This window comes from Carcharodon carcharias, chromosome 18 (genome assembly GCF_017639515.1).
Source record: "Carcharodon carcharias isolate sCarCar2 chromosome 18, sCarCar2.pri, whole genome shotgun sequence".
NCBI lineage: Eukaryota > Metazoa > Chordata > Chondrichthyes > Lamniformes > Lamnidae > Carcharodon > Carcharodon carcharias.
The window spans coordinates 32,923,470-33,067,648 of record NC_054484.1 but is presented as its reverse complement, the minus strand read 5'-3'; positions in this window follow the sequence as shown (position 1 = coordinate 33,067,648).

The following is a 144,179-nucleotide window of genomic DNA, read 5'->3' as shown; positions in this document are numbered from 1 at the left end:
AAACAGAAGTGGAGAAATGTTACTTTAGCTAACAAACATCTGAACATTTTCCAGTCAAAGGTATGCATGAGCTTTAATTGAATGTGTTCTGCCTTAAAATGTAATGCACCTTTAACATCATGAGCCTTTTATTTCCAAAACTTGTGGCATTTTCAGATCTCTCAAGTAGATAGGGTCTTGATGACCAGCACAGATATGATGGGCCAAAGGAACTCCTTCTGTGCTGTAAAACTCTGACTCTAAAGTGACACAGGGGTTCTGTGACCTGTGCCAGATTGGGTAAAATTTTTGCCATCATATCCAGGAATCCCTGGAGGTCTGGTACTGAGGATGGGGTTGGGGACTCGCTAATAGCTTTTTTCCGTGGGTCCACCATGATGCCTTTGTTGCTGACAATGTGTCCTAAGAACCAAATAGAGATCTTTGAGAACTCGCATTTCTCAGTGCATCAGCCCTGCTTCCTGCAAGCATTTTGGGACCTCTGTGAGCCTTTTGTCATGTTCTTCTACTGTCGTGTTGTGAATCAGAACATCATCCATATAGCAGATGGCAATAGGTCTTGCAAAATGGCCAACATCATGCGCTGAAAGATTTATGGTGTGGAGGTGATTCCGAATGGTAAGCAGTTGAAGCAGAATCTGACAAAATGGGATGAATGTGGACTTCTCATCCAGTGGAAGTTGCCAAAAGCCACTGTTAGCAGCAAGCTTTGAAAACACTGCTTTTAGAGAGTTTGTACAGACTGTCATCCATGGAGAACATCGGATGGGCTTCCCTCATGAAGGCTTTACTAAGCTGTGTCAAGTCAACGCAGACACAGATGGACATGTTTAGTTTTGGGTTTGGACCATCCCAGAACATCATTCAGTTCACTTAGTGATGGAGGAGATGACATTTTTCTCATTTCATCCAGTTGTTGCTGCATTTGCTTCATAGAAACTAAGAGCAGGAGTAGGCTATTTGGCACTTCGAGCCTGCTCTGCCATTCATTATGATCATGGCTGATCATCCAGCTCAATAGCCTGCTCCCGCTTTCTCCCCACACCCTTTTGATCCCTTTCGCCCCAAGAGCTATATCTAATTCCTTCTTGTAAACATACAATGTTTTGACCTCAACTACTTTCTGTGGTAGTGAATTCCACAGGCTCACCACTCTCTGGGTGAAGAAATTTCTCCTCATTTCAGCCATAAATGGTCTACTCTGTATCCTCAGACTGTGACCCCTGGTTCTGGATTATCCCACCATCGGGAACATCCTTCCTGCATCTACCCTGTCTAGGCCTGTTAGAATTTTATAGATTTCCATGATATCTCCCCTCATTCTTCTGAACTCCAGTGAATATAATTCTAACTGACTCAATCTCTCCTCATTTGTCAGTCCTGCCATCCCAGGAATCAGTTGAGTAAACCTTCGCTGCACTCCCTCTATAGCAAGTACACCCTTCCTCGGATAAGGAGACCAAAACTGCACACAATATTCCAGGTGTGGTCTCACCAAGGCCCTGTACAATTGCAGCAAGATATCCCTGTTCCTGTACTTGAATCCTCTGGCTCTGAAGACCAACATACCATTTGCCTTCTTTACTGCCAGCTGCACCTGCATGCTTACCTTCAGCGACTGGTGTACGAGGACACCCAGGTCTCACTGCACATTCCCCTCTCTCAATTTATAGCCATTCAGATAATAATCTGCCTTCCTGTTTTTGCTACCAAATTGGATAACCTCACATTTATCCACATTATACTGCATCTGCCATGCATTTGCCAACTCATTCAGCTTCTCCAAATCACACTGAAGCATCTCTGCATCCTCCTTACAGCTCACCCTCCCACCCAGCTTTGTGTCATCTGCAAATTTAATTCCCTCATCTAAATCATTAATATATATTGTGAATAGCTGGGGTCCCAACACCGATCCCTGCGGTACCCCACTAGTCACTGCCTGCCATTTGGAAAAAGACCCCTTTATTCCTACTCTGTTTCCTGTCTGCCAACCAGTTTTCTATCCATCTCAATACACCAACTCCAATCCCATGTGTTTTAATTTTACATGCCAATCTCTTATGTGGAGCTTTGGCGAAAGCCTTCTGAAAGTCCAAATAAACCACATCCACTGGCTCCCCCTCATCAACTCTACTAATTACATCCTCGAAAAATTCTAGTAGATTTGTCAAGCATGATTTCCCTTTCATAAATCCATGCTGACTGTTCTATTCTGCCACTGTTTTCCAAGTACTCAGCTATTAAATCTTTTATAATGGACTGTAGAATTTTCCCCACTACCGACGTCAGGCTGACTGGTCTATAAATCCCTGTTTTCTCCCTACCTTTTTTAAATAGTGGAGTTACATTAGCTACCCTCCAATCTGTAGGAACTGTTCCAGAATCTATTGAATCTCAGAAGATGACCACCAATGCATCCACTATTTCTAGGGCTGCTTCCTTAAGTACTCTGGGATGTAGATTATCAGGCCCCAGGGATTTATCGGCCTTCAATCCCATCAATTTCCCCAACACCATTTCCCAACTAATACTGATTTCTTTCCATTCCTCCCTCTCACTAAACCCTGTGATCCCCACATTTCTGCTATGTTATGTGTGTCCTCCTTTGTGAAGACAGAACCAAAGTATGTATTTAGTTGGTCAGCCATTTCTTTGTTCCCCATTATAAATTCCCCTGTTTCTGACTGTAAGGGACCTACACTTGTCTTCACCAATCGTTTTCTCTTCACATGCCTATAGAAACTTTTACAGTCAGTTTTTATGTTCCCTGCAAGCTTACTCTTGTACTCTGTTTTCCCCTTCTTAATCAATGCCTTGGTCCTCCTTTGCTGCATTCTTAACTGCTCTCAATCCTCCCAATGAATGGAAGGGGTATTTCATGGTGTGAACAGGTACACAGGTTTGGCATCCTCCCTCAGTGGAATCCCAAATGCGGTTCTCAGTCACTCCAATTGGGTAAAGAGTTTCGGGAACTCCTTTTTAAATTTGGAACCAGGCCCTTGTTGGTTGATCTCATCAATTTTCTGCAAGAGGTTGAAACAGGCTTTTTGGCTTAAAAGGGATCTTTCTTGGCTGTGGACGATGAACAGTGTCTCTTGTTTTTTGCCTTTGTACCTGAGTGTTGCCTGCAGAGTACCTTTCACCAGGAGTTTAATGCCACCTGTCCATACAGCTGTGTTGTGGGAGGCATCGGCCATTGGGTCACAGCCATGGTTCCTTGTCTAAGAGGACTGTAACACTGGCTCCCATGTCCAATTTAAAGTTTGTGAGATGACCATTAACCAAGATGTCTGTGTTTCAGAATGAAAATCCCTGATCTTTGACCCCACCCAAGCAGCATGGTTGTGTTTCCTCTTGGTGTGGAACTTCGACCTCTTAAGACATCTTGAGATCACCTGTGCATCTGCTTGTGTTAGCTTTGCTTAGTTTCAGAAGTGTCCTGTGCGGTTGCAATTGAAACACTTGTGCTGAGACTGCCAACTATTGGTCATGCCTGTGGGGTCACTTGCCTCCACAGTGCTCTCATGGTCACCCACCCTCCAGTGGTCAGGTAGGGTATTGCTTCCCTTGGCCTGGATCGTCCAACCTCCTCTGCTGTCTTACTAGCCGGATAGTCTGGGTTGTTCTGTGTTATGGCTTTCTTTTGCCCCTTAAGATAGATTTGTGCTATAAACGGATTTTGGATTGCCAAAAAATTTGAATGGCCTTTTCGAGGGTCAAATCTTCCTTAGCTGAAAGCATGTCTGAGAGTGCATTGTCTACCACACCAACAATAATTCTGTCCCTGATTAACCCTGATTTCAGGCCACCATAAACACAGCCTTGAGCCATTCTGTACAGCTCATTAATGGAGGAGTCAACAGGTTCTCCTGGCTGTTGGATACATTTGTTAAATGTTGCTCTTTCCAGGATCTTGTTACTGCTCAGATTAAAATATATTTCAAATGACCTGATCCCTTGTCTAGCTATTAATTGTTGGCCATTGGACCTACCAAATAAGGCAGTGTATTAACCTATTCAGCTTCTGTCTTTTTATCTAGACCTGAAGTAATCATGTAACAAAGGGATCTCTTTCTCCAAAGTCCCCAATTTTGTTACTGGCCTAGGCCTTGGATGAGTCCAAACTGGTCTAGTAAGGTAGAAATTTGATCCATGGTCATTAGATTTTAAATATGTGTACAGCTTTAAATGCTGTAAGGAAATCCAAGATGGCACTGCCATTGCTTCTTCAGATGAGGTCCCCTGTGTTTGCCAGTTTTGGCAGGCTCCCAGAGTAATTGCTGTCATGAAAGTATAATTTTCATAATATTTTTCTGGTTTATTGTAAAGTAGGTTTATGTGGGGTTGCATTGGGGTGTGTGTGTATGCGAGTGCATGTGTGTGGCAAGTTGAAGTTATCAAAAGAAATAAGGTGTAGAGGTGTCTTTAATATGTTCATGCATAAACATGATTGGGGTCTTAGCATGTAAGGTGTAAGGGGAATTTGCATTTTTAGATAGATGAAGGGGGATTTGAATTTCAGAGAGGTTAACTAGAATATTGGCAACATGAAAAGATTTATATTATGAGAAAGGTAAAAGTTCCAAAGACATATGGAACAATAGAATTACATATTAAAAATGGTGAAACATATATAAAGAAAAATGAGGCTCTGTGCCAGGGGAAGGCATTGTAAGATCTAACAGAAGTATGAGCAGCCTTTGTTATTTGTGCATTAAGCCTGCTCTTTATAGAAACCAAAGCTGGCAAGCCACTTTGAACTCCACTGTCCAGGGTATTGTGTTAATTTGCTGGATCTGTTTAAAATCTAAAATATCTATTTTTGGACTGTTGCCTTAAAGAGGGTATAACTCAGAGCCAGGTTAATTAGGGATCTTAGGAGCTATTATAGTAGCAATTTGTAGACCAATGTATGAGCTTGAAATCTTTTCTTTTGTTAATAAATATTTTAATTTAGTTTTTTTAAAAAAATCTCAAGTCTTGGTGGACTCATTACTTCTGAATTTAGTGCACACATCTCAAAATAAATATGAATTGCAAAACTGTTCTGAAAGCGTGATCAGGTTTCCTTTGTGAATTGATCTGCCTGGCACACATCATCTGTCACGTCATAACATTGCATTCATGATTTCTGTGTTTTAAATTTTCAGCAGTGACTCCCTAGATCAACCTTTGAGTCTTCCCAGCAGCAATATAAACTGCCCCATATTCCCACAACTGACTTTTAAAGTGTTTTTTCCTCAACAAGAGCCTCATAAACCATATATAAAGAATTGAAAGGGCCAGTTGTCAGCCCAGCTAAGGATAATACCTAAGTATTTTCAGGTTGTGAAACTGCCGATTTAATTCCTTTTTTCTTTTCCTTTCCTTTCCCTTCCCTTCCCTTCCTGCTGTGTGGTCAGGCACCAACTCAGAATCCAGGCTATTCACAGCCCTTTTTAAAATTGGCAACTCTGACTGCTGCTGATTGAAAGGTTTCTTCAAACTAGTTCTGGCCAAGAGCTTAAGTTTTTTTTTTTGCTCACCCCTGTAAGGTCGTCTTCCTCCACTCTCTGAGTATTGAAGCTGGAATTCCCGGAGATTCGACAGAGACTTCTGTTGCAGTGTAGAGTTTTTATTTCTGCCTTTCTGCTTCCAATCCTGCTTTGGAACTTTTTTCTGGCGATCTCCTTCTTTGCCTTCGTTTCTGGTGATTTTGTCAGGTCAGAATGCTGCTTTTTCAATCTTCCAGGTTTTAAATTTCTTCTCCAGTTTCTGGGTTGTTCCAATAGCTGCCACCATGTTGTAAGATGTTGTTTTTCATTCAGTAGGCCTTATGAAGAGGTTCTGAGTCTTGTACAGTTTAACAGTAAGTGTCCAATAACTAATAACAATATACAAATATACAGTATAAGGTCTAAGCTAAAAGCTGTTTCCATGCTTGCCTCTACACACATCTCTGCCCAGTCCAAGACTGCCCTCTAGACTTGGGTCATGTGTCCCATTACATTAGTGTGGGTGGTACTGTACTCAGTCTCACCTTAACCCTTTCTATGCCAGACCCTTATACTACACAACCCACCATATTTTTCTGGGGCACTAGTATTGCATTTAAAATTAGGAGTGCATTCAATGGACTGCATAAGGAAGAGCCCATCTTGGAGGCTCAGTATGCCTCAGTTCTCAGTCATAGTTACCCAGCATCCATAAGTGCTGAGAGGCAAAACACGCCTGACTCGTCTCTTCACCCCTTGGTTGAATCTGTCTACATTTGTGAATGTTATACAATCATGGAAAACTTCTTCCTGTTTTGTTTTCTATTTTCTTTCATGCGAAAAGGAACAGCTAAAAGCTGCAGTGGCCATGATGTAGGCTATTAAGCCTTCAATTACTTTGAAGCTAAAATTTGTTGATCCAAACACATGCTCAGGAAGACGCCTTACATATCTGGGCATTCTCATTACTGATATACATAAAAGCCTTTATCTTTAAAGAGCACCGAAGTAAAAGGCATAAGGGGCACGCACAATAACGGAGCTCTGCTGTCCATTGAACATTCGTGCAGCAAAAAAAAAGCAACTATTTTACTTTAAAATGGATCCTGAAATAAAGCAGCACCCCACAGCAGGCAGGCCAGTACGGCAATGATGTGCACATGCTTCCTTAACCATCCCAATCAAACCTGCGGTCGTGATAGCTCATTGTGTACTTACTGAAAAATCCTGGCTGGGCAGGAAATAGCTCACAAAGACACTCTGCGTGGACGCCAGAAGGAATGAAACTAGAATCAGAATCAGCCAGCTAAGAAAACTGCCCCATATTCCCACGACTGACTTTTAAAGTTTTTTTTCAACAAGAGCCTCATAAACCATATATAAAGAATTGAAAGGGCCAGTTGTCAGCCCAGCTAAGGATAAATTGAAAAGGAATATGGACAAACTTCACTGTGGAAAATGAGGTGCTCTTCTGGCGGGATTGAGGAATTTTAACTCCCAAGGTCGAGAAGGCTGGAGATCGTTGAGAGGTAAAAGGTTTCAAATCCCATGCTCTACACCAACCTTCCTCCTCTGTTATCATCAATGTGGGTCTTAGATGAGGTTATCCTTTGTCAGGATTGATAGGGACTGCTGGAGGCAAGGCTGTTGGTAAACCTTACATTTCATTGAACATTCTGCTAACTATTTACATGACAAGGCTTTATATGAGGCTTCACATAGAGCTATCTGACAGTGTGCTCTAGTGTCCTGTGATCTTACGTCACTGATGATGTAGACTGTCTGTTTACATTTCTAACATTAACCTTTTACTCTATACCTACAACCCACTTATCGCTGGCTTTAATGGAGGGAGATTGGAGGTGGGTACCTAATCCATGCTCAGGAGCTGGGTGGTAGTAAAAGCTGTAAAGGAGGTTTTATACCTCCCTTAGAATAGGGCTTTATTTTCAAACCATGCAGGTTAAATGACCTCCCTCCAACCTCACCACTTACCTTGTTTCTGACATCCCCCACCCAATCTCTGACTTCCCCCGATCTTCCCTGAATTCCAACTCCTCCATCAGATCTCCCCTGAACTCTGACTTTCCCCATTGATCTCCCTCAATCTATGACTCCCCACCAGCCACAATCTCCAGCTCCCCACCCTCCGTGATCTCTGATTCCTCCACATCCCTGCAACCCCTGACTCCCCCACACACCTTTGTCTCCAATTCCCTCATCCCCACAATCTTCAACTCCCTGACCCTCTGTGATCACCGATTCTCCCCACCCATTTTGCAATCTCCAATTCCCCCCACCTCTACCCTCCCCCTGCAATCTGTTACTTACCTAGGCATTGGCTTCCAGTCTGCTTTCCTACTTGACACACAGCCAGCCTGTCAATCTGCCTGGCTGTCGGGCACAAAACCTACTGCCTAAATTTTAAAGCCAATCCTGTGAATACTTTCAGCGGGATGTTTAGGCAAGCCATACTTCCAGGTTTCCCATCTGGGAATCCATCTTTCCACTCTCTTCATTGCCCTGAGTGCTGCACTCCTAGGTCATCCTCCAAGACTGTCTGCAGTCTCCTCAATGAATATCAGCAGCCTTCAAATTCCCATTCCATATCCACTGAGGAACACCTCATAGGAACACTCGCAAAGGTATAGGTGTACAGAAAACAAGGACTAAGGATGATTGGTTTAATTTTGCATCGATTATTTATGAGTAAATTGACTTGTTTTTGGATTTGAATGTGTATTGTGGTGAATTGAAGGAGGAATCAATGAGGAAATTTTGACCAAGACCAATGATCACAGAATCACAGAAGTGTTACACCAGAAGGAGGCCTTTCTGCCCATTATGCCTGCACCAGCTCTCCAAATGAGCATTTCACTTAGTACCATTTTCCTGCCATCTCCCTGTAACCTTGCACATTCTTCCTTTTCAAATAACAGTGTAATTCTCTTTTGAATGCCCCAACTGAACCTGCCTCCACCACACACGTGCGGTGCATTCCAGATCTGAGTGCACTCCAGACTGCTCTGAAGAAAAATCATACGCATTCGAAACATTAACTGTTTCTCTCTCCACGGCTGGTGTCAGACCTGCTGAGTTTTTCCAGCATTTTCTGTTTTCCTTCCAGACCTTAACCGCTTGCTGCATGAAAAAGCTTTTCCACATATCGCTTTTGCCTCTGTTGCCAGTTACTTTAAATCTGTGTAATTTTGTTCTTTTCATGAGTGGGAACATTTTCTCCCTATCTACTCTGTCCATACCCTTCATGATTTTGAATACCTCTATTAGATAATTAAGATGTCCTCTCAGCCTTTCTCTTCTTCAAGGAAAACAGTCCTAACTTTTGCCAATCATTGTTAAGTGGGCCTACATAAACCCTTTTAGCAAAGTAGCACCCTCCACACTTCGCAACTTCAGTACCATTTTAAAACTTTAGTGGCTGTGTAGCCCCTAAAAAGATGGGCCCTACATGATCCAATGTGACCCCCCCGCTATATCCTCTGATGGGGAACAAAGAACAGGGGGACATAATAAAATTAGACCTAGGCCATTTTGGAAAAAAATCAGGAAGCACGTTTTCACATAAAGGGTAGTAAAAATCTGGAACTGTCTTAGCGTAAAGGCTATGGATCTTGGGACAACTGATTACTTCGCACTGCTGAATATTTTGCACCTGTCTTTACCAAGGAGGAAGATGCTGATAAAGCTATAGTGAAAGAGGACGAAGTTGAGATTCTAGATGGGCTAAAATTTAATAAACAGAAAGTATTAGAAAGGCTGTTGTAATTAAAATTGATAATCGCCAGGAGTGGACAGGATGCTTCCGAGGATTCTGAGGAAAATAAGGGTGGAAATTGCAGATATACTGGGCATAATCTTCAAATACACCTTAGAAATGGGGTGATGCCTGAGGACTGGAGAATTTCAAATGTTATACCCTTGTTCAATAAAGGTGAGGAAGAGAGAAGGTTGATGTGAGTAATGCAGTTTAGGTAGTGTAAATTGACTTCCAGAAGGTGTTTGATAAAGTGCCACAAAATTGTCTTGCCAGCAAAGTTGAATTCCATATAAATTGAAAATGGCAGCATGGATTCAAAGCTGGCTGGACTAACAAAAAGCGGAGTATTGCTGAATGTTCTCTTTTCAAACTGGAGAAAGGCAAGGGGGTTTCCCCGGGAGTCGATACTGGGGCCCAGCTTTTATTCAGTTTAAATTAATGGCTTAGACTTGGGGGTATAGCACACAATTTCAAAATTTCAAGCTACACAAAACTTGGAAGTATTGTGAAATGTGAGGAGGATAATGATAATTCTCAAGAGAGCGGGCAAGCTGATGGAATGGGCAGACACAAAGCAAATTAAATTTTATGCAGTAAAGTGTCGACTCCCGGGGAACCCCCCCTTGCCTTTCTCCAGTTTGAAAAGAGAACATTCAGCAATACTCCGCTTTTTGTTAGTCCAGCCAGCTTTGAATCCATGCTGCCATTTTCAATTTATATGGAATTCAACTTTGCTGGCAAGACAATTTTGTGGCACTTTATCAAACACCTTTTGGTAGGCAGAATGAGGAGAGGCAATAGAAAATTAAGAGTACAATTCTAAAGTGGGTGCAGGAGCAGGGAGACCTGGGTGATTATGTGCACTAATCATTGAAGAAGGCAGATAGGTGGAGAAGCTGGTTCAGAAGGCATTTCTGATCCTGGGTTTTAGAACTAGAGGCATAGAGTACAAAAATAAGGAGGTTATGATGAACCTTTATAAAATAATGAAATAAAAACAGAAAATGCTGGAAATACTCAGATCTGGCAACATCTATAGAGAGAGAAACAGAGTTAACACTTCAGGTCAATATTTTTATTTCAAATTTCCAGCATTCACAGTATTATACACTGGTTTGGCCTCAATTGGAGTACTACTTCCAATTCTGGACTCCACACTTTAGGAAGAATGTGAAGGCATTAGCGAGGGTGCAGAAAAGATTTACAAGAATGGTTCCAGGGATGAGGGACTTAAGTTACATTGATATACGAGAAAACGGTTGTTCTCCTCAAAGAGAAGGCTGAGAGGAGATTTGTCAAAAATTGTTCAAAACTATGAGGAGGACGGAATAGATAGGGGGAAACTGTTCTCATTGGCAGAAGGATCAAGTGCCAGAGAATGCAAGTTTAAGTTGAATGGCGAAAAAAAATCAAAGATGACATGAGGAAAATCTTACGTAAGCAGCAAATGGTTAGGATCTGGAATGCACTGCCTGAGTGTGATGGCAGCAGATTCAATCGTGGCTTTCAAAAGGGAATTGGGCAAACATGCGAAAGGATGAAATTTGCAGGACTATGGGGAAGGGCCATGTTTAGGGCTAGCTAAATTGCTCTTGCAGAGAGCCCGCAGATTTTATGGGATCAAAGGGTCTTCTTCTGTGCCATAACTATTCAATTATTATGAATCAAGACTGAGATTTTTGTAGGTAAGGGAATTGAGGGTATAGAGTTAAGGCATGAGATTGTCAATTTATTCTTAATTGACACCGAATGTGTGCTGTGTTGTGTTACGTAGCCAGACTCTCTGGCAATTGGTTTAAGACTGCTTGAACGTATTTTCATGGACAATCCATATCAGGGAAAATTTCCGTTCAATTTAGCTGTGTAGAATTTAAATCACAGGTCTCCGAAGTGCAAGGTAATGTTATAGCACCTTGTCCTACATCCTACTTGAACTGTTCAAGAAAAAGTCAGGAGCAGAATCCTGTTTGTTTGGACCAAATTAAATTCACGAAGCTTTTTTTTTTTGCACTGATTCATGGCCAATTCTTTTGAAAGAAAATATGTCAGTTTATTGAAAGTTGCAATATGCCACCTCTTTCAGTGCAAATAAAAAAATCTATCTGATGAATTGATTGGTTAGCGGTTTTCTGATTTGTACAGTGAAGTAGTCAATCACACTTATGTACCTTTTTAAATGTCAACATGTCAATAAATATCGATGTTTTGGGCATTTGATACAGCATTAGGAAGTCAAAACTGATTTTGATGGATTGGATTATATTGCTTTATTGAAAAAAACAAAAAAACTGCGGATGCTGGAAATCCAAAACAAAAACAGAATTACCTGGAAAAACTCAGCAGGTCTGGCAGCATTGGCGGAGAAGAAAAGAGTTGACGTTTCGAGTCCTCATGACCCTTCGACAGAACTTGACAGTTTTTCTGCTGAGTTTTTCCAGGTAATTCTGTTTTTGTTTTGCTTTATTGACGCTGCTAACGCATGTGGGAAAATTCATTTTCAAGTACTGCTAGATGAGGAGGTGGGGGTGGGTGGGGTGGGGGTAGGGAATTTTAACTCTGGCTGCCTGGGAATACCATGTGGGTTAATAGTTAAAATCCACTGGATAACTTGCATGGCAATGACCAGCTGGGATTCCGCCTTCTCCAATTTTAACCTGCCTTTTTGAGGCTGTCCATATTCTTCTTTTAAACTAATTTGATTGGGATCCAGTAGTGTCATCGGGCTGGGAAAACAGTTTTGACTTCAGTCTGAGAGCGGAAGTTGCTGTGGCTTTCTTGTCACATAAAGCCAAATGGATTGAAAACAGGAGTGGCTGTTCAAGTGGGTGGGACCAAACAATCAGCAGTACTTACCTGAGGATGGACAGGTGGACATTGAACTGACTGCACAATCACTTCCCACTCATTTCAGACCTGCAGGAAGTTTGCCAGCAGGATGTGAATGTACCCAATGGTTACGAAGGATTTTTTGAGTTCTCGTTTCCAAAGCAGCAGCTTCTCTGTGCAACTTTGTTAGGTCCTGCAGAAAACTAGGATGTCACCAGTTTCCTAGGTAACATTGTAATACCATCAGCTGCCTGCAGCACATTGTGAATCTCCCTACAAAATTATAGCACAGCTAAGTATTTTTCTGCTAATTGGAATGCTAATTTAAAGGGAATGTTTATTGAAGTCTATAATTAATTCTTCTGCAGTCCAGTGGAAAAAAAGATGGGATTTAGGGTCAGCTTAGATTGGGTGAGAAATTAGTCCACCAGTACCCGTTTTCGTGTGCGAGTGCATTTGTGCTTCAAAATGGCATCCGGAGCAAGTATGTGGGTTCGAGGATTACAGGATTCCCCATGGTGTAGGGCACCATTGGCTGCACATGCATCACTTTGCAGGTTTCACATGTCAACTGTCCTATATGCAATCTAAAGGAATTCCACTCCCTCTATGTGCAACTGATGTGTGACTATAAGCAGCAAATTGTGGGCCAATTCTGGCAGCAGTCATGATGCCTTCATTCTGCAGCAGTTCACCGTGTTAGCTGCATTTCAGTCACTTTGGCAAACTAAAAGGTAGCTACTGGGTGACAAGGGCTGTGTGTTGACGATGTGGCTTATGGCACTGGTGTGCAACATGCGAACAATGAAAAACATGCAGCCACACAAAATGTGATAGAGCAGATGATGGTTTATTGAAACAACATTTCCATTGCCTGGACTGCTCTGGAGGAGCTCTGCACTGCTCGGCAGTATGGGTGTCAATGTTCATAATGGTCTGCTGCACGCTACACAGCCTCACTATCATGAGGGGACAGCCCTTGCCACCAGCTATATGGTGAGAAACTAAGGATAAGGAGAGGGGATAAGGAGAGAAGGGAGGAGGGGAAATGGAGGAGGTAATCTAGACAGCCCTTTTTACTCCGGGGTGTCCACGAAGAACTCATCTGAATGCAATATCAGTAGCCGAAACTTCAATTCCCCATTTGCCAGCAGTCCCACACCTTTTGTTCCCTGTCACTGACAAATACAGTGACCACTTGGCTATAATGCAAAGATAAAAGCCATAAAAAAATGTACTTTTCAAGACAAATTTAAGAATGAAATCATGCCATATTGCATACAAAAGTCAACTAATCACCCTTGCGCAGTCACCTGTCTTCTGTGTGTCTTTACCTCTCCAAGTGCTCCTACGCAAAGTACCATAGTGGCTGCAGCATGGCTGGCGAAAGGCTACTGACTTTCACAGGTGGAGACTGCAGACGGTCTTGCAGGTTGACCTTTAGTAACACTGGTCCTGGAAGGCCTAGCTACAGACTGCCCCATCTCGGCATGGACAACACCAGTCTGGGCGGCCTGTTGACAGGCACAGCAAGGGCCCTGGCAGGGTGGTAGGGATGGGAGAAGGCAGTCTTCATGGAGCCACTGCCACTTCCATGAGGTAGCACCTCAGCAAACCTAGCAATCTAGGTTTGGAAGGCAATGATGATGAAGCCTGAAAACCCCTTTGCACACTGTAATCCACAGCAATGATGGTAGCAGTCTGACCTTGCATGACACCAGTCTAAAAGTCCACTGAGGCACTCCGACATTGGGTGGCTACTACTTGTTCTGGTTGCAGCCCACTCATGCCTGGTGTCTCACCATGTGCATCTAACCTATCCTCTAAGATATGTGCAGCATCAATATCAGGGCTTGGTGGCTGTGAAAAATGCTGGCATGGCAAAAACCGAACCTGATTCAGCCCTCTCCTGGGTTTCACGGGGGCAAAATTTGAGGTGAGTGGGGAACCCCTGTGGAACTGTTGATTTAAATATTCAAAGAATCAATTAATTTTGGCCTTAACCCAGCTTAAACAGCCAGAGCATGGTTTCCTGGGGTATGTGAATCTCACCAGGGTTAACAAGGCAAGAGCACAATGGGGAGTTACTGATCGATGACAGCCTGGAAGGCATTTAAACAGTGAAACAGAATAGCTGCTGGCCTGCCTATGACAGAGGCTTGCACTCTCAGAATCAAATTTCAGGGCTTCACAGGTGATTTTCAACTTTTCAGAAGTAATTTCACTTATCTTGGACTTTACCCACCTTGATCTGATCTTCCCTAGAACCATAGAACCATAGAAAAGTTACAGCACAGAAACTGGCCATTCAGCCCATTGTGTCTGCAGCGGCTGAAAAAGAAAACATTTTTAAAATACTAGCCGCACATTCTATTCCCACCTCCCAGCACCCAGTCTGTAGTCTTGCAGGTTACAGTGCGTCAGGTGCTGATCCAGGTGCCTTTTTAAAAAAGTTGAGGATTTCTGCCTCCACCACCAAACCAGGCAGTGAATTCCCTGCTGTCTCATGTCCACTTTGACACTGACACTAATGAGGCCAGTCACCAAGGTGAAGCTTTCCTCTATCTTGTTCTAAGTGGTAGCAACAGAGTACATGGGCCATTGGTGAAGGCCCAAGATGCATTTGGTTACCTGTTATGTCTGCTTCTCCATACAGGTGGCCCACTTTCCATGGAGGTGAACATCAGTGCAAATGCCTAAGACATTAAAGCATTTATCTTAGAGGACTCATGGAATCCCTTTCCAATGGTGTGTGTTGCCTTTGGAAATTCTAACATAGCCAATTGCTGCTACAGAAGTGCCCTTTTCCTGGATGATCCTTGAGGGTCAGCATCTCCATCCAGCTGAGCAAAGCTTGGAGTCCTGTGTCTTCTGATGGGGACTTTCCACATCTTTATCTGTCCCCATCACTTGTTCCAGTTCAGAGGGGATGTGCTCCTCACCACATGCCAACTCAGGTATCTCTACTACAATATCAGTTGAAGTGTGTGTATCTGAGCTGGTGGAGTGTGAAGTCTGGGAAATTACTCTTATAGTGCTGTTAGATAGGGAGTGCAGCTGATCCATGACAGGGATGATAGAGAAAGGGATTATGGAAATGGAAATTCAACTGAAAGCACCCCCAATTTTCACTTGTTGCCCCAACCCACTTGGGAAATGTCAACAATGAAGTCTATTGAACCTATAGGAGCAGATGATAATGGTTTGTTTTCCACTACACCAGGTGGCCTGTCAATCAATGCACTCCAGCAGTGCATGTTTGTTTCTTTTACTCTAACTGACAGCTGCAGCTTGGTTTTCTCCATGTTTAAAGGGCTGTGGATTTAAATAATTCAGATCATGACATTTAACAGAATTTATCCTACCTTCAAGAGTATTAAGGTCTTCTCCATCAATTCGTGATTCCCAAACTGTGGGTTAAAATCCCTTGGAACAGCAAAAATGGAGTCTGTTTGAACTCAGCACTAAGTTTAAAAGGCCCTGCTGCTTTTGGGTGTCCTGCCTGTGTGATTCATGCCCCATCATCTTCTTCCTGCCAGCAAAAATGGGATCTGTTAGAAATGGGGCAGGGTTTCCACATGTGGGATCTACCTACCATCACCCCCCCCCACCTCCCCCCTCCATCTTTAAAGGCCTCTGGAATCTACCTGACTCTGCAAAAATCCAGCACTGAGTCTCAAATGGTCTAATGTGAAGAAATGGCTCCTCACGCAAGTACTCTTCAACAAAACCTTTCCTAGTGGTGGGTAAGGAAGCAGCTGCCAGCACTGAGTATTTATTGCAGTATATGCCTGATTTTTAATAAGCCCTATGAACTTGCTTTGTGTTTTTGCCTTTGTTTAAATTCTAAGTTTTAGGAAGCCCTTGAAATCAATGCATGCATCATTAAATTTGAAAGGACTTTGAAAGAGCATTACAATGTAACTATTTGCATAAATTAATTGGTAACCCATCTCTCTAGAGGGGTTACATGCAACCTGCTAAATGCAGCCAAGTTGAACTCAGAAGCTAAACACAAAAATAGCTGGAAAAACTCAGCAGGTCTGGCAGCATCTGTGGAGAGGAAGACAGAGTTAACGTTTTGAGTCTGTATGACTCTTCATCAGAACTGAAGTTGGTGGGTTGGAGCCTCATTCCAGAAGCACTTGCATTTTCATTGAACTTAACCCCCACCCACACCAAGCCTACTCATTCTTGAATGTTAGTATTTCCTTTCATATCTCTGAGCCTAGAAGTGCACACAGGCATCCCAGGGAATCCTTACAGCGATCAGATTTCTGTCCGTCTTGCATCCTATTTCTAAATATCTTTATTGGTGTTTTGTTCATTCAGGAAGTCTAAGTTGCTGTGGCAACATGCATGTTGTGGTCTGGAGCGATAGTAGGTGATGGTGGAAGCTCCAACTTTCTTTCCGTCACATGGTTGAACAGGAATCTCTCCCACTCTTATGACCTACCATTGCTGTGTGTTGGAAGGATTCCCAGGCTGATACTCAACCTGTTTGGCTGCATTACGAATGCACGTTCCTTGGAGTCATAAACATGTAATTATGATATTATAGGTTTTAAGGGCAACTGTTTCAAAGGCACGCTTCTGTTTTCAAACCTTCACACTGAGTTTAAAGCCTTTTTCAAAATGGATGTATGGGCAGACAACATGGTACCTTCCTGTGTTTATTCAAACCTTGTAAGACTCATATTTCTAGAGCTGTCTGGGAAGAGTCACTAAAATGCAAAGACCCCTCCAGAGATGTCCACTAAATTCTGAAAGGTGTGAAAATCCTTTTCCCTCTGAGGGAACAAGATTTAGTAAGGGACTTCAAAGGATCTCAACATAAATAACTTCTTTCCCTCATGGAACAACGCTTCATTGAAATTATCATAACAGACATTTTGTATTTGGTTATGATAAAGAAAGGCTACGAATAGCCATCTTGGTGTGCAGAACCCCAGCAAGAACTCTGAGAAACAACTTCAGAGAGGGTTATTGGCCAAGGAAGGACAAAGAGGAAGGTAGTAAGAAATCCACTGCTGTTCTGCCTAAAGAGTCCATGGACCTGATGAGGTTTCTAAAAGCAAATAAAAATAGAATAAAAACTTTCACTTTGCATTAATAACATGTCCCTGCTCATGTGACTCTGTCACATGAGGGGACATGTTTCATTACATTTTTGTTTTTAATTATTTTTTTCATATACCTTCACCTTCCTGAGGCAGCTCTCTGCCTCGGAGAGGTTATGTAGTGCACACTTGCACATATGCGCGAAGATCGTGCACGCCCGCTTTGCACTCCTCCCCCCTGTCCGCACAGGCAGCACTAAGTGCTGCCGCTCGTGTTTCACACTGGGCCGGCCTTAATTGGCCCGCCAGCATGAAATTGGCTTTCAGGCCCGATCACAGGCAGCGGTCAGCTTTCTAACTGTCCCCACCAAGCCTGCAGGCCAAGGGAAAAAGCCTGTCTAAGTAACTTTCAGCAGTAGTTTTTGTAAAAAAAACTTTATCTTGCTTAAGACTAAAGCTTGTCTGCTGGGTTAATTTTATAAATTGAATCACACATAAATTAAAAGGGGGCTACGTATACACACAAATTCTTAGCTTAATGACTACTTTAAGGGAACACCTTTTACATGGTCATGATACATGGCCATCAAGTCCTGGGTGGGACTCAAATCTAGAGATCCTGGTTCAGAGGCAGGGATGCTATACCCACTGCACCACAAGACCTCCTGAATATCTCTGTGGTTGTAAATAAAACACCATGTGCTGGACTAATGATGAATGACCAGATATAGCAGTGACTCAAGTTATTTTGTGTGACCAGAGGAGCTCCCAGTATTGCCCATTAATGTTGAAGTCATGTTGATGACCAGCTAAACATGGCCAGACTGTGAAATGCGGCCCATCCAATTCTGTCTGGTAATCAGTGTTCTATATATGCCTTAGATTCCAATGTATATATGCAAGTGACCTGAAAGAGGGAGACGCAAGAAATGGTTATTCAGCATAGTGTTCTTATGCTCCATTGAGGATCCTTATTGTTTTCACAGATGAAAAGAATAGGTGGATTGAAGAATATTTGAAGATTATTATACAACACTCAAGCGTGTGTGGACTTAGCAGGTTTATTGAATTACTCTTGTCAGGGCGTGGGAAGTTTAACTCTCTCACTGTTTTAAAAAAAAAACAGCTCTGACTGGCCAAGACCCATTGTAGATGGGGCAAACAGAGTGCTGGCGTAAAAGGGCAAGAAAGCCATCTTTGGGTCACTTATGCCCTGTTTGTGCCGGGTGTCCTAAGTTAAAACTTAACACAACATCTAGAATCAGGTTCTGTTGAAGGGTTATGAGGACTCGAAACGTCAACTGTACTCTTCTCCGCCGATGCTGCCAGACCTGCTGAGTTTTTCCAGGTATTTCTGTTTCTGTTTTTGATCTAGAATCGGAGCACTTTTACTCTTTTAGGTAGATGGCACTGGTTTTCTGCCAGATTCAGGAGGGGTTTAAATAAAGGTCAATGAATTGTTGTGGCTCTGTCCTTCAAATTCATTGTGAACTTTCCAATTATTAGTGAAATACTCAAAGAGAAAGGCCTGAACATTGATTAATTTGTTCAAGAAATGGTTATTCAGCATGGTGTTCTTATGCTCCATTAAGGATCCTTATTGTTCTCACAGATGAAAAGAATGAGGTGGATTGAAGAATATTTGAAGATTATTATACAACATTCAAGCATGTGTGGACTTAGCAGGTTTATTTAATTACTCTTGTCAGGGCATGGGAAGTTTAACTCTCTCACTATTTTTAAAAAAAACTTGTGAGATAAGTTTGTTGATTTCAACCAAAAAACAAACGGGTGGAATTTTCCATGCCCTCTGGCGTCAGGTGTCATGGTGGGTGTGAGCGGACAATGTGCTGGGAAGGCTAAAATTGGTTTCACGATGTCATGAAACCAGTTTGCAATCATCCGCTCCACCCGTCAATGGCAGACTGCGTTTCCCGCTATCAGACATCAGGAACTTCACTGTTATACATCTGCATATCACTATAAGCCCGGCTCGCCAGAGCCATCCTCCCACGCTGGATCATTTGAGCCAATCGTGCCGACGTGGTTCCCAACAGCATATATAGGTATGCACCTGACGAACTGAATTTCGAGGGGAAATCAGAGGTGAGTGCACAATAACGTTGCGCAGCACTTATGAGGATCGCCTGTTGGACTTCAAGGTTGAAATGCCACACATTCAGGCACACGCAAGTCGCATTTTCCTGGCTGGCTGAAAATGCAGTGCAGGGGCAAAGGCTTGACTGTGATTGAGGTAAGCTGGGAGGGGGGCAAGGGCTGCACTGTGATTGAAGTGAGTTGGGGGGACAAAAGAGCTGCACTGCAGTTAATCTGAGTTGGGGTGCAGGGCTGCACTGCGGTTGATGGTTGTGCACAAGCATGTGCAGGGGGTGGGAGGGAGGGAAGCAGCCATGCATTAGGGAAACATTGCATAAGCTGACCATTCCTCCATGGCTGAGACAGTTCAGGCGTGGCCATATTGATATGGTTGGAGTCGGGCGTCTAGCTTATCTGCCCACTCAAGCATTGCAGAAGCATTAAAATGTCACCAAATGCTCCAGAGCTTTTCACCCTTCGGGCACAGGCTGCCAACTAAGGAGCATTTTCGTGGACTGCAGAACAATTGGACGCCTGCGCACGTTGTACAATATCCTTGCTAGCCCTAAAGCTGGCCATGGAGCAGTCACTGGTGGAGGTGCTCACAGCCCCTTGCAATGTCATCATTCAGATTTGGACCAGTCTCCCCCGTGGCTGCCAAGGTGGAGGCATCATTAATGTATGTGCGACATATAAACATACATACAAACATATGAATTAGGAGCAGGAGTAGGCTACTCGGCCCCTAAAGCCTGCTCCACCATATAATAAGATCATAGTTGATCTGAATGTAACCTCAATCCCACATTCCCACCTACCCCCGATAACATTTCACCCCCTTGTTAATCAATAATCTATCTAGCTCTGTCAGAAAAATATTCATAGACTCTTGCTCCAATTGCCTTTTGAGGAAGAGAGTTCCAAAGGCTCACTACCCTCAGAGAAAAAATTCTCTTCACCCCTGTCTTAAGTGAGCAACCCCTTTATTTTTAAAAGTGACCCCTAGTTCTAGATTCTCCCACAAGAGGAAACATCCTCTCCACATCCACCCTGTCAAGACCCCTCAGGATCTTAAAGGTTTCAATTAAGTCACCTCTTACTCTTCCAAATTCCAGTGGATACCTGCCTAACCTGTCCAGCCTTTTCTCGTAAGATAACCTGCCCATTCCTGGTATTAGTCTAGTAAACCCCTGTTCTAGGCATCTGAGTGACACAAAAGCTGCTTATCGTAACAAGGAGCCATAGGCAAGGAGACATTCTTGGGAATTTATTTACAATATTGAACATTATATACACGTGATTAACACCCATGCCCAGGCTGTGCAACTGTGCCTTCTTAACCTTCCTAACCCTGCCGCTACATCTTGGTTTTCCCCCAACATCCACAGAAGAGGTGGAGACAGCCTGCGGACAATATGACCTGTCTGTGATGACCTTGAAGGGTACTCTCTGGAGGGCTGAGATCTGGAGGGCCCTGGCCTGCTTTTGGTCTGTGTGGCAGAGGCAGCCTCCCCGGTCTGTGGAGCTAGAGCTGCTGGTGTCACAGGAAGAGGGGATTCAGATGGGCCAGACACTCGCAGAGTCACCTAGGTGGATGGCCCCGGGATGTGAATCTGCTGATCCTCCTCCTTATGGGTGCCCAAGGGCCCCTGGCTGACTTGAGAAGGGGTAGCTGGAATGAGATCGAACTGACCCGCACCTCTCTCATGTACACACTGTTGGAGGCCAACTATGCCGTCAGTGATGGTTTCAGCCCGCGCAGCAGTGCAGGATTGATGCCCTGAACCAAGATCTCCATGGTGGCCTCCATCCTACCAGTGTTGATCTTGTTGTGTTGGCATGCCAGCGCGATCACCTCAGAGTGAAGGCGGACAGACTCTTCTATAGTGCCTTGCATTCTGAGGAGTGCAGCAGACATCCCTTCCTGATGTTCTTGAGCTTGCCTTTGTAGCTCAGCAAATGAAGTATGACTCAGTCCAGAGGCTCATCATCTGACTCGTACTCATCAGATTTCTGGTCTCCAGCAGTCCTCCAGGTGCTGGACACCTGGGAAGTCCCTGCCTCTGCCTGCTGTGGATCAGACAGTGCAATGTGTTCACCAGATTGTGATCCCGAGGCTACTCTAGAACTAGGTCCTACCGAAGTGTGTCTCTCTGTGCTAGTGGAGGGTGTGGGTGAGAGCGTGACCTGTCTTCAATGAGGGTGCCTCCAGATTTTTCTTACAAGGTGTCTTTGGGGCTTGATAGGAGGCCCTGGATCGTGCACCCCCTCGGTTGCTTCTCAGATGTGCCTGTGAAAGCAAGGAGAGATAATCAGTGCATGGCAGTGGCCTGTGAAACAGGATACATCACTCAAAACGTGTTTGTCTGGTGGATGTTGCACTGCTGGATCCTCACTTGGTTGAGTACCACCTACCGCACTGTCAGCACAGGAACAGTCCAAATCCTCACCGGCCAGCTGGATGACTTGATTTTCAAAGTCTGTTAGGATCTTGCTTTCTGGTATTCCTCTCAAAGTCTGTGGCCTCTCCCTTTTGTTGTGTGCCAGCTCATCTTGCATGAATACAGGTGGAGAGAGTGTAAGTGGGATGCCTGCAGGCCAGATGATAAGTATGCCTGGCATGTGTGGGTGGTGTTAAGGACAGGATCAGGACAATTAAGATATATGAGAGAGTGAATGGTGATGTCCCTGGAAATGGCAGTGAGTGAGACCCTTGTGGATGTGTGGTGGGTTTGTGAGCATGAGAGTTGAGAGTGAGGGGAAGATCGACTTACCCTGGCAGAACAGAAGAGATCAGGAAGAAATCATTCAGCCTCTTGCAGCACTGGGTGGCTGTCCTCCTTTGCAGGGCATTGACACTGACCACCACTGCCACCGCCTCCCAAGAGGGTTTGGTAATGTTGCTGCCCCTCCGGCCAGAGCAGGGGTAGGGACATCACGGTGGGTCTCCATGGCATCCAAAAGGTGCTCGCAGGATGCGTCACTAAACTGGGGGGCTGCAGTCGTCTTGCCTTTCGGGGCCATATCTGTTTTGCAGCATTCCTGGGCTGGAAGAACTGAGAGGTGTGCGTGCGACTACACTTTAAATATGGCATCCGGCGTGAGGAAGCAGCAAGGTGACAGCATGGCAGGAAAATGAGAGCCCACCGCCATTGAAATGGCATCTTTCCTGGGAATGCATGATTAATGAGGTGGGATTGGGATGATATGGCGTGAAAAGCCACCATTGCAGCCGGCAGATAAAAGGTTCTTTTTCTCGCCCGCTACCTCACTTATTGCAAATCTGAGATGATTGCGCCCAAATGTCAAAGTTGATACTTGAGAAGGCTACATTGTTGCCTGTAATATAAGAAATCTGGTGGCCAATTACAATCCATCTACAATGACAATCCATTTACAATAACAATCCTTTAATGCTTCACAAGCGGATAATGAGTTATTTAATTGCCTATAATATCAACATCTTCATTAGCCCAGCTGTGAATTATATTATTGCAAGAGACCATATAACAGTGCTAACTTACTTTCCCTAGAATGATTTGAAGTACAGCACTCAACATTTATGAAACGAATGGAACATTCAAAATGCTAGGCCAATTAAACTATATAAACTACAGAGAAGTGCATAGAATATAGAGCACACGAACCAGTTATTTGGTGCAACTGATTCATGCTTATGTCCCAAATGAGCCTCTTCCCTCCTCTCTTCATCTAACCCAACATAAGATTCTATTACTTTCTCCCTCATGCACTTAACCAGTTTGCCCTTAAGTGCATTATTTTGACTTTTTATTTTTTAAATATTCCAGTAAAATTATAACTCAATATAAAACTTGTGTTGCATATTTATATAAATAATAATGGTAATTTTAGGGCACTATGTCAGAGTTGCAATTTAGAAGGAAAAGCAGTCAAAAAATCCTCAGCCTTTCCAGAACACTCCTGTCGTAATTTCAGTGAGAGTGCACTTGAAATATGCTAAATATTAGATTGTGTCCCAATTATATTAAGTCCTGATCTCGGTTGGAGTTCCTAACTGACCTGTTGAGATGGGCTCTGCCCAACCAAGCAATTTTGGTAGCGATAGCACCATTACCTTTGTATCAGAAGGTTGTGGGTTCCAGCATTACATTTGAGCAAGTAATCCTAGCTGACACTTCAGTACAGTGCTGAAGGGGTGGCAGATTATTAGCAGATGCTATCTTTCAGATGAGATGTTAAGCAGAAGCCCTGACTGCTTACTTAGGCAAACACCAAAGATCCCGTGATACTATTTGAAGGAGAGCAGCATGCTACCCTGGTCAATGTTACTTCTTTGGTCAAAAACAGAATCCTAGGACTTGCCTGCCTGCAGTGTTTGCATAATATCAGTGTCTTTGACAGTAATTGACTTGAAAAGTTTAAGATGTGCTGAGAATGTACACAGTGCTGTATAAATGTAAATTTATTCTTTGCAAATACTTCAAACATTCATCCACCAATATTGCCAAGAGTAATTTCTAGCCTAACATTTCTAGAATATAAGCTAATGATGTTGATTCTACAGCCAGTGATAAAAATATAATTATATTCGATCAGTCCTACAAAAGTGGCAAAATGTATGTTTTCAGATCCTTAAGAAAATAAACTACTTACATGATTTACCTCATAGGGAGTCATCAAAACTAGTATTTTGGATATTGCCTAAAAGTCAATTTAGAGCCTTGACTACTCTCCAGAGTCCAGCTATTTCTTTTAATATCATATTATTCTTCTTGTTATTTTCACTTAAGGTCACAAGTCAATAGATATCGCATCCCAAATAGTAATGTCATTGGTACCAGCAACCTCTAATGAATGTGTCCCAAACAACTGCAAATTAAGCCAAGATCCAGCACACTGGGTCCCAACCTATTGCCAAGGTTCCCAAAACAGCCGTGTGGAGTCTTGCCCACTACAAGGCCATCAACATAAAGGAGTGGAGCCAGGAGTGGCAACTTCAAAAGGAGTTCCACATATCGAACTTCTTGGAGAACTGAATTATGGTTGGCACAAGCACGCATGATCAATTAGCAACTGTGGAGCCATCAGAGAGTCGACACTGGGATAATGACCTGGAAGCCCAAAGATTTGACCGAGCAATATTTTTGGAAGATTTTCATTAGCCCCTATTTGTCTGGCAGCAGTGGGGCACTTTCAATTTTCTTGAGTTTTCTTCAAGGGTGGACATGTCACTCGATATTATTTCTGCAGCAAAAAAAAACTGAATATATTTAAGACTGAGATCGACAGGTTTTGGTCTCTCAGGAAATCAAGGGACATGGGGAGCAGGCAGGAAAATGGAGCTGAAGGCCAGGATCAGCCATGATCATATTGATTGGTGGAGCTTGTTTGACAGGCCATGTGGTCTTCTTTTGATCCTATTTCTTAAGTCCAGGGAAAATTTCTCCAATTTAGACTGAAATCCAAAAAGCTCCTGGTTGAAATTGTGTGAGCATATTGTCTATCCTCCTAGATCTCATGTTGCGGGTGGAATCTTCTGGAAGCTTGGAGGTGGGAAGTTTATGTAATTAGGCGAGATAGCAGTGTCCCAGAAACCCACCGTCATCCCCCCTCTGCCTGAATTAAGTTCTGGGCAGGAAGGCCCATGTCGACCTTCCCATGACACTGCCAATTGAGGCCCATAAGAGGCCAATTAATGACCACTTGAGGGCTTCATCCTGCTGCAGCTGGTATTAACCCAATGGCATTTGGACCTGTCACCATGCGGCATGCTTAGTAGCTAAAATTGTCTGGCCAGCTTCTCGGCTCTAGGGTTGGGGGGGTGGGGGAGGTGTAAAATCCCTCAGTCAAGGCACTCAGTGCCTGACCGAGGGGCTGGACTGGTTGAGAGCTACCCCACCTTCCCTTGCTGCCAACCCCCCTGCACCCCTCTGCCCGCAGGCACCAACCCCCTCCCCCCAACCCCACATTACTTACCTGTGGCATTGGTTGCTCCGCAATCCTGTGACCCCAGTGCCTGTCCTTCAGGCAGCAGCCACAGCCTCCCTATTGGTGCTGCTGAGCACAAGAATTGCTGATCTCTCTCCCACAGGCAAGAACTTCCGTCCCCATAGTGTTAAGTCCTACTACAGGGTCACCTTTGCTCATGAACCAGTTGCATGCTTATCTGTTGGCAGGTGAGTTGATTACAATATATTGCAGACACAGAGACCAATATGAAATGAAGCACATACTATTTATTTACACAAACAACAAAGCACTAACATGATGTGTGTTTCTCCAGCCAGAGCCTACTCTAGACTAACATTAACATGGTAGCTCACACTGGGTCTTACAGTCATGTGGTCAATCTGCTCACATTCTCTTAAAGGTGTATTACATCTTAGATTACCACAACCCCGCCCCCCCCCCCCGTATTCGAAAGTACATTTTACAATATATTAACAATTTACAAAAATGAACTATTCACAAATTCAGTCTCTCCGGAGGCTTTTTAAAACTTGTCGACCGTCATAGTTCTACGACTTCAGATGGTTTATCTGAGACCTCTCTCTCAGGAGTTATCTGTCAACTTGGGTCTCCAGTAGGAACTTGTAAGTTTGCCTCTTTGACTGTCTTAGGCTCTATGGGTCCTACAGGTACTTCCTAAGCAAGAGGAATTCCTTCTACCTACGGTGTAGACTCCAACGGGAATGTTTTCACAGTCTTTCGGGCCCCATCACATGCACTCCTGCTGTCCCTCCCCACCTGGTTCAACAATATGAAAGGCAACTGTCAGGCAGGTTCTGAGAATTAGGATATTGGGCAAGGCTAAATGAAACATGAAATAATCAGCTTCCTGTTATGTTAAAAAAAATATCCGGGGCCCTGTTAATAATTTCGCTTTCTCTTCCTAAGTGTCATCTTTTGATGGGTTTTCTTCTTGGCAGTGCTGACTTTCATCTCGCCTTCCTCTTCAGCTTCCCTAGTGGCCAGACTAGGCTCAGGTATGAGCTCAACTTAAGTGAACTCAGTGGTTGAGTCTTCCAGCATTTCCTCATCTGTCAGCTCCTTTGAAAACTCAGGAGTTTCTATTTTTAAGGCTTCTTGGCTTTCACATAGCTGGTTCTTCAGTTCTTCCATTTTCTAAAATATTTTTTAGTTGTTTACTGGAGAATTAATTATTGTTGCACTTTCTCGGCTAATTGATTCTTCATCTCGGCCAGAGATACACAGGAATTTTTTCTATTCTTCCTTATACCTTTTTAGTGGTGCAAATCGGGATCTGAGGCAATCTTGCAATATGTACAAATACTTCAGCAGGTTTTCTTCTTTTTGGAGGCTGCTGACTTCAGCTTGAACTCTGTCCTGCAGCATCACCTCTACAAGTTCCTTTTGTTGTGTCTCTACATACTCCTTTCCAAACAGCAGCATTTCCTGCTTCTGACTGAGATCTCAGTAACCTCTCAAGATTGATCCCTCTTAGCCAGTTTCTTCCGAGGAGACTCGGTCCTCTGCCTGCTGTCACTATTAGGGGAAGATTAGCAAACTGGCTTCCATATTGTACTGGAACCTTGCCTATTACTCGTATGTTTTCACCAGTATATGTCCTTTACCTGGCATCTGATTTTACCCACTTTAGCGAGTAACCTCCTCCATTCAGATACTTAAACGTGTGTTCCTCTATAACTATCGTGGATGCATCTGTATCCACCTCCATCCTAATGGGTTTTCTGTTGATTTCTACTGTCACGTAGATTGGCTCTGTTTTACCCATTTTTAAGTTGTGTAGTGAGTAAATATCTGACTCTGTTTCCTCTGGTTCCTCCATTATATAAATTTCACGACTTCTGCCTTTTTGTTTGAAATTTTGCCATAATATTTCTTTATAATATCACATAATGTGCCCATTGCAATGGCAGTGGAAGCACTCAGTTCTTTTAAATTGTCGTTCGTTTATTCTGTTGTTATGAATGTGGTTTTATCCATTAAACCATTGCTTTTTGCTGGTCTGTTAATGGTGGCTGTTTCCCACCTTTCCGCAAAGCCCTGCGCTTCCGCGCCATTTCTAGCCGGCGCCTCCATCCTGACATGAAGAACAGTGCCATTTTGTGCTCCCTTGATTCCTTCTGAGTCCCTGACCACACTTCGCATTGAGAACGCCAAACTCCAGCGCCTTTGTGTCTGACAACAATCTTTTATGAATGGCATCTTTGTTAATCCCACACACTAATTAGTCTCTTTACATGTTATTAATCAACATCCCAAACTCACAGTGCTCTGCAAGCGTTTTAAAGCTGCTACATAGCAAGCGACTGTCTCTCCAGGGACACGACACATCGCATTGAATTTAAAACACTGCATTGTTACTGAGGGTTTCAGCTGAAAACGGCTTTTCACTGGGTTTACCAACTTAGCAAAGCTCTTGGAATCTGGGGTGCTGGGTGCCATTAGACTACAAATTGGGCCGTATGTTTTACTGCCACATGTTGATGAGGATTGCTCGCCTCTTCTCCTCCCCTGATATGCCGTTGGCCAAAAAGAAAAACGCGAGATATTCAATAGAATGTGACCAGTCATCGGTGGTCTGATCAGGTGGTTCGATGCGGGCAAAATTTTGGCATACTGGAGGGAGAAAACTTCGACTATGGTGAGGACTTACAATTATGATGTACTTATAATTGGCCTGCAAGGCATGGCTGATTCACTTCAGTTGAGTTTTCGTGGCTTTCCTTGGTGTCGTCGACTGGCCGTGTTTTGCCTCATCACCAGTTGTTATGTTCTACTATGGGGTCGCTTTGCTCGTGAACCGGTTGCACACTGATCTGTCAGCAGGTGAGTTGATCACAATATAGCACAGATTCAGAGACCAATATGAAATGATGCACATGCTATTTATTTACACAGGCAACAGCACTAACATGATGTGTGCTCCTCCAAGCAGACCCTATTCTAGATTAACACTAACATGGTAGCCCATGCTACATAGCTATTGGGTCTTACAGTCATGTTGTCAATCTGCTCACAGCCTCTTAAAGGTGTATTATACCTCAGATTACCACACGTAGCTTCCTTGATTTTTGTATTCTATGCCTCTACTTACAAAGCCCAGGATCCTGTAACCCTAATTAATCATTTTCGCAACCAGCCCTGCCACCAATTTGTGCGCACAATCCCTGCAGATCGTTCTGCTCTTGCAACCTCTTCAGGATTGTACCCTTTAGTTAATATTGCCTCTCCTAATTTTTCCTACCAAATTGTATCACTTCATATTTCTCTGTATTAAATATCATCTGCCATGTGTCTGCCCATTCCATCAGCCTATTGAAGTCTAGCACTATCCTCCTTGCAGTTCACAATACTTCCAAGTATTCTGAAATCTGAAAATTTTGAAATTGTGCCCTCAACACCTAATACTGACCTTTGGGGAACCCCATTCCTCCAATCTGAAAAGCAATCATCCACAATACTCTGTTTCCTGTCACACAGCCATACTGTCACGTCTCTTTTATTCCCTGGGCCTCAATGTTGCTGGCAAGTCTATTATGTGGCGCTTTATCAAAGGTCTTTTGGAAGTCCATGTACATCACATCAATCAAATTATCCTCAACAATCCTGTCTGTAACCTCATCAAAAACTCAATCATGTTATGTATACATGATCTGGTTTTAACAAATCTCTGCTGGCTTTTCTTAATTAATCCACGTTCATTCCAAATTACTGTTAATTTTGTCTTAGATTATAGTTCCTAAAAACTTTCACACCACAAGTTAAACTGGCTGTCTTGTAGGCTGAGTTTATCCAAGCATGCTTTTTTGAGCAAGGGTGTGACGTTTCCAATTCTCCAGTCTTCTGGTACCACTTCCTAAGGAGAATTAAAATCATACTTTCATACATTCATTAATGAGTGGTTCTGTAGCTCCAATGATCTTATTCTGTGTGACAATATGAGGCAGCAGTTTTTTTTTGTCTTAAATCAGGTTTGGCAGCGATAGTTACTTTGATTTTGGGAACATTTTCATGACTCCCTCTCAAGCAATAGAACCATGAGGCATCAGACAGCATAATAGCAGCCACTGGAGAATCAAATTACAGGAGTCTCTAGTTCCAGTAAATGATCTGCAAATACTTTGAAAAAAAATATACAGCAATGACACTAATTTGATTACATTTCTGTTACCATGGTTGCCCATTTTTTTTCAAGAAGACGAGGATGCAGATATCTACAAGAAAATGTAATCCAGAAGTATTTTGCTCAGACTGGAGAGAACCCAAGTAACCACAGTAAGGTACCAATCAACTAATCAGACCACAATGAACATCTTTTTCAGTCCAGGGAGTATCTTTAATCCAGCCCTACTAGAAATTATACTCTGTTTAAACATTTAAATGTCAAAACGAACTTTTTCATTTTGCTGATATCTGGTGGGAAATTATACATAACACTATTTGATTCTGTTGCATCTTTTAACAGACTATCAATTATTTCTCAATAAATGGTATAATCATGCACTTTGGAATAAATAGATATCAGTTCGTTTTACCAGAGAGCAAGGATTTTTTGCAGGCAAACCAGAGCTATTGAGTTATGTATGCAGCAGTATATTTCAGAAAGGACTACTGTCCTTGACTTAGCAAGTGAGATGTGTTACTATGTTGGAACTCATACTTCCAACATCATTTATTTTCATGGTGATGTGGACTCATTGACAACAAACTTGTGCATTTTTTTTACTCTAGAGTTAACGTTAAACTTCAAGAAGTCATCAGCAGTGGCATATTGTATCTATCTTCATAGGAGAACCATTCTGGTGCTCAACTTAAATGTTCTAAACCTTATCACAAGCAATCAATGGTTTAGCAGCTTGCTGTGGCACATAAGGATTTTTTTTCTTGATATTAGGTTTGTAATTGTATAAGAGGCATATGAATCCTAGGGCAAAGGAAAATAATTTTGATAAATTATATTCTAAGCAATGTTTATCATAACTGCTGTGAGGTGGCTGAGTTGTACTATTAGTGATAGAGTTGATCCGGAGACATTTCTTGGGTGGAAACGTTACGTGTATTAACAATATGCTCAGCAGCAACTATATTTCTGCTTGCAACTCCAACTCCATCTCTGCACTGACTGATGAGGTAGCCCACGCTACTCTCCTATTGGTTACTACAGATCATGTGATCTTGCCTAACAAGTATTATTCTCCAAGGTACAATGCACACTAAATAAAACCATAATTACTACATTCCTCCCCCTTGAACTCAGCTACACATATTTTTCAAGACAACATAATATTTGCACTGGGTAAGGAATTTATAAGTTCAGTCGTTCAGGTGGTTTCCTGGTATGAGTGGAACATCACAGCTCCACAACTTCAGATTCTTTGTCAGGAACCTCCTTTTCCAAAGTTGCCTGAACATCAGGTGCTTCAGTGGGTACTTGCAGTTCTGAATCCTCAACTCTTAGAGGAACATCAGACATGTCAGTCCTGGGTCGAGTATCCTGAACTGGAAACACAGACCTGGTCATGATCATTGGTGGAACCAAATCTTGGTGATTTGTCGCTCTCTTCCTTAAATGTTTATGGATGATTCAGCCTTCCAATCACTGCACTTATTTCACCCAATAACGACTTTGGTCCTTCCCCGAAAGTTTTCATGTATACTGGCTCTTCTAAGGTAAATTTCCTCTCGCAACAATGCCAGTCCTGTCTAGTTTTCTGGCTTCCCTGGCTCCTTTCCACCTTCTCTTCTAAATTCAGCATTATTAAGCTCAATCTCATCCTGAGACGGCGTTTCATTAATAACTCCGCAGGTGTGACACCTGTCGTTGTGTGAGCGGTAGCCTGTAATGAAAAAGCAAGCATGCCAAGGAATCACCAGTTAGCTTTTCCATACCTGCCTTGAACGTTTGAATCACCCATTCAGCCAGTCCGTTTGAGGAAGGGTGGGACGGTGCAGCTTTCACATGAGTGACACCGTTGAGGCTGGTAAACAGTTGAAAATCAGCACTCATAAATGACATGCCTTTATCAAAAATAACTACTTCTGGTAGTCTGTGAATGGCAAAACTCTGATGTAGTTTCTCAAATGTAGTGGCCGACATTGCTGACTCCCCTCATATACGTCCAACCGTTTTGATTGGGCATCGACAATCAGCAGAAACATTGACTACGTTGGACTTTTCCTGGAAACAATGCGTAATTGCACCCAGGGTCTACCTGGCCACTCCCATGGATGTAACGGAGCTGTCACTGGCAACTTTTGCAGTTGATGACATTGCACACGGTGTTTTACTAAACTCTATTTCACCATCCATCCCAGGCCACCATAGATAGCTGTGTGCTCTGGTCTTCATTCGGAAAATTCCTGGATGGGCACTGTGTAGTTCAATTAAAAGTGGCTCCCTTCCCTTTGGGGGAATTATCACTCGTGGTCCCCACAATAAGATGCCATCCTGGCTGGTTATTTCATGTCTTCTGTTGAAGTACAGTTTCATTTTGTTGGATACGGTCTCCTGTGACCAACCATGTAGCACTTGTTCTCACTAAACAATCCTAGCAATAGTTTTTGTTCTGAAACTATTGTTAAATGATGGCCGTGTACATACTGGTGAAATTGTTTGATACCAAAGATGATGGACAGGCTTTCTATTTCTATCTGCAAGTATCCCTTTTCCGCTGTGGTGAATGTTCATGATACATAACCTATTGGCTGTTCCATGCCGTCGTCCTGGCAATAAGACAGCACTGCTCTCAGTCCATAGGGAGATGTGTCACATGTCAGCACCAGCTCTTTCGTCTGGTCATAATGCGCTAATAGATTGGATGGTGTAACAATTGTTTCACCTTTATGAAAGCTTCTTTCTGGGGCACATCCCAAAACCAATGTTGATTCTTTTTGAGTAGAGAACGCAGGGGTCCAGCACTGTAGACAAATTGTGTCAGAACCACCCATAATAGTTGATCATTCCTAGGAATGATTTGAATTCTGAGGCACTTTATGGCACAGGTGCCTCTCTCATGGCTCTCACTTTCTCCTCAACCGTGTGGTATTAGTATTTCAGTATCTTCCTTTTATGTGCCTCCTTCTGTCTAGCACAGGTCTTTAATCTTGGCCTTCTTTTTGACTTACATTTTGGCCAGAATTCTCTCAAATGCAAGCTCAACTTGCCTGAGCTTAGTGGCTGAGTCTCCCAAAATTTCATTTTATGTCTGCTTCTTGGGAAATTTTGCAACTTTTGCTTCCAAAGCCTCTGGCTTCATTTAGCTGATTCTTCAGTTCTTTGCTAGACAGCTAGCTTCACTGAGCTGGCACTGCCTTGGAGTTTATCTGAACTCCTGTCTCCTGGTTGTATCCAGCTATACATGACTCCCAGGGCTTCTTGTGAACTCTCTACAATTACCAGGGCTTCTCCTGAGCCCTCTTTGATCGCCAGGGCCTCCCATGAGTCCTCTCTGATTACCAGGGCTTCTCCTGAGCCATCTTCAATCACCAGGGCTTCCCTTGAGCCCTCTCTGCATTTCTTCTGCTGTACTTCCATTCTACTGTTTGAGACAATGCTCATTTCTTCTTGTTGCTGAATGGTGACACATTCCAATTGCATTTGATTTTGAAGGACAATCAACTGTTCTTTCAACTGTTTAATTTCTTGTTACCCTCCCTCTGGGATCTCCTGTTTCCCTTCGGCTGAGCTGCCCCCTCCCTGCGGTCTCTTGCTGCCTTCTGCAGGGTTTCCCTCTCTCTGGGGTCTCTTGTTCCCTTCGGCAGGGTTGCCCCCTCTCTGGGGTCTCTTATTCCCTTCAGTATGGTTGCCCTCTCTCTGGGGTCTTTTCTTATTTTCTGTCCATAGCCATTTTTCTTGTGTTTACCACTTTAAATGCATTGCCGCTTTAAGAGCAGTCACCATTTTTTTAAAAACTTGGGCTGTCTCTGCAGCTGTTGGCTTTTCTCTGGTGTGCTTCCCACACTTTTTGAGTTTCGGTGGGATTCCTGCGATTGTGGGCCATCTTCTCTCTTAACTTTGTAAAACTTTGGTCCTGTTCGCAAAAAAAAACACAGCGGTGATTTCTTCTCCCTTTGCTGGGCGATTCTGCAGGGTTTTTCCCTTTTACTCCGCAGGCTCTTTTGATGTTGGAAGTTGCTCACTTCAGGAGACTCAGCGGCTTCATGGTCCAATCGGGCTGTTTGTTTTTTCGGTTTAATTTTAAAATTGCAGCCCTGCTTTCTGCTCTGATTGCTGCTCCTTCCCTTTAACTTGCAAGCTGTGTGCCAACCTCTCCAACCCACTGAGCCTGAGGGGCTGCCACCCACTCCACAGTGGAAGTACAGATTCTCTGGGGTTTTTGTTTTGCTCACCTGTCCTGTGGCCTCTCACTCAGGGGTCAATGCCGGGAGAGCTCCAGGATATTTCTCAGCCATTTGGATCGGGCCCCATTTCTTCTTTAACACGAAAGTGACAACATACCTGGTGAGTATATCTTCTTTTCTTTTTAACTTGATTTCTTCTCTTCAATCCTGTTTTATCCTCATCATCAGTTTGTTGTGGGGTGATCAAGTTGTACTATTGATGATAGAATTGATCCGCAGACACTTCTTGAGTGGAAACATTAAGTTTATTTACAATAAACTCAGCAGCAACTATATGGGCAGAATTTTCCCCCATCGGGGGGGAAGTTGATGGGCGGGCGCATGCAGGCGCACTTCCGATTGGTGCCCTGATCGGAGGCGCGGCACCATTTAATGTGGGTGGGCCAATTAAGGCCAGCCCAGTGTGACATCCGCAGGGAAGAGCGATGCACTCCCTGTGCAGGTGGGGGGATTCCTAAAGTCGCATTCATCTCCCTGAGGCTAAGTCCAGCCTCAGGAAGATTGGCTCTAAATGTAAAAAAGCTCAAAATAGAAAAATAAAATTTCCCTTACATGTCCCCTCATGTGACAATGTCACATGAGTTGGGACAGGTTCATAATTTCCAACAAAACTTTATTAAAATTTTTAAAACCCTCCATGAAACCTCATCCCACCGGTGGATGAGGTTTCATGTTTTTTCTACTTCCTGCTGGGGCTCCTGGCCTGCCCACCAACCTTAAGGTTGGACGGGCAGGTCCACTAATTACTTTAATTGATCTGTCAATGGCTTCAATTGGCCATTGACAGGTTGGCGGGCGTGCAGCTGATTTTGTTGCGCCCCTGCCTCCTGAAAATTTAAATGGGGTGCGGTGACGTCGGGAGTTCCCCCCGACATCATCCCGCATCATCTTACACATCGGCGAGTGGGCCCCACCCCTGCTCGCCCACAGTAAATCCTGCTCTACGTGTGCTTCCAACTCCATCTCTGCCTGACTGATGAGGTAGCCCACACTACTCTCCTATTGGTTACTATAGATCATGTGATCTTGCCTAATAAATATTAAACTTAAAGGTACATTGCACACTAAATATAACCACAATTACTACATTAACCCACCTGGAAGGAAACTGAGTGGATCAGATATATTTCATATCCCACTCAGTTTTACTACAAACTGAAGTCAACAGAAAGTGAAATTAGATGGGATGTAAAACAGTTGGCCAATCCTGTCAGTTTCCTGATGCATGTTTTAGGTTAAAATAGCCTCCTATAATACATATACTGTGAAATTCTATGGGTGTTTTTATTCTTACTGCTTAACTTTTGACTCCTATAAAGAAGAACGGTTGAAAAGAACTCCTCAGCTCTTAGCCATCCTTCAAGCTGGTTAGGCCGAGCAAGCAGTTTGAACTCAGGTTCTTCAGCTCTGCTGTTTCTGAGTAGGAGTTGGAGAACAAGGAAGTGGAGTTTTGGCCCTAGGTTCAGACTGGGCAGTGAGCCCAGTTCACACTGATCATTAGCCAGGGCAGAGGGAATATGACATGCTGGTTTAAAGGAGCTCCTGCTACTGCTACAGAAACGATACTCACAGTTAGATCAAGAACAGACCTCTTCTTCACCTTCTTCAGCCTGCGGCCAAGCATGTCTGAGTCAAGTGTCTGGACAGCTGGCTCTTTGTCAAGTATCAACTACGGAGGAGAGGTGTGTGTTGAGATCAGGAGCTTTAGAGTACTGTAAATGCTTAAGAGGTATGGCATAGTTTTGCAAAAGAGGTAAATTTACTCAAATTATATTTATGGCTAAATTTTGAGATTTTTTTTTGTTTTCTTTTCATAACAATGCAACTGAAACATGTTGTCTTTAAAGCCCAAAAGCAATCTAAACTTAGCAAATCACACTTTTCACCCTCCTACAATATATTGGTTTTTGAAGCCTGAGCTTAGCAATCAAGTAATTGCTTCTTTTTGATTAGCTTAATCTTCTCTTTCACCTTGTGCTGCAACATTGTGCTACAACAGAGGCCTTATTTCTTCACCTTCGTTTCTTAAAATAACAGAATAACTATAACAAAAGGCAATAGGAGACAGTCCTGCTTTCGAACTAAGTGTTAGCACTTCTCTCAATTCACCTATGGGTCTGTTGTTATAGTATGGACAAACCAGTGCCTATTTGCAAGATAACAAAAAGTTCAAAAATGTAAGAACAAGAGATGGATTTTGAGATGTTCTGATGAAAGCATGATTTGAATTGCATAGTAGGTTTAAATCACACTGTGTAGCATCAGCAATGAAGACAAATTCTTAGCTATATTTATGAAGGTGTTGCTAAGAAGAAAGTTTCAAAATAAATGCATTAATTATTACTAATGCACAATGCCCATTAAACCCTTACGGGCTTGGTTGTACATTTGTATCAATTTACTGAGCAGGTACGCAGAAGGGCTGAAGTATGAAGCCTGCTGAAATATGTGTGTGTGAGTCTTACAGTCCCCTACTATTTGCAATTACAAACTGCATAGTGAGAGAAATTGGATTTGCTGGTCGGTATTTCTATGTTCAGACTTAACTGGCATTTTTTTTAACATCAGATTAACATTTGAAATTTTCATTTTAAACTGATAGGTAATGAACTGTCTAAATATTTTTACCACAGGACTGATTGTTGTAAGAGAAAAAGGCAGACAGATCCATAAAGGCAGAGAAACATGTAGCAATCAAGAGATACAAATGCCAATCAGAGCAAGATGTTTCATCTCACCAGCAGCTGGGGAAGGCCGAGCTATCAGCAGCCCAGTATCCTTGCAATAAAAGCTGTGCAGCATCTCACCCACTGGCTATGAAGGGCAATTAACCCCAATTGACATCATAACGAACAGGCAGAGGTTTCTTCCTGCACCTCTACACGGTTCCCAGGCCCAAGACAAAAAGGCACATCTGTTCACTAATGTCCATCAGGAAGGAAATGGCTGCCTTGACCCAGCCTGTCCTACATGTGACTCCACAGATTCAGTCATGTTGTTGACTTTTAACTGCCCACTGAAATGGCTAGTGAGCCACTCATTTAGGCCATATAGAAATGGACTTGCTAGTCATGCCCATATCCCATGAATGAGTAAAAAGAAACAGGTGCAAACATGTGATCTCAAACTCCTAACCTGAATTGCTCTGCGTGACAGCCAGCGATTTTCTTCCCTAAAGGACATTAGCGAACATTTTCAAGACAGAGATTCTTGACTAACAGGGGAGTCAAAGGTTATTGGGGGTAGGCAGAATATGGAGTTGAGGCCACAATCAGATCAGCCATGATATTATTAATAGCAGAGCAAGCTCAAGGGGCCGAATGGTCCACTCCTGCTCCTAATTCGTATGTTCTTATGTTCATATGTATTCATGCCAAGAAACCCAAATATTTCAATGAATTCCTTTGATATATACTGTGCAATCAAGATCATAGAATCATAGAAACTTCGAGCACAGGAGGAGGCCTTTCAACCAGTCGTGTCTGTGATGACTCTTTGAAAGCGCAGTCATGCTTAGTCACGTCCCCTCCACCCGCTTTTTCTCTGTAACCCTGTAAGTTCCTCATCCTGTACAACTCCCTTTTAAAATGATTTATGAAATAAGCTTATCAGGTAGAAGGTCCCAACTCCTGACAACTGAGTGAAAAAATGATTTTAATCAATGATCTCTGGTATTGACTGACTCAACAAAGTTGAATCCCTATCTACTTGATCAAAATCTTTCATCATCATGAAAATTTCTATAAGGTCACCTCTGAACTTTCTTTGTTCCAAGAAAAAGAAATCTTAATTTTTCCAATGTCTCCTTATAACTGAAGCCCCTTTATCCTCGGTAACATCCTGATAAACCTCCACTGTGCTGTCTCAAAGGCTTTACACCTTTCCTGAAGTGTAGTGCCCAGTATTGTCCACAATGTTCCGGCTCAGGCCTAGTCAGTGATTTACAAAGTTCTATCATGATCTCTTTGCTTTTATATTATATTCCCCTATTTATAAACCCCAGTAACCACCTTTTAATCACCTTTTTCTAAACTACTTTATCAACTTGTAAGGACATCTTTAAGAATTTGTATAGTTGGACACAAAGGCCTCTCTGCTCATCTGCACTTTTGGACCCTTTGTAGTATAATGTCATTCCAAATTAGTTCTCCCAAAGTGCATCACCTCATACTTCCCCACATTGAATTCCATCTGATGTGCTTCAGTCTATTTCTCCATCCTGTTTATGTCCTCCTGCAGTCTGCAGCTATCTTCAATGGAGTAGGTTCAAGAGGCTGAGTGGCCTGCTCCTGCTCCTACTTCGTATGTTGACATGTTAATACAGCATGATAAACTTCATAATGCTGCTCCCTACACTTGAATCTAGATCATTAATGAAAATTGACAATATATACAATAGCTTAATGAAATGTATAGATAAATGCGTACTATCATTAAATAAATGTTTAAATGTACAGATAAAAGTACAATGCACTCAATAACGTATATATGTGATTAAGCAGTCAATTACTTCATGAGGTATTTGTGTGAACTGGCTGATGGGGTCAAGGACTCCAAACATCAGAGCACCCATGACCCAGAATATTTACGCCTGCATCATTTAATATAGTCAGTCTCCTGATTCTGTAGAAACCCCAGTTAAAAAGGTGATGTATACCCAGATAAAATCAGAGAATAATACAACACAGTAGAAAGCCATTTTGTCCATCATGCCTGTGCTGGCCCCTTGACAGAGTTATCAAGTTAGTTCCAATCCCCTGCTCTTTCCCCACAGCCCTGTAAATATTACTTTTTCAGGTATATATCCAATTTTCTTTTTAAAGTTACTGTTGAATTTGCTTCCACTGCTGTTTGGGGCAGTGCATTCCAGTTCATAATCATTTGTTGTATAAGATTTTTCTTCTCATCACTCCTCAGGTTCTTTTGCCAATTTCCTTTTGCAGAACTGAACCTGTTATCCCTGAAACTGAGAAATTGATGTGCAATGGCATGTCTTTAATTAAATGTTGTCATTTCACAGCTGATTACTTCTTCCTAAAACTGATCATTGATGTTGGATCAGCCTCAGTTCAACAGTTCACAACTTCAAAATTGATTTATATTTCCCTGCTTAAGAAGCAAATGCTAAAGATTAATATTATTACAATATCAGGGGAAATCAATTGTACTATAACGATTGTAGATTTCTGGACTGTCTGATCAAACTTTTTCTCATAGTTGGAGGTACAGTACCAGTATCTAAGGAATAAGTAAGAAATGTGACTTGAGACAAATTAATAGGTTTGCTAAGTTACTTGGAATCTGTTAGGTTGGTTGGTACCTATTTTTGGACTGCTAGTATCTTTAATTTATTGTGATATGGAAAACATGAACTACCGAAGGATTGACGAATCCATTTTGTCCAGTGAATATGATGAAATGCCGAATATTAGTTTGTAGTGGGACGATAGTAATGTGGTTATGTTGCTGAACTAGTTATCCAGAGGCCTGGGTTAATGATCCAGAGAAATGAGTTAAATTCCCATCATGACAGCCGGAGAGTTTAAATTTAACTAAATACATCTGGAATAAAAAGGCAAGTATTAGTAGTGATAAATATGAAACCACTAGATTGCTGTAAAACCCATATGGTTCACTAATGTCCTTTACAGAAGGAAATCTGTTGTCCTTACCTGGTCTGGCCTACATATGGCTCCAGACCCACAACAATGTGGTTGACTTTTAGCTGCTCTCCGAAATGGCCTAGCAAGCCACTCAGTTGTATCAAATCACCATCAAGAAGTATAAGAATAATAAAACTGAACAGTGACCTAGAGACCATGCATGGCGAAGACACATCCCATCTAGTCGTCTCCAAATCAGGAGTGGGATGGAATACTCTCCACCTTCTTGGATGGATACTGCTCCAACAACTCTCAAGCAGCTTGACACCATCCAGAACAAGATCATCTGCTTGATTGGCACCCATCCACTACCTTAAACATGCACTTGCTCAAACACGGGCACACAGAGGCAGCAACGTGTGTATGTACTATCTAAAAGATGCACTGCAGCAACTCACCAAGGCTTCTTCAAGAGTACCTCCAAAACCTATGGACCTCTACCACCTAGAAGGATATGACAGCCATCGCATGGAAAAACCAGCACCTGCAAGATTCCCTCCAAGTCACACACTATCCTGACTTGGAAGTGTTCTGTCACTTGTTCATTGTTGTTGTAATATGCCTTTAAGAGGTAGCAGAATGCCATCACTTTAAGGGAAGTGTCATGTGATCCAGCCTCAATTTCAGTTTGACCTGGCGCAGAACACAGACACACAACTCTGCAGATCTGATGTCCTTAAACTTTGTGTCCAAGTGCCTAGGATTAATAAAGGAATCCACAATATGTTTCCACAATCCCTTAGGAGTGACTGGTGCCTTTATATCATTATAACAGACATGACAATTTTTACTGAGTCAAAATCCTGGAACACCCTTCCTAACAGCACTGTGGGTGTACCTGCAGCGGTTCAAGAAGACAGCTCACCACCACCTTCTCAAGGGCAATTAGGGATGGGCAATAACAACTGGCCTTATCAGCGATGCACACATCCCATGAATGAATAAAGAGAAAAAATTACATAAATTTATTCAACGATGTGTTTTCATTTATAAATGTGCAACTTTATATGATTTGAAGTAAAACTTCAATTCTCAAAAAAAATATATCCAAGAATTAAAGAAGAAAAATTGTTGGTAGCTTTATGTGGCAAAACTATGTACAGAACATAGGGCAGAATTTTATGGCCCCATCACAGGGGATGTTGGGGGGGGGGGGGCGGTGTAAAATGCGTGTGCTGTTCAAAAGCCCATAGACTTCAGTGGGACCTTAAAATCCTGTCTGCGTAAAATTCCACCCATAGACTTGAGAAGAGAAGTGCTGAGGTAGATCACTTTCTCAAACATGCAAGGAGGAAAAATTCCTGGGATATAAGAAATATAAGAGTTCAAAATAGTTCATCAGTCTGCTGAAGAAAAAGCAAGCAAAGTCGCACCTCAATGAAAAGCACTGAAACTGAAATCTGAGTACCGCAAAAATGGGCAGAATATAAGTTGCAAATTGGAAGAGGGAGGAAACACCATGAGCCCAAGTAGGAAAAGGATGCTCCAGATTTGAAGCTTTTGACACTGAACTAACGTCAGTGCAGATTCCATGCAGAGAACCAGGAGCAAACAAACAAAGCAGTGACACTTGCCACTGACCTTAAAGAAAGCTGCCTGCAAAGATCCAGTGATCTCTGTGGCATTGACTCTCATTTCCCTATGTAAGTTTAAATCTGGCACAAAATCTCACCTTGCAGCAGCAGTGATGTCAACAAGCAGGGTAAGCAGCCGATCACATCGAAGTATTCTCATAGATAGCAAACCATAAATGCTGCCTGTCTTGCTGAGTGCTTTCAGTATATTTTGTTTTTATTTGTGGAAGTTAAAATTATCCTTCCCTTCCCTTTTAAAATAAATGATAATTGGATTTAGATAGCAGCTAAAACATTAATGTAAGCAAACCTTTAAAAATGTTATTTTAAAAATACGTATTGCAATGGAGAAATTTACATTCCACAGGTATAAACTTAGCTTCTCAGGACCAGTGAGGGTGTTTAACAGTACTAGTGCTAATGAGGTTAGTACATAGTTAAAAATACAGGTATACCTCTTTCAACAAGGTGTAACTTTTTCAAGGGTTTTTACAGTTAGACTAACAGCGTATGAGTTGAAGTTCTCGTCCATTCACTGATTGCTCAGGGATCACACTCTGGGACTCCCAGAACAGCTCACCCACTGGTGGTAGGTGGAATCACTGTCAGAAACTTCCGTATTTCTGCGATATTTTGTGCACTCATGAAGTTGTCATCAGTTTCAGTGTGTCTTTATGAGAGCCAAATTCAACCCATAGAGGCTTTATGCAAAAATTCCAGCAGCATTAACAGCAATTGCAAATATTGAGCAACAGTTTATATTCATATTTTTGATGTAATGAAACATCCCAAGGTGCTTCACAGGAACATTATAAAGCAAAGTATGACCCTGAGCTCCTAAAGAAGATATTAGGTCAGATGACCAAAAGCTTGGTCAAAGAGGTAGGTTTTAAGAAGTGTCTGAAAGAAGGAAAGTGAGGTAAAGAGGCAGAGAGGTATGGAGTGAAATTCCAGAACTCAGGAGGCAACTGAAGACACTGCCACCAGTGGTGGAACAATTATGATTGGGAATGTACAAGAGGACGTAATTAGAGGAGCATGGTATCTTGGAGGGGTTGTAGGTTGCAGGAGATTACAGAGTTAGGGAGGGGCAAGTCCAAGGAGGGATTTGAAAACAAGCGTGAGAATTTTAAAATCAAAACATTGCTTAACAGGAGCCAATGCAGGTCAGTAAGCACAGGGGTAATGGGGAATGGGGCTTGGTCAGTTTAAGACTTGGGTTGCAGAGTTTTGGATGACCTCAAGGTTACAGAGGGTAGATTGTGGGAGACTAGCCAGGAGTGTGTTGGAATAGTCAATTCTAGAGATAATGAAGACATGGGTGAGGGTTTCAGCAGTTGATGAGCTGAGACAGGGACAAAGTGACATTGCTTTCTGAACAATTATTGAATCCAAAGGGAAGGAGTAATGTGGTTAAAATTAGTAATTTCTGTCAATGGCACATCATGGGTTTGATGTTTTTCAGTCATAGGACATTTGCAGCGAAAACAGATTCACTCAGAAAATGGTCCAGTGTGTTTTGGTACACTAAACTCCAAAATACAACAGGATCCTTGACAGGATTATTGGTATTAGGTTGGCAAGGTGGATTTTGCACATACCAAGCTGATTTGCTACCAATCCAGGGATCCGAGGGAAATTTCCTGGCAGTATTTCCATCTATTCCTAGGAGCTCACTACTGGCTTGGACAGGGAGAGGATGTTTTTTCAATTCCTTCGTGGCATGGGGGCATTGCTGAGAAATGTGTTCTAAAAAGTCAATCTAATTGACATTGAAAAAGTGGTGGTGAGCCACCTTCTTGAACCGCTGTAGTCCATGTGGTGTGGGAACACCCACAGTGCTGATAGGAAGGGAGTTCCAAGGTTTTGACCCAGTGACAGTGAAGGAAGTACATATGTATTTAAGTACAAATGTATTTTTATACTTTCGCCTGTGAGATGCGCAATTTAGAGTTACTAGATCTGATGAGTTCCAAGTCAAGATGGTGTGTGAATTGGAGGGAAACTTGCAGGTGGTGTGGTTTCCATGCATCTGCTGCTGCCCTTGTCCTTCTAGGTGGTAGAGGTCACAGGTTTGGAAGGTGCTGTCGAAGCAGCCTTGATGAGTTGCTGCAGTGCATCTTGTAGATGATACACACTGCTACCACTGTGCGTCGAAGGAGTGTGTGTTTGTGGATGGGGTTCCAATCAAGTGGGCTGCTTTGCCCTGGATGGTGTCGAACCTCTTGAGTGTTGTTGGAGCTGTAGTCTTGTAGGAATCTAACTCCCTTGGAGGGCAAAAGACATTTAATTAGATGTCTCTCATGTGGAAATATAATACATTTGTACTTGAATTAAATGGTTTGGTAACCTCCCTCAGATAATAGACCAAACATAGGGAGGCAGGATTTTCCTTGCTGCCACTTCAGCTACTCACCAGGGGCAGCAAACTTTGTATTGAATCAAAGGTTGCCTGTCTGTTTCCAAGCATCTGCCTTCAGCAGCAGGCAGCAATTTAAACCTCACAGGCAGGTGGTGGCAATACACTAGCTTTTAATTCCAGATTTTATTTATTAAGTGAATTTAAATCCCATCAGCTACCACAGTGGGGTTTGAACCCATACCCCTAGAGAATTAGCCTGGGCCTCTGGATTACCAGTCTAGTAACATTACCAATACACCACCACCTCCCTGTGAGGTTCAAAACACCTGCTGCTGCTGAAGGCAGATGCTTGGGGCAGATTAAACAGGCAACACAAAGTTTGTTGCCCCTGGTGTGTAACTGAAGTGGCAGCAAAGAAAAGGAAAATCCTGCTTCCCTATGTTTGGTCTATTATCTGAGGAAGGTTACCAAACCATTTAATTCAAATACAAATGTATTCTTATATTTCCGCATGAGAGGCGTCTAATTAAATGTCTTTTGCCCTTCAAGGGAGTTAGATTTCTACAAGACTACATGTTGCACTAGATTACATTTATACTCATTTTATAGGGTTTCTGCAGGCCTTTGGCCAAAGATATGGTGGGCCAGCAGAAGAACCCCCAAATAATTCACCCCACCCCAAAACATGGCCCTAAACACAAAAGAAAAATTAAAGACCTATTAGGTGAAATATTAAGGTTCAAATCTGTATTCAGAAAATAAGGTGATTAAAGTGGAGTAACCTGCTTAAAGTAATGTAAATGTCATTGTAGCTGGAACTTCTTGTACTTTAGTTGGAGATGATGGACAGGTTTCTCAACTTGTTTGTTAGTGAAAAGAATAGTTGTTTTTAATAATTGCTGCTGGTTTATTGTCTAATTGTGAGAGAAAGATAGCGAGGCATGTTTGCAAAGTATAAGTCTGACTCATTATGAGTGACATCACAGACGATCTAGTAATACATAAAGCAAATTGAATTTTTTTAAATTAGCAGTAGTAGATAAATGGGGAAAAGAGGATCAGTTTATAGAAGACAAAGCACTAAGGAAAAACTAGGGCCTTTTAAGGAGAAAAAGGTATGATTCAAATTTAAATAATTTTAGCTTCTCACTATTCATGGGAAAAGGACTATCTGTAATTCTGGAACCAGGCTGTCAGTGAACTCCTCAGAGAATTTGAAGGAAGTGGAAGTCAACAGTGATTATCAAGAAATGTAAGCAATTAAAAATTCAAAAAAATGGTTGGCTATAATGAAAAACATTTAGAGATCCATAAGGAATCATTTGAGAAGGGTATATGTCAGAACATTTTCATTGTGTCTTGGAAACCAGTTAACGCCAGGAAGATTAGAACATGGATAACGCTAAGTCCAATTTTTAAGGAGAGTGTGCATAGGAATTACAGTTAATTCTGAAGTTAATTTTAATGGAAACAATTTAAGATTATCCAGTATAATCATAAGTAAGTGAAGGGCATCATAGATTCATCAATAGAATGTTGTTATGTTTTGTGGGGTTTTTTTGTCCCTACACTAGATTTTTCCACTTCTGTATTCACTTGAAGTGAGCTCTACTTGGACATTTACAAATAATCCAAAATAGTTTAATTCCTGCCGCACATTCAGAGCTCATTTCCAGTATCTAGCATCAACACTCAATGAGAAATGATTCAGATACGTACTTCACAGCATTCTTAAACAAAACCAATTTCAAAATAATGGGAAGTTATGTTAAATGTGGCACTTATCACTTCTGCAAGAACCAACAGGCAAGATAACTTCAAGACTGAATGTTGTGATTTGCCCTGGGATTGCAATAATATAAACAGAAAATAAACTTCAATAGTTGCTATCAGAACAAGTAGACAATAACATAAGTGAAAGGAAAAGCAGCAAGAAATTCTGTCTTCCCCCAAACACACTCAGGGAATGTTGTGTTGGGCTTATTACATTACAATTCACAAATACATAAAAGCTTGATGCTTATATAATCTCATGAATGAAATTAAACAGTATTTTATCAACTGTATGTAAAGTTCAGGTCTGTCTAGAGTGTGTACACACAGCAAAGAACATAGAAATGCATGGAAGAAAATAAGGGGGCTAAAAATTCAATAGTGCCGGTTCCTGGGTGTGGATTTTGTAATGCTCAAAGGCCCCACATCTAGTCAAGGGTTGCGGGCAGCATAATTGTGATGCAGCTCAGTGCTAGATGCACTGCTGACTGGCTGAAGGCCCAACAGGGGGCTTAGGTGACTGTATGGCTAGCCTGCACTTCTTAAAGACGGCCTGAATCTTTTAAACGGGAGATGCATTCTGGCTGCAGCTGCTGATGGTTCTGTTTCAGAGAAGGAATCAGAAAGCTAATGGAGCAGGAGGCTAGAGAAAGGATCCCCGGGTTCTCTGAAGCAGAGCTGGAGATCTAAGCCTACAAAGTGTAAAAGAGGAATGATGACATGTTCCTGCAGGGAAGCAGGAGCCCTCCAGATAAACACTGCATAAGGGAATGGGAGCAGCTAGCCATAGAGGGCAATTAAAACAGCGTGGCATCAAGGACGTAGCTGCAGAAAAAGCTCACTGACTCTACACATGTGGTCAAGGTCAGTGAATGTAGCTCTGATCCACCGTAATGCCAACCTTACAGATTGCTCAGTGCAGCACATTTCCATTACTCATCTCTCAGCAATGTCTTGCAATCAGAGTTCATGCCTAGTATTCAAATGCTTCAATACACACTCCCATATTTAGCACTGCTGCATGCCCATCATTCACATCTCAAAACTTCCTTATACTTGCAGCCATTCAGGTATGACAGGCACATCACCCAAACACATTGCAACACACTCACCAACATGCCTACCTCTCTCTTGAAAGGTGAAGTTGCACAGAATAAGAGGTAGCAGCAGAGAATTGATGGAGGACAGGTATGCTTGCATCGCCTGAGCCCTTGGAGTAGACATCGCTGCAAATTATTGGTCAGGCAGAAACTGAGGTCGTTGAAACCAGTGTTGCTGAGAACATCTGGGATGATGGTATGTACCTGTCTTTTGTGCCTTTTCAAATCCCCCTTTACCCTCATCTCGCTATCTGGCATGAAATGGAAGCTGCAGACGTTGTGACCCTGTATCTCTAGCTTTCCACCAGTCCCTAGCTCTCCTCATCCTGATGCTCCCCTTCTGTATTTATGTTTTCATATGAATTAGGAGCATGAGTTGGCCACTTGGCCCCTTGAGCCTGCTGCATTATTGGATAAGGGCATGGTTAACACCAATAACTGCTGCCTGGTCTGTCAGTGCAGCCTCACTACAAACGGTGCAAGCAAGAGCACAAGTCTGATGAAAAATCATTGTATTGCAATGCCTGTAGAGACTGATAATTTTAAGAAGAAGAAATTTGAACTTCTAGCTGATGGCTGAAAGGATGACATGAAAGATTTTACATTTGAAGGCATTAGTGTAACAAACAAACTAAAAGCACTAGTTACTAAACACTATTTTTGTAAGCAACTTATATTTTAAACTACAGAACAGAACGTTCCTATTTTACTTTTAACACAACCAGTAAAACAGACTTCACAGATATACTTTACACTATCCCTTAAGTAGTCATTTGATTTGCCTGGACACAGTCCAAAGTAATTCTTCGATCCCAAGGATTTACTTCCATTCTTTTCCTTTCCCAATCTGAACTTTCAACTCCAGACCTGTCTTTCACAGTGAGGGTATTTCCTGGAGATTCACTCACTAGGACAAGCTATGCAGATCTTCCAGCCTTGTTTCACATCTTCACAAAATTGATCTTTCAATTCAAGTGCAACCTCTCACCCACATTCCTACACAGGGAACCATAAAGACTCTTTGCCTTTAGCAGACCTCTCTCTCTCCCAGATCCTGGTGGATTGCCTATGTCTATGAGTTTTCAGGGGTATCTTAGAAACCCTTCCCCCTTTTCCTTTTAAAGCCCATCTCCATGGAATCATGAATCACATGGGCTTTGTATCCAGGTAGAAATGCTGATCAGCTATCCTTGAAACCTCAACTCTCCGTTATCTTGGAAGTAATTGGACAATTTGAAGTATAACTTTTTATAACCCGACATTCCCAACACCTTCCTGGGACATTAGAGATGAGCAGTACAACTGCTGTACCCACAAGATTTTGCTGCCATTCTTCCAAGTATGAACACCTTATTTCCAGCAAAACAACCCAAGCCTCTTTATAATCCTTAACAACCACTACACCCAGGTCTGCTCTAAGGCTGACTTCAGAACAGGTCATGTGCCTCCCTTCATTTTTACCCTAAATTAAAAACTCAGCCACAAAACATAACAACTTTATAAATCTCATAATTGTAACAACTGTCACTTGATCTGACATTTGCAGCTATCAGCTCAGATACTGGCACAGAGTGTAGTAAGGAGGCAGTATCAACACTTGGTGAGACACTGGGCACGCGTGGGCTACAACCAAGCCAGGATGAAAAGAATTACTTGTGTTTTAGCTCCCAGAGGGTGAGGTTGCAGAAGAGTTCTGCTGCAGAGGACTTCGATGGAATATAGAAAAAGACTATTGGCATACATACAGTGATGCTTGGTGCATTGGCAGAGCTGCCTCAAAGCCTTTTGGCACTGTCAAAGAGCATCTTACAGTTTAACTCCAACTTGGCACACGGGCCTCAAGCAGAGCTTGGAGCAAATCCTTTCCAGCATGGAATTGGTGGCCAACTCCATATCAATGCTTGCAATCCCAGCCTTGATGCAACATCTGATGGCTGCGTCTCAACTTCCAGCACTGACAGAAGCCACTTAAAATCTCAAGGTTGTCGTGGAAGCTCAGACTTAGTTATGAGATCTCAGCTTCTTGCCATACAGGCTCAAACTGCTGCTGTTATGGCTGTAGACAGCACTGTTTAATGGGCCTTGCAGGCTCCCACAGCAGTTCAACAAACTGTGCTCCAAGATTGGTGAGGCATCGCCCCAGGGCAGTGGGAGTGGCACTGAGGAGCCCAAGCCTGTCTTCCTCTCTGGGTATGGCAGCTTTTGTGCTCCCACCATTGCCACTCTCAGTGCCCCTGATGATGCATTAAGCCAGCCCAGTCTGCTGCTGCCCATGCTCAGCTGGTGCAGTCTGAAGCTGGGCCTTTGAGGTGCAGAGCTGCTCAAGATCAACCTGCAAAGCCATCTGCAGTCGCCCCGAGTGAAAGCCAGCAGCCTTCCACCAGCCATGCTACAGCAATGGAGGTGGTACTGTGTAGGAGACCTAGGACAGGCAAAGGCACTCCAAGACAGGCACTAAGGAAATGCACTTGGGCACATAGTTCAGTTTTGTACACATTATTGGAAGTGTTGTGAGATAAAGCTGTCATGAAATTGTTTTTGTGGTGTCTTTAATTTCACAATTTTGGCCAAGAGAATATTGTGATGGTCGGTAGCAGTTGGATGGATAGGCAGGGTAACAGTTAAGTGCACAGTGCTCATTTTATCATAGGCCAGGATTTTGCTCTTGTTGGACGGACTCGGCAGGGGAAAGTGGGAGCGATCGGGAAGTGGGCCGCCGCCCGCAATCGGGCCATGATTGTGGGTTTTCGCTGGTGGATCAGTTAAGGCTTGCCCAGTGTGAAGCGTGTGCAGCAGGGCTCAGCGCTGCCTGCGTTTGGTGGAGGGAGGAGGATAAGCGGGAAACTTCGGACATGCGTACGGGTGCGTGCAGAGAAAGTTCCCTGAGGCACAGAGCTGCCTCAGGGAGATGAAGATTTAAATAATTTAAAATAAAGACTTGTTAAAAAAAAACGTCCCCTCATGTGACTCCTTCGCATGAGCGGGGACATGTTATAAATGAAATGTTAACTTTTTATTTAATTTTTAATAGCTGTTGGAAAGCTCATCCCTCCCGTGGATGAGGTTTCCTAAAAAATCCAAAGGCCGCTTGGCCTTTTCGCCTGCCCACCTACTGTAAGGTTGGATGGGCAGCAAATAAATCTACTTCAATTGGTGCTTTAATGGCCTTAATAGGCCTGTTAATTGTCGGCGGGCGCGCTGGCGACTTCTATGTGCGCCCGCCGACCGAAATATCATGCGAGTGCGCGATGATGTTGGGACACTCGCCTGATGCCATCGCGTGTCATTTTCCACTCGTTCAGACCGGGTGCGCACCCACCTGACAAGTGAAAAGTTCTGGCTATAAGGTTTAAGTTGGTAATAGAAACTGACCAGGAATAATCCAGAGCAAGAATAATTAATTTGGGAGTGGGCGAACTTCAATGGGATGGGAACAGACCTGGCCCAGGTAAATTGGAATCAAATATCAGCAGGCAAAACTGTAACTGAAAATGGGCTGCCTTTACAGAAACACAGAATCACCAAATAATTACAGTACAGGAGAAGACCATTCGGCCCTTTGTGTCTGCACCAGCTCTCCAAATGAACATTATGACTCAGTGCTATTTTCCTGCCTTTTCCCCGTAACTCTGCACATTGTCTCTATTTAAATAATCATCTAATGCCCTCTTGAATGCCTCGATTGAACCTGCCTCCACCACACTTTCAGGACATGCAATCTAGACCTGAACCTCTCACTGTGTGAAAAGGATTTTTTTTCACATCACATTTGTTTTTTTTGCAAATCACTTTAAACCTGTGCCCACTCGTTCTCAATTATTTTACAAGCAGAGTATCTACTCTGTCCAGCCCCCTCAAGATTTTGAACACCTCTATCAAATCTCCTCTTAGCCTTCTCCTCTCCAAGAAAAACAGTTCCAACTTCTCCAATCTATCTCACAACTGAGTTTCTGATCCCTGGAACCATTTTTGTAAACTTCTTTTGCACTCTCTCCAATGCGTTTATATCCTCCCTTAAGTGTGGCACCCAGAACTGTGCACAAAACTCCAACTGAGGTCTAACTAGTATCCTAAGCATAACCTCCTTGCTCTTGTACTCTATTCCCCTGTTAATAAAGCCTAGGATACTGTATGCTTTATTAACTGCTCTCTTCACTTGTCCTGCCACCTTTAGTGACTTATGCACATATACACCCAGGTCCCTCTGTTCCTGCAAACCCTTTAGAATTATGTTATACTGTCTCTCCATGTTCTTTCTACCAAAATGAATCACTTTACACTTCGCCGCATTGAACTTCATCTGTCACCTATCTGCCCACCCCATCAACTTGTCTATGTCCTTCTGAAGTTCTATACTGTCCTCCTCACAGTTTACAATACTTCCAAGTTTTGTATCATTCGCAAACTTTGAAATTGTACCCTGCACACCAAGATCTAGATCATTAATATATATCAGGAAAAACAAGGGCCCCAATACCGACCCTTGAGAAACTTCACTACAAACCTTCCTCCAACCTGAAAAATATCCACTAACTATTACTTGCCATTTCCTATTACTCAGCCAATTTTGTATCCACATTGCTACTGTCCCTTTTATTCCATGAACTATAACTTTCCTCAAGTCTGTTGTGTGGCACTGTATTGAATGCCTTTTGGACGTCAATGTACACCACATCAATAGCATTACCCTCATCCACTCTCTCTGTTACCTCTTCAAAAAATCCAGCAAGTTAATTAAACACAATTTTCCCTTAAGAAATCCATGCTGGCTCTTCCTAATCAACTCACATTTTGCTATGTGACTATTAATTCTATCCCGAATAATTGTTTCTAGAAGCTTCCCCACCACTGAAGGTGAACTGACTAGTCTGTAATTGCTAGGCTTATCCTACAACCTTTTGTGAACAAGGGTTCATGTTTGCAATTCTCTAGTCCTCTGGCACCTCCCCGAGTCTAGGGAAGACTGAAAGATTATGGCCAGTGCTCCTGCAATTTCCACTCTCACTTCCCTCAATATCCTTGGATGCATCTCATCCGGCCCTGGTGCCTTGTCAACTTTTAAGTACTAACTGTTTATCCAATACCTCCTCTTTATCAATTCTGAATCCTTCTAGTGACAGAGTTTCCTCCTCATGGCTGAGTAACATCTGCTTCCTTGGTAAAGATAGATGCAAAGTATTCATCTAACACCTCAGCCATGCCCCCTGCCTCCATGTGGACCCTTACTGGTCCCTAATCAGCCTTACTCCTTCTTTTACCACTCTTTTACTATTTATGCGCCTATAGAAGACTTTGATATTTCCCTTTATGTTGGCTGCCAGTCTTTTCTCATAACCCTTCTTTGCTTCTATTGTTTGCTTCTTCACCTCTCCTCTGAACCTTCTGTATTCAGCTTGGTTCTCAATTGTATTTTCTACCTGACGGCTGTCTTAAGCACACTTTTTCTTCCTTATCTTGATTTCTATCTCATTTTTCATCCAGGGAGTTCTGGATTTGTTTTTCCTACCCTTCCCTTTTGAGGGAATATATCTTGATTGTGCCCAAACCATCTCCTCCTTGAAGGCAACCCATTGTTCAGCTGTTTCTCCTGCCAATCTTTGATTCCAGTCTGTCTGGCCCTGCTCTGTTCTTGCCCCATTGAATTCAGCTCTCCCCCAGTTAATTATTCTTATCCTGGATTGCCCATTGTCCTTTTCTTTCACCATCCTAAAGCATATGATACAATGATCACTGTTTCCTAAATGTTCCCCCACTGACACTTGATCTACTTGGCCCACCTCATTCCCAAGAACCAGGTCTAGCAGTGCCGCTTTTCTTGTTGGACTGGACACATGCTGCTGTAGGAAATTCTCCTGAACACACTCTAGGAACACTTTCCCCTCTCTACCCTTTACACTACCACTATCCCAGTCCATATTTGGGTAATTAAAGTCCCCCATTAAAACTGCTCTATAATGTTTGCACCTCTCTGTAATTTCCCTGCAGATTTGTTCCTCTACATGCTTCCCACTAGTTGGTAATCTCTAGACTACACCGAGCAATGTAATTGCACCGTTTTTGTTCCAGAGTTCTAGCCAAACTGATCCTGTCCTTGAACTCTCTAAGACATCCTCTTTCTCCATCACTGCAATGTTCCCCTTAGCTAATACAGCCACCCCTTCTTTTCTTCCAGCCCTATCTTTCCTGAACACCCTGTACCCAGGAATATTTAACACCCAGCCCTACCCTTCCTTGAGTCAGGTCTCTATCATTGCCACAACATCATGATTCTGCATGGCAATCAGCGCTTGTAACTCATCAATCTTACTTACTATACTCCGTGCATTCACATACATGCAGTATAACCTTGATTTAGATTTCCTTACTTTCTCCCTTACTCCAACTGAGCCTATTAACTTACCATTCTCTATTCTACTACTATCTGTCTCTCCCAGTATCTTGTGCATCTTGGTATTACTCTCAAATATTCTCTCCTGGTTCCCACACCTCTGCCAAGTTAGTTTTAAGTCCCCCTGTAGTAAGTGAAGGTATAGCCTCTCCTGCTGTCTATCAGGGGTCACGTGGTGGTCTTGAAGGCTCTGACCAATGAGCCCTAAATGTGAGTAATTCGGTGGCGGGGGTGGGGCCGGGGCATCCTGTCAAGGGTCCTGATCGAGCATGTAACATCTAAAAAACTCTCAGTAATTAAAGCAAAATACTGTGGATGCTGGAAATTTGAAACAAAAACAAAAATTGCTGGAAAAACTCAGCAGGTTTGACAGCATCTGTGGAGAGAAAGACAGAGTTAATGTTTCGATTCCGTATGCCTCTTCATCCTCTGAAGAAGAGTCATACGGACTCGAAACATTAACTCTGTCTCTCTCTCCACAGATGCTGTAAGACCTGCTGAGTTTTCCAACAATTTTTGTTTTTTGTTTTCTCTCAGTAATAAAGTTTTTCTGTTTCTTGTTGAAACCTGTCCAGTACATCAAGTCATTACACCCCCCAACAACACTGGCAAAATGTGCCTCAAGGGCTCTGTTTAGGCATAACCTGTCTGACTTGTACAGCTGCCATCTTCCCCAGAGCCAGACCCAGAGTCCAAGGAATCTAAAACCCTCCCTCCCGTACCATCTTTCCAGCCAGCCATTCATCCTATTTCTGTACTCACTGGCCCACGGCACTGGGAGCAATCTGGGGATGACTACTTTTGAGGTCCTGCTTGCCAATTTTCTACCTAGCTCCCTAAATTCTGTCTGCAGGACCACATACCCCTTCCTACCCAAGTCATTGGTACCAACGTGACCACGACCTCTGGCTGTTCACCCTCCCCCAGATGAATGTCCTGCTTGGTGACATTCTTGACCCTGGCATCAGGGAGGCAACATGTCATCCTGGAGTCACATTTATGGCCGCAGAAATGCCTGTCTGTTCCTAATAATTAATGAATACCCTATTACTATTGCTCTTCCTTCTTCCTCCCCTCCTATACAGCCGAGCTGCTCATGGTGCCACAAACTTAGCTCTGACTGCACTCCTCTGAGGAACCATGCCCTCACCAGTATCCAAAATGGAAAACTGATTAGTGAGTGGATCACAGGGGACTTCTGCACTACTTGACTGGTTCCCTTGGACTGCGTGGCAGTCACCCATTTTTGTTCTGTCTCATTTTCCTAACCTCCAGTGTGACCTCATCTCTGAACGTGCTATCCACACAGCTCTCAGCTTTGCGAATGTGCCACAGTGACTCCAGCGGCCGCTTAATCTCCGAAACCCAGAGGTTTCTGCAGCTGGCAGCACTCCCTGTACATGTGGTCGCCTAGATCACCAGTAGTGTCCACGACTTCCCACAAATTGCCAGACATGCATTCCACATGACCGAGCTGCCTTGCCATGTTTTAACTTTACTTCCCTTACATTAACTTTATTTTACTTTGGTTTACTCATATTACTTTGTATTACTGGCCCTGACTTCCTATAATTCCTAGTGTTTCTTACTCAATTCCAAGTAGCTACTTCTTTAAAAGCAATATGCTTTTCTAATTTGCAGCTATTTAAAGACACCTCCCTAACAGCAGTTTCTTGCCAACCAATGAACTTTCGGTTTTCCTGTAACATCACTATTCGATTTTTTTCCCTTTTTTTTGAACTCAGCTCTGAAGGTGAGGATTACACCCAGGTCCCTTTCTGCTGAGCTGCTCCTGTTCCCAATTTAGAATAATTCCTATGCATACCACAGCTCCTCCCACCGTGCACCAAACTCCTACATGAGTCTAATTCACTACTCACTCGGTCTCCATCTCACTCCAGTGTAGTCACTTGTCTCCTCGTGTGCCCCTTACTAAAGAGGAGATAGTTCAAATACAGTCAATGTACATTCTCATGACAGGGAAAAGTAGGGCAAACAAATCCAGAGTTCCCTGGGTGACAAAGGAGATAGAGAGTAAGATAAAACAGAAAAAGGGTGCATATGACAGATGTCAGGTGGACATTTCTATTTGATAATCTGGCCCAATATAGAAGGTTCAGAGGGGAAATGAAAAAAACAAAGAAGAGAAGCAAAGACAGAACATGAAAAGAGACTGACAACTAACATAAAAGGGAATCCAAGATTCTTCCAGAGGCATATAAATAGTAAAAGATTAGTAAGAGGAGGAGTGGGGCTGATAGGGACCTAGAAGAGATTGATGCATGGAGGCAAAAGGCATGGCTGGGGTACAAAATGAATACTTTACATCTGTCTCAAGGAAGAAGATGTTGCCCCAGTAATGGTGAAAGAGGAGTTAGTTGAGATACGTGATGGATTAAGAAATGATGAAAATGAGATATTAGATAGACTGGCTGTACTTAAAGTTGATTAGGCATGAGGATCGAATGAGATGCGTCCAAGGACACTTAGGAAAGTAAGGGTGGAAATTGCAGAGGCACTGGAAACCATTTTCTCATCCTTCTTATATATAGGGCTGATGGCAGAGGACTGGAGAATTGCAAATGCTACACGCTTGTTCAAAAAATGGTGTAAGGATAAACTCAGCAACTACAGGTCAGTCAGTTTAACTTCAGTGGTGGTGAACCTGTTGGAAACAATAATTTGTGATTAAAATTAACAATCACGTGGGCAAATATGGATTAATTAAGGAAATATGTTAAGGGCAAATTGCATGTAACAAACTTGAGTTTTTTGATGAGGTAGCAGAGTGGATTGATGAGGCTAATGCAGCGCTACTGGTGAGCAGGCCATGCACAAGAGTAGAACAGGGGGCACTGTGATTGCCTTGCTGCCCTCCTTGAGGAAGTGGCAGCACAGTGGGAGGCCCTTGTTCCCAAGGACAGGAGGAGGAGGCCCCCCCACATAACCAAACATGCCTAGGAGGAGGTAGCAGAGATAGTGATGTGGTGTGACGCACTTGGATCCAGTGCCACAAGGGTTTCAATGACCCCTTGCACTCGGGAAGGGTGAGTACCATGTTGGCATTGGCCACTTAACCCAGCAGGTAGCCGCCACCCCCCCCCACCACCACCACCACCACCACCCCTCCAACTCTGAGTGTAGTGACTGTACTGAAGCATTGACGGGCATGTGTCCTTCGCTGGGTGAGCCAGCAAATATTGTCCATGCCGAGGTCACCCCTGAGAGGCTGGTGATGAAATGCGTTCTACAACCGCAGCTTGTGGTGCACTAAGACCCACATGACTGTTTTGGGGGCAACCTGGAGGAGCTGCACCTAGGCGCAGTGCTGGAACTCCAGGACATGTCCAAGTCAGGGTGATGACATGCTGGGAGGGGAGCTTCCAGGTGACAGGGCACTGATCCATCCCTGCCCTTTATGTTCCTTGTGCTTGTGCCTCCTTGCTTTACAAGGTTAGACGGTGTGGTGCCAAATGTGATGTAGGAAGCATTTGGCCAAGGGTGGGGGACAGGTCTACCATCTCTGTGTGAGTGTGTGGCTGGGTGAGGAAGCACTGGAGCCCTGCAATGTTCCACTCTGGTTGGGGTGGGACTGCTGCGAAGAGGTTCCAGGTACAAGTAGCACTAATCAATGATCTTCTCTCCTTTTCAGGAGAAGAATGCACATAATGCCGCTGAGCAGCTGAGGACTGGCAGAGGGACGGCACAGTTGGTGATTCTCAGCTGCTTCAAGCAGGAGCCCCTCGATCTGGAGAGGTGCCATGTGCCCAGGTCCACTGGTGTCAGTGAGGCTGGGGTGCCACGGGCAGGTATGTTTGCCCAGCACTGAGGTCACCATTGTTCTCCCAGCAGCTATGGCAGTGCTGAATGATTGAAGTTTGCAACATGGCTTGACCATTGCTTATGGAAGGATGAGCGCATAATGATCCAGGGGACAGGGATACACATTGACATTGTCTCTACGTTAACTGATCCAATGTCCTTGTTCTTCCTTTCAGCATCAGTGGAGCAGGGCTGGGAGGAGGAGCAGCAGAGGCCCCCTCTCACACCTGAGGGCCCTGAAGTCTCGGACTCACCAGCATCACACCATCTCTGCCAGGCAGGCACCAAGTGCACATATTAGCATCTAAGTGGGAATTAGATGATCAGCTAGTGTCCCTGAGTACAGCGGTGAGGGCACTGCACAGTCGCTGGAGGAGCTGGAAGAGACAAAGAGTGCCCATGGTGCCAGCAATCGGAGGACTGCAGGGGACCAGGCACCTGCTCAGTAGGTGCCTGACGATGTGCATCTGGAGTCGAATCCTGAGGCAGCAAACGCTGGAAGTCCAACAGGATGTGCGGGAGGATCTGGTGAAGATACATGAGGCTATGCTTGGCTTGGTCACCTTGCTGGAGGATTCCACGAGGACCATCCCTGATGCAGTGAGCCTCATGGCCAAGCACCATGCTTCACCCATGGAGAGAGAGGCTCCTCCAGGAGACCAATCAGGGCCTCCAGGGGATGCGCTCGGACCAGCAAGCCTTCACATCTGCATTGACCTCGGCTGGTCAGTGCCAGTGTGGGAGATGGTCTGGGCACCAAGGTTCCCAGCTCGATGCCCATCCATCCATGGCGAGCAGGGAGGTCAGAAGCGACCTTATGTCGGCGAAGCAGCTGCCTGTCATCTCTGCGGGCTCCTCTCAGGGCACTCCACATGAAGGCAGCAGCTCCTCCGGTGCTCTGCCAGTGACCGTGGCATCCAATGAAGCTGAGATGACTGGGGAGATGCCAGCTGTGAAGCCAGCTGCTCCCTCCCAGGCAGGGCCAGCACAGGCTCCACTGGCCAGAGGACGGCCGCAAAGGTCATCGAGGCCAACAGGACAGCAGAGTCAGCAGGCTGTCTCAGATGCCACTCCCAGTGAGGGGTCACCAACAAGATGTAGCACCCGAAAGCATAAATTTAAGGCCCTTAGGCACATGATGGGTTTATCACTGGTGCTTTTGTGTTGCCCCACAATGAGGTCATGATTAGTTGGTGGGCTGTTTAACACCTTTGTCATTTTGTTTCCTTAAGTTCATTTTGTTATATCATTAAATTTAGACATGTGACCATGGCTGAGGGTGACTCTTTTCCCCTGCAGGTGGATGGTTAACCATGATGTTATGAGTGATTTGTGTCACATTGAGATTTATTGACAATGCCCTTAGTTAATGTTCCTATCCAGTCAGATTTAGCACTCCGGTATTGAGCTTGGAGCCTGCAGCACAGGCTTGTGTTGGAGGTCCATCTGTGGTGTGCTTTGGATTAAAGCCTCCCGAGTGTCCCTGCCTCCCTGAAGTATGCCCGGGTCAGTGTCTACCCATTCAGCATTCCTCTGTGGGTGTTCATCCTTGGACTCACTGCCGGACTCATCGTGTGCAGCCGCGGACACTATGTCAACATCTTCATCATCCACAGCGTCACTCCTTTCCAGCGCAAAATTGTGGAGAGCGCAGCATGTAACCACGGTCAGTGACACATGATCTGAGGGGTACTGGAGTGTGACCCCTGAACAGTCCAGATATCGGAAGCGCAACTTGAGAAGACCAATGGCTCTCTCCACCACTCTTGTGGAGGCGTGGCTCCTATTGTAGCGATGCTCAGCTTCTGTGTTTGGATGGTGGAGAGGTGTCATGAGCCACCTCTGAGGGGATAGCCCTTGTCACCCAGCAGTCATCCATCCAGCCAGGCTGGAGCACTGAAGAGCCCCGGCACCTGGGAGTGTCTGAGGATGTAGGCATCGTGGGAGCTGCCTGGGTACCTTGCACAGACTTACAGAATGTGCATCCTGTGGTCACACACTATCTGCATGTTCATGGAGTGGAAGCCCTTCCGGTTGACGAAGGCACCGGGCTCACCTGCTGGTGCCATGATGGCCACATTTGTGCGGTCGATGTGGAGGAAGCCAGAAATTGCTGCAAAGCCTCTGGCTCGCTCTGTCTGGCTGGCCTCATCCCAGCGGTAGTGGATGAAAGTCAATGCACGCCTAAACAGACCGTTTGTGACCTGCTTGACACAAGTGTGGACAGCTAATTGGGAGAAACCACAAAAAGCCCTGGAAAGAGCCAGAGGCATGGAAATTGAGGGCAGCTGTGACCTTTAGAGCCACTGGCATGAGATGTCCATCCACATAGTTAGCGGAAATCTTAGGCCCTAACATCTGACAAAGTTGACAGTCTCCCTCGAAGACGGAGCCTCATTTGGCACTGCACCTCTGATATATTGAGGTTGCTGCTTCGCCGCTTGTATATCCTGACAGTAGGATATTAGTGTCTTCTGTGGTCCCTTCAGCATTAGACTTCCTATTGGCCATGCGCCCCTCGTGCCTGCACCTCTCGTCCCAAAGTTGGCACCCCTGGAGGCTGACTGTGCACACCTGCCCTCCTCCCCATTCTGGTCCTCACTTCCTCCTCAGAGGAGGTGCCTCCAGTGGAGGGCACAACTCCCATTCCCAGGCAAAGGCAACGTTTCCTGAAATGTGCAGGCCCTAAAAAATGATCTTCACTGTAGAGTGCTGACCTGAACGTTGTGAGTCCTGTCCAAGCAGCTGGTATGAGTTTTGAAGGATTTCTGCTCACACAGGCAAGTATCAGTAACTTTCCAAATTAAATATCTGAACACATTCGCGACCTCACTGACCCCTCTTATCCCACCCGTAATGAGACTTATACAAATGTGTCCTACCCATTGTGTCTATGCGACGACCTGAAGATCGCACAGTCCTCGAAAAATCACCATCAACTGGTGCCTCAAGGGCCTTAAGTGGCCTGTTAATTAATGGCGGGCACGCAATGGAGATCAAGGCGTGTACGCCCACCGAAATATCGTGATGGCGCGCTGTGACATCGGGACGCTCGCCCAATGTCACCACGCATCATTATACGCGTCGCCATGCGGGGCCCACCCATGCATGCCAATGGGAAAATCCTGCCCAATGTGTAACCTGGAATTCCAAACGGCATTTGACAAAGTGCCGCACAACAGACAGGTGAGAAATGTTAGAGCTCATGGAATAAAAGGTACAGTAGCAACATGGATACTAAATCAGCTGACTGACAAGGAACAGAGAGCACATGGTGAATACTTGTTTTCAGACCAGAGGAAGATTTAGTGAGGTTACCCATGGATTGGTGTTAGGAACCCTGCTCTTCCTGATATATATTAATAACCTAGACCTTGGTGTACAGGGCACAATTTTTAAATTTGTAGATGACACAAAACTTGGAAGCATTGGTGTATTCCATCATATTCTTGCTGGTATCATGATTCTCATTATATACCCGCTGCCCACGGGTAGGGCGAGTAACTCTTGCCCACAAGTAGCCAGCCTTTGCTTCATCATGATGGCTCAAATATGGTGGAAATGGTTAAATGGCACTGAATGAAAGCATGGTGACTGCTTCCAGGGTAGTGTGGAAGCAGTTTACTGACATAATGCTTGATGAATGATTGCACATCTCCTTTGTTAATTGTAGCTGCCTCAGACACTGCTCACGATTGAGGCAGAAGTAGAAGTACTCTCTGAATACTCTGCCAGAGTGCAGCCTTCTATTGAGAGACTTTCTCCTCCTCCTTCTGGTCTGTGCCCCATCTCCCTGTAGAGTTGCAGCCCAAAATGGACTGTAGCCTAGCCCCCATGAGTGAGAGCAGGCTTTCTGCTGATAGGCCTTCAAACTTCAAACTTCACTCAACTCCTTGGAAAAGTCTAGTTCCACCCTTTTCTGACTCCAACACTTTGAATTCCTCCAGCAACACAGTACACAGTACTTCTACTAATTCTGCGGTGGCAATGAAAGTCAAAGGCACCATATCTGTAAGTCCTGTGCTGACGTCGTCAAACAGCACTAGACTGGGAGCCTTGTGCAGCTGACCACCAGTTCAGCTGAGAATTGTTCAGCTGTTTAAGAGAAGGCATTTACATGATCTGTGAGCTCCAAAACAGCATGTCTGGGGCTAACTCAACGTTAGACGCTGAGTGACACTATGATCTTCCCACTCTGCATGTTTCCAGTGCCCGCATAGCACATTCATGCTATCATCCTTCCAACCTTGGCGTGGCATGCAGACCGTGACAGAATTGGGTTGGCTGCCAGTTTTGGGACTCGGGGCTCCTGTAGTGCCGACCCCAGCGGTGCTATGGAGCACAATTTTGTGACCAAGACTTTTTGAAAACGCCTTGAGTTTCTATTAATCAGATTTGAACATAAGCACATTGCAACGAAGCAGCCAAAAATCCAGACTTAACATCTAAATAAGCATCTGAATTTTAAGATGAAGAAAATCAATTTATTGCGGGAACAGTGCAATTCTATTTCATTTGCTTCTAGAAAACTGAGGCCCTACATCAGCACCATGGTTAGTACTACAAATGAGCACTAGAAAATGTTACTGCTGATCTGTATTGTCAAATATTTTCAGGTCACCTCACTCCTCCTGAATCTGATAGAACATGATAGAATGTCAAACAAAAGTCAGATGCATTTAATTAAAGGATACATATTAAATCCAAAACTGTTAAAGTGAACACTCTTGATAGCTTAGTAGATAAATTGGTCCTAATTCACATAAACCAAAAACCTTTAAGGATCTTTCTCCAATGTGTGCTGAGCTCTCTAACTTCTAAAGGTGCAGGACTGGTTTCAGTGTTTCATGTCTAAGGGAAAATCTATAGGTCATGCTCACTCCTGGTTGCTGGAAGATGTCTGTGACTGGATATTGAGTGACACTGAGATCAAGTATTTGTCAGTTGAAAAGCTTACAGATACTCATTATTCACATTTGAACATGAAGATGTGAACTTGGATGAGGTACTGGAATGTTAGTGGTACCATGGAACCATAATAAATCACTGTCTTCAAGTGAAAATGCTTAAAACAGTGTCAGTGAAACCAAAACCCCTTATCACAATTTTTGGTTAAAAAAAATAGTTAAACATTTTAAAATCATAATGTTGACCACTTTGTTGTATAGTGACAATTTTGCCGAATGTGATGCTAACTTTAATTGGTGGCCTGTCATATGGAGAAAGTTTACAGCTTCTAATACATGCCATTCAGTGTGTATCCAAATTTATTTGAAATGGAAAATTGAAGGTACATGCTACAGAATGCTATCAATGTTGAAGAGTAGAGGAGATGATAAAGCAAATTTGAAAGTAGTGCTTAGATAAAACCCTGAAGTTGGAACCATCATTTCCGGTGGATTTATCAGACTTTAGTGCCATTATTTTCTTCTAATACTGTTTCCTGCTCATGTCAATTTTAGTGACTTACATTTCTTGATCCATTTTTAGTGTCCCAGAAATGTCAGGTACAGTATCTTCTTCTGCTTTGAGGACTGACCCAAAGTTCAACCAATGTGGCAATTCCTTATTCCCCTGTGAAATATTACCTCCATCTACTTTTTAAGGGCCCATAATTTCCATGTGACTGTGGGAGGATCTGGTGGAGATACATGAGACTATGCTTGGCTTGGTCTCCATGCTGGAGGAGTCCACGAGGACCATCCCTGATGCAATGAGGCTCATGGCCAAGCGCCATGCTTCATCCATGGAGAGAGTGGCAACTCTCGTGGAGAGGCTCCTCCAGAAGACCAATCAGGGCCTCCTGGGGATGCGCTGGGACCAGCAAGCCCTCACATCTGCATTGACCTCGGCTGGTCAGTGCCAGTGTGGGAGATGGTCTGGGCACCAAGTTTCCCAGCTCGATGCCCATCCCTCCGTGATGAGCAGGGAGGTCAGAAGCGACCTCATGTCGGCGAAGCAGCTGCCTGTCATCTCTGCGGGCTCCTCTCAGGGAGCTCCAGGTGAGGGCATCAGCTCCTCCACCCTTCTGCCAGTGACCGTGGCATCCGATGAAGCTGTGATGATTGGGGAGATGCCAGCTGTGGAGTTGGCTGCTCCCTCCCAGGCAGGGCCAGCACAGGCTCACTGGCCAGAGGACGATCGCAAAGGTCATCGAGGCCAACAGGACAGCAGAGTCAGCAGGCTGTCTCAGATGCCACTCCCAGTGATGGGGCAGCACCAAGATGTAGCATCCGAAAGCATAAAATTAAGGCCCCTTAGGCACATGACGGGTTTATCACTGGTGCTTTTGTGTTGCCCCACAATGAGGTCATGATTAGTTGGTGTGCTGTTTAACACCTTTGTCATTTTATTTCCTTAAGTTCATTTTGTTATATCATTAAATTTAGACATGTGACCATGGCTGAGGGTGACTCTTTTCCCCTGCAGGTGGATGGTTACCCATGATGTTATGAGTGATTAGTAACCTTTAGAGCCACTTTAATGACAAGGCCCTTAGCTAATGTTCCTATCCAGGCAGATTTAGCACTCCGGTGTTGAGTATGGAGCCTGCAGCACAGGCTTGTGTTGGAGGTCCATCTGTGGTGTGCTTTGGATTAAAGCCTCCCGTGTGTCCCTGCCTCCATGGAGTACGCCTGGGTCAGTATCTACTCCCTCAGCATTCCTCTGTGGGTGGTCATCTTCGGACTCACTGCTGGACTCATCGTGTGCAGCCGCAGACACTGTGTCAACGTCTTCATCATCCACAGCGTCCCTCCTTTCCAGCGCAAAATTGTGGAGAGCACAGCATGTAACCACTGTCAGTGACACATGATTTGCGCGGTACTGGAGTGTGACCCCTGAACAGTTCAGATATCGGAAGCGCATCTTGAGAAGACCAATTTCTCTCTCCACCACTCTTGTGGAGGCGTGGCTCCTATTGTAGCGATGCTCAGCTTCTGTGCTTGGATGGTGGAGAGGTGTCATGAGCCACCTCTGAGGGAATAGCCCTTGTCACCCAGCAGTCATCCATCCAGCCAGGCTGGAGCACTGAAGAGCCCCGGCACTTGGGAGAGTCTGAGGATGTAGACGTTGTGGGAGCTGCCTGGGTACCTGGCACAGACTTGTAGAATGTGCATCCTGTGGTCACACACTATCTGCTCGTTCATGGAGTGGAAGCCCTTCCGGTTGACGAAGGCACCAGGCTCATCTGCTGGTGCCATGATGGCCATATTTGTGCGGTCGATGTGGGGGAAGCCAGAAATTGCTGCAAAGCCTCTGGCTCGCACTGTCTGGCTGGCCTCGTCCCAGCGGTAGTGGATGAAAGTCAATGCATGCCTGAACAGAGTGTTTGTGACCTGCTTGACAGAAGTGTGGACAGCTGATTGGGAGACACCACAAAGAGCCCTGGAAAGAGCCAGAGGCATGGAAATTGAGGGCAGCTGTGACCTTTAGAGCCACTGGCATGAGTTGTCCATCCACATAGTTAGTGGAGATCTTAGGCCCTAACATCTGACAAAGTTGACAGTCTCCCTCGAAGACGGAGCCTCCTTTGGCACTGCACCTCAGATATATTGAGGTAACTGCTTCGCCGCATGAAAATCCTGACAGTAGCATAGTAGTGTCTTCTGTGGTCCCTTCAGCCATGGACTTCCTGTTGAGCCTGCACCTCTCCTCCCAAAGCTAGCCCCCTTGTGCACTCCTGACCTCCTCCCCATTCTGGCCCTCACATCCTCTTCAGTGGAGGTGCCTCCAGTGGAGGGCACAATTCCCATTCCCAGGCAAAGGCAAGGTTTCCTGAAATCTGCAGGCCCTAAAAAATGATCTTCACTGTAGAGTGCTGACCTGAAGGTTGTGAGTCCTGTCCAAGCAGCTGGTATGAGTTTTGAAGGATTTCTGCTCAGACAGGCAAGTATCAGTAACTTTCCAAATTAAATATCTGACTGAACACATTCGCGACCCCACTGACCCCTCTTATCCCATCCGTGGATGAGGCTTATACAAATGTGTCCTACCCATTGCGTCCATGTGACGACCTGAAGATCACACAGTCCCTGAAAAATCGCCATCAACTGGTGACTCAAGGGCCTTAAATGGCCTGTTAATTAATGGCGGGCACGCAATGGAGATCATGGCGCGTGCACCCACTGAAATATTGTGATGACGCGCTGTGACAATGGGACGCTCGCCCAATGTCACCACGCATCATTATACGTGTCGCCATGCGGGGCCCGCCCATGCATGCCAATGGGAAAATCCTGCCCAATGTGTAACCTGGACTTCCAAACGGCATTTGACAAAGTGCCGCACAACAGACAGGTGAGAAATGTTAGAGCTCATGGGATAAAAGGTACAGTAGCAACATGGATACTAAATCGGCTGACTGACAGGGAACAGAGAGCATATGGTGAATACTTGTTTTCAGACCAGAGGAAGATTTAGTGAGGTTACCCATGGATTGGTGTTAGGAACCCTGCTCTTCCTGATATATATTAATAACCTAGACCTTGGTGTACAGGGCACAATTTCTGAATTTGTAGATGACACAAAACTTGGAAGCATTGATGTATTCCATCATATTCTTGCTGGCATCATGATTCTCATTATATATGCGCTGCCCATGGGTAGGGCGAGTTACCCTTGCCAACAAGTAGCCAGCCTTTGCTTCATGATGATGGCTCAACTGTGGTGGAAATGGTTAAATGGCACTGAATGAAAGCATGATGACTGCTTCCAGGGTGGTGTGCGTTCACTGACATAATGCTTGATGAATGATTGCACATCTCCTTTGTTAATTGTAGCTGCCTCAGCCACTGCTCACGATTGAGGCAGAAGTAGAAGTACTCTCTGAATACTCTGCCAGAGTGCAGCCTTCTATTGAGAGACTTCCTCCTCCCCCTTCTGGTCTGTGCCCCATCTCCCTGTAGAGTTGCAGCCCAAAATGGACTGTAGCCTAGCCCCCATGAGTGAGAGCAGGCTTTCTGCTGATAGGCCTTCAAACTTCAAACTTCACTCAACTCCTTGGAAAAGTCTAGTTCAACCTTTTCTGCCTCCAACACTTTGAAATCCCCCAACAACACAGTACACAGTACTTCTACTAATTCTGCGGTGGCAATGAAGGTCAAAGGCACCATATCTGTAAGTCCTGTGCTGACGTCGTCAAACAGCACTAGACTGGGAGCCTTGTGCAGCTGACCACCAGTTCAGCTGAGAATTGTTCAGCTGTTTAAGAGAAGGCATTTACATGATCTGTGAGCTCCAAAACAGCATGTCTGGGGCTAACTCAACGTTAGACGCTGAGTGACACCATGATCTTCCCACTCTGCATGTTTCCAGTGCCCGCATAGCACATTCATGCTATCATCCTTCCAACCATGGCGTGGCATGCAGACCGTGACAGAATTGGGTTGGCTGCCAGTTTTGGGACTCGGGGCTCCTGTAGTGCCGACCCCAGCGGTGCTATGGAGCACAATTTTGTGACCAAGACTTTTTGAAAACGCCTTGAGTTTCTATTAATCAGATTTGAACATAAGCACATTGCAACGAAGCAGCCAAAAATCCAGACTTAACATCTAAATAAGCATCTGAATTTTAAGATGAAGAAAATCAATTTATTGCGGGAACAGTGCAATTCTATTTCATTTGCTTCTAGAAAACTGAGGCCCTACATCAGCACCATGGTTAGTACTACAAATGAGCACTAGAAAATGTTACTGCTGATCTGTATTGTCAAATATTTTCAGGTCACCTCACTCCTCCTGAATCTGATAGAACATGATAGAATGTCAAACAAAAGTCAGATGCATTTAATTAAAGGATACATATTAAATCCAAAACTGTTAAAGTGAACACTCTTGATAGCTTAGTAGATAAATTGGTCCTAATTCACATAAACCAAAAACCTTTAAGGATCTTTCTCCAATGTGTGCTGAGCTCTCTAACTTCTAAAGGTGCAGGACTGGTTTCAGTGTTTCATGTCTAAGGGAAAATCTATAGGTCATGCTCACTCCTGGTTGCTGGAAGATGTCTGTGACTGGATATTGAGTGACACTGAGATCAAGTATTTGTCAGTTGAAAAGCTTACAGATACTCATTATTCACATTTGAACATGAAGATGTGAACTTGGATGAGGTACTGGAATGTTAGTGGTACCATGGAACCATAATAAATCACTGTCTTCAAGTGAAAATGCTTAAAACAGTGTCAGTGAAACCAAAACCCCTTATCACAATTTTTGGTTAAAAAAAATAGTTAAACATTTTAAAATCATAATGTTGACCACTTTGTTGTATAGTGACAATTTTGCCGAATGTGATGCTAACTTTAATTGGTGGCCTGTCATATGGAGAAAGTTTACAGCTTCTAATACATGCCATTCAGTGTGTATCCAAATTTATTTGAAATGGAAAATTGAAGGTACATGCTACAGAATGCTATCAATGTTGAAGAGTAGAGGAGATGATAAAGCAAATTTGAAAGTAGTGCTTAGATAAAACCCTGAAGTTGGAACCATCATTTCCGGTGGATTTATCAGACTTTAGTGCCATTATTTTCTTCTAATACTGTTTCCTGCTCATGTCAATTTTAGTGACTTACATTTCTTGATCCATTTTTAGTGTCCCAGAAATGTCAGGTACAGTATCTTCTTCTGCTTTGAGGACTGACCCAAAGTTCAACCAATGTGGCAATTCCTTATTCCCCTGTGAAATATTACCTCCATCTACTTTTTAAGGGCCCATAATTTCCATGTGACTGTGGGAGGATCTGGTGGAGATACATGAGACTATGCTTGGCTTGGTCTCCATGCTGGAGGAGTCCACGAGGACCATCCCTGATGCAATGAGGCTCATGGCCAAGCGCCATGCTTCATCCATGGAGAGAGTGGCAACTCTCGTGGAGAGGCTCCTCCAGAAGACCAATCAGGGCCTCCTGGGGATGCGCTGGGACCAGCAAGCCCTCACATCTGCATTGACCTCGGCTGGTCAGTGCCAGTGTGGGAGATGGTCTGGGCACCAAGTTTCCCAGCTCGATGCCCATCCCTCCGTGATGAGCAGGGAGGTCAGAAGCGACCTCATGTCGGCGAAGCAGCTGCCTGTCATCTCTGCGGGCTCCTCTCAGGGAGCTCCAGGTGAGGGCATCAGCTCCTCCACCCTTCTGCCAGTGACCGTGGCATCCGATGAAGCTGTGATGATTGGGGAGATGCCAGCTGTGGAGTTGGCTGCTCCCTCCCAGGCAGGGCCAGCACAGGCTCACTGGCCAGAGGACGATCGCAAAGGTCATCGAGGCCAACAGGACAGCAGAGTCAGCAGGCTGTCTCAGATGCCACTCCCAGTGATGGGGCAGCACCAAGATGTAGCATCCGAAAGCATAAAATTAAGGCCCCTTAGGCACATGACGGGTTTATCACTGGTGCTTTTGTGTTGCCCCACAATGAGGTCATGATTAGTTGGTGTGCTGTTTAACACCTTTGTCATTTTATTTCCTTAAGTTCATTTTGTTATATCATTAAATTTAGACATGTGACCATGGCTGAGGGTGACTCTTTTCCCCTGCAGGTGGATGGTTACCCATGATGTTATGAGTGATTAGTAACCTTTAGAGCCACTTTAATGACAAGGCCCTTAGCTAATGTTCCTATCCAGGCAGATTTAGCACTCCGGTGTTGAGTATGGAGCCTGCAGCACAGGCTTGTGTTGGAGGTCCATCTGTGGTGTGCTTTGGATTAAAGCCTCCCGTGTGTCCCTGCCTCCATGGAGTACGCCTGGGTCAGTATCTACTCCCTCAGCATTCCTCTGTGGGTGGTCATCTTCGGACTCACTGCTGGACTCATCGTGTGCAGCCGCAGACACTGTGTCAACGTCTTCATCATCCACAGCGTCCCTCCTTTCCAGCGCAAAATTGTGGAGAGCACAGCATGTAACCACTGTCAGTGACACATGATTTGCGCGGTACTGGAGTGTGACCCCTGAACAGTTCAGATATCGGAAGCGCATCTTGAGAAGACCAATTTCTCTCTCCACCACTCTTGTGGAGGCGTGGCTCCTATTGTAGCGATGCTCAGCTTCTGTGCTTGGATGGTGGAGAGGTGTCATGAGCCACCTCTGAGGGAATAGCCCTTGTCACCCAGCAGTCATCCATCCAGCCAGGCTGGAGCACTGAAGAGCCCCGGCACTTGGGAGAGTCTGAGGATGTAGACGTTGTGGGAGCTGCCTGGGTACCTGGCACAGACTTGTAGAATGTGCATCCTGTGGTCACACACTATCTGCTCGTTCATGGAGTGGAAGCCCTTCCGGTTGACGAAGGCACCAGGCTCATCTGCTGGTGCCATGATGGCCATATTTGTGCGGTCGATGTGGGGGAAGCCAGAAATTGCTGCAAAGCCTCTGGCTCGCACTGTCTGGCTGGCCTCGTCCCAGCGGTAGTGGATGAAAGTCAATGCATGCCTGAACAGAGTGTTTGTGACCTGCTTGACAGAAGTGTGGACAGCTGATTGGGAGACACCACAAAGAGCCCTGGAAAGAGCCAGAGGCATGGAAATTGAGGGCAGCTGTGACCTTTAGAGCCACTGGCATGAGTTGTCCATCCACATAGTTAGTGGAGATCTTAGGCCCTAACATCTGACAAAGTTGACAGTCTCCCTCGAAGACGGAGCCTCCTTTGGCACTGCACCTCAGATATATTGAGGTAACTGCTTCGCCGCATGAAAATCCTGACAGTAGCATAGTAGTGTCTTCTGTGGTCCCTTCAGCCATGGACTTCCTGTTGAGCCTGCACCTCTCCTCCCAAAGCTAGCCCCCTTGTGCACTCCTGACCTCCTCCCCATTCTGGCCCTCACATCCTCTTCAGTGGAGGTGCCTCCAGTGGAGGGCACAATTCCCATTCCCAGGCAAAGGCAAGGTTTCCTGAAATCTGCAGGCCCTAAAAAATGATCTTCACTGTAGAGTGCTGACCTGAAGGTTGTGAGTCCTGTCCAAGCAGCTGGTATGAGTTTTGAAGGATTTCTGCTCAGACAGGCAAGTATCAGTAACTTTCCAAATTAAATATCTGACTGAACACATTCGCGACCCCACTGACCCCTCTTATCCCATCCGTGGATGAGGCTTATACAAATGTGTCCTACCCATTGCGTCCATGTGACGACCTGAAGATCACACAGTCCCTGAAAAATCGCCATCAACTGGTGACTCAAGGGCCTTAAATGGCCTGTTAATTAATGGCGGGCACGCAATGGAGATCATGGCGCGTGCACCCACTGAAATATTGTGATGACGCGCTGTGACAATGGGACGCTCGCCCAATGTCACCACGCATCATTATACGTGTCGCCATGCGGGGCCCGCCCATGCATGCCAATGGGAAAATCCTGCCCAATGTGTAACCTGGACTTCCAAACGGCATTTGACAAAGTGCCGCACAACAGACAGGTGAGAAATGTTAGAGCTCATGGGATAAAAGGTACAGTAGCAACATGGATACTAAATCGGCTGACTGACAGGGAACAGAGAGCATATGGTGAATACTTGTTTTCAGACCAGAGGAAGATTTAGTGAGGTTACCCATGGATTGGTGTTAGGAACCCTGCTCTTCCTGATATATATTAATAACCTAGACCTTGGTGTACAGGGCACAATTTCTGAATTTGTAGATGACACAAAACTTGGAAGCATTGATGTATTCCATCATATTCTTGCTGGCATCATGATTCTCATTATATATGCGCTGCCCATGGGTAGGGCGAGTTACCCTTGCCAACAAGTAGCCAGCCTTTGCTTCATGATGATGGCTCAACTGTGGTGGAAATGGTTAAATGGCACTGAATGAAAGCATGATGACTGCTTCCAGGGTGGTGTGCGTTCACTGACATAATGCTTGATGAATGATTGCACATCTCCTTTGTTAATTGTAGCTGCCTCAGCCACTGCTCACGATTGAGGCAGAAGTAGAAGTACTCTCTGAATACTCTGCCAGAGTGCAGCCTTCTATTGAGAGACTTCCTCCTCCCCCTTCTGGTCTGTGCCCCATCTCCCTGTAGAGTTGCAGCCCAAAATGGACTGTAGCCTAGCCCCCATGAGTGAGAGCAGGCTTTCTGCTGATAGGCCTTCAAACTTCAAACTTCACTCAACTCCTTGGAAAAGTCTAGTTCAACCTTTTCTGCCTCCAACACTTTGAAATCCCCCAACAACACAGTACACAGTACTTCTACTAATTCTGCGGTGGCAATGAAGGTCAAAGGCACCATATCTGAATGTCCTGTGCTGACGTCGTCAAACAGCACTAGACTGGGAGCCTTGTGCAGCTGACCACCAGTTCAGCTGAGAATTGTTCAGCTGTTTAAGAGAAGGCATTTACATGATCTGTGAGCTCCAAAACAGCATGTCTGGGGCTAACTCAACGTTAGACGCTGAGTGACACTATGATCTTCCCACTCTGCATGTTTCCAGTGCCCGCATAGCACATTCATGCTATCATCCTTCCAACCATGGCGTGGCATGCAGACCGTGACAGAATTGGGTTGGCTGCCAGTTTTGGGACTCGGGGCTCCTGTAGTGCCGACCCCAGCGGTGCTATGGAGCACAATTTTGTGACCAAGACTTTTTGAAAACGCCTTGAGTTTCTATTAATCAGATTTGAACATAAGCAAATTGCAACGAAGCAGCCAAAAATCCAGACTTAACATCTAAATAAGCATCTGAATTTTAAGATGAAGAAAATCAATTTATTGCGGGAACAATGCCATTCTATTTCATTTGCTTCTAGAAAACTGAGGCCCTACATCAGCACCATGATTAGTACTACAAATGAGCACTAGAAAATGTTACTGCTGATCTGTATTGTCAAATATTTTCAGGTCACATCACTCCTCCTGAATCTGACAGAACATGATAGAATGTCAAACAAAAGTCAGATGCATTTAATTAATGGATACATATTTAATCCAAAACTGTTAAAATGAACACTCTTGTTAGCTTAGTGGAGAAAATGGTCCTAATTCACGTAAAACAAAAATGTTTAAGGATCTCTATCCAATGTGTGCTGAGCTCTCTAACTTCTAAAGGTACAGGACTGGTTTCAGTGTTTCATGTCTAAGGGAAAACTTATAGGTCACGCTCACGCCTGGTTGCTGGAAGATGTCCGTGACTGGATATTGAGTGGCACTGAGATCAAGAATTTGCCAGTTGAAAAGCTTACAGGTACTCATTATTCACATTTGAACATGAAGATGTGAACTTGGATGAGGTACTGGAATGTTAGTGGTACCATGGAACCATAATAAATCACTGTCTTCAAGTGAAAATGCTTAAAACAGTGTCAGTGAAACCAAAACCCCTTATCACACTCTTTGGTTAAAAAAATAGTTAAATATTTTAAAATCATAATGTGGACCACTTTGTTGTATAGTGACAATTTTGCCGAATGTGATGCTAACTTTAAGTGGAGGCCTGTCATATGGAGAAAGTTTACAGCTTCTAATACATTCCATTCAGTGTGTATCCAAATTTATTTGAAATGGAAAATTGAAGGTACATGCTACAGAACGCTATCAATGTTGAAGAGTAGAGGAGATGATAAAGCAAATTTGAAAGTAGTGCTTAGATAAAACCCTGAAGTTGGAACCATCATTTCCAGTGGATTTATCAGACTTTAGTGCCATTATTTTCTTCTAATACTGTTTCCTGCTCATGTCAACTTTAGTGAGTTGCAGTTCTTGATCCATTTTTAGTGTCCCAGAAATGTCAGGTACAGTATCTTCTTCTGCTGTGAGGACTGACCCAAAGTTCAACAAATTTGCCAATTCCTTATTCCCCTGTGAAATATTACCTCCATCTACTTTTTAAAGGCCCATAATTTCCATGTGAGTGCGGAGGGTTCTGGTGGAGATACATGAGACTATGCTTGGCTTGGTCTCCATGCTGGAGGAGTCCACGAGGACCATCCCTGATGCAATGAGGCTCATGGCCGAGCGCCATGCTTCGTCCATGGAGAGAGTGGCGACTCTCGTGGAGAGGCTCCTCCAGAAGACCAATCAGGGCCTCCTGGGGATGCACTGGGACCAGCAAGCCCTCACATCTGCATTGACCTCGGCTGGTCAGTGCCAGTGTGGGAGATGGCCTGGGCACCAAGTTTCCCAGCTCGATGCCCATCCATCCAGGTGAGCAGGGAGGTCAGAAGCGACCTCATGTCGGCGAAGCAGCTGCCTATCATCTCTGTGGGCTCCTCTCAGGGCGCTCCAGGTGAGGGCATCAGCTCCTCCACCCCTCTGCCAATGACCATGGCATCTGGTGAAGCTGTGATGATTGGGTAGATGCCAGCTGTGGAGCTGGCTGCGCCCTCTCAGGTAGGGCCAGCACAGGCTCCCCTGGTCAGGGGATGACTACAAAGGTCATCGAGGCAAACAGGACAGCAGAGTCAGCAGGCTGTCTCAGATGTCACTCCCAGTGAGGGCCTGCACCAAGACGTAGCACCCGAAAGCATAAAATTAAGGCCCTTAGGCACATGACGGGTTTATCACTGGTGCTTTTGTGTTGCCCCACAATGAAGTCATGATTAGTTGGTGTGCTGTTTAACACCTTTGTCATTTTGTTTCCTTAAATTCATTTTGTTATATCATTCAATTTAGACATGTGACCATGGCTGAGGGTGACTCTTTTCCCCTGCAGGTGGATGGTTACCCATGATGTTATGAGTGATCTGTGTCACATTGAGCTTTATTGACAAGGCCCTTAGTTAATGTTCCTATCCAGGCAGATTTAGCACTCTGGTATTGAGTATGGAACCTGCAGCACAGGCTTGTGTTGGAGGTCCATCTGTGGTGTGCTTTGGATTAAATGCTCCTGACTGTCCCTGCCTCCCTGGAGTATGCCTGGGTCAGCGCCTACCCCTTCAGCATTCCTCTTTGGGTGCTCATCCTTGGACTCACTGCTGGACTCATCGTGTGCAGCCGCAGACACTGTGTCAACATCTTCATCATCCACAGCGTCCCTCCTTTCCAGCGCAAAATTGTGGAGAGCGCACCATGTAACCACTGTCAGTGACACACAATCTGCAGGCTACTGAAGTATGACCCCTGAACGGTCCAGATATCGGAAGCACATTTTGAGAAGACCAATGGATCTCTCCACCACTCTTGTGGAGGCGTAGCACCTATTGTAGCGATGCTCAGCTTCTGTTTTAGGATGGTGGAGAGGCGTCATGAGCCACCTCTGAGGGAATAGCCCTTGTCACCCAGCAGTCATCCATCCAGCCAGGCTGGAGCACTGAAGAGCCCTGGCACCTGGGAGTGTCTGAGGACGTAGGCATCGTGGGAGCTGCCTGGGTGCCTTGCACAGACTTACAGAATGTGCATCCTGTGGTCACACACTATCTGCATGTTCATGGAGTGGAAGCCCTTCCTGTTGACGAAGGCACCGGGCTCACCTGCTGGTGCCATGATGGCCACATTTGTGCAGTCGATGTGGGGGAAGCCAGAAATTACTGCGAAGCCTCTGGCTCGCTCTGTCTGGCTGGCCTCATCCCAGCGATAGCGGATGAAAGTCAATGCATGCCTGAACAGAGCGTTTGTGACCTGCTTGACACAAGAGTGGACAGCTGACTTGCAGACACCAGAAAGTGCCCTGGAAAGAGCCAGAGGCATGGAAATTGAGGGCAGTATGAGATGTCCATCCATATAGTTAGCGGAAATCTTAGGCCCTATCATCTGACAAAGTTGACCGTCTCCCTCGAAGACGGAGCCTCCTTTGGCACTGCACCTTTGATATATTGAGGTAGCTGCTTCGCCACCTGTATATCCTGACAGCAGGATATTAGTGTCTTCTGTGGTCCCTTCAGCCATGGACTTCCTATTGGCCCTGCGCCGCTCGTGCCTGCACCTCTCCTCCCAAAGTTGGCACCCCTGGAGGCTGACTGTGCACACCTGCCCTCCTCCCCATTCTGGTCCTCACTTCCTCCTCAGGGGAGGTGCCTCCAGTGGAGGGCACAACTCCCATTCCCAGGCAAAGGCAAGGTTTCCTGAAATCTGCAGGCCCCAAAAAATGATCTTCACTTTACAGTGCTGACCTGAATGTTGTATGTCCTGTCCAAGCAGCTGGTATGAGTTTTGAAGGATTTCTGCTCAGACAGGCAAGTATCAGTAACTTTCCAAATTAAATATCTGACTGAACACATTCGCGACCCCACTGACCCCTCTTATCCCACCCGTGGATGAGGCTTATACAAATGTGTCCTACCCATTGCGTCCATGTGACGACCTGAAGATCACACAGCCCCTGAAAAATCACCTTAAGGCCTTAAGTGGCCCGTTAATTAATGGTGGGCACGCAATGGAGATCATGGCGCGTGCACCCACCGAAATATCGTGATGGCTGCTGTGACAATGGGACGCTCGCCCAATGTCACCACGCATCGTTATACGTGTCGCCATGCGGGGCCCGCCCATGCATGCCAATGGGAAAATCCTGCCCAATGTGTAACCTGGACTTCCAAACGGCATTTGACAAAGTGCCGCACAACAGACAGGTGAGAAATGTTAGAGCTCATGGGATAAAAGGTACAGTAGCAACATGGATATTAAATTGCTGACAGACAGGGAACAGAGAGGACATGGTGAATTCTTGTTTTCAGACCAGAGGAAGATTTAGTGAGGTTACCCATGGATTGGTGTTAGGAACCTTACTCTTCCTGATATATGTTAATAACCTAGACCTTGGTGTACAGGGCACAATTTCTGAATTTGTAGATGACACAAAACTTAGAAGCATTGATGTATTCCATTATATTCTTGCTGGCATCATGATTCTCATTATATACGCACTGCCCACGGGTAGGGCGAGTAACCCTTGCCAACAAGTAGCCAGCCGTTGGTTCATCATGATGGCTCAACTGTGGTGGAAATGGTTAAATGGCACTGAATGAAAGCATGATGACTGCTTCCAGGGTAGTGTGCGTTTACTGACATAATGCTTGAAGAATGATTGCACATCTCCTTTGTTAATTGTAGCTGCCTCAGCCACTGCTCACGATTGAGGCAGAAGTAGAAGTACTCTCTGAATACTCTGCCAGAGTGCAGCCTTCTATTGAGAGACTTCCTCCTCCCCCTTCTGGTCTGTGCGCCATCTCCCTGTAGAGTTGCAGCCCAAAATGGACTGTAGCCTAGCCCCCATGAGTGAGAGCAGGCTTTCTGCTGATAGGCCTTCAAACTTCAAACTTCACTCAACTACTTGGAAAAGTCTAGTTCCACCCTTTTCTGACTCCAACACTTTGAATTCCTCCAGCAACACAGTACACAGTACTTCCACTAATTCTGCGGTGGCAATGAAAGTCAAAGGCACCATATCTGTAAGTCCTGTGCTGACGTCGTCAAACAGCACTAGACTGGGAGCCTTGTGCAGCTGACCACCAGTTCAGCTGAGAATTGTTCAGCTGTTTAAGAGAAGGCATTTACATGATCTGTGAGCTCCAAAACAGCATGTCTGGGGCTAACTCAACGTTAGACGCTGAGTGACACCATGATCTTCCCACTCTGCATGTTTCCAGTGCCCGCATAGCACATTCATGCTATCATCCTTCCAACCTTGGCGTGGCATGCAGACCGTGACAGAATTGGGTTGGCTGCCAGTTTTGGGACTCTGGACTCCGTAGTGCCGACCCCAGCGGTGCTATGGAGCACAATTTTGTGACCAAGACTTTTTGAAAATGTCTTGAGTTTCTATTAATCAGATTTGAACATAAGCAGATTGCAAAGAAGCAGCCAAAAATCCAGACTTATCATCTAAATAAGCATCTGAATTTTAAGATGAAGAAAATCAATTTATTGCGGGAACAATGCCATTCTATTTCATTTGCTTCTAGAAAACTGAGGCCCTACATCAGCACCATGATTAGTACCACCAATGAGCACTAGAAAATGTTACTGCTGATCTGTATTGACAAATATTTTCAGGTCACATCACTCCTGAATCTGACAGAACATGATAGAATGTCAAACAAGAGTTAGATGCATTTAATTAAAGGATACATATTAAATCCAAAACTGTTAAAGTGAACACTCTTGATAGCTCAGTAGATAAATTGGTCCTAATTCACATAAACCAAAAACCTTTAAGGATCTCTCTCCAATGTGTGCTGAGCTCTCTAACTTCTAAAGGACTGGTTTCAGTGTTTCATGTCTAAGGGAAAACCTATAGGTCACACTCACTCCTGGTTGCTGGAAGATGTCCGTGACTGGATATTGAGTGACACTGAGATCAAGTATTTGTCAGTTGAAAAGCTTACAGATATTCATTATTCACATTTGAACATGAAGATTTGAATTTGGATGAGGTACTGGAATGTTAGTGGTACCATGGAACCATAATAAATCACTGTCTTCGAGTGAAAATGCTTAAAACAGTGTCAGTGAAACCAAAACCCCTTATCACAATTTTTGGTTAAAAAACATAGTTAAACATTCTAAAATCATAACGTGGACCACTTTTTTGTTTAGTGAGAATTTTGCCGAACATGATGCTAACTTTAAGTGGAGGCCTGTCATATGGAGAAAGTTTACAGCTTCTAATACATTCCATTCAGTGTGTATCCAAATTTATTTGAAATGGAAATTTGAAGGTACATGCTACAGAATGCTATCAATGTTGAAGAGTAGAGGAGATGATAAAGCAAATTTGAAAGTAGTGCTTAGATAAAACCCTGAAGTGGGAACCATCATTTCCAGTGGATTTATCAGACTTTAGTGCCATTATTTTACTTCTAATACTGTTTCCTGCTAATGTCAACTTTAGTGAGTTGCAGTTCATGATCCATTTTTCGTGTCCCAGAAATGTCTTCCGCTGTGAGGACTGACCCAAAGTTCAACAAATCTGCCAATTCCTTATTCCCATGTGAAATATTACCCCCATTTACTTTTTAAAGGCCCATAATTTCCATTAACTACCCTTTCTTCTAATATAATCTGAAAAATTGTAGTGTTTAATTTTTCTGTGTTTGGCTATGTGAGTCTGGTAACTGTTCTATGTTCATTGTGCTTGATTGGTCAAACCTGCGTGATGACTTAGAGCTAAAGCAAACAAAGGGCAGAAATTCTCGCTCAGTGGGCGGGCGCGGGCCTGACCCGCATGGGCCTGGACTGATGGTCATTGACATTGGCCAAGTGTGCTGACGTCAACGCGCAGTCGTGCGATATTCCAGTCAGCAGGCACATGCCGTAGTCAGCAGCACAACTGCCCACAATTGAAAGGCCTGTTATTAAGGCCATTAAATAATCAATTAATTGAAATGTTTCACTGCCCGTCCAGCCTAACAGTTGGCGTGCAGCTGAAAAGGCCAAGTGGCCATTGCATTTTTTTGGAAACCTCATCCATGAGGTTTCCAAAAGCAAATAAAAATAAAATAAAAGTTTTAAAATTGAATTAATAACATGTCCCTGCTCATGTGACAGAATCACATGAGGTAACATGTTTTATTCCAATTTTACTTTCTTTATTTTCTCTTTTTAACAACACTTCATCTCCCTGAGGCAGCTCTGCCTCTCGCGTTTCACGCTGGGTGGACCTTAGCTGGCCGACCAGCGTAAAATCGCAGTCCGGTCATGATCACTGGTAGTAGGCTGCTTCCTGACTTCCCCTGCCTGCCCCTGCCAAGCCCGCCCACCAACAAAATCTTGCCCAAAAGCTTTGATGATGTTAGAGCTGGGAGAAGCATGATGCTGACATCTTGTGAGTGCAGAGATACTTTAAAACATTGTAAATAAACCTGTTGCACATTTAGAATCTGGCCTGTCATCTCTGCAGTGCTCAAATATGACAACCTGGCAAATATACAAGAACGTTTTGTGTTAATCTTTATATCCCATCAAGTTTCTCTTGTATTCCTTTTTTGTGCCTCCTTTGCTGGGGACAGGCATGCAACTGGAGGGCTGGGGGGAGCTTTAAAATCAGGACTAGTTGTTGGGGGGAGACTGGAGAAGGTGGGGAGGCTGAAAGTTTCCTTGAGTGGTCTGGGGGTGGGGATGGGTACCATTCCTGTTCCTCTTGATGCACCAGAAGTGCTAGAAGAGCTATTTTTCCCGGGGAGCCAGTAGCTCCAGCCTTGATTTATGTGTTAGCTTTAACAGCTCAGACCTCCATCTCACTTTCCATGAAATTTAAGTCACGAGGCCAATGGCTGTTGTATGATGTGTCTGCATGTCACTGTAATATAAACGTGCTCGACAGATCAAGGGTTAATATGGGATTGGAGGATAACACTACCCACGGTATGATGTATGAATCACATGGTAATAGACTCAGAGAGAAAGGTCTAGAAAGAACACTCTGGAACCAGCCTGCGTGGAGGCAACAGCACCATGCAGGACCATACCTTGAATCTGTAAATAGCTAAAGGTTAACAATAAAGGGTTTAAATAAACAATATTTGTTTAAATATACAAGTCTCAAGGTCTCTTCTTTTTATTAATTTACAGGATGTGGGCGTTGCTGGCTAGGTCAGCATTTATTGCCCACCCCTAATTACCCTTGAGAAGGTGGTGGTGAACTGCCTTCTTGAACTGCTGCAGTCTCTGTGGTGTAGGTTAGAGACTAACAGTGCAGTTAGGGAGGGAGTTCCAGGATTTTGACCCAATGACAGTGAAGGAACAGAGGTTATTGGATATATTTGCAAGTCAGGGTGGTGAGTGGCCTGGAGGGGAATTTCCAGGTGGTGGTGTTCCCTTGTCCTTCTAGGTGATAGCATTTGTGGGTATAGAAGGCACTGCCTAAGAAGCCTTGGTGAGTTTCTGCAGTGCATCTTGTAGATGATACACACTGCTGCTACTGTTCGTCGGTGCTGGAGGGAATGAATGATTATGGAAGGGATGCCGCTCAAGTGGGCTGCTTTGTTCTGGATGTTGTCAAGCTTCTTGAGTGTTTTGGAAGCTACACTCATCCAGGCAAGTGGAGAGTATTCCATCACACTCCTGACTTGTGCCTTGTAGATGGTGGACAGGCTTCAGGGAGTCAGGAGATGAGTTACTCGCTGCAGGATTCCAAGCCTCTGAGTTGCTCTTTTAGCCACAGTATTTATATGGCTGGTCCAGTTCAGTTTCTGGTCAATCGTAACCCTCAAGATGTTGATGGCAGGGGATTCAGTGATGGTAATGCAATTGAATGTCAAGGGGTGATGGTTAGATTCTCTCTTGTTGGAGATGGTCATTGCCTGGCAATTCTGTGGCACGAATGTTACTTTCCACTTGTTAGCTCGAGCCTGGATATTGCCCAGGTCTTGTTGTATGTGGGCATGGACTGCTTCATTGAGACATTCAAAGAGCTGATATTGCAACAATGATGTCATCAGGTTATTACGTAATGTTAATTAGCTTTGCTTGCATTTTGTGGGAGCCTCACCTATGGCCTGATTCATGCAGTTTAAAATTGAATGAGGTCTGGTTGCTCTATCCTGTACATTCAACTGCTCAGAGGAAGGAAATACTGGAGGGTAGTTAAAATTGAAGCCTTTGGAATATTAGTGCTGTAATGAAGAACACATTTCCCAAGTTTTCCCCTCTGCTAAGGTACTTCATTTTCAAATGCCATGAAATTCTGAAGGGATTTTTTTGGCTTCCCATGTGATATTGGCAGACCAGCAGAGCCCCCAAGAGAACAGTACAATCTAATTACACTTGCTCTACATTGTCTTGGGGTTGGTTGGGTGGGTGGTTCCACCAAGACCAGGATTTTCTGGACCCTACTGTTCATTTTTGGAAAATACTGATCTTGTTACTGTACAGTCAAACAGATCTGAAAACTAAGACGTAATTTTTTAAAAAGAAAATTTAGCATATTTACACTGACAGAGGAGTCAGCTGTTATTAAGCGAGCAAATTTCATGCAAAAAAGCTTTGCATGTCATGGCATCATAATTGTATATATAAGCAGTAAGTGTTGTGAGGAACCTCAGAGTGTCACACACTGTATTGAAAGAGAATGATCTGTTTTGCCCTGAATGTAATGTTAAATTTGAACTGTTATGTAATGTATCTTTACAAATTTTAGGCATAAAATATATGTTTGGAAAAAATAGAGTAAAATACTCACTTTAGCATTTTTTTCTGAATTACTGAATGATGCACTATTTCTTCATTAATGATTCTAATAAGGCTTAACAAGCCTTAATTTCCTTCTGCACTTTGGGTACAATCAGTGAATGGGCACAGTTTTGAAAAGTGATTTTTTTTCGCCCAAGCTTTCACTCAAGTCCGCTTACATATCGGCAAATGCAAAATCTGCTAAGCATTCTGGCAGCAATTTAAAATATAACTTTGAAATAAACACCAAGAGCTGAAATAATTTCTAATGCTGAAACATCCATCATAAACTTCAATCATCATAAATTCTCTATAGCTCTCTTGACACTGACTTCACAGAAGAGTTGTGCATTTAAATTCTTATTATTGACAAGTGGCAATGATGAGACAAAAATCAGTGGGTTTAAAATGCTCTGTCAATCTCGTGGCTTCCTGTTTACTGTACTTGATTTGTGGCACCTGAAGTAGTCTGCAGTGGAAGATCATTAAGAATGTTATGAGTTATTGAGTTATTTTATTCCCATTAAAACCATATGACAGCTAACTGGCAATTTCTCTTTTTTAAAACAAGTACAATGCATTTGTGATAACATTCCCATTAAGAAGCAACAAATACCCTTGTGTTCAAAATTTAAAAAATGTGGCTAAGTGCCTTTCATATTGCAAATAAAGAGAGAAATGTGTTCTTTGAAACTGATTCTGGCATGAAGGCCTGCTTTATCCTTTGGAACAACAATGGGTCAGAGTATTTCTCTGGTCAATAATAATTTTAGATAGATGTGAACAAAAAGAACTGTAAAAATGGGAGGAAGTGTTAACTGTCTGTATGTGGTGCACTCTATGCATTCCAACTCCTCCAAAAAATAAGTGAAAAAGGACATTAAGAAGGAAATTAAAAATTACTTTTCCTTCTTAAGCCTTATTAGCATCATTAATGTAGAAAATGTGCATCATTTAGCAATTCAGAATAAATTGATAAAGTGAGTATTTTACTCTATTTTTTCCAAAAAATATATTTTATGCCTAAAATTTGTAAAGATACATTACATAACAGTTCAAGTTTAACATTACATTCAGTGCAAAACAAATCGGCCTCTGAGGTTCCCCACAACACTTACAATTACAGGTTATATATACAAGCACGATACCATGGCATGCAAAGCTTTTTTGAAGCCACCAGATCCAACTATAGACCAAGGTCAAATGGACAAAATTCCTTCATTCACACAAAGGTGTCTCTCTCTGTAAAGAGAACAATACCATTCATCAACGCTGGAAAGAAAATTTCCAACAACTCCTCTACAGTGAATCCACATGGCAGCTGATATTCTCCAGGCTATCCCTAAGTATGCAGTGGTAGAATCCATGAGGGAATGACCATTGATGAGAAAGCTGCAACAAGCAATCAAACGGATGAAATCAGCAAAGCCTGAGGCTCCGATAGTATTCCAGCCGAGGTCTTCAAGGCTAGTAGACTTTTGCTCACATCAAGACTTCATCCTACAGATTTGAGAGGAAGAATAACTTACCCCTGACTTCAGGAATGCGACAGTAGTGCTTATCTTCAAAGGAGGGAGGTGAATCATGCTGTGTGGACTATTGAGGAATTTCCCTCCTGTCCCATTGCAGGGAAAATCCTGACACGTATTCTGAATTGCCTACTTCCTGTGGCTGGGGAAATCCCCCTGGAGACACAATATGGCTTTAGACCTTTCAGAGGAACCTCCAACATGGCCTTTGTTGCCAGACAAATCCAAGAAAAGTGTTGAGAACAACACCAGGAACTCTTCATTGCATTCATCAACCTGAGCCAAAGCATTTGACACAGAAAATTACAAGGTTCTGTGGATTGTTCTGCAAGATTTGGGTGTCCAAGAGTCCAAAAAACTTCATCACAATCCTGCAATTGCTTCAAGATGATATGACTGCACTGTCTTGAGTGGGAGATCTGAATCAGGTGCCTTCAAAATCCAGACTGCTGTCAAGCAAGGTTGTGTGATAGTCCCCATGCTACCTTCAATCTACCTGACAGTGGCTATTCACCTCATCAAAGATCAACCACTCTCTGGTGTCACTATTAAGTACTGTCCAGATGGAAAATTTTTTAACCTCAGTCACCTTTCTGTCCAAACTAAACTGACCACTATTGATATACATGATCTACATTTGCAGATGACTGCAGTACCATTACCCACTCTGCGCCAGATTTCCAAGCCACTCTCGATCTCTTCAATTCTGTAGACAAGAAACCCGACCTGTCCATCAAGCTGCATCAGTCCTTGGCTGGGATCTTCCATGCCCGCTGGCATCGGGTGTATTCAGTGGTGTGAGTGGGCAATATAGCGAGAAGGCCAAAAATTGGTTTCATGATGTCGTGAAACCAGTTTGCAATTGTCTGCTCCACCTGCCGATGATGGGTCACGTTACCCATCAGCGGACGTCGAACCTCATTGCAATACGTCAGCATATCATTGTAAGGCCAGCCCACCAGACCCATTCCCACCATTGGATAGTCCGCACATGTCAGCCAGAAAACAGAATTGACTACTGTGGGATGCAAAAGTTGGGATCTACCATCTTGCTCACATCATGGACACCTGAGTAGCAGAAGATGCTGGAGCCCAACAGCAGTGGGGTCATAGAGGAATGCTCATGGCATGCTGGGTAGATTCTCATGGACATGGCTGTACTGCGAAGCAGCTCACGGGAGTTGGAAAGTTACCTTTGATGCTCACAACAGATGATGGTTGAGGGGGTGGGAGGGGAAGGTCTAGGATCGGCTGGGAGAGGAAGAAGTGTCAGGGGAATGAGGTTGGGAGAGGGGAATGAAGGCATTGGTGGGAGAGAGGCTGGGAGTGAGGGAATGAAGGTGTCGGGGGGTGAGGTTGAGAAGGGAGGAATGAAGGTGTCAGGGGATAAGGTTGGAAGGGGCAAGGGAGTATGGGGGGGAAGAGGGGATAATGGGGGAGAAGATGGCAACTGGGAAGGTGGTTGTAAGGGGGGATGCAAGGTGTAAGGGAAGGAGATCAGAAGGGGAAAGGAGTGCGGAGAAGGGTGGGAGTTCGGGGGGAGGAAGGAGTGCGGAGAGGGGAGGGAGTAAGGTTGGAGGAAAGAGTCAGAAAGGGGAAAGAAGTAAGACTGGAGGAAGAAGTGAGATGGAGGAAGAGGTAAGGCTGGAGGAAGGATTTGGGAGGGGGGGAAGGACTAAGGATGGTGGAAGAAGTAAGGGTGTCTGAGAGAGTCAGGAAGGGGACTAAGCAGGGTGGGGACTCTGGGGGAGGGTGGGAGGACAAAGGGGGAGGGGGAAGGTGTTCCAGGGCAGAAGGGATTTGGAGCAGGGGATATCCAAGTGAACGTGCGAGGGAAGGAGTCTGATGGGTCCATGACTGCTTCCTGGGAAGCGATCTGAGAGTGGGCATGGTATGAGGGAATGGTGAGAATGACCAAGGGCAGAGTGAAGCAGTAGGGTGGGAGGCTGAGAGTTCGAAGGTAGCAGTAGGAGGGACAGTGAAGGTGGTTGGTGGGGACTTGGAGGCAGACACGGACACTGGGGGTGGGAAAGAGAAGGTTGTGGAGCTGAATGTCGGCAGTGGGGTGGTTTTCAGGAAGGAATGGAATGTGAGCATTCACAAGGACAACACCAAAGGAGAAAGGTTGTGGCTGGTAGGTCACAGAGGGGAGGTAGAAGTTGATGTCAGGGGGGGTCAACTGTGATGAAGGAAAGGAAATGGGTGACTGGGGGAGGGGAAAAGATGGGAGAGTGCACGAGAAGCTAAATCCAGACCATGCTGTCCCAATCGAAAGTGAAATGACACTCATGGTAGGCGAGATCAGGTGCTGCATGGGGATGTGATCATTCTGTGGGGCAAATGCAGGTCAGCTCAGATGGACACCTGAAAGTGAACCCCAGCAGGCAGCATTCAAAATGCTCAGGACATTGAGGTGAGTGTGATATGCGAAGGATCCATGTGTGTGGGAGAGAGCTTGCACGAGTCTTAGAAAGGCCCTGCCTCACACACACTCCCTCCAGGATCACTTGTGAGCCAGCTGCTTCCTCTGTGGTGATAGAGGACGAGGTTGAGGGTGTCACAGGCAAAGGGGACTCTGAGGGAGTGGACAGCCTCCGAGATTCCTGAGTGGATGACGCAGGGGTGCCCAGCTGCTCCTCCCTTTGTGTGCCCGGGGCCCTGGCCTGACTCCTTGAGGGGAAAGAGCACCTGGGGGGATGTCAATGTGCCCCATTTCCCTCTCGCTTTGCTGCTGCAGGAACTCATCCATGGCTCCCATGATGGAGTGCTGGTCTGTATACATCTCAGCATTCTGTTAGACCAGGGTCTCCATGGCATCCACCATCCTCCCCATGGAGTCCTTCATACAAGCACATGTGGACACCGCTTCATCAGAGAGCAGGCCGATGCACTCCTCAGACTCGTGTGCCACTCTGTTGAGGGCTTCCATCAGCTCTGCATGATGTTCCCCCGCCTTCTTCTGACTCTCCATGATGAGTTGGAATGCCGAATCCAGAGGCTCATCATCTGTTTCTGATCTCACAGATGCCTGATCCCGAGCGGTCCTCTGAGTGCCGGGGAGCTCACGTGAACCTGCCTCCTGCTACTGCGGACATGTGTCCGCGCGTTGACCACCAGATTGTGAACCCAAGCCTGCTCTAGATCCAGGTCCCACCGAGGTGTGTGTCTCTGCAGGGTAAGCGCTGTGATGGGTCGTCCAAGCTGCTTATTTCCAACTCTTCAATGGAGGAGGTGTCTTCTTGGCTGGAGGTGAGAACATGGATGGAGCTGAGGGAATGGTTGGCTGAGGGTGTCAGTCGCTTGGCAGAGCTCCCTGTGAAACAAAATAGAGATAATTAGTGCATGGCGGCAGAGTCAAAAACAGGAGAGAGAGCACTCACATTTGCATTAAGAGAGGGATGATGTGGTGTAGGATCCTCACGAGGGTGTTCACTGCTGGCCTCACCATCATCGCAGGCAGGGTCCATGTTCTCACCAGTTAGCGCGATGGCATGTTCCTCAAAGTGAGTGAGAGGCCTAATGTGGTCCCATGTCTGGGACTTCTCCCTGCTGTTGTGAACAGGCTTTTCCTGCATGAAAACAGATGGAGTATGAGCAGCACTGAGTGGAATGTTTGTGTGGTGAGTGGTGCCATGGACAGGATGAGGATGTGAGCTCGAGAGGGTCTGAGTCTGATGGAGAAGCAAGGGTGTGTCTGAGAGTTAGTGATGTTGTCCCTTGAGGTGTGAGATCCCTGTAGGAGGGAGTGTGTGAGTTGAGAAGGTTAAATTACCTTGCTGGAGCGAATGAGATCATTCATTCTGTAGTGGCACTGGGTGGCTGTCCTGTTTTGCAGGGCATTGGTGCTGACCACCACTGCCACTGACTCCCAAGCCGGATTAGTGAGGTTGCTGCCTATCCTGCGGCCAGAGCTGGGGTAGAGGACATCACGGTGAGTCTCCACTGCATCCAAAAGGCACTGGAGGGACGTGTCATTGTACCTGGCGGCTGCAGTCTTTTTGCCTTTCGGGACCATCCTGTCTTCTTTGCAGTACTGGTGGGCTGGGAGCACTGAGAGGTGTGTGAAGCTGGACTTGAAAAATGGCGCCTGCTGTGATGAAGCGGCGAGGTGATGGCTTGGCAGGTGAATGAGAGCCCACCCGCCATGGAAATGGCATCTTTCCTGGGAATGCATAATTAATGCGGCGGGTTTTGGATGATACGTGAAAAGCCATCATGGTTCCTGCTACCACGCTGAGTGCAAATCTGGGACAATTCCGCCCTTTGAGTCACAACGTCTGAATGCTGAGGCAGACCAGCAGCAGAGAAGGAAAGAAAAGGAAGCAGATCCTATACTCCAGATCCCACTACCTCAGGGGCATCCTGCCCCATGTGCCCAAAGATCTGTGGGTTGAGAATCGGCCTGCTCAGCCACCTGAAGACCCAGAGTAGAAACTCGCGAACCTTGAGTAGACCTTGAGTCGAATCGAGGGACAGCCAGCAACAACAATGATGATGTTCACAATAATCATTTCACATCAAACATTCAGCTTACAGGGTTTTACATGGTTTCCTGCCCTTCAGCACCCTTTGCCAGGAGGGCCTTGGAAAGTGCCCTCTCAAGCCTGAAGTTATTAACCTAGAAATTTGTACAAGGGTGAACTAGATGCAGGGAACAATTCCTCCAGCTCCTCTCAGCTCCATATTCAATTAAGTATTGCCCATCGACTTACCTTTACAGTGGCAGTCTGCAGCAAACCGCTTACAGACTGACAGTTGTGTCAGATATAGGAACGTAGGAGCAGGAGTAGGCCATTCGGCCCCTCAAGCCTGCTCCACCGTTCAACTAGATCATGGCTGATCTTCTAACTCAATGCCATTTTCCTGCACTATTCCCATTTCCTTGATATCTTTAATATCTAGAAATCCAACAGTCTCTATCTAGAATATAATCAATGACCGAGCCTCCACCGCCCTCTGGGGTAGAGAATTCCAGAATCTTTGAATGAAGAAATTCCTCCTAAATGGCCTACCTCTTATTCTGAGACTGTATCCTCTGGTTCTAGATCCCCACCCCAGCCAGGGGAAACATCCTTCCTGCATCTACCCTGTAAGCACTGTAAGAATTTTGTATGCTTCAATGAGACCATCTCTCATTCTTCTAAACCTTAGAGAGTACAGGCTGAGTCTGCTTAATCTCTCCTCATAGGACAATCTCACTATGTTAGGGATCAGTCTGGCTTTCCTGAATGCAGCCAACCTGCTTGGTCCAGGGCGATCTAATTTTGCATTGGGAGGGCTGAATTTTTATGGGGCACCGAGGTCCCTGGCCACCCCGAGCTAAAAGGTCAGGAGGGAAGGGCCTGCCCACAATCCTGACTGCTGCCCCGCAGCAATTTAACGCTCGGAGCAACGTTAATTGCTCTCAGATAAGACTTCCACCACTAACTCGGCAGGAGGTCCCGCCTTAAGAGAGCAACTGTGGAGTCCCAGCAACAACAGATGGGCACGGTGGCCATGCTGGGCCTATAGGCAGTCCCACGGCGCTGAGGAGCCCAGGTAAGTCTGGGGTTAGGGATCTTGTTCCTTGGGTGGTGGGGTTGAGGGTCCAGGTTCAAGAGGCCAAGGGTAGGGTTAAAGAGGGGATGACCTGGTGAGGGCGCTCCGCAAAGGAGGTTCCTTCCCCTTGTTTGACAACAGCCTAGGCACTTAAAACTGCTGGCCCTTCCACCTGGCAAGGGCCTTCCCCTGCCATGGGTAAAACACTGGCAGCAGCGAGATGAGACTCTTGCCATTAATTGGCCATGTAAGGGCCCCAACTGGTGTAAGGGCAGGCAGGTCGCCCAATGCTTCCCCTGCCTCCCGTAAAATTTCAAGACAGGTCGGGGGCAAATGGGTAGGTGATGAGTAGGCCACCTGCTGGATTCTACAAGCCCCACTGCCTTCAAACCCATCAGCAGAGGAGCATACAATCCAGCGGAAATTGTGAAACAGACATTTGGCTTTTATGTTTAAATGAAAAGCGCCTAAAGTCTAATTCAAGATGGGCCCGGGATGCCTAAAGCAATATAATGGGTAATGTGGCTCGTCATGAGTGCCATCTGCCTGCCCATCATATTGGAGGCTTAAGCAACCAATTAGTACTATCAAACTCCTGAGACAATAAGTTTAATAAAGAGGCAACTTTGGAAAGAAAGATTTGTATTTTTACATCACCTTGTCACTTCCTACAGAAACATCCAAAGCATTTCATGTATAATGAATCAGTTTGAAATGTCATAATTATTGTGGTATTTGTAGACTGTTTAGACAACAGGTCTCACCCATGGCTCTTTCCTCTAAGTCAGAGGTTGTGGGTTCAAGTACTATTCCAATGCATTACTAAGGGACTATTCTGTCAGATTCTTTTGGATAAGATACTGAAACCATGTCTGCCCTCTCAGGTAGATGTAAAAGATCCCATGGTACTATTTTGAAGAGGATTGATATTACTAAAAGGCAGATTATCTGACAATTAACACATTGCTGTTTGTGGGATCTTGCTGTGTGAAAATTGGTTCTTGCTGCAAAATTGTTACACTTGAAAGAGTAGTTCATTGCCTATAAACTTAATTAAAAATGCTTCTAAAATGCAAGTCTTTATTTCCAGTCGAAAAGAGAAACATAGAAACTTAGAAAATAGGAGCAGGAGTAGATCAATCGGTCCTTTGAGCCTGATCTGCCATTCAATATGATTATGGCTGATCCTCTATCTCAACGCCATTCTCCCATTCTCTCCCCCAATACCCCTTGATGTCTTTAGAGTCCAGAAATCTATTTCCTTCTTAAATATATTCAGCGAATTGGCCTCCATAGCCTTCTGTGGTAGAGAATTCCACTGGTTCAACAACCTCTGGGTGAAGATGTTTCTTCTCATCTCAGTCTGAGACTGTGACCCCTTGTTCTAGGCCCCCCAGCCAGAGGAAATATCATCCCTATATCCCATCTGTTCATCCCTGTCAGAATTTTATATCTTTCAATGAGATCCCCTCTCATTCTTCTAAACTCCAGTGAATACAGGCCTAGTCGGTCCAATTTCTCCTCATACAACAATCCTGCCATCCCAGGAATCAGCCTGGTGAACCCTCACTGCACTCCCTCTATGGCAAGTATATCCTCTCACAGGTGAGGAGAACAAAACTACACACAATACTCCAGGTGTGGTCTCATCAAGGCCCTGTACTGCTGCAGTAAGACATCCTTGCTCCTGTACTCATGTCCCCTCACAATGTGAGCCAACATACCCTTTGCTGTACCTGCATGCTTGCTTTCAGAGATTGGTGTACAAGGACACCTGGGTCCCTTTGTACATCAACATTTCCCAATCTATCACCATTTAAATAATACTCTGCCATTCTGGTTTTCTTACCGAGGCGGATAACTTCATACTTAGGCACGTTATACTGAGTGTGCCATGTATTTTCCCACTCACCCAACCTGTCTAAATCACCTTGAAGCCCCTTAACACCTTCCTCATCACTCACATTCTCACCAAGTTTTGTGTTGTCAGCAAACTTGGAAATATTACATTTGGCTCCCTCTTTCAAATCATTGATATAAATTGTGAATAGCTGTGGCCGATCCAAAGAAGACCCATTTATTCCTACTCTCTGTTTCCTGACTGCTAACCAATTCTCAATACATGTCAATATAGTACCCCCAAACCCATGTGCTTTAATTTTACACACTAACCTCTTATTTGGATTCTATCAAAAGCTTTCTGAAAATCCAAATACACCACGTCCACTGGTTCTCCCTTACCTATTTGGCTAATTATGTCCTTAAAAAACTCCAGTAGGTTTGTCAAACATGATTTCCCTTTCAGTATTCTATGGTGACTTTGTCTAATCCCAATGATATTTTCTAAGTGACCTGTTATCACATCCTTTATGAGACTCTAGCATTTTCCTGACTACTATGTGCCCACTTTGACCTTCCATTTGATTTTTAGCCCCAGCCTGTTTCTGACTCCATGACTCTATATGCTTCCACAGATATAGGTAAATAATATGTAAATGAAACAATTACACGGGTACTTCACAAGCTATGAACATGAGTTGTTAAAAAAGAGTGAATTATCAGACTAATTATCCTTAATATAACTGGTAATTACTGTGTGTGACAGCTAACAGATTCCAATGACTTCCCTATGGTACATTTCTAACCACAGTGATATAAAGTAAGAAGATCAAGTGTTTCATTTTATTTGTATGATTACACTTATTTTCTTTGGTTGATCTGACAAATTATTAACTATATTAATTCATATGCAAAGCAAGAATCATACTATTAGCAGAAGGAAGCATAAATAGCTATCCAACTTCATTAGGGGGCCACTTTAACTCTTTCTCCATTTGGAACAGAGCAGGGGATCATGTAAAATTGAGTGGCTCCACTTCCACTCTGTTCCCATTGGTCTGCAATTTTAACGCTACTCGATTTTGTGGAAGAGTGGGCTGCCCTCAGACTCTGATGAGAGCTTCATTACTGTATGCTAATTGGGCTCACATGGGAACCTGATGGAACTTTGACCAATTCATGAGTGAGGTGGCCACCCCGCCAGGGAAAACGATTGGAAGCCAGCAAGGCGAGGTGGATGGCCAGCAGTCTTAGTGGGAATAGGGCCGAGAGGTCAGAGATGGGTCTGTTGGACAAAATGAATTCTGAGAGGTCATGAGGGAGACAAGAGAAACTGGAGAAAAATGCAAAGGCAATTTTTTGAAAAAAAACACTCGCTTCTCCTCTGGGTCAGCTTCAAGCATTAATTTTCTCTTCAAATGAACAATTTTCCCCATGTCTTCCCGTTTCAAAATCTGAATTTGTTGCAGTGGTGCCCTTGACCAGTAACACACGCACACATTTATTGAGGGTGGTTGAATCTCAGTGGGTTTGTATTCAGTTCCTACTCAGCCATCTATAGATGCTATTTTTTTCCCCACAATAATTGTTTGCAGAATTTGCCCTGTGCCTAGTGCCCTCCCACTTTACCTTGCTGCCAGTGGATCTAGGCAGCCCAATTTTCATCCTCCCCTGCTGGCAAGCTGCTTTTTGTCAGAAGCATCTGAACTGCCAACAGGACCTGCCAGGCTTTAGATTCACATCCCTGCGTGGGATTGCCACCCACTCCTGACAGGAGCTAAAATCATCCCTTTTATTTCTGCTAATCATTTACAGGCATATTAGCTTCTGGCTGTTCAGGCAGTCTCTTATTTTGAGGATTTATTATCTCTAGCAACAAGTGTTAAGAGCTCATGAGTGTTTTTGTTGCTAAGATTGAGACTGATCCCCTTCAATTCCCTGCCACAATCCTCTCTTCCCTTTGCACATCAAGCTAAATTTCTCCAAAGGTTTCTCTTAGTTTAACCTTGAACTTACATGTTCCTCTAATTTTTTTCTTATATCACCTCATGCCCTCTCCGAGCTCGTCTTGTCCATGAGACCCACCTCCTGCTTGCTCTAACTTATACTCACTAAACTGATGACCAGCTAACTTCCCTTCTTTCCCCCATGATAGCTGATATTGTATATGATTCTCTCAACTCAGATACTGTCTCTTGCAAATCTGCCATAATCACCTCTTTGTCTGAAAAAACACACTTGACCCCTTGATCCTTGCAAACTACTGTCCTATCCACAATCTCCCCTTGTTCTCCAAAGTCCTTGAATGTATCATTGCCTCACAAATCAGTGCTCACCTTTCCCACAACTGCATATTTGAACCTCCCCAATAAGGTTTCTGCCCCTGCCACAGTACTGAAAGGGACTTCATCCAAGTCCCAAATGACATCTCTTGTGACTTTGATTGTGGTGCACTATCTCCCATTGTCCTTCTCAATCTTCTGCAGCCTTTGACACAGTTGACTACACCATTCCTCTCCAATGCTTCTCCTCCATTGTCGAGCAGAGTGGCACTGCCCTCACCTGATTCTCCTTTTACCTATCCAGTCATAGGCAAAGTATTTCCAGCAATGGTTTCCAAGTCCTTCATACTTTTGGAAAACCTAACCTCAATTGCTATTGTAAACTCATAGGTGCAAGGAAAGCACATCCTGTCCAATAAAGACAGGTGGAGACAAACAGAGGTTTTATAGTTACACCCACTGTTCTAAGCTTGAAATGGTCTATTGAATTGGTAAGACAAATGTTACCTTTGATACAGCAGTTTTTGCATTCATATTAGTCTCCTTTCTCAGAGCTGCTCCTGTTCTGTTATCATAGCTTTGTCAGAAGTGCAATACCCCATTTACACATACACAAGAACACAAGAAATAGGAGCAAGAGTAGGCCATGTCAAGCCTGCTCCACCATTCAATTCAATTATGGCTGACCTTGGGCTTCAACTTCATTTTCCTGCCTGTTCCCCATATCCATTGATTTCCTGAGAGACCAAAAATCTGTCTATCCCAGCCTTAAAGGTATTCAAAGATGGGATAATTCACAAGCCTCTGGGTTAGAGAATTCTGAAGAGTCACAACCCTTTGAATGAAGTAATTTCTCCTCATCTCAGTCCTAAATGATTGGCACCTTATCCTTAATACTGTGGCCCCATTTTTTAGATTCCCTGACCAGCAGAAACAACCTCTCAGTGGTTCTCCTAACAAGACCCCTCAGAATTTTGTAGATTTCAATGAAATCACCTCTTATTCTCCTAAACTCCAGAGTATATATAAACATGTTTCTTCCAGTGAAGTGAGAGCAGCTCTGAGGAAGTCCCTGATCTGGCCATTCCAATTCAGTCATAACCAAAGAATATGCCCCAGTCCGGTCAAATTTATTTCTTTATTGATGTGGAAGTTGTTGGCTAAGCCAGCGTTTATTGCCCATCCCTAATTGCGTTGAGAACAGAATGGCTTACAAGGCTATTTAAGAGTCAATCACATTGCTATGGGTCTGGAGTCACAAATGGGCCAGATATGGCAAATTTCCTTCCCTAATGGGTAGTAGTGAAACAAATGGGTTTTACAGCAATTGACAATGGTTTCATGATCATCATTAGATGATTAGTCATATTTTAAATTCATTTTCATTGAATTCAAATTTCACTATCTGCTGCAGTGGTATTCAAACCTAGATCCCCACAGCATTACCCAGGTATCTGAAGCAGAGTGACAATACCACTGCACCACTGCCTCACCCTAAAATGCAGGGCACTGATGAGAAAGTTGAACAGGAGGGAAAATTTCTCAAAGTATTTACTGGTACAGTACCAGATTAAAGGGCAGAATTCAGCAAATAATCTTTAATTAGCCAAATTATTATTCAGAAGGAAGAAATGTGGGCACTGAATTGAGAATGGAACTTTGTTTAAAGAATTCAACTTGATTTTCTAACCAGCATATTTATGATGGCAGACTGCTATGGTGATGAAAAGAAATGTGCCTTTAGCATGACCCAACTAATAGTCATGCTACCTTTGGCAATCTGTGCATAATTATATGCTATCTAGCAGGTTGCATTGACGTTTTTATTGATTGTGATGATCTAAAAAAAAATCCAAATTAATTAATATCCAAACAAGCTCTTTTTTTTCTGTTTTTCACAAAGTAAAACATGGCAAAATACTGGGACACAAAAGAAGCTGTTGGTCACATGCATAACTGGGTAAGACAAGTGGCATATATTCTCTCAGCTAGCCATGGACTAGCCATATAAATACTGTGGCTACAAGAGCAGGTTGGAGTCTAGGAATCCTGCTGCTTGTAACTCACCTCATGACTCCCCAAAGCACATCCACCATCTACAAGGCACAAGTCAGGAGTGTGATGGCATACTCTGTACTTGCCTGGATGACTGCAGATCTCACAACACTCAAGAACTTGCCACCATCTAGGACAAAGCAGCCCACTTGATTAGCAGCCCATCCATACATTCACTGCCTCCACCATTGATGCATAGTGGCAGTAGTGTGTACCATCTACAAGATGCAATGTAGGAACTCACCAAGCTCCTTAGACAGCACCTTCCAAACCCAAGTCCACTACCACCTAAAAGGACAAGGGCAGCAGATACATGGGAATGCCACCACCTGGAAGTTCCCCTCCAAGTCACTCACCATCCTGACTTGAAAATATATTGCTATTCCTTCACTGTCGCTGGGTCAAGATCTTGGAACTTCCTCCCTAAAAGCACTGTGCATTGCAGCAATTCAAGAAGGCAGCTCACCACCACCTTCTCAAGGGCAATTAGGGATGGGCAATAAATGCTAGCCTAGCCAGCAATGTCCATATCCCATGAACAAATCAAAAAAGCTGGAGGTAAGAAGCATCTCTCCCATTGCTAAATAATTTTAAGGGATTAATGAAACACACCATAGAGGCATGGGGGAAGGTGCAAAGTCATTCATATGGGTGATATCATAACTGAAAGTGTATGCTTATTGGGAAAGGCCGAACAAGCTGACTCTTTAGGAAGAGAATGTTGATGAGCGACCTAAATGAGCTCTTTAAAATTATGAAGGAGTTTGATAAGGTAGATATCGGGAAAATATTTTTGTTTGTGGGGGAGACCAGAATTCGGGGCCATGAATGTAAGATATAATTCATCTCTTCTTAAGAGGAGACAATTGATGTGGTACTAAATATTTATTATGGAGGACATATGCATACATAAAATTTGGGAAGGGGGTGGGAATTTCTAATCTCCAGCCTCACTTAGGCCAGTTTTTTTTTAATTAGTTCTGCAATTGCAGATTCTGCATACGGAATTGTAAAACTTCTCCTGAAGACTTCTTCATCCATCAAGTTGAGCTACAAGGTCTGTAATTTCTGGATTCAAGTCTCATTGCTTTTTGAATATCAGATTTGTATGATCTATCTCCAGCCATGTACTTTGAAGCCTTAAATTTATTTACCAGAACTCTTGCTATTTCTGATCATTCCCCTGAGGACCCTGGGGTGCATTGTATCTGGAAATTGTCTATGCTGCTCGTTCATGAAGATTGAAGCAAAGAATTATTTTAATATTTCCAGTTGGTCCATAATATTTGGTCTAGTTTTGCAGCCAAATTATCAAGTTGATCTTTAGCATTTTGTATATGGACTTTGGCTGCAGATCACCCATGATCTCACTGAATAGTAGAACAAGACCAAGAGGCTAAAAAGCCTGCTCTGGTTTCTTATGCTGCTGTATCCCTATGTCAGTGACTTATTAAACTAAAATATACTTGAATCCTTTTAAGAATTGCACTGTCAAGGCATTGATTAACCAGGATCCATTGTAGGTCAGCAAGGATAGGAGAATAGAGGAATGAGACTTGGTGCAAATAAAGACACAGACAGTCGAGTTTTGAATGACTTCAAGTTTAAAGAGGATACAATATGGGAGGCCATCCAGGGGTGTATTACAATATACAAGTCTACAAGCAACAAGGGCATGGGTGAGGATTTCAGCAGCAGGTGAGCTGAGGCAGGGACAGAGTCGGCAATGTTACAGAGGTCTTAATACACATATGCAGTTGGGGTCAAATATGACATCAAGTTTTCAAACAGTCTGGTTCAGCCTCAGACAGTTGACAGGATAGAGTCAGTAACTAGGGAACAAAGTTTGTGACCAAAGATAATGGGTCCAATTTTAACCTATGTTAAAAGCTTCCAGATTTAATTGGAGGACGTTGCTGCTAATGCAATATAGAATGTTATACAATCGATCTGATAATTACTGAGAGTAGAGGAGCTGAGAGGGGTGATGGTGAGGTAGAGCTGGGTGTCATCAGTATATATGTGAAAACTGATGCTTTTTTCAGATGATTTTGTATGTAATTGATAATAGACAGAATCCAAGGATAGATTCTCAGGAGACAGCAGGAACAAGCATGCAAGAGCAGAAAAAGAAGCCATTGCAGGTGATACTCTGGCTACGATTAGAATAAATAGGCAAGAATAGAATCGGGCATGTGTGTTTGCACTCAGCTAGACAATGGTCGGGAGGCTTTGGTGGAAGATGGTGTGGCCAACCATGTCAAAGGCTGCAGACAGGACAAGAAGGATGAGGAGGTACAGCTTGCTGCTGTTAGTGCTCCACTCAAGCATCCTCCTACCCCTCTGGACTTAATCTTATTAACATAGCCTTCGATTTCTTTCTCCTTCATGCACTTATCTACCTATCCTTTAAATGCACCTTGCTATTCACCTCAACTACTCAATGTGATAGTAAGTTCCATAGTCACACCCTCTCTGAATAACAAAAGTCCTTCTGAATTCTTTATTGAGTTTATTAGTGACTATATATTTACTACTTATTTATAGCCCAATGTTATATTTGTCGCTATGTATAGTCCACTTCTCCACTGCCCTTCAGCTCCTTTTAGTACTCCTACTGATTACCATCAGCTGAGGAACATTCATGCTACATTAATACTGTTTCCTTGTATTTGGAAACCAATTCTCCTTAACCTTCCATTTTTGACAATCGTGGAAGATTTGCTTCTCTTCTTGCTCCTGTATGGTTATCCCTGCTGTCTCCCTAGAATCTATCCTTGGCTCTGTCTGTTGTCAATTACATACATCTCATCAGCAAAATCAATAGAAAAAACAGCATCAATTTTCACATATATAATGATGACACCCAGCTCTATCTCACCATCACCCCTCTCAACCCCTCTACTCAGTAATTATCAGATTGTTTCCATTTTTGACCACATTTGTCTTGGTATTTTGGGTTTTTTTTTCCTCAGAAATATGCTGTCTCTGTATATCGCTTAAAGTAGTTGTAAAATAGTTGCAGTTGTTTTATTTCCATTTCTTCCCACCCACTTTGTTCTTCCTAGAGCACTTCATATGGCTTCGTAATTTACTTTTCCAAAGTCTTGCGGCTTCATATTGTCGTTTTAGGTTGTAGTTATTGATCATCAAACTTAACTGTAGATAAGTGGTTCAGATCAAAGTATTCACCGACTCCCAGGCCCCTAACCACTTTTTGGTTGGGCAGCCACATACTATCTAATGTCTTATTTGCTCTAGAATCATGTTGTGGTAAGAAGCAGCCATTTGGAAATTGTTTGCACTTTTCACCCCTCTCCTTTATAGTCACCCATAATCTGCCCATTTTGTCACTGGAGCACTGAAATCTTCCATGATTGTTTCATTATGATTCACTCATGTTAGGCTCTACAATTAACTGCATACCTTGAACTGACAGTTGTCATTTTTTGTTCCACTGCCCTCATCTCTAATTTGCCACTTCTGTCATTTCCCTCACTGCAATGAAATGCGTCGCTTACAGCATGTGGCCCCCTACCAATAATGTTATCCGTTCATCCAGAGCAATATGTTTGTATTTGCAACATTCTTTACCCTCTTAATGCCACCTGTCCGTCTGCTTTCAGCATTGCTTCCATGGCCCTGAAATTATTCTTTGGGATATTACCTGACAGCCAATTAAAATCCTCTCTATTTTAGCAGCGGTATTAACCTTCAAGGCTGTAACCAAATCGGTTCGGTTAAAATCCACAAATATACTGCATTATTGACCCGATGCAAAAGTCTCGATATTTCCAGTCATATTGGACACCGAAAATCACACTTCGTGTCCAAAGCTTAGCGCATTGCTATCAAATTCTCCTGTCACGTTAACGGTCAGTAAAATAGCAGATATAAGGAGCTGATACATTAAGCATTTATATATCATGATGCAGTATTTTTTTCAGAATTTAAGGCTATCTTTAATCCCTTTTACATCTTAATTGTATTTATATCCATTATGTTTCCTCTGACCACTGATAAAAATAGCGATTAGCGCATGTCTACCAAATCATATCTCATCTCCAGTATAGTTTTCATTCAGTTACTGTTTCCACACCCCATGCATTGCAAAAGGGACCATTCGCGCCTAGTCCGTGCCAACGTGTGCGTCAAAGAGCCTTACTTTTATCGAATGTCTTCAAAACAATTTCCGCTTGTAAATGGATAGGTTAGAACTAACCGTTTAGCATGGAAGTTAAAACATATTGCAGGGGGAAATCATTATAATGCTATGTGAGCACTTTTGCTCTCCCTCAGATGCATTACCGTAGCCCACACCAAGCCGGACTCGTGTTGAGCGTGGGTCTCCTGTTTGTAAGTCACAGATATTTAAGGTATTTGGAAGTGTACTTTTTTTTCTTATTCATTTATGCTGAATAATCCTCTAACAACCACTTATATGAGAATGTTGCCTCTCATAGTTCATGGCAACATTTCACGTGAATTATTATTGATAACATGAGCACTGGGTTGGCACAACGAAAGATTTGGACAGGTTCTCATTTTAACCAGCTACAGTTCGTGAAATGTCCAAAGCTGCGTATGGTCGCTGCCATGGAAACTGCACAGAAGAGGTCTGTTTACAAATAAGAGGGGTGGTGGGGAGGTGGGGGGTGGGGGGGGGGGGCGTTGATTAACATGGTAGAAAGTATAACTCACGGGAATAAGATGACAGTAGTGAGTCGCGATTGCGGGAATCTGACTCAGGCAAGGGCACACTATCCACCTAACAGAGAAAAAAACAGTTGTCAGTTTAGATGGATTAAGTCATGAACTAAATCTTATGATGTAAATGCTTAAAGTTTTGTCAGAGCCGGTGATAGATACTGAAATATTAGCTGGCATTCCACCTTTCCTCATAAATGAAAATCACATCACAAACCGTGTGCATCTGTAAAGTGAAGTGACTAATGTAACGCATTGGAGCTATAAGCATCCCGCCCCCGCCCCCGCCCCCGCCCCACCCCCCTAACCCCCCGTGCTGGAATTTCTCTGTGTCTGTCCATCAATTCGTCAACCGTGAAAAACGTATCTCGTCATATTTCGTGCCGACTTCTCGGTCTACTGTCTGTACAAATGGGTTATAGTGCAACAGCTCCGGAGGTGACTTGTTAGTCAAGCTGGGATGTGTTGGTGGCTTTGCGCCTGCTCCCGGCAGCAGGGGCGCACAGCAGCACTTGTCACTTCACTGTCACACTGACAACATTTGGACGCTCTCCGCTTGATGCACCGGCAACCAGAACAAGGCCAGCCAAAGCTTTCCAATCTTCTCGGCAAAGTATGACCATTTCAGCTTCTGGTTTCATATATGCGTTTATAACTATTCAGTGGAGTTTAATATTTGTCTGTCTCTTGCAAGGGTTGGGGGAAGGGGTTCTCTTAGCAAGTGGAATTTTCGGATGTCTTAAACAAGTGGCAAGGTCTAATGTTCCTCTCTTCCGTGGTCAGAAGGTAAAATGTGAGACAGGTATATGAGTCAAGTCGGCATCTGTGCCTGTGTGTCTTTAATGGGTGGGAATAGCTCTCATCGCCCGTTCTTTGGGATCACTGCAAAAGTTCTCTTAGTGTGTCGGCATATGTTGTTGGATTTGTTCAAACTGCAATTTGTGTTACCTTTGGAAATGTGTTCACTTGTATGAACCATTCATGGAAAAAGAAGTTAACTGCAAAGATGGGGCTTTACAAGAAGCAGTTGGATTTATAGTTTATCTAATTGTATTTCAGCAAATCTGCAAGTCTGCATTCGAAAAAGGGCAGAGTTGATGCTGAGCATTAGCGAGGACCATGCACTTATCATCAAAACACCTTTCACTTTTGCACTAATGTCTGTGTTCGATTTTTTAAAAATCGGGCCGTGTGAATACGGGTTTAATTTATTTTCATTTATTAATGTCCTTTTATTTAATTGACGATTATACCGGCTGCCGAGAGAGGATGCTTGCTGTGTAAGTGGCGAACTCACGAGGTGGTAGAATGAGCGCATCCTTGAAGTCATTTAAACGCTGCCTGGTTGGTCATTATTGAAAAGGGAAATGGCTGGTCTTATTAATGGTAGCTCGATGGGAGCATTTTTTTCCCTTTGCCTGGTCTTTATCCATCAAACATTTGACAGGATTTCTTCATTGGCAAGTCCTTCATTAATATACTTTTTGGCATTGATAATACTATCGAGGCTTAACGATAAACACACAGGAAATGAGCATCAACTCATATTGGGGGCTTAATATTTTAATGTAGGCCACCTTTTTGCTATTCTCTGATTTAATCTGTCAGGCTTTTTTTTAACTTTGCGAATTTAACTATCCATCTCTCCCCGTCAACCTGTCTTCCTAAGATTCTTCTAGCACTGACTAGGCAAAGGAATGTTTAACGCAGTTTTCAGGGGTCACATTAAATTCGTTGCGGTTTAATGCTGTGATGTTTGAAGTATAACATCAGTGGACTTGGAATATAGTTAGCAGGACAGATGATTGCAATTGCTCAGGAAACGACTTTTTTCAACTGCGCCCAGTGCTGTTTATACCAAATTGTGACGCTGGGCGAGCATATTGTACAGTAGATGCAGAAATTCCGCAACTAATGGAACTGGAAAAAGCAATAAGTGTGAAACTCTTAAATGCAGAGAAACACTGAATGGACCTTGTGAATATATATTATGGGTAAACATGGTATTTTACAATCTTAACACGGCAGAACGGCGAGCTGAGTCATTGTCTCCAGACATATATCCCGGGGCCATGGTTAATTTATAGATTAAAGAAATGAATTTCACATATGAGCAAGTGGCATTGTTGGTTTAGTCAACTCTCAGAGAGGGAAAATGTCCCCAGCAGCACCAGTCTGATGAAAGTAGATACTGATGGGAGAGAGGCAGTGGGAGATATTCAGGGTGTCTTTGGCTCCAACTCTAATATAATGTAAGAAGAAGTAATTATATCAATTTAGTGATTTATATATAAAAAAAATAAAGCACCAACATGGCATACCATTTCCGATCTGTAGCTATAATAAACAACAAAGCTAAATAGTATTTTTTTAACCAAGTGGTGCATCATGACGCAGGCTTTAGTTTTTCACTGGTGTCTCATCAGATGCTATATGTTACTGGTTAAAAAAAGACCCTAATAACTAATTCCGAGGACCATCTCCACCACTGAAAAAGTTCACTGGTGAAATTGTGTATCTGGTGGAATTGGCATCTGTGGGTATTTCGTTATGATTTATGAATGATGTAACAACTTGTGACAAATCCTGCCATTTTCCACACATAATTCCCCTACCTGAATACCTATTATGACAATTTCTGACCGAATCTCATGGTAACAACTACCTTACATAGAATTACATACAGCAAATAAACAGGCCAGTTAGCACAACTAGACTCTGTTCATGTTTGTACCGTACTCAACAAGAGACTCCTCCCATTCCATCTGCCTCCCCCCTGCTTTGTTAATGATTTTTAAATATGTTAAGATACTGCAATGTCCCTCTGGACTGTTTTATTGTTAAATATTATTTTTCATTCTTAAATTAGTGCTCTCTGGATAGAACACAATTCAATGCCATGGCATAAAATTAATTTATTTAAACCTTCCCCTTTTGGTTCAGTACTCAATAAGCTGCACCAAGATAACAGAGCCATGTGACTTTCTGTTTCTTTCACTTCCATTTATTCTTCATTAGATGTGAGGATTAACACTTGTGAAGGACACCTTAGGTTACCATGAATGATTATAACTGGTACTTTGATATTCTTCATTGGAACATCTTTTTAATAAAATAAATAAACTATGAGGGAAACATTACTTCTGCATGAACCTGTCCATTCTCAATCATTGAGTTGATAATTGATTAATTTGGGCTGAAAGGGAATGATTTGCTGTTAAGTCCTGCAAAACAATTAATAAAGTACATTCCATGAAAATAGATCTATTTTGCTGGGAATATTATAAAACACACACACACACACACACATGCACAAACATACAGCTACTGAAAGAATTCAATTCCATTTAGTTGTCTTATGTCAAATTAGTTTATTGGTGGTTGTGAAGATGGTGGAGGGAGGGGGAGTATTATTTCATTGAAAACTCACCTTCTTTCAAATAGAATTCCTTTAATAAAATCCAGCTTTTGGCTGGACAGTCTGTCTTGTTGTTAGGCGTTTCCTCTCATACATTGAAAAATCTAGCAGGTCTGCCATGCCATTGCTCATGATAAGTCAAATGATGCTCTGTTTATAATGATGTGTTTTATACCATACTGTATTGAAGCTGTGTTTGAAGTCTGTTTAAGATCAATAAGTCTAATCATTGTTTACTCTGAGGATAAACTGAGGTTAATTGCTGTTGCTGAAGGGGGTTTGCACATTCTCAGGGGCTTTTAAATTCCCAGCTGCAGATCAGGAAAAAAGTATAAAATTCCTGCCTTTTCTTTTCTATATACTTAAAATATATATAGAAAAGAAAAGAAATCTATACCCTTTGAAATGTGTGTTTCAGAAATATATTGGGCATGTTCTAGAATAAGTAGAAACATATATTCATACTTTGGAAGGTCAAATAAAACATCTTTTGTGCACATAGCATGACTTTGTCCTGTTTTCTGACTTGTGCAGTGGGTGGAATGTTGACATGATAGGTTCAGCTAAACAACAGGATCTGTAGGGGATTGAGGCCCATTGGAATCTTCAGCAGGTTTTGCTGTGGCTCAGTTAGGCCGGAATGGCTGAACTGGACGTGTATCTCTGAAGCTGCAGCAAGCACAAAGATGGAGAGGAGACCAGGGAAGACTGCTTCCTTGGTCTATCACTGTCACCTGGATGTCCTACTGTGAGATCCGAGGGAGTGCAGTGAGGTAATCTCACTTCCCCATCCGAACAAGCTAATGTTTACCCTCACACTCATTCTTTGCCCTCTCGCAGTCATGCGTCACAACCACCCGGCACAAATATTGTTGTTCCTTCTTCTTCACATAATCCAAGTCTAAGGCTCATAATTTTCTGTTTTCTATCAGCAGGAGAAGAGAGCGCAAACTTTTGAGTAAAGGCAGAGACCCAACAGGGCATGATGGGCCATGGGAGGCCTTCCAGTGGCAGACACCTTGATGGCCATTGGCAATGTATGCCGACCTGGCTCACCAGGAAGGAGGTCTTGTTCCAGGAGGCTGCAGATGTCAGCAGTGTCCTGCTGTGAGAGCCTGATCCTCCTGAGGCACTGCTACTCACGTTTTGAGAGAGCTGGATGTCTGCCTGTAATACCCTCATAGACCCATAGATGTTTACAGCAGAGAAGGAGGCCATTCAGCCCATCATGTCTGCACCAGTCAACAAAGACCTGACTACACTAATCCCATTTTACAGCGCTTGGCCCATAGCCCTGGAGGCTATGCCAATGCAAGTGAATATCTAAACGCTTCTTAAATGTTATGAGAGTTTCTGACTCAACCACCCTTTCAGGCAGCGAGTTCCAGACTCACACCATCCTCTGGGTGAAAAAATCTCTCCTCAACTCCCCTCAACACCCTGTTTTCATGACCTTGCCTCCTTGGGGCTGGGTCTCCATGTCTATCCCCTCCTCCTTGTCAAGCAGCATGTGGATGAGGAGAGGGCAGCTGGAGTTGCTGCTGTCCTAGCTTTGGTTAATCCTGGTGTTATTGGTGTTGGTGTCGCTGCTCCTCTTATTCCTCATCAGAGATCCATACAGCTGTTGAAGTTGCTCCCATGCTGTGTTGTGGACTTATTTGTAGGGAAGTGTAACTGAAAGTGAGTGAAGTGCAAGGCAGGTGAGCTGACAGCCAACAAGTTACCAAAAGTGAAAGCAGTCTCTGAGAAAGAGTTCTGTAGGCAGCAACTTCTCAGCTAGGCAGGGCTGCAGCTCTTCCATTTCACTGAACAAGCGCTCCCCACTCTACACTCACCTTTGTTAAACCTGGTGAGTTGCTCTCACTTCAGGAACTAGGTGCACTGGCTGCTAAACTCAGATTGCCTGGTTAAAGCAACAGTTTGCCCTCTGGACTGAGGTTCCCATTCAAACCTACTTCGGCGAAACTTGTAAGTGGATGGTATGATGATAGGGTCCTGAGCTGTGTCACTTTTAGACCTTTTACCCTACACACATCTGAATCCACTTCCACTTGGCAGTTAAGATTTTGCCCAGTGCCTCAGAATAGTCAGTGCCATCTTAGGAAGGTACTGGGCACAAGACAGTTGGTATTCCAATGCCTACCTTTGCTTCTTTGCCTGATTAGTACGGATGGGTTAATGGTGTATACAACTGCACCATATCTGGATAGGTCAGGCTTGATGGACCAGGCATACCTTTCTCATCATCTTTTTGCACTTAGGCATGTTTAGTCAATCTCGATTGCAAGGCACCTGAAAGAAGCAGCCTAAGATTGTTCATGCAGATTGAAGCAGAGCAGTTACTGTTGTGAGGCACCTCAAACAGAAAAGACTACAGTTTCCATGATTCTGCATTCTAGAACATATGCATATTAATGTCGCACTGCTCAGTTTGACAGTCAGAAGATCTGTATTCAAGCTAAATCTGTGCCTGGGTTGTTTTAGACAAAAGTTGGCAATCCTAATTGGGACCTACATGCACAATTGATGTGCTTAGAGTATAATGAAGACATTCATGTTCATTTTCACTTTAGAAATTTAGCTCATTATATTTAACCAATTGTCTCTTTTCAATAGCCTATACGTTTCCCTAAGTTCTAAAAATGTATTCAAAACCCACAGGTATCTGATACAGGTGCAGATTGTTGTTAATATGATTCTTCCGTGCAGCTTATAACTATAGCTGTTAGCTGCTGCTGCTTGGAACTACTCCTAGCAGGAGATCTGCTGTCATGGTATGTCATACTGGTTTACCTTGCACCATCCACACATCCACTGTAGCTCATCTGCAGCCACTCTGTGATGCCCATCATGCAACTACACCTAAGTCGACCCCTCTTTCTGCTTCCCTCCACTTTGCCTTTTGGGAGAGATCTTTGTAGCTTTTCAGCTCTGATAAAATGGCTGAAATACAAACATTTTCTTTTATGGAGGTCACTCTTTAGAGTTGTTTTTACTCTTGCAAATTCAAGCACCTTTTCATTTGTCTTATGATATATGTATGGAATTTTAAGCATATCTTAGCATCTACATTTCAAAGGCATCTATTTTTTTTCCACAGATTTTATTGTTCAGGTTTCTGAGGCATACAGGAATATGGATTGAATGTAGCATCTTATGAGTTTTTTTCCTTATTACAAGCCTGAGTTTTCTTGTTGTTAACACATCCTTCACCCTTATGAAATTACCTCTGGCTATCTCTATTGTTCTTCTGACTTCAGCATCACATCTGCCATCTTCTGTTATCATTTGTCCTAAATACATAAACTTATCTATCTGTTCCAGTGTAACACCATCTACTTCAATCTTCTCTCTAGTATCTTCTAATGTATTCCTTCTAACTACAATTGTTTTGTCTTTTTGGTGTTCATACTCAATCCATATTCTAAACTTTTAGATTTGACTTGATCTACGATAATTTGTAGGACCTCTTCTGATTCTGCAAGTGGTGCTGTACTATCTGCATACCACAAGTTTGTTATGTTCTTGCCTCCAATTTTTACCCCTGGAGGTACATCTAAATCTCTGAATATTTTTTAATATATATGCAAGAATGCCAGATTTCAAAGGGAGCAAAATTGTTCCTCCCTTTGAAATTTGGTATTCTTGCCTCTGTCCTGATTGAGTGCAAGATGAAAAGTTTTGATAGCATGTCTCTTTGTGCAACAATACTCAAGTTCTATACTACCATATGACCATATCTGATTGTCAATCTTCTAGCCTGATGCTTGCTATTTAGGCTCTGGATAAATCTCACATGTGTACTGGCAATGTCACATTTTAGCAACGCATCAGTTGGCTTTTGATGATAAACACCATTGAACACTTTTTCATAGTCTATGAAGCATATGCAAATGTTTTTGTTTACTTCTAGATATTTATCGAAGATTGTTCTTAGGTTAAATAATCCCCCTCTTGTTCCTACTGCTGGACCAGGATTTTACATCTTGTGGGCAGGCGTGCGTGAAATAGCACATGATGACATCGGGTGAGCATCCCAACGTCATCCCACATGCGAGCAATCTTCAGGTTGGTGGGCATGCATGGGTGTCAGTGCTGTGCCTGCCAACAATTAAAGGGCCACTTAAGGCCATTAAGAAGGCAATTGATCCCAATTTTACATTGCCCGTGCGATTTCGTGCTTGTCACATGGGCAAAACAGGCAGGCGGGCAGCCCACTTGTAATGAAACCTCATCCAAGGGTGGGATAAAAAGGTTCTGCAGCATTGCCATTGTGAGTAGTGAGGAGTTTAGTGAATTGTTTGCTGCTGCTTGCTTATTAGAACTTGACAGCTTCATCTCTGTTTTGAGCTTCAGTCTCAGCATTTCTATGCTTAATTTCAGGACTCATTGGCGTCTCCAAGGCCCCTGGATGATTTTGACCGTGTGGACCCTTCCAGGCATCAGACAGCCCTGGTAATGGGGATTGTGCTCTCCGCTGGTGGCACCTCCTCCTCTGAGGGACAGTGGAGCAGAAGGGAGAGGAGGCCAGGTGTCCCTTTGCAGCTTCTAGTGGAGTGACCTGTGGGAGGAGAAGAGCAGACACAAGGGATGCAGGGCCAGCAGGTAGTCCAAGGCAGAAAGGGCCGCAGAAGACACCACATTCCTGCTGCCAGGGTTTACAGGCAATGATGCAGTTACCTCAACATATCCGAGGTGCAATGCCGAAGGAGGATCTCCCTCTCAAGGGAGACCGTGACCTCCATTTGTCAGGTGATTGTCCAGAGACCACCTCCAGCTGTGTGGGTGGACACCCCATGTCATTAGCTCTGAAGGTCACAGCTGCCCTCAACTTCTATGCCTTTAGTTCTTTCCAGGGGTCAGTGGGGGATCTTTGTGGGGTCTCCCAAACAGCTGTCCACATTTGTGTCAAGCTGGTGACAGATGCTCTGTTCAGGCGGGTAATGACAATTATTCATTTCCGTATGATCGAGGCCAGCCAGGCTGAGTGAGCCAGAGTGTTTGCAGCAATTGCTGGGTTCCCTTGCATCCAAGCTGCAATCTACTGCACACATGTAGCCATCAAGGTGCCAGCGGGTCAACTGGGTGCCTTTGTCAACAGGAAGGGATTCCACTTGATAAATGTCCAGATAGTTTGTGACCACAGGACCCAGCTTCTGCAAGTCTGTGCAAGGCATCCTGGCAACTCTCATGACACTTACATCCTCAGACACTCACAGGTGCCAAGGTTGTTTACTTCTCCAGCTCGACTGGATGGATGGCTGCTGGATGACAAGGGCTATCCATTGAAAAGGTGACGCCTCTCTGCCACACAAGAACAGAGGCAGAGCAGTGCTATAATAGGAGTCATGCCTCCACAAGGGTGGTGATAGAGAAGATCATCTGAAGATGCACTTCCAATGCTTGTACCATTCAGAGGGATCACTACAATACCCCCAGAGCGGGTGTCACTGATAGTGGTTGCATGTTGCACTCTCCACAATCTGGCACTGGCAAGGGGGGGACCCATTGGAGAAGATCTTGAGGCAGCTCCACAGACTGCAGATGATGAATCCACTGCTGAGTCAGAAGAGAAGCCTGGTGAGGAGCATGGTGAGGGTGTGGAAGCAGGCTTCTCTATCCTTCAGTGAGGCAGGGACAATCAGGGCGCCTTGATCCAATGCTCCTTCAGCTAGGCTGCCAAAGATCTGCTTCCACCTCATGCCAGAGGTATTGCCTCCATCTCAAATGTTTGAAATGATCCTTTCCTTTGAACCGAAAATCCACTCCGTGCCTGTGCAAGAACATTTAAAGCCACTCACAGCCAGCATAAGATACTAGTGTGCCCTGCACCTACAAAACAAGTGAAGCACACTTAGGCCATTGAGAAAAAAGCAAAATTTATATCATGCTGGCATTCACATCAAATGAATATAACAATATCTGGTGTTAATGGTCACACCAGTAAACATATTAACAAAACGTGGCAGAACAGACGATCACCCGTGAACAACCCCTCTCTGTGTTCACTGTGCTTGAAACCTATGTTTGCCAGCGCTGCGTCTTGTTGCACCCCCTTGCTGGCAGAAGCATTGGAGACAGCCTGCTGGCTGTGCTGCCCCGTTGGCGTTGCTAACCTTGGTAGTCATCCTCTGGCCAGTGGAGCCTGTGCTGGCCCCCCCTGGGAGGGAGCGGCCAGTGCCACAGCTGGCATCTCCCCAGTCGCCGCAGCCTCATCAGATGCCATGGTCATTTGCGGATGAGGTACTACCATCATCCAGACTGCCCTGAGAGAAGCCCACAGAGATGACAAGCATCTTTTGCACTGTGAGGTGGCTCTGGACCTCCCTGCTCACCATTAATGGACTGGCAGCCAGCTGGGATATTGGATGCCTCATCCATCTCCCACACTGGCACAGACCAAATGAGGTCATTGCCTGTGTGAGGGCTTGCAGGTCTGAGCGCAACCCCAGGAACCCCTGATTCAGTTCCCGGAGCTGCCTCTTCAGGAGAGTTTCCGCTCTCTCAATGGAGGAGGCAGTGTGCTCACCATGAGGGTCAATGCAGTGCTCATGCTCCGCATGGATCCTCCACAACAGAGACCATGGCACGCATACCCTCATGGATCTCCGTCAGATTCTCCTGCACATCCTGCTAGACATCGAGCATCTGCCCCCTAATGGATGACTCCAGAGGCTCATCATCTGCCTTTGAATCAGCAGTGTCCTGATCTCCAGCAGTCCTCCGACTGCTGGTGCCCTGGGCATTTTCTGCCTCCACCTGCTCCTCAAACGATTGTGAAGTGCCTTCACCACTATTTACTGACATTCTAGCTGACAATCTAATGCCAACCAAGGTGCTGGTATCTGTGCTGGTGCTTGGTGTAGAGAAGGGGCTTGACGCAGATGCACCAAAATATCAGTGGTCCTCTGGCGTGAGCGTGGCTCTTCAGGGCTCTGCGTTCGTGGGCGAGCTAGCGATTCTAGGGGAGAACAACGACATGTCATTAGTTTAAGTCATCACACCGTCACTGTGCAAGCCAGGCACCCTAATGAGACAATGAAGATCTGCATCATGGTGCCTTCATTTTTCAATGATCAACGGGGACTCCAGGCTTGAGTCTCCCATTAATGATGAGACTACACAAGAATGTTTGCACAATGCGACACTCTCACCTCTGTGCAACGCACTCTTACTTCTGTCAGAGACCCCTGCCTCTCCACAACCGGCTGACTGAGGTGGGTGGCAGCTCTCCAGCTCCAAGGCATCCACTTCGTACCTCATCAGAATGAGGAGGTTTGGAGGGCATCTGCCTGTCTGAGTTCTTTTGTTGGTGTTATGGCTTCTCTTCTGAAATCATAGAGGAGCATTGATTTGTCTACTCTGTACCTTCAGTGACATTGCAGCCTGGCAAACCATACCCCTCTGGGACACCTTGCAAGGCTCATCCGATTCATGGCCCATGACCTGCAAGGCACTCAGGCCAAGCAGCCAGGGCTCACCCCCTTGGCCAGAGCCGCTGTCAGTGACAGTCGGCACTCAGACTCTAACACCCCTGAGCTCCATGGGGGACAGCCAACCCTTAACACCCCCACACTGCCAATTTGGTACTCACCCTTGCCGAGCGCAGCAGATCATTGAACCTCTTGCGGCACTGCACCCATGTGCGCTGACCTTGGCAGCCACCTCCTCCCCAGGCTTTTTTGATCAGGTGCAGTGGCCTCCTCCTGCCATCCCTGGGTACTATAGTGTTCTCCCTGATACTGACCACCTTCACAAGGACCGCAAGGCACTCATCCGAGAAACTGAGGGGGCAGAGTGCCCACCCGACTTGCCCTCCTATGTGATGACCTCAGCCTTTGGTGAGGCCACTGTTCGAATGAAATGGGATCCTGGACAAAGTCCAAAGATTCACCCCTGACAGCCTTCAGGGAGCTGCCTCTGCCAGTTATAAAGCGTCCACCGCGACACCATTGGACCTGGCACCTGCCAGGTTCCCGCCCCCCGCCAGGCCCTTCCGGACCATTGAGGACACACGTTTCACTCTGGGTGGACCTTAATTGGCCATCCAGCGTGAAATCACGTTTGCAACATGGCCCAGAGCAGATTCCACATCTGCTTCCACTCCTGCTCACTTGGTGCTCATGCCAATTCAGTCCCAGGTCTAAATCCAGATTGTGTTTCACCAATTTCTGCTTCAAATATGTTATGTTTTTTTTTTATGAGTATCAAGATAACTAATGAGATGACTCATTAAACATATGGTTCTAAAATGATTGTACTCTGTTGTTTTTATCAGACTACAGGTGTGATCAGACCAGAATAATATAGAATACGTAGCTAACCAGAATTCTCTAAACTATTCTGTATGTTCGATCAGCTGTTATTTTCTGTACAAACAGTAAGATGTGGTACAATAAAGTTGCCCAGTTAGTAACATGTGATGTATCTGTGCCAGTTTATCAACAGATTGCACACTTAATAGATACTTGGCGTTAAGATGACAATGTTAAACATGTTATGAATTAACCACTGGAGTATTGCTGATGAACTAACCTGTTTCTGCATAATTAGACTGCCGACACCAAAAATAGGCAACTTGTTCAATGATGTGTTTAATACTCTCATCAGAGGTTGAGCTAGGTGACACTGTCATGCCAGTCTTTATGCTTCAATCAAATGATACAGCATGTAGAGCTAGTCTTCAGCTAAACAGAGGCCATGATTTAAGGGCATTCAACCTCCAAAATGGACAATGGAATGAAGAGCCCAAAGAAGATGAGAAAGAACAGTGCTTTAAAGTTTATTTTTAAGGAAAGAATTGTATGGAATGCTCCTTGTTTACAAATAATAATGTAATTAAAATGAAGGGGTGAAGGAAAATGAAATAGTGCAAGTTGAAATTATCCTTATTTTTCCTATTTGTGTTAATATAGCCGTGAAAAAGGTACTTGACGTCTTTTCCTATAACATTAGGATTTATTTCAGTTTGTGTTTAAAACAATGGCTGGCTCAGGGATTGCAATTCACTGGAGTTGCTGACAGTTAAGATGCTCGTGAACAATTAATGATTGATTTTTAAATACATTTCAACATAATTTATCTCTTAAAATCTCTGGCAATCTATTTGATAAGTTCCCTTGCTGAATGTTATGGGCTTTTTATCATCATTGAAAGTGCAGAGTGAAAGAAACACATTTCTTCAAAAAAAATGGAATAGCAAACTGCTATGTACCTATTGGTGGACAATTACAATGCAATCCTAACAGCATGTTGTATGCTCATAATCTTGGTTTAGGAACCATGTGTTCTGAGGATATCAAGGACAGAGTTAAATATAAACACAAAGTAAATAAATTGTGAATGACAAACCATAACATGAAGTAAGAATCTTGATATGCTTTAGAATTATCTTATATTCTAGTGGTGTTAAATTTATTTAATACATTTCTTAAATCAAAACAAAAACTAAATTCACTCCTTGTTAAAATACATGTTGACAAATACATGCCCTGTAATGAAAGTTCATATAATAACCACTTGTCAAGGCACCATTTCATACAGTAAATTAAGATATCAGCCCTGGTTTAGCAGTAGCACTATCATTTCTGAGTCATGAGATCAAGGGTTCATATTCCACTTTAATATCTTGAACATATAATCTCGGCTATTATTCCAGTGCAGTACTCAGAGATTCCCACACCAGCAGAGATATTATCTTTTGGATAAGACACAAAACTGAGGAAGAACATAGAAGAACTGGGATGTTCTCCTCATGACCTGGTTAGCATTCATCCTTCAACTTACACCATTGACAGAGATTATCTGGTCGTGTATCTCCTTGCTGTTTGTGACACCTTTCTTGGTGAACTTTAGCTGGTACATTCAGTGGTATCATTTATCTTGCTGGGGTCAGCTCAGTTTGGGGACTGGATTTACTTAGGCCTTCTGAGTGTGTAATTGCAAGGGATTCATGACCCTTACACCACCCCTGACATCATCAATGATAGGGAAGATCTGAATATATCTGTTGTGTAGAAGCAAATTATTTCTTGTTTATTTATGGGATGTGAGCGCCGCTGACAAGGACCAACATTTATTGCCCATTTCTAATTGCCCTTGTGAAGGTGGTAGAGATCCACCTTCTTGATCTGCCGTAGTCTATGCGTAGGCTGAGAGTTCAACCTGCCTGCCAATTTAAATATGATACTCAGGGACTTAGTGCCTATTTTAGAGCTCCAATGCAAAATTTGTAATTAACTGCAATGCATGCTCCATTCCTCTAAAGGGACTGCTGGAAGCTGCGTCAAAAAGGTCATACAAAGGGCTTTAATGTATAGACAGACAGAATGCATAGAAACATACACCATGGATTCAGGGCTCTCAGCTCAGTCTATGCTGACTATACCCAACATGAGCAAATCGTTCCAATCACATTTGCCCTCTGTGCTCACTTATTCCTTCAATTCCTTTTTCTTAATCCACCAATCACAATCAAATCCTGAACATTGCCATTGTTTCTACCCAACCACAAACCCTGGAAAATAATTCCACAAGATTTCAGTTTTCTCTGTGAAGTAGCTTCTCCTGTTATCAAAACGGACAATGGAACTCAACAGGCAGAAGAAGATGAGAAAGAATGGCTTTCTAAAGTTGATTTTTAAATCTCATGTATTTAATCTGGTCTGTTTGGCCCCTCATTCCTAACCCTTCAACTAATGAATAAAAAAGCAATTTCTCGTTCTCAGTGTGGCACCTTTGCATTTCCTGCATGAGCTATCTTGTGGCCTCACTGATAATGCTGCTGTAAAGAAAGTTTCATGATATTTTTATTTTCTCTCTAAATGTGGATGCCACTGGCAAAACTCAATTTAATGCCCATCCCTAATTGTCCTGAGAAGGTACTAGGCCCTCTGCTTCTCCCACTGCAGCCCTTGTGCTGATGGTGCTCCTACAATGGTGCTAGGTATGAATTTCCAGCAAAATTGAAGGATCAGTGCTAACATATCACAGTCAGAATGGTGTATGACCTGGATGGGAACTTGGTGATGATGGTATTCCTTTGACAATACTTTTCTAGAGTTAGAGTTTAGAAGAATAGGAGGTGACCTCATTGAAGTGTACAAAATTCTCACAGGAGGCTCGACAGGGTGGATGAAGGAAGGATGTCTCCCCGGTCTAGAACCTGGGGACACAGTCTCAGAATAAGGGGCAGGCGATTTAGGACTGAGATGAGGAGGAATTTCTTCGGTCAGAGGATGGTGAATCTTTGGAATTCTCTACCCCAGAGGGTTGTGGAGGATCAGTCATTGAGTAAGTTCAAAGCAGATATTGATAGATTTCCAAATGGCAAAGACATCAAGGGATATGAAGATAATGTAGGAAGATGGTGTTGGGATAGAAGATCAACCATGATCTAGTTGAATGGCGGAGCAGGCTCAAGGAGCCGAATGACCTATTCCTGCTTCTATGTCCCTATGTTCTTGTTCCTCTTATTGGCGGAAGCTGCATAGCTGAAAAGTGCTCTGCCCTTATTTGATTTAAAGAAATGAAACTCTATTCAATCCAGGTTTGATGTTGGGTACACCTAGAGCCAGCTCCTTCCCTTCACTTTGGCCCATAGGAACAAAAGTTGGCCATTCAGCCCCTCAAACCTGTTCCATGGTGCCTGGGCTTTTTGGTGGATCCATTCTGCTGATAGGACATATCCAGGGATAGTGATGGATGAGTCTGAGATGTTGGCTGATAGATGTGACTGTGAGCATATCAGGCTGTTGCTTCAATAGTTTAGAATGTTAGTGAGGTGAATCGGCAGCATCAAATAGGCTGGAATTGCATGAACGTATCCAATGCATTTTTTTTCTATGGATCAGTGGCCAGTAGAAACAGGATTCAGACTGTCCAAATTAATTTCAAGTAGAGTATTGAAGCAAAAAATCGAGAGAGATTTTTATCTCACCATTCCGGGCTAGCTTCAAGCCAAAGTCCTAAATTCTCCCCTAATCTTCTGGACATCCACTGGTTTGCTCTTTGCTAATCCTTTTTAAGTATTCCTCTGTGATCTACAGCACCTACATCAGAAATTCTGTCAAACAGCCCCTGGCTATTCTGACCTTCCCAAACAAGCCATTTACTCTGTTCTTTAGACCAGTGCCTCCACACCTTGCACATCATTTTTGAACTCTGCAACACTCTGTCACTGCCAGCAACGTCCTTGGGACGTAGACTCTGGCTAGTATCAGAAAGTGCAGGCCCACTGGAGTTAGAAGAAATAAATACCCACTTACCTGGTCTTGAAAATGACGTTGAAACTTCCGTTTGCTGAAGCTGCTTTGGGCCTACAGCAAAAGACTCCTCGCAGGCCCCAGCGAAGTTTAACTCCAGTGTATTCAAGGAGGCCAATTCCCCCGTTTTTACGGCACTAGTTTAAAGGGCCAGGGAAGTTGACAGGCCCCAGCGAGAAGGTAAGTGGATAGGACTGGGCGGGGCAGGGGTGTCTGGAGCGTGGGTCTGAGGTCGGTGGACTGGTGACAGTTGGGGGGTTTCTGGGTGTTCGAGTGGGGGATCCTGGGTGTTCGGGTGGAGTGTGTTAGAGATCGGGGGTGTAGGGTGTCAGAGTTTGGGGGTTGTGGGGTGTCGGATTACAGGGGAGTTGGGCTGTCGGAGTTTGGGGTGTTGGGGGGTGGGGGCTGTCGGAATTTGGGGGGTGGGAGTGTCAGAATTTGGGGTGTTGGGTTTGGGGTGTTGGGGGTATTGGAGTTTGGGGTGTTGGACGGTGTCGCAGTTTGGGGTGTTGGGGGGTGTCGGAGTTTAGGGTGTTGGGGGGTGTTGGAGTTTGGGGGGTGGGGGGTGTCAGAGTTTGGGGTGTTGGGGGGGTGTTAGAGTTTGGGGGGTGGGGGTGTCAGAGCTTGGGAGTGGGGGTGTCGGAGTTTGGGGGGTGGGGAATGTCGGAGTTTGGGGGTGGGGGTGTGGGAGTTTGGGGGTGGGGGTGTTGGAGTCTGGGGGTGGGGGTGTCGGAATTTGGGGTGTTGGGGGCTGTTGGAGTTTGGGGGGTGGGGGCTGTCCAAGTTTGGGGGGTTGGAGTGTCGGAGTTGGGGATGAGGGTGTCGGAGTTTGGGGGTGGGGGTGTCGAAGTTTGGGGGTGGAGGTGTCATATTTTGGGGGTGGGGATGTCAGAGTTTGAGGAGTTGGGGTGTTGGAGTTTGGGGTGTTGGGGAGTGTTGGAGTTGGAGGTGGGGGCTGGGTGATGTTGGAGTTTGGGGGGTGGGGGGTGTCAGAGTTTGCGGGGCGAGGGGAGTGCGGAGTGCCAGCGGTCGGGGTGGTGTGGGGGGTGAGGGGTGTCAGGGTTTGGGCGTGGGGTTGTCAGGTTTGTGCGGAGTGGGTGTCGGAGTTTGGGGGTGGGGGCGTTGGAGTTTAGGGGTGGGGTTTTCTGAGTTTTGGGGTGGGGGTGTCAGAGCTTGGGGGTGGGGGTGTCGGAATTTGGGACTGGGGGTGTCGGAGTTTGGGGGTGAGTTGTGAGAGTTTGGGGGTGGGGGTGTCAGAGTTTGGGGGTGGGGGGCATTGGAGTTCGGGTGGAGTGGGGTGTCGGAGTTTGGAGGTTGGGGGATTGGGGAGTGTCGGTGATTGGGGTGCTGTGGGAGGTCGAGGGTAAGGAGTGTCGGAGTTTGGCGGTGAGCGGTGTCGGAGTTTGGGGGTGGGGGTATCAGAATTTGGGGGTGGGGGTGTTGGAGTTTAGGGTCGGTGTGTCAGAGTTTGGGGGTGGGGCTGTCGGAGTTTGGGGGATGGGGGTGTCGGAGTTTGGGGGGTGGGGGGTGTTGGAGTTTGGGGGGTGGGGGTGTCGGAGTTTGGGGTGTTGGGGGGTGTCGGAGTTTGGGGGTGGAGGGTGGGCAGTGTCAGAGTTTGGGAGTTGGGGGGTGTCGGAGTTTGTGGGCTGAGGGGAGTGCGGAGTGCCAGCGGTTGGAGTGGTGTGGGGGGGTAAGGGGTGTCAGAGTTTGTGCGGGGTGGGTGTCGGAGTTTGGGGGTGAGCGGTGTCGGAGTTCGTGCGGGGTGGGGGCGTCGGAGTTCAGGGAATGGAGAGGTGTTGGTGGTTGGAGGATTGGGATGTGGGGGGTGTCGGGGGGCTGGGAGGTGTCAGAGGCCGGGGATGGGGGGGTGGGGTGTGTCGGAGGTCGGGAGTGAGGGCGTTGGGTGTGGCCGGTGAATGGGCGGGGTTGGGGGAGGTGGGAGTAGTTCCGTGGGGTCAGTCTGGGCCTTTACAATAGTTACTCAGAAGTTAGAAGAGGATTTAAATTTCTAATTTTTCTGAGTAACTATTGGAACCATCCGAAGTTTGCAGTTTAAACTGTATTTTCTGGCAGTTCCCAGCAGAGCGCAATTGTCCAGAGGAAGTTAGCACTTCTGGGTAATTGCCATGCAAACCCTTACCTGGGAACTTCCCAGAGGGATTCCCCAGCGCATCTTGGGATACCTCCCAAATCTGACACTGGAGAGCACGCAAGTTACTGGCCCTCATGTTACCAGCATCCTTGCACTCTTTACAAGCAAACAGCAACTGCTAATTACTGGTGCATTAGATAATCGGAGCAAACTCTTGAGGCTTTTACTTAAACAATGTTGCCTCCCATGACCCTGCACTTGCTGAACACCAGCCACAATCATAAATAATAGTTGACTATTCTTGGCATTTGACAGTGGATTATGCAGAGAAAAGTAAAAATTTGATGCTGACATGTTGAACTTCAAAAGTTTTAAAATAAAAACTTAGCAGGCCAGCATTTCAGTGCTTGATAGTAGCAGTACACAATCTTCTTTCTATTTAGTTATCTATTTAGACCGCAGCTCGAGCACTGCATATAAATCTGGTTACTGCAGTTCAGGAAGGATGTGATCACACTAGAGAGGCTACAGGGGAGATTTACAAGGATGTTCAGAAACTGAACTGAACTACCGTATAAATACTGTGGTCAGAAGCTGGGGATTCTGCAGCGAGTAACTCACCTCCTGACTCCGCAAAGCCTGTTCACCATCTACAAGGCACAAGTCAGGATTGTGATGGAATATTCTCCACTTGCCTGGACAAGTGCAGCTCCAACAACACACAAGAAGCTTTACACCATCCAGGACAAAGCAGTCCGCTTGATTGACGCCACATCCACAAACATCCACTCCCTCCACCACAGATGCACAGTGGCAGCAGTGTGTATTATCTACAAGATGCACTGCAGGAATTCACCAAGGCTCCTTAGGCAGCACCTTCCAAACCCAACGATCAGGAGTGTGATGGAATATTCTGCACTTGCCAGAATAAGTGCAGCTCCATCAACAGTCAAGAAGCACAACACCATCCAGGACAAAGCAGCACATTTAATTAGCACCCCATTTACCACCTCCAACATCCACTCCCTCCACCATCAACGCACAGTGGGAGCAGTGTGTACAAGATGCAGTGCAGCAACTCACCAAGGCTCCTTTAACAACACCTTCCAAATGCATGACCTCTACCATCTGGAAGGACAAGGACAGCAGATATACGGGAACACCAACCCCTGCCAGTTCCCCTCGAAGCCACTCACCATCCTGACTTGGAAACATATCGCTGTTCCTTCACTGTCGCTGGGTTAATATCCTGGAATTCCCTCCCTAACAGCACTATGCATATACTGACACCACATGGACTGCAGTGGTTCAAGAAGGTGGCTCATCGCCACCCTCTAGAGGGCATTTAGGGTTTGGCAATAAAAATGCTGGCTGAGCCAGTGATGCCCATATCCCATGAAAGAATTTTTTTAAAATTGCCAGGAATAGAGAATTTCAGCTATGAGGAAAGATTGGACAGCCTGATTTCTTTTGAAAAGGGGAAGGTGAGGGAAGATTTAACTGAGCTGTATATAATTATTCAGGGCCTAGGTAGAGTGGATAAAGGACCTATTTCCATTAGCAGAGAGGTCCATAACCAGGAAACATAGATCCAAAGTAATTGGTAGGAGACTTAAAGGTGAGTTGAAGAGGGATTTCTTTCACACAGAGGGTGGTGGGGGACTAGAACTCATTGTCCGAAAGATTGGAAGAGGCAGAAACTCTCATTACATTTAAATAAAAGGCACCTGGATGTACTCTTGAGGTGATGTACCCCACAGGGCTCAGGCCAAGAGCTAGAAGATGGGATTAAAACTGGATAGCTCACTTTGGGCCAGCACCGACATTATGGGCAGAATTTTGCCCTTGACGGGTGGGCGGTCCCGACCGACTTGGGGGCAGGTGGGCCAAAACGGGCCCCGCCGCCACTTTACGTGGGCAGGCCAATTAAGGCCCGCCCAGCTATGCCCTTCCTGTGGGGGTGAGGATTCCCCAACTGTGAGAGTGCGCTCTTTCCCACATGTGTGCAAAAGAGCGCACATCTCCTAGAGGCAAAGCGCTGCCTCGGGGAGATCGCTGAAAAGCTGGCAAATATTACAAATAGAACAATAAAAAATTCATTAACATGTCCCCCTCATGTGAAAATGTCACACGAGTTGGGACATGTTAATGAAGTACACAAAACCTCTATTAAATGCTTTCGAAACCGATATCAAAGCTCATCCCGCCACTGGATGAAGTTTGTAAAAAATTCACTTACCCGCCTGCCCATTGGGCCCGTGTGCTGAGCTGAAGGTCACACAGGCCCCTCAACATCCTGGTCGATTGGAGAGTTAATGGCCTTAACAAGGCCTTTAATTAATGGCGGGTGTGCGTCCCGCTCCATAGCGCGCCCGCCAACCTAAGTATCGCGATACCGCACGCAGACGTCGGGACGCTGGCATGATGTCAGCAAGCAACATTTTAAGCGCTGGCGTGTGGATTCCATCACCCACACGTCAGCCAGAAAATTCTGCCCTATGTGCCAAATGGCCTCCTTCTGTGCTGTAAATCTTTCTATGTTCCTATTTGTAATTGTAATTAGTGTTGCAGCTCTTGTATTATGCTGGGATTTGTTGCAGACAGTGTAGCTCACAGAGATAAAAACAAAATTAATAAACACGCTTGACTGTCTCATTCATCTTGCTGGAGAAGTGTTATGCATTTCTCACATTTTTAAACTAATCTATTAAGAGTTGGCCTAGTGGGTAACATTCTTACCTCTGAGTCAGGAGTTTTGTGGGCTCATGTCCTGTGGAACATATGCACAAAATCTAGGCTGATACGCCAGTGCACAATTGAGAAAGTGCTGCATTTTCAGAGATGCTGTCTTTTGGGTGAGGCGTAAAATTGAGGCTATGTCTGCAAAAGATCCCACAGCACGACGCAAGGAAGAGCAAGTGAATTGTCCCTGATACCCTGGACAAACTGCCTTCTAAACAACATCTGAAAACACATTGGGCAGAATTTTGGGTGTCTGCTGGTGGCGGGCATGATCGGTGGCGTGAGCAGACAATATGGCGCAATCAGTTTCACGATGGCGGAAAGGCATGTCGTAATTCTCCACTCAGCCCACTAACAGCAGGGCACGTTTACCACCATTGGCCGCTGGGAACCTCATTGTAATATATCAGCATATCATTACCAGGCCATCACATCAGGCCCTTCCATCCCCACTGGATTGTCCATCCACGTCAGCGGGGAAGTACAGTGACATGTTTCACAGCAGCTTATAAACGACATGCGTTTTGTGGCTTGCACTCTGGGTGAACTGGAGGTGAGTGCACAGCAACGTTCTGCTGAGCTCGCCAGGGTCACCTGTTGCTTTGCAGGCTTCAGGGGCGCCAGGGGGTCGGGGTTAAGTGCCACCCTGCCTCCGAGGCGACTTTTGAGGATGAGGGAGAGCGGGGCACAAGTGCAGCCTTGCCGTTGAGGCGACTGGTGGCGGGGTCGGGGGGTTAGGAGGATGGGAGGTGGTGGTTAAGGGTAGCCCTGCTTCTGAGGCAACTGTTGGCTGGGGGCAGTGGGCAAGGGCAGCCCTGCCATTGAATATAGTGCACAAGCATTCGGAGTAGGCGAGGGAAGTGGCCACACGTTTGGGAAACGTGTATAAAGTGACCATTCCTCTGCAACTGAGCCAGTTCCGGTGCAGCCACATTGATATGATTGGGGTCAGACTCCTAGCTTACCCACTCAAACAACACAGAGACATCAAAGCGTCACCAAATTCCACAGATCTCCACCCACAAATTCACAAGCACTTTAGTGGACTGCAGAGCAGTTGGACTGCACACATTGTACAATCTCCTCACTAAAGCTGGCCATGGAACAGTTTTTGGCATGTAGGCCTTTCACAGCCACCGAAAGCTGAAACCTGCTGTGGGGGATTTATCAAGGATAGTGCCTGGAGAGCTCCTTGTTTTGTTCAAACCAGATCCTGCCAGTGGTTGGCCATAGTGAATCTGGCAGCATTACCTTCAGGATGAGTTGACATAAAGAGATCGACATGCCAGCAGGAATGGCAGGATGTTGGGGCAGGGGGTGTTGGTTAGCATAGGTCTCACAGCATGAATTTTTCCAATGTTCTATGGCCAAGCCATTGGTGAGGGGAGCATTTCCAAAACTAGCTGAGGAGCTTAGCCAGAGGCAAGTCGTGGTCAGGAACTAATGAACACACTGGACTTCCCATTATTGGTTTGGTTGCACAGCTCTTTCTGTTTCTGTCGCTGAGCAACCTCTTCCAAAATTAAATTTCAATACTCTACAGCCCAATCATTTACATTCCTCATCTTAAAATGCAAATTCCATCTAAACCATTTTTATTTCTCTGGAGTTCAAACTTTTTGCAAAAGAAAATCAAAGATCATATGTAAATGACTGGGTACAGTGGGTTAATGCACTGGTCTTTCACTACTGGGAGTTCTTCGAATTTAACCCAGAATGGCAACATTCCCCCCCCCTCCCACCCCTCAGTCAGTGGGGAAGTGTGGGAGCGGGCAGGCGGGCCTCTGATCGGTGCCCCCGGAGGGGGGGTGCACTCCCTGTGGAGGTGGGGGGGTGGGTGGGGGGATTCCCTCAGCCGGGAGTGTGCTCTTTCACGCATACGCACGAAAGAGTGCACTGATCTCCCTGAAGCAAAGTGCTGCCTCAAGGAGATCGGCTCCGATTCAGAACTTGAAATAAAGGAAATAAACACATTTCCCTGCTATGTCCCCTCACGTGACACTGTCACATGAGTTGGGACATGTCCAGAACTTTTATTTAAGCATTTGATAAAAATTTAAACATCTTCATGAAACCTCATCCCGCCCATCACTCAGGTTAATTAGTTTTTTAAATGGCCTTAATAGGCCGTTGATAGTTCGGCGGGCGCGCAACCAAACCGGCTGCAAGCCCGTCGAGCTGAAAATCTAAATGACGCAGGGTGATGCCGAAACCCATGCCCGCATCATTTTATGCATCAGCAAGCGGGCCCCCCTCCCCCAGCTTGCCGACCAGAAGATGCAGGCTGAAGACATTTCTCTCTGTCAGTTTTCAGCACTCTTGCATGGCATAATTTGAGCAGTTCAGTTGCTACCACAGACAGCTCCCAATTCAACACTGGTTGGCTGTTTGACACTATTTCATCAATATCACTCTCAAGAGGTGACAATGATGGCTGATGTGAGATGTGGAAATGTCACAGTTTAGAGCCAAGGTTTTGCTTCTGAGGCTGAGATTTAAGCTCATTGCCGGAGGAAAGAGAATAACTAACGCTTTGTTTTAAGGCATCTTTAGGAAAAAGAAGCAACAAATGCTAAAAATGAGAAACAAAGTTAGAAAATGCTGGAAATATCACAATAGACTCGTCAGCATTGGTAAACTTGAAAAAAAAAAGGTTAATTTTTCTGCCATAGACCCATCATCAGAACAGTTAACTACAGGAGAGACAAGTCTCTTTGTAGCAGAGAAGATAACAAAGAGTGATGGGGAGAACAGTAGATGAAAGTCAAGTCAGGCATTGTGACTTCTATCATAAGGAATAGATAATGGTTTTAATGGTTTAGGGTCTAATTTCCAGCACTTTTTCACCTCATTCCAGTTTTTTTTTAAAACCCTGTTCACAAGTTATTAAGCCCATTAACTGTGCCTTTGTGATAATAATTAACTCACCTGACTCTTGACTTTCACCTGTTATTCTCTTCTCTATTATTTTCCTTACCCCTAGAAAGGCTGATTTTCCTGTGTTGACAAAGGCAGTACCTCCAAAATGTTAACCATTCTTTGATCAGAAGCTGACAGACTACATTGTATTCCTGAACACATTGGGGGATTTTAACCTCCAGCAATGGGCAGGTTTAGGTTGGGTGGATTGTACAAATGATAAAAATCTGATTCCCTCCAATCCACCCACTCCAATTTTGATAGAGTGGGGTCCGGGATGGGGTGGTAAACAATCAACCCACTCCCAGGAGGCAGATTGCAATTTAAATATTATAGTAATGTTGAATGCTTCATATGTAGTGACCATTTTAAGTTTAACCCAGGCCAGCTGCATTTTCTGGGCCTTAAAAGCCTGGTTGATAAAGGGATGCAAGGACTACTGGGTCCAGGAGGTAAGTGCCTTTCCACTAACCTGCTAGAACCAGCCTACCTGCTTCACTGCCCAACCTTGCCCCAACTCCCCCCCCCAAAACTAATCATCATACGTCCCCCTCCTACCACACTTGACCCTTCTGCTCTGCCTCCTAGCTTCTAATCACCATCCTGCTCTAGCCACTGATCTTCCCCTCCCTCCACTCCCCACTCTGCACACCCACCCCCTTTCCGGGCCTTTCTGATCCCTTTCCGCATCCTCTGCATTCCCCAGCTGTGGCCTCGAGGGCATTGAAGGCCCACTTGCCCGACAGTCAGCCAGCCTCTCCATTTGATTGGCTGTGGCAGAGAAACAGAGACAATCCATGATAATCAGGTCCTGCCTTTAAATTCAACAGGACCCAAAGGAGATCTGTTCTACTTGGTTTCCCCACTGCTAAACTGCCCCACGGTCACACCTCTGCAATAAGATCTGTTGTTAGTTTGATACTAGATCTGATCTGCATGGTTAAGGATAAAATGTGTTGCACTGAATAGCTGAAATACTCGAATGTGATAAATGAAAATGTAAACACACTTTCTTATCAGATTTCAGTGGAATAACTGTCTTGGTTTAAAAATGTCAAAATCCTATCAGGGGAGAGAACATGTTACATATGTACGATGTAAATGGGCAGGCCAGCACCATCTACCATACCCCACACAACCTCGACATCTGGAGCATCACGAATAAATAACTATATCTACCTGTTCACATATCCGCCTGTCTACCATTAGTTATGGGAGAGAGAAAGTAATCAGAAAATCACCCAAAACCAATCAGCAAAAAATAATCTGGGAAATTCCTGCCCAACGCCCTTAGGTGGTCAAAGCTAGTCATAGAGATCAAGGAGGTCGTGCAGATACACCTAGTATTTTACCTGTTTTTTCTAAGATGTAGTGTTCTTTCCAATTGGTCCAGTTCTCCCTTGAGGGCAAACAGAGGTACTGCAGTCACCATATAAATCAGTAAATTGTTCCATAGTCTGCTATTCTCTAGGAAAAGAAGAACTATCTAACATCTAACTTGCTTATATCCTTGCGTAGCTTTATAAGCATGAACACTGGTCTTTCCAAACCAGTGGAAATAGCTTCTCCAAGGGAACACAATCACTTTATCAATTTTGTATACCTTAATACTTGATGCAGCCTCAAGAACCTCAACTCCCCCATGAATGAAAGGAACAGACCATGGACATCATCAGAAACAGTTGATTCTACTTTTTCCATTTTCTCCTTTGATGCAATGTTCACTGAGGCATGACTAGTAAATGTTCTATGGCATTGTTGATTGGTAGTCTGGGGCTTTTGATGCTTACTGCAACCCTATACCTGTTGCTATTGTTCACTGGACTACAGAACCTGTGCTGCTTAACAAGATTGTACATTAAATTGGTTTTGTAAGTGAGCTGTCAAGGATAAGAATAAAGCTGAACCTTGTTGCTAAATTGGATGCCAGTGGGAATTTAATGGGTGGATTCCAACATGAGGATGGGAATGGAAGGAAGCTGAACCCCCGGAGGCAAATATTCTAATAAATCTATGTTCGAATCCCTGTGGTACTGCCACAGTACCAAAATAGCTCTTATCAAAGTCACAAATGACATCATATATGACTTTGACAAAGGTAAACAATCCCTCCTCAACTTTCTTGACCTGCTTGCAACCTTTTTGACCACTTCCTCCAATACCTTTCCACTTTTGTTCAGGTGGATGGTTCCATTCTCATCCAATCCCATCCTGAGCAACAGTTGCAATGTCTTCTCTTCCTGCTCCTGCACCATTACGTCTGGTGTCCCCCAAGGATCTATCCTTGCCCCATCCCCCTGCTATTTCTCATCTAATGATGACACCCAGCTTTACCTGGCCACCACCACTTTCAAATCCTTCAGATGAATTGTTTGATTGTTTAACTGCCATCCAATACTGGATGAGCAGAAATTCCCTCCAATTAAACATCAAGAAGACAGAAACCATTGTTTTCAGTCCCTACTCCAAACTATGATCCCTAGTTACTGACTCGATCCCTCACCCTGGCAACTGTCTGAGACTGAACCAAACTGTTTGGAGCCTTGGTGTCATATTTAACCCTGTGACGAGATTCTGACCATATATTTGCACCATCATTAAGATTGTTTCTTTCCATCTCCGTAATATTCTGCAACTTTGGTACTCATTCAGACCTTAATTACTTCTGAACTTGACTATTCGAATGCGCTCCTGGGCCTAGATTTTCATGGAGTCATGGAGACTCCAGGTGTATCCAAAATGGCACTGGGAACCCAGATCTGGAAGTTCAGCCCCCATTTGTGACAGATCCTACGTTCACCAGTAGAGGAACAGGGCGAGACGTGGCTCACATGGAGGAAACCCTAACTCAGCAGGACCATTTGAACTCATTGCTCAATTCCAACAGACGCACTTCTTGCTGGGGCAAGGGCCTTATCTGCAATGTTTGAGTTAAGAATTTTTAGATCAGGCATAAGTGCCTCTAAAGGGCAGATAAGGTCTATGGAACTGTCACGCTATCAAGTTATTTAAAATCCCTAGCATTTGCATTTTGGAAAAAACCTGCCTGTGTCTGAGAGTTGAAAAAAATATTCATTTGCAGTTTCAATAGATGTTTGTCAGCATAACCCTAAGCGCTATCATTATATCATTATTACTGCTTGACTGCTTCCACAACCTATCATTATCACAGTGAGGGCTGTAAGTTCACAGTTTGATTGACAGCTCCAAAAGCTTATTAAAGGATTAGCTGTCTTTGAAGTGGGGTTATGAATACAAATGTTTGTTTTTAGAAAGGATTGTGTACTTGACAGGATTTAAATGTATGGAATTAGCTTTTATAAATGAGACCATTTTTATATAGTGAAATCTGTAATAGATACTTAGAACTTCATTTTTTTCATCTCAGCATGGCTCCTGAGCTATGCCCATGGTATATACTGGTTGAGTTGGCATGGAGAATGTAAGGAAATAGGGTGGTGGGGAAACATGTGGGGAACTACATTGGCATAGGGACTATGATGGGCCATGGGGATGAGTGGAGGCATAAGTATTGACATGGAGGGTATGATGGGCCTTTAGGGGTGGGTGGAGGGGCATAGGTTGTCATGGCTGGGGCACAGGGAATGGGTAGGGGGGTAAGGTGGTGTTAAGGGTGAGGGCTAGAAGACTTAATATTTAACAACACAACTGGGAAGAAGTTCCAGAGCACCAAGGCAGGCCTTTTAACCAAACCATCTTAGCATTGAGTAGCTTGTGGCTGCCCCTGATCTACATCCTGGATTGTCAGGCCCAACTCCAGCATGCACATGCCCACTCCCCTGGAATGAAGATCCCATCATTTGGGGCAATTTTTTTTTCCCTGAGGTGGGTGTGGCACATTGGGAAATAACCCAACTCAAACTGCTTGCCTCAGGAACAAACATCTTTGCCCTGGTTGGCCTCCCACATTCTAGTCCCCGTAAACTTGACATCATCCAAAACTCTGCTGCCTGTGTCCTGACTCACACCGAGACCCATTCATCTATCAATCCTGTGCTCACTGACCTACATTGGTTCCTAGTCAAACAACATCTTGAATACAAAATTCTCATCCTTGTTTTCAAATTCCTCCATGGCCTCACCCGTCCCTATCTTTGTAATCTCCTCCAGCCCCACGATCCTGTGAGACATCTGTGGTCATCTAAATCTGGCCTCTTAAGCAATTTTAATCATTGCACCATTGGTGGTTGTACTTTCAGTTGTCTAGGCCTGAAGCTCTGGAATTCCCCCCATACCTCTCAGCCTCTCTACCTCACATTTTTCCTTTAAAACACTGCTTAAAACAAGTTTTTGCCACCTGACCTACTACCTCATTCAATGGTTCAGTTTTATATTCTGCGAAGCACCTTAGGACATGTGAGCACACTAAAGGCATTATATAAATTGAAGTTGCTGTTGTTGTTGTCCCAGATCTTGCTGGATTAGAGGGAATCTTTCTACATTCCCAATTAGTTACACTTTCTCTCAGCATCAGGACACCAGGGACTTCAGCAAATGGTGGCATCAATATTGTACCTCCCTAACCATGTGACCTAAGAATTAAGAAAGAAAGAGGAATGACTGAGAAGGAGGTTGAATGACAGTCAAGTAGAGGAAAAGAAATAGAGAGGGAAAGAAAGATTGGATTAAAAGAGTGAGAAAAAGAGACAGAAAGGAAATTAAGAAAAACATATTTAAAACTTGCATTTTAATATTAAACATTGTTCATTTTCCAGCTGCTTTCCATGGAAACAAGTTTTTAAAAATTTGAAATGCGACAGCGGCCAGTGGACATCTGATGGTTAGGTGTGAGGAGGAAGCTGCATAATTGTTCCTCCCTCAGGCCATTTGCATAGCCCTCATGAACCCTAGCGTCAGGTCCTTCAGTGCCTACCTACTGGCATAAGTCTATCTGCATCACGAGAGGAAACCCAGGGAAAGCGTGGGGCCCTGATGCAATAGATCTCTGCCCCTTTTTCCTCTGCCCCACATTTAAGGAATGCCAGTGCATAAGCCCTGTGCTTTCTTTCCTCTTTAATCCAAAATTCTGGTCATCTGCCCCAACAGTCAAATTTTGTTTGATAACACTCCTGAGAAGCACCTTGGGATGTTTTATTACATTAAAATTGTTACTGTTGTTTCCTAAAATTGGCATTTTGCCAGTGGTACATCTGGATTGTGAAGAATATATTTCAAAGCTATAGGTAGGTAGAATTTGCAGTCATTAAACACTTGAGCTGAGGGAGTTTGCTTTATTAACTTTTGAAATGCTAGCAATATTAATGCCATGGTATGACACACAAAACAAAAACCGCTGTCCCCTTCAGCAGAAAGAGAAACTGGCACATACTGTATTTATAATTCTTATTAAACAGCTTGAGAACTCAGAGGTTGCTGAGTGACTGTGTCCTGAAAAATTTATTACAGCACCAATTGTAGCTGTGGTTGAAAAATTGAACCATCGGCAAGCTCCAGTTTAGCGAAAGATCAAGAAAGTTGTTCATTTATTTCCATAGTTGAATGGCTGAAAGTTTGCAAGTTCCATTTTCCTTGCTGAGCTGTTGTTAACTTGTAACAATGCAGGCAGCAGTGAAAAGATTATGTAGTCAGGACAATAAGGCTGACGGAAAGTGATGATTGCTATCTCTTCACTCGTTGGCTATTAGCAATGTTAGTTTCATGTAGCAATATATATGTTAATTTGTCCATTTGAGCTGAAGAATGTCCACGAACATTTTAAATAATACTAAAGCTTAGCCTGCTGGCATGCTCAGGCAAACTCTCTGCAACTCTGAGCCAATTAGTTTTGTTTGTTTTCAGTTCATGCACTCTGACACTGAAATTATTATAAATAGTTCATGAGCAAGGTAAATCAAATACATATGTCACTGAAATAATGACCCTAGTGTGAGCCAAATGGATGATGGCTGCATCCCCAAAGACATACCCAATGGCGAGCTTGCTTTCAGCATGAGACCAAAAGGTTACCCACGTCAGCAATTCAAGGATGTCTGGAGATTTCAAGTTGACCAGGATCAGAGTCAATGCTTAGGAAGTCCTTGAGGCTGACTGGAGTGCCCGGAGACAAGCAATCACAAACATATACAAGCAAATCGGATTTTGTAACCGGAAGTACAATTTCAAAATTTGTCGATGACGTCAAATTGGTGAATTTTGATACCGAGGAGTTACCACAAAACAACACAGGAATACATTAATAATCTTCAGAATGGGCGTCCTATTGGCAATATCAATAAGTGTGAGGAGGTACATGTTGGTTGGAAGAATATGGAGGTCATATACTCCTTGGGGGAGAAAAATGTCTAAATGAGGAAGAGGGACAGAGGCACTTGGGGGTATAGATACACACATGAATAAAAGTAGTGACACATGTTAATAAGAATATAAATAAAGCAAATAAAGTGCCAGTTTTCATTTCTAGAAGATAGAATTTGAAAACCAGAACATTTATGTTAAATTTATAATAAACTTTGGTTCGACCACATTTGGATTACTGTGAACAATTCTGATCTCCACATTATAAAGAGGTACTGGAGAAAGTGCACAAAATACTTACTAGAACTTGCCACAATAAATCATTATACCAGGAGAAATTGAATAGGGTTAAAAAAGAGAAGACTGAGAGGTGACCTGATAAAGGTCTTTAATAAGAGCTTTGATAAGGTAGAGAGAGGGACTGTTTCCAGTTGCAGGCAAGACCAAAACTAGGGGCCATAAATCCAAGAGGGAACTCAGGTGAAAGTTCTTTATTCAGAAAGTGGTTAGAATGCAGAACTCACAACCATAATGAGCAGTTGGGGTAAATGACCGCCTGAACTACTCTCGATCATCAGTAAAGTAATGGAAGGGGTCATAAACAGTGCTATCAAGCGGCACTTGATATTCAATGGTATTACCATCACTGAATCCCCCACTATCAACATCCTGGGGATTATCATTGACCAGACACTGAACTAGACTAACCATATAAATACTGTGATTACAAGAGCAGGTCAGAGTCTAGGAATCCTGCGACGAGTGACTCACCTCCTGACTCCCCAAAGCCTGTCCACCATTTACAAGGCAAAAGTCAGGAACGTGATGGAATACTCCACACTTGCCTGCATGAGTGCAGCTCCCACAACACTCAAGAAGCTTGACACCATCCAGGACAAAGCAGCCCACTTGACTGGCGCCACATCCACAAACATTCACTCCGTCCACCACCGATGCACAGTAGCAGCAATGTGTACCATCTCCAAGATGCACTGCAGGAATTCACCAAGGCTCCTTCGACAACACTTTCCAAGTCTATGACCACTACCATTTAGAAGGACAAGGGCAGCAGATAGATGGGAACACCACCTGGATGTTCCCCTCCAAGTCACTCACCATCCTGACTTGGAAATATATCGCTGTTTCTTCACTGTCACTGGGTCAAAACCCTGGAACTCCCTTCCTAACAGCATTGTAGGTGTACCTACACCACATACATGGACTGCAGCGGTTCAAGAAGACAGCTCAACACCACCTTCTCAAGGGCAACTAGGGTTGGACAATAAATATTGGCCCAGCCAGCAAAGCCCACATCCCATGAATGAATATTAAAAGAAATGACACAGGTGCATTTAAGGGGAGGCTAGATAAACATGCAGGAGAAAGGAATAGAAGGAATTGTTGATGGAGTTAGATAAAGAAGGGTGGGAGGAGGCTTCTTTGGAGCTTAAACACTGCCATGGATCTATTGGGCAAGTGGGCTGTTTCTGGACTGTAAATACTACGTACTATGTAACCAAGTAAGGAAAATGTTTTTTGGGTGCCTGAGATTGAATTTAAACTGATAAGATCAAAGTATATTCTTTCCTTTGGTAGCAAGGGTTATAAGCGCAATAAGCTTCGATTAATGTTGTCCTTGGAGGACAAAGTGTGAAACTGCCAATACTTCTGCCCTAACTTGAATTAAATTGTCATTCTTACCTAAAGGCAACAAGACTGGCCAGTGTTGGAAATGACAACAATAAAAATGGTGGAAGTCTATTCTCAGAGCAGAATACAAGGAACTTCACATTACTTGAGACTTGTGCTTTGCTTAATCTTAAGGCTATTGGAAGCTGACGTGTACGATTAAGTGAGAAAATATTTTATTTCCAGAACTGATATCTTCCACCTTAGCAAAGTTAACATTTACTACAAAAAATAAGGATTTAAAATATAAAAATTAAAATTAAAAAACGATGATTGTATTTATATAGCAGTCTCTCAGAAAATTCTGAATGTGCTTCTTAATACAATGAGAACAGTTATATGTTACCTCATTATATGGTAGAAATAACTTAGTCAAATGATAATTGATTGGTGAATATTTTCCAGTAATGTCAATGTCACCAAATTCACTAACAGTTTGAGAAATGTGATTATCAGGGATAGGAGAAAGGGGAAAAAGAAAAAAAAATCATCTTTCTTTCTGTCTAGAATTATGCATCTAAAATCAATAAATCAGCACAAAATCATAAGTGTTGGCAAGGCTAACACAGTCACATCAATGCCACTTGCTGAGTTGGAATTGTAGATGTGTCAAGACCTGTATGTCTGTATTACTGCCAAAAATGTTGACATTGTTCTTCTCAGCTGAGATATATAAAAATGTCAGAACAGAGAGTAGATAAGTAACTTGCTTTTAATTATGATAAAAAATAAATATTGCATGTAAAATGTAAATTGGAAGGTTTTACAAAAAACATAGTACATCTTATTTATTCTTCCTCTGTATCTAACAGGACTATTATACTGCAGAGTGCCAAATGTAGAAAGAAAATAAGGCAGTTACTTCTGAATCAATATGAAGTTAACAATTACCTCCTAATCTGAAATTAGTTGTTTGGTAGTACATAACTTGAATATTACTGCCTGGTTTATGTTTCAAACAATACTTGGCAGTTAACAGTCAGTCACCATCACTGATGCATTCTCCATGGCAACACCACTTGTCACAACCAATCTGCATTCTCTTCACATACAGTATAAATTGTTGTTTTTCCCTTATATTGGTATTCTTGCCAAGTGTCCTGATGTATACAAGACAAAAAGCTTAGACATGCCTCTTTTTTCAGCAATAATCTGAAATTGTCCCTCAGCAATAACAATTGACACTGGGGTTCACAGAAATTAGAATAAAGCTTTAAAGGGACAGGCCTCACAACTATGCCTTAGCAGCAGAATAGTGCATTTTGCATTACATAATACATAAATCCTGTCATTAAATTGTGTAGCCTCCAACTTGCCTTGAGCTAAAGCACACAAGCTAAATAAAACTGCTTGGGAAAAAAGCATTAACAGCATTTAATGATTGATTTGCAAGCTTCAGTCTCAAAGATTATATTCAAGACTGAGTCACACAACCTGCGGGAATATTTAGATCCATATCTCCATTCAAGCACCAATATTCTGATTATATTACATATTAAACCAGCAGCTGCTTTACAGGAAGAAATAAAAAGAACAAAAAACTGGAAATCTGAAATTAAAACAGAAAATGCTGCAATTACATAGCAGGGTAGTCTGTATTTAAATATATTTTTGTAAATCCTACAGAAAGTTCATTTTAGCTTCATTAGCTTAAACCAAGAAAGGCACCATCAAATGTCCTATTAATGTAACAAAACATTGGGTCAGGTCAACATGCACATTTTTGGAATCTTCTGTGTACCTGTGTTTCTTTTAAATTGCATGAAGATGGAAATGAATTCTTGTTCAAGTAGTTAAATATGTACGATGTACAAATAATGCAGCAGGTTAACTTCCCAAAATAATTACCAAATAATAACTAGCAAATACTCTCTTGTAGAAAGAAAAACAGTCAGGCCTGTAATGTTAATTTTTAAAATTACCTAGCTAAATGAGCGCTTAACTTCAAAGTTCTAAATTCTAACCATTGTAAATACCCTATTAATGACCAATTGTAAGCATGTTTCAATTAAAAATCATATTTTGCAATTTTATTTCCTAGCCCTGGGCCTTCCCAATGACTGGCAAAATGACTGTGCCAGTCAAAGATTATACACATTATTAACTGGGCAAGCTGACAAAGTGCTGCTTCCATGGTGTGCAAAATGGAGGCTTGCGATTGCAATAATTTTTTTTTAATATTTTGCATTGCTGATGTAGCATACACACAATGCACTCTATCTAATGTATAAATGTACGAACTATCCAGGACACAAAAAAAAAAGCATGTCTATTTGCAGCAGTTGGTGTACTTTATCCAAAGCCCTAATTGCTTCAATAATAAGTTCAAACAGTTTACATAGAAATATGGTGAGGAAAGGTTAAGAAATATTAACATTAAAAGCCTGCAGAGATCCCGAAGCTAGATCAATTATTCGTTTCCAAAGTGTCTTGGGAATTTATAACTTAACAATTAAAAAGGTAATGGTATTCAAGCTTTTCGACATAGAACCATACAAACCATAGAAAAGTTACAGCACAGAAAGAGGCCATTCAGCCCATCGTGTCTGCCCGGCCCAAAAAAAGGAGATGAAAAGATACTAGCCACTCATTTTTAATCCCGTTTTCCAGAACCTGGTCCATAGCCTTCCAGGTTACAGCACTCCAGGGGCAGAATTTTCCCTCCGTTGGGGAGGAAATTTAAGAGCGGGCTCATGGAGGTGCGTCTCCGATCGGCGCCCCCAATTGGGGGCACACCGCCATTTTACGTGGGCGGGCCAATTAAGGCCCGCCCAGTGTGATGTCCGCAAGAAGGCGTTATGCGCCGGGGGGGTGGGGATTCCCTAAACCCAGAGTGTGCTCTTTTGCGCATGCACACGAAAGAGTGCCCTCATCTCCCTGAGGCTAAGTGCTGCCTCAGGGAGATCGGCGCCAAAGTTAAAAATGTTAACAACAGAAAAAAAAAATTCCCCTGACATGTCTATTCATGTGACACTGTCACATGAGTTGGGACATGTCCACCACTTTAATTGACACTTTTATTAAAAATTTAAAAACCTATATGAAACCTCATACCGCCAGTGGATGAGGTTTCATGTTTTTTCCAATGCCCACCAGCGCCCCTGGCCTAGCCGCCAACCTTATGGTTGAACGAGCAGGTCCATTAAGTACCTCAGTGACTTTGTCAATGGCTTCAATTGGCTGCTAACAGGTTGGCTGATGCACAGCTGATTCTGCTGAGCCCCCGCCCACCTGAAAATTGAAGTGAGGCGGGGTGATGGTGGGAGTTTCGCCCAACGTCATTCCGCATCATTTTACATGTCAGTGAGTGGGCCCCGGTCCCCCGCTCACCAACTGGGAAATCCTGGCCCAGGTGCTGAACCAGGTGCCTTTTAAATGAGTTGTGTTTCAGCCTCAAAACATCTGCAGTATTTTGCTTTTGTATTGTAGTTAAAATAATAATATGTTAAATTCAATGGAGTTTAGGCCTGTTTTTTGAAAAGGAACAATGTGCAGGGTTACAGGGAGAAGGCAGGAGAATGGTACCAGGCAAAATGCTCATTCGGAAAGCTGATGCTGACATGATGGGCCAAATGGCCTCCTTCTCCACTGTAACAGTTCTGTGATCCATAGGAAACTGGCCAAAGTGATTTTGAACCTTAATGTGGAATGAAAACTAAATTGGACTTATTTTCCTTTCTGCTTATACTAATTCATTTCTTTTTGCCATGCATTTTATGCACACCTAGATAAAGATATTGGGGCTGATAAATAGAATCTCTCTACTTCAGGGCCTCTCTATTAGGATCAGGATATAATTCAATCTTGGGTGATGCCTACTGTATCCAAACAATTTCCTATGATCTCTATCATCTGAGGAGTACCCCAATGTTCCATTTCCCAACCATCCAACGTGGTTGCCAATTATTGCTGAATAAAGGGTAGTTTTGCGCTCTCATCTTATGCTTCTTGGCCACCACATTGAGACTGCCTAAATTAATTTCACACTGAATGCTTACAGCCAAAAGATAGAAAGCAGGTCCATTCTTCACTTAAGGCTCGATTCATACTCAAGGCCAAGGAGGAAAAACCAGTGCTCCACTGAACTTACTTATCCCACCTAGCCTCCTGCTTCTATCATACACAGCTACCTCCAGAGAAAAGCTTCAAATATTCATCAAGATCAGGGATCATTATAAATATAGCAAGTTGTTGACATCTAATTAATTGGATAATTACAGTGATATATTATTAAGTAAATCTTCACAAACAGAAAAATATAAATCACTTTTTAATTTCATAGCAGACTGAATACATCTTTAATTGAATATAATGATTTGGAAAGGAAAGAATAGTTGTATACATAACTAGACTTGATGATAGTAAGAAATAGCTGGTAATTCTGAAGAATCAGGTCCTAGCACTGTATCAACTGAGGATTACAAAATACTAAAATAGGTTCTGTAATGCGAAAGAGATATTACTAATTCCATCCTTGACATATAATAAGAATTTATATTGAGCTCTAATTCTCGAAGGCAATCGTGAATAGAAAGAAACACAGAAAATGTTGCCGATCTGGAGAAGGCTCAACATTATCTGAAAAGATAAAGGGTGATTAATGTTTCAGGTGGAAGCCCTGGTCCTGAAATTCCTACCAGGTTTTGACATGAAACTTTTGTAATTTCAGCAGGACAGGATTTGGGGGCAGGATCTATTTTTCCTAGGTGCCCGACCCCAATGCAAAATTCTTTCGTCCAGCTCTCCCCACCTTTCATGACTGCACAGATGGAGAGGTGACACCAGGATAAGACTCCCACCAAATAATCTGCCAGTCCCACCTGTTTATGGCCAATGTATATCTCCCTACTTATTGTGCAACAATTATAAATGGAGCTCATTCTGCCATTTCCCAATGAAAATCAATCCTAAAGAAATCAATTGTCATTAGGAAAGGGGCAACAGCACCGAGGAGATCTTAACAAAAAAGTGAGGAAAGGGGTAACAACACCAACCTCAGCAAAAAATCGATATCTTTGGTCACTTCCATAGCCTCCACTTATACTCCTTCCTCCACCCTCCCCACAACGCGCCCCCCCCCCACCCAACTTCCCCCCTTTCCCTCACAGAGCAGATGTCCAGTGTATTCATAAATGATACTGGTTCCTTCCCCTTTTATGATAATTTCACCATCTCTGGGATTTGGGATGGGGGTCCCAAAGCAGGTTAGTTGCCAGAAGTACAGCCATGCAGTAACTCTGACAGTGCAGTGACCTACTATCACCCCTCCATCAGAACTTAGCAAATGAAGATTTTCATCTGGAAAACCAACATGTTTTTCCCCTTTCAAATCAAAACTTCTATGTGTTTTATGCAGTTTCTGTTTTTGTTTCAGATCTTCGTTATTAGTGGACTTTATTCCCTTTCAGTTCTACTGTCATGAATAAAGCCAGGTGCCTCAATCAATTGAAACATGTCCTTAACATTCCTCTCACCTTGCCTGGGTTTTTAGCTTTTCATTTCAGTCTCCAAACATTTGCAGTTTCTTTTTATCTCTTATTGCGCGATTCATTATAGGATCAGGGGAAATAATATATTTGGAGTGAGCTTCTTTTGTAATTCCGCATTTTAAATATTCTCCATTTAAAGGGAAGGATTTGTATAAAATGGTGCTCCTCCAACTCATTTCCTCTGCGAGCCCCTTCACAGTTAGACATTAACTAGTCATTAGGAAAAGTAAATTATAAGCAAAAGGAAGCCATTAACTGAACTTCCGCTGAAAATAGCACTTTGAAAGCTGCCTATGTGGGTACTGGGAAAAAGCCTTTGATTCAAAGACTTTGCTGAGGGAAACTGAAAGGAAATCAAAAAATAAAGCAGTTGAGTCTAAACTCTATTTCTATGGTAATTCTTGTGGGCTTGAGATACAATACAAGATATCCCTCGCCTCAAGGATTTGTTTTACTGTAGCAAATATAAGGTCACCTATGCCCTACCCAGTTGAATACTAATTGAATTGAACAGCCCAAAAGAATAATAATTATTGGGGTAGATTTTAGCATCAGGGTTGTAATCTGGTGCAGCAAATCTCCTGTCTTTTCATGTAAATGACCTGATTTTCATTCCATTGAAGTGAATGGAAGATTTGCAAGGGGTGATCAAAAGCTCAAGTCAGAGGTGAATGTCAAAGAGAATCTTAAAGGAGAAGAGAGGAGATTTATGGACAGAATATAAAACATGGAACCTAGATGGCAGAAGGCAGTGTGCCAATAGCAAGGTTAAAGTGAGGATGAGATGCACAAAAGGCCAGAGTCAGAGGAACAGGGAATTTGAGGGGTAGCTGAGGGTCTGAAGGAAATTAGTGATTCCGGGGGCAAAGCCAGACAGGATGATAGCAAGAACTGGACATTAACAGCTGGAAAGAAGACTAGGATAGGGCACTAATAATCCATTCAGCTACTTGAAGTCCAGTATGTTTCAAAATAGAAATCAGTGCTGAAACATGGATTTTACCACTTCTGACCATCAATAGTGGAGCAATTAAAATCAGGAATGTTCAAGGGGCCAGATTTAGAGGAAAACAGATATCCTGGAGCATTGCGGGGCTGGAAATAGTAATAGAGATAGGGAGGAACTTGGAAGGAGTTGAAAGCAAAGTAGAGAACTTTAAGATCAAAGGAGAGCCAGTGTAGGTCATCGAGCCAAGGGGTGTTAGGTGAATGGAACTTGGTGCAAGTTAAGTCACGGGCAGCATAACTTTGGATGACCTCATCTTAGGGGTCATACATGACACCAATGTCAGGAACAGTCTAGTTCAGTATCAGACAATTCCCAGGGAGAGGGATGGAATGGTGGCTAGTGAACAGCGTTTGTAGCAAGGAATGAAGACAATGTCTTTAGCCTTCCCGATAGTGAATTGGAGGAAATTTCTGCTCATTCAATACTGGATTTCAGACAAGCTATGTGACAATTTAGGGACAGTAGAGGGACTCTGGGAGGTAATAGTGTGATAGAGCTGGTTGTCATCAGCCTATATGTGGAAATTGAAACTGTGTTTTTGGAAGATGTTACCAAAAGATAGCATGTAGATGAGATGGGGGAGGGGGGGGAGGGGGCTAAGGATTTATTCGTAGGGTAAAACAGAGGTTACGGTGCAGGAGCAGGAGCAGAAAGAGAAGACTTGCAGTTGAGCCTCTGGTTATGACTGGATAAAGAAGAATGCAACCAAGTGATCACAGTCTCACCCAACAAAACTGAAGGTGTTTCGCAGGAGGGTAATGTGGTTACCTGCCCCAAAACCTGCAAGCAGGCCGAGAAGGATAAGCAGAGATAGTTTACCTTTGTCACAGTTATATAGGGTTCCATTTGTGACTTTGCTAAGTGCTATTTCGGTGCTGTGGCAGGCCTGGAAACCTAACTTGGAGGAATTCAAACATGGAGTTCCAGGAAAGATGAACACAGATTCGGGAGGTGTCTGCCCATTCAAGGGCTTGGGAGAGCAAGTTGGAGATGGGACAACAGTTTTCAGGGGTACAGGGGTGAAGAGTTGGCTTTTTGAGGAGAGGGTTGATGACAGCAGTTTTGAAGGAGGGAGAGAGAGAGAGAGAGAGAGAGACAGTACCTGAGGAGGGAGAACCGTTAACAATATTGGCTAAAATGACGATCAGAAGGGGAAATTGGGCGGTCAGCAGTTTAGTGGGATTAGGGTTGAGGAGGAGCGAACAGGACGTGAGTCTCATGGACAAGTTGAGCTTGGAGAGAGCAGAAGGGGAGATAGAAAAGGAACTAGAAAATTATGTGAGTTCAGTTAGGGCAAGGGGGTGCTTTAGTAGAAACTTGGACCAGTGGACTAGGGTAGAGGAAGGCAGAGACAACTGATTGGATGGTCTCAAGCTTAGTAACGAACAAGCCCATGAGCTCCTAGCATTTGGAGCTGAGGGTGGAGGAGGCAGGGTTTTAAGAAGATAGCTTGCTATAGTGAAAAGAACCTGGGCTTTTATTTTGTATTCCAGGATGGTCTTAGAATCTGATGTGCTTTAGGTGCTCTAGCCAGATCTGACAGTGAATGGCTAAATCGGTTGTATGCCACATCTGTTCAGGGCTGCATCCCTGGAAGTTAAGGCTCAGAACTGAGGACCATGCTGAGGGTTGTGGGTGGTGTTGTGAACAGCCAGGGTGACAGAGAAGAGCAAAGCTTTTACTGGAGGCTATGACATCAAATTTGAAGGTGAGGGTTTGATTTATTCAGTAGCTGCAGAAATGTTGTGACAAATAGAGGGCCAAAGGCAAGACTGTTGAGATTTTGAAAGTGCACTTGTAAGTGAATTAGGAGAAAAAGACTCAATTCCTTTTGGCATAGTTACCAAAATGGAATAACTACCTAAGGTGAAATTTTCAGGAACTCAGGTAGAGGTTATTTTTGTTGGCTTGCTGTGAGCTTCAGGGTTTGATCTTTAGAATGCCCGGAAGTACAATTCACTCCTACACAAAGAAGTTCAATGATCCCTTTGAAGACTGAGATTTATATGCAATGAACTTTATGTCAGAGTGGTAGGAATCCATTTCGCTGAGTTCATCTCCCACCTTAAAGTGACAGCAGAAGATTTTCAACCCTAGGCTGATTGGGGACTCAATTAAATGCCCCTGGTCTACTTCCCATTGGGAATTGAAAGGGAGAGGGGCTGGCTGATGAAGACTCTTGGCCAACCATTGAGTTTCAGGTAAGTAATGGGGAAGATGTTTCAAGAGGGTCTTGTGGGAGGGAAGTAGGGGAACCAGAGGCAGAGGAAACTACAATTCTCCTTACTGGTTCCAGAGAAATACTCCCAGGGGAGGTTTTTCCCCTCATCGGGTGGGTGCGGCGGGCAGGCCTGGGAGTGACCGCACAACGGTCCACCGCCTGCGATCCGGCCCCGACTGTAATTTCACGCTGACTGGCCAATTAACAGCTGAAATGTACGCATGCGGGGGCAGGGTGCGCTCTGTGAAAGCTCCCTGAAGGCACAGAGCTACCTTAGAGAGCTGAAGAATTTTCACATGAAAAATGAAGATTTTAAAAATAAGGAAAACATGTCCCCACATGTAACTCGGTCACATGAACAGGAACATGTGAAAAATGAGTTTTAAAAGTTTTTATTGCTTTTTTTAATCACTGTTCGACACCTCATCCCGTCCTTGGATGAGGGTTCACAAAAAATGCAAAGGCTGCCTGGCCTATTCACCCATCCACCAACCATAAAGTTGGACGGGCAGTGAAAAATTCAATTTAATTAATTGATTAATGGGCTTAATAGCCCTCTTAATTGTCGGCGGACACGCTGCCGACTCTTGCACATGTCCGCCAACTGAAATAGCACACGATTGCGTGAATATGTCAGGATGCTGGCCTGACATCCATGGACATGCTTGTATGTGTCAGGTGTACCGAGCTGAAATTCCTGCCCCTAATCTTTTTGGAAAAGTTCCTGATTTACCTTTTGGGCCCCTTTTTCTTTCCTGACTTGATTTCACCTGGCGGGAAAACCGTGGCATGTCACTCAGGCCTGGCTTAAAACACAATTGGCTTCTGATTGATGTAATTGGATTCCAATTTGCAAAAACTAATGAAGCCCTGCTTGATTTAGACAGACACCTTGTCCACCTTTTCAACCCTACAAGTTAAAATTGCAGGCAGCAGGAAAGGGGTGAGTCCTCAGCAGGTGAGCTAGCCTGCTCAGTTTTAACAGTCCACTCATCCAGTTTCCTCTTAGGTGGTTAGTATTAAAAAATCAATCTCATGTGAACTCACCTTTCAGTATTAGTTATCCTTCACCCAGTTGCAATCTGTCAATGTTTATGTGTTACTTTGGGGTGAGAATACAGTATGAGAGGAATGTAAACATTGTAATGGTGTTGGTTACATAACATGTCTGTTAAGGAAGTCTTTGCAGTCATCTCAGAAAGTCTTCATTAACAATTTGTAACTATATACATATATACAATAAAGGGTACAAGCAAGGAGCTATCTCTATGTCTAGACCTTAACATGTTACAGGCCAACACCACTTTGACCTTAGGTCTTCATGTGCCATCTTACATTTGCGTGGGTAGTACTGTGCTCAGTCCCACATTAACCCTTTATATCCAAGACCCTTATACTACAGTAAGTAACATGGAAACTTGAGCATATGCATTCCATGATGATGAGAGGTGTTGGAACATTGTCCCTTCAAATGAACTGTTCTTCAAGACTAACAGAACCACTGTGGAAGATGATGCGTTGACAAGGTCGTTGTGAGTTAAGATGAATTTTGAGTGTTTTCAGTGGTTGCCCTTTTTATAGTTGTGTATCCCTCACACTCAGGTGATGACTAAATAATAGTATAAGAGACAAAGATGCGAGTGAGCCTCTATCTGTGTTACACAATGAGGATTAGCAAGAGTGCCTTGATATACCTTGGCCACCCTTGTGAAGTTGTTAAGTATGGATGGAGCTAAACACTGAAGAATCATAAAGTAGCCCCCTCCAGCTATGAGCAGCTGGTATGATGCCAAAAATCATAGAATCATAGAATGGTTACAACACAGATGGAGGCCATTTGCCCTGTTTAGTGTATTGCAGCTGCAGGTCCATGAAGCTGCAGATCTAATACCAGGTGGTGGCACAGTTTTGTGACCATCTCCTAGGTGAAGTACAGCTGATGAACACACTGCTCCTGGCTAAAGTGAGGTAGGGGAAATGCTCCCTGAAGACTCTTGCAAGTAAGGCCTCTTGCTGAGAGCCCTCCTCTTCCCTCTGTTCTGTCTCCCTCGGATGCTATAGGTCAAGGGGAACTGCAATTACTTCCCCACTGATGGGGAGCAAGTAGTGTGCTCAGAAGCATTTTAGAAGCTTGTAATACTCTCCCAAAGTCCGGCAGCAAACCTTGCTCACTTAACCAACTTTTCACACCTCCTACAATAACCCAGTACTTCCACAAACTCTGTAATAGCAAGTTGATATTCAAAAGCAACTAACCTGCAAATTAGATGGTGACGCATGTAAATAGTGCTGGTTGGTGGGAGGTTGGGTCTCTCATGCATGTGTATTTAAGAGAAGGCATTAACAGGGGTAGCTTTCCATTGTGTACAGACCTCATCAGCCACACAATAACAATGAGAAGCCTTTTAAATTAACTTTTAAAAATCGAACTTCTTAAAACTCATAAAACTGTCAATCAGCCACACATCTTTTCATACTCCAATGAAAAAAACCCCAGTCCTCTTGAAAAAAAACTTAAATCCATTCAAAATCTGTAAAGATATACAACTTCTCAAGGTTGGCCTCACGTTAGTTATTCAGGTGGCCTTCTAGCTGTTTTCCTGCCCACATCAGGGACTCTCCCTGTCTGTCTTCTGAGCAGTCCATTTGTCCTCTGCTAGGTAACTAACTTCTTTCTTGCTTTAATCTCTTTCCCCACAAAATAATGAGAGACTTTGATATCATTTCTACTGCATAAGGTGGATTGGTATCAATATTTGTTCTTTCTTTTTGACTTTTGGCATGACACACTCTCATTTTCCATGTTCCTTTGTTCTATCCACACTGAATTTCATCAGCCGATAAAACTGCTTTCCCTTACTCAGACTGTTAACTACATGCCAACTCCAATGTTCTTCAATCTGTTTTAATAAAATGCTTTAATAATATTCAATCTTGCTCATTACTGCTGTTTATTGTGGCTTTATCAGGGGCTATTTATGGCTGAAAGCATTTGTCTGCAAGTAAGCTAAGTGCATCACATGCAAACTAAAAATAATTCTATGGCAACGGTTTCCACAGACACAGCAGAGATGAAGTACCCATCCAGTTTTATAACAGGCTGTCTGTCTGGTTTTTCAGTGGGCTGTCAAAACGGAAAGAAGCTATATATCTGATCTTTTTTCTAAAAATGAAAATCTTTTAGTGTTTACTTCTGTGCCTTATGACAAAGTTTCACAGGATTTTCATATTCATCAAAGCCAACATCAGAACCTTCTGTTTGCCTTTATCTCAGTTATGTCTTAAGTTGGCAAAATGTTGTGTTGCTTTTATCAAAATATGTTGTATTTTTTTCCCCTTTGTGATGCTTTATCAAATCATTGGGAGGCCAGGGCAGCCTGAGTTGCAAACGTTTCCATTACTAGAATTGATCCCAGTCACTCGTTTGTCCAGTACGATGGATCTGTGTGGGGCAATACTCGCTTTTCCTATTTTTTGTCTCCGTGGAGATGGAACATCTGGTGGATTATCCTGTAACTGAGGAAGCTCAAATAAAAACTGAAAATTCTGGAAATTTCAGCAGGTCTGGCAGAATCTGTGGCGAGAAACAGAATTAAGGTTTCAGGTCAAGGACCTTACTTCAGAATTGGGCCAACTCTTCCCAGTGAGGGCAGGTGGATTTAAACAGGGTGAGGATCTGCGCAACTGTTGCAAATGCTAACAGCAAAATCTTGTTTAACCACCATTATAGTGGGACTAAGCTCTCCTTTCCAGAGATCGTTGAGGGTAACCTATAATTGATTGGACAGAAATATGAAAAGCTCCTGCCTCCTGATCATAGGGAACAAGATCCACTCAAGCTGAGGAATGAGGAAACGGTTAAAAAATATGCTGAGTGTGATAATTAGTGAGAGAAAATTATTACTGGTAAATGAAACCAATTGTTAAAAGTTTAGGGAAAACAAATACTGATGTCGCAGTGCCAGGAGACCAGTTGACGCCTGGAAGAAAGGGAAGAGTTTGGGTTGTGAAAAATTGTCCATTAATTATCGGAAGCCTAACCAGGGGAGCAAGAATAGCTTTGAAAAGGGTGCTTAAATATTTTAAATTAATCTTTGAACTGAAGAAGGGTTTGATGGGAATTGCTAAGCATGATTGTGCACCACCACCTGTCATACAAAGCTAAGCTTCTATCTTTTCTGAATTCTTCGATGTGGGAAATAAAGCTATTACACAAAAACAAGTGCTTCAAAACCTTAGAAATATATATATTGTACAAAAAAGCTTGCACAGATATTTAGTATTTTTATCCTGAATAAGAGCCAGTCCTTTGTGTAAACTGCATCTGTATTATAACCCATCAATGACACAACGGTATTAGTGGTAGATGAATTTCTTGGGTGAAAAGGATTGCAATGTCAATAGTGGTGTGCAAAAGGTTAAAAATAATAGCAGAAGAAGTGACAGAAGCAATTTGAGCAGAAATTAGTAATAATATATGGACAACAAAGTAGTAATTGGCAGCTCCGATCCACAGTCAACTGAAGGTAAAGAGGTAGATGTCAGCTGTTCCAACAAGTGAGAGAGCCTGCAGGGAATTATAATGTGGTAATCATGGATGATTTCAATATCCTAGAGTTAAAGTGGACAGATCAGGGACAATTGAAAGGAAAGGGTGATACAACAAGCAATTTTATGGAGGTAATAAGCAATTTGTTCTCAACATGGGAAGCATGGCAGTGATGCAGCGGCAATATTAGACTGAGCATTTAGCAGTGTTTGAGAAATGATTAGTAATGTGGAAGTGGGTGGACCCTTGAGTTCTAGTGATCTTTGTATAGTTATTTAATAGTTCAAGACCAACATAAAAAAAAATTATTGCTGTGAAAGATTGTGCATGAGAAACATTTGGGGAAATGAAAATTGACACATGAATTAACTGGGGTGTAGAACTAGTAAATAGTAGAAAAATCTAAAGGAATGTGTAAAAGAAACTTAGAACATAAGATCATAAGAAATAGAAGCAGGAGTAGGCCATTCAGCCCCTCAAGCCTGCCCTACCATTCAATAAGATCACGGCTGATCTGCCCCAGGCCTCAACTCCTCTTTTGTGCCAGCTCCTCATAGCCTCCAACTCCTAGATATTTCAAAAATCTATCTACTTCCTCCCATCTGTTTTTGTATCATTAGCAAATTTGGATACATTACACTCTGCCCTCCTCCTCCAAGTCATTAATATAGATAGTAAATAATTGAGGCCCTAGGACTGATCCATGTGGCACTCAACTAGTTACATCTTTGCAACCTGAAAAAGACCCATTAATCCCGACTCTCTGTCTTCTGTGTGTTAACCAATCCTCAATCCATGCTAATACATTACCCCCAATTACATGAGCTCTTCTCTTGTCCAATAAGCTTTTATGTGGCACCTTATTGAATGCTTTCAGGAAATCCAAATACACTACATCTACCGGTTCCCCTTTATCAACTCTGCTTGTTATATCCTCAAAGAACTCAAGCAAATTTGTCAAACATGATTTCCCTTTCACAAAACCCTGTTAACTCTGTTTGATTGTGTTAAGTAAATGGACTCCAACATTTTCCCAATGTTAGATGTTAGGCTGCGGTCTATAGTTTCCTGCTTTTTGCCTTCCTCTCTTCTTGAACAGGGTCATCGCATTAGCATTTTTCCAATGACAGATGTTAGGCTGACTGGCCTATAGTTTCTGGCTTTTTGTCTTCCTCCCTCCTTGAACAGGATCGTCAAATTAGCGGTTTTCCAATCCGCTGAGACCCTCCCAGAATCCAGAATATTTCGACCAATGCCTCCACTACCTCTGCAGCCACTT